This window comes from Apus apus, chromosome 4 (assembly GCF_020740795.1).
Source record: "Apus apus isolate bApuApu2 chromosome 4, bApuApu2.pri.cur, whole genome shotgun sequence".
Taxonomy (NCBI): domain Eukaryota; kingdom Metazoa; phylum Chordata; class Aves; order Apodiformes; family Apodidae; genus Apus; species Apus apus.
In genome coordinates this window covers 101,671,876-101,816,054 of record NC_067285.1, presented here as the reverse complement: position 1 = coordinate 101,816,054, position 144,179 = coordinate 101,671,876, and the positions used below count along the sequence as shown (strand labels likewise).

At 38.8% G+C, this 144,179-nt stretch overlaps 2 protein-coding genes across 4 annotated transcripts; one reads left to right on the top strand and one right to left on the bottom strand.

Moving 5' to 3' along the window:
• The first annotated feature begins 50,747 nt into the window (after nt 1-50,747).
• On the top strand, nt 50,748-116,650 carry STX18 (syntaxin 18). 2 transcript variants are annotated; one of them, XM_051616553.1, is made up of 11 exons: nt 50,748-51,208; nt 86,439-86,506; nt 97,243-97,358; nt 98,426-98,503; nt 98,607-98,673; nt 102,253-102,368; nt 106,828-106,916; nt 114,123-114,181; nt 114,938-115,007; nt 115,683-115,763; nt 116,538-116,650. In XM_051616553.1, exons 1-11 carry the CDS (start codon nt 51,047-51,049, stop codon nt 116,631-116,633), a joined length of 1,002 nt encoding a protein of 333 aa, XP_051472513.1. In that variant the 5' UTR covers nt 50,748-51,046; the 3' UTR covers nt 116,634-116,650. The 2 variants fall into 2 exon arrangements, with proteins under 2 accessions (XP_051472513.1, XP_051472514.1); XM_051616554.1 differs by lacking the exons at nt 50,748-51,208; nt 86,439-86,506 and adding an exon at nt 90,121-90,246.
• Nucleotides 116,651-118,227: 1,577 nt separating this feature from the next.
• Nucleotides 118,228-140,373, bottom strand: NSG1 (neuronal vesicle trafficking associated 1). Of its 2 annotated transcripts, none has more exons than XM_051616556.1 (5): nt 140,088-140,373; nt 139,412-139,562; nt 135,759-135,875; nt 125,054-125,164; nt 118,228-119,653 (listed from the first exon to the last, which is right to left on the bottom strand). In XM_051616556.1, exons 2-5 carry the CDS (start codon nt 139,538-139,540, stop codon nt 119,453-119,455), a joined length of 558 nt encoding a protein of 185 aa, XP_051472516.1. In that variant the 5' UTR covers nt 139,541-139,562; nt 140,088-140,373; the 3' UTR covers nt 118,228-119,452. The 2 variants fall into 2 exon arrangements, with proteins under 2 accessions (XP_051472516.1, XP_051472517.1); XM_051616557.1 differs by lacking the exon at nt 140,088-140,373 and adding an exon at nt 139,685-139,708.
• Nucleotides 140,374-144,179: the final 3,806 nt, after the last annotated feature.

Sequence of the window (144,179 nt, the reverse complement as noted above, 5' to 3'; positions counted from 1 at the left end):
AATATGTTTAACATATACAACTTAGAAAAAAGAGCAAAAGGGGAATCTCAGGCAATCCTTCTTAAAATTTCAGTATTGTATTCAAAAGTTTGTTTGGTTGTTGTAGCTTAGTCCCTTGCTGGATAGGACTGTCCTGTAGCTCATACAAATACATCAAAAGAGAAAATTTGATGACTTTGGAAAGCATTTTCTGGATAATTTGGGTGTTACAAGTTGTTTGTGGCTAAGAAGCATTACTAAAAATATATAATTTATGCAGCGGAGAGATTTTAGTCTGTTTTTGTCTCAAGTAAGACGTACAGAGGTATCCATGCAGCTTGCTGCATCCCAGTTTACCCATTATGAGAGGAAATAGACTATTTTGCAATTTTTTATACTTTCAGAAAAACTGAATTTACAGAATAGTAGCTTGAATTAATCAAGTCCAGAATCTTGTTTCTAACAGCAATAGGTGCTAGATGTTTCAAAGGAAAATGTATGCTATTTATGATCATATGCTACTATAGTTCTGAGAGCAAAACTCTTACATCCTGAGGCAGTTTCCTTTACCTGCTTCTGCTCCAGTGAAGTAGAAGCCTAGTGCATGCATGAGTAATTTCCACATTTTATTGCAATAACCTTATTAATTTTGAAGTGAGGTTCCTCAGTGTAGTCTGTTCACCTGTTCATTACTCATCTTCCGTTGTGGTGCCTGACAGTGCTTTACAAGCATACATGCTGGCAATTCCATTACCAGTCTCATCTTGCTATCTGTTGCTGCTCTGTTCACAATCCTGTTCACTCATGCCTGCATGTGAAGGGTATATAAGCCTGCAAAGGACAGTAACTGCAGCACTGCTAAGAGTGTCTGTGTGCTTCACAGCACTGTGACCAGACAAGGTTTGCAAGAAACCAGTGCAGAAAGCAACACCACATCAATTAGGAACCTGAGTTTCTTACACATCCAGTTCTTACTAATTTTTCCACATCCACTTCTGATGAGACATAGGTTGTGTATATAGGCATACTGCTTCTGCTCTCCAGCACACAAATATGTTTAAGTAAGGTCACTTAAAAGTAAGGAACTCCATGAAATAGCAGACTTCTCAACTGCAGGTCAACACACAATCCTCTCTTGTCCTATATCTCACAGGGGATCAGATTCATTGGCTGGCTTGCATCATGCAATAGGAGCACCTCGTATCTTGGAAATGCAGATACTCCCTATAATTTTGAAATTATAGGGAGCATGTAAGAGAGCAGACTTGGAGGGATTTTCAATAAAACCTGGAAAAGGAAAGAGAGGACTCAAAAGGCACTCGAGTTTTGTTGAGGTAATATAGAGAACAGCTCACCAGTGACAGGAGTTGTGAGGTGAATAGCTGTCAGCAGAGCTACATCATTTGAAAAATAGTCTGTCACCATTTGACTCAGGTCTGACAACAACGCTCTCGATCCCCTCCCCCTTCCACCCAGGTAGGGAAGGAGAGAGAGAAAAAGAGAGAGACTTGGCTGGATTGAAAACTAAACTATACAGCTTTAATTAAACACTAATGATATAAGAAAATATATACAATTATATACAGATATGTTCAGCTATGTGCAAGAGCCTCTCGCCTCCCCCCACCCCCAGCAACTCCCACCACACTCCCCTGAGCTGGAACAGTCCCGAGAAATCCCAGAGCTGCTGCTGGAGAAAGCATGGAGTGATGAGGGTCAGGAGAGCTCGAGCCTAAGGGTCAACGGTGATGGATGGACAGAGTCCTCCCTGAACTCCAGCCATGGATGGAAGAAAAGGGAAGAAGGAGCGGGAAGGAAGTTGTCTTCTGTGATGTCTGACCTTCCTCTGAGCTTACGTAGATATATGGAATGGAATATCTCTGGCCAGTTTTGCTGTCTGTCTAACTCAGCCTCTTACAGGGGGGTCACAGATCTCCCCGTAGTGTCTGAGCTGGCAGAGTGAAGGTGCGACCTTGAAGCCCCAGCAGTTAGAAAAACATTCCAATGTCTTTTCAGCCCAGCTAGAACAGAATGTTGCTAGTTAAAAGAAAGCTCACTGAAGAAAAAAAAATCAGTAAAAAGGGAAATTGGCTTCATCCTGGCTCAAACCAGGACAATAGTCAAATGGTCCCACTCAAGAAAATCCAAGGACAGAAAAACCCCTTAAGTAAAATTCAGCTGCAGTAGCCTGACTGTGTGCCCCATGAAGAGACAAGAGGGAGTTGTGTCTCACCTTATATAGTGTATGAATTGGACCCTCTTCTTGATTTCTGTTACAGTCCATTTATCTCCACTCACATCCTGGACAACCAAACAGCAGCCATAGTGATAACTCCATAATCACTCCATCCATAGGTGTAATACACCAAAGCAAACACTGTGACAGGTTTCAGTAAACTTTAGTACTAAACGTAGAAAAAAGAACATAAAAGTAGATCAGCCATTCAGACGTTTACCTGAATATTAGAGAAACACAGCTTCCAGCTACCACTTTTCACTGTATCTCACTTTCTTCAACATCCCTACAGAAAACCACATACAAAATTACTTCAAGTATAATTCAAGAAAGCCACACCAACCCTAGAGTAATCATTGTAACATAGGAACTTATAACCAATAAACATTGTTTAAAATACAAGGCTGTATGCTGGTGGCTCTGGATTGAGGTGGGAGTATGTGGGTTGCGGGTGATGGAAGGAAAGTAGTTGGGGTTGAGAAGAAAAATTCATCAGTGGACTGCAAATGGGGTGTGGGATGATTTAACTGCTTGTTTGTTTTCTTTTGTGGGCTGTGAAATTCAGGAGCCTTGTCTCAAAGCTCATGAAGATCTTGTGCATGAGTATGTGCCTGTAATTTGTGTGGTGTAAAGTAAAATTAAGTATACATTGCAGTACATCAGATTTTGTTGGAGAGTCTGGTTCTTGCCTGTGCACCGAAGTACAAGGGTGTCATTTAATTGAGAAGTTATGAGATGACACTAGCAGAAAGTGAGTGGAAAAGAATGAGAGCCAAAAGCTATAAATATATTACTCGTGACCAGTGTTTTACTGAGAGTTTATAGAGGGCTTTCAAAGAATGGATACATCATCTAAACGCCCCCTCTTGTGTTTGTTCTGGAAACGGCAGGTCTGTCCTCAATAGTGGGACAGGAGAAAAATGCTTTTCAGTTGGTAAGTTCCATTCACCAATGCTTGATGACATTACAAAGACTACACTACCTATCCTAACTCTGAAAGCAAGGACAAAGTCAAGCATCGTGTAATGATTTTTTTAAAACTAAACTTTGAACGTGCAAAAATGTTTTGCGAGTATAAAATCACCTTACTAGAAGGAATCCTAAAGTTCTGAAAAAAATTTTCCTTACAGAGAAACCTCAGCTGTGCTTTGATGATGCAAGATACTTGCATATTCAAATGCATTCTATATTTTACAATAAAAATATTATAAAAAAGCAAAGTAGACAAATGATAAATGTGAGATAATATTTTGTGGAAAGGCAAACACATCTTGCAAAGTATCAAGGGTGGTATTTAAAGAAAAGTCAAATATGTGAGTGAAGTTCCACTAAAGAAAAATAGTGTATATAACAGGTTCTGTTAGTGTTCAAACCTTAACTAGGAAATTGCACATGAATATGTGTCAATTTCATATTTTGCCTGGAAATATGACCAGTGAGAACGTGCAGTATATTTGGTTAAAGGTTTACTGCCTGTGGCTTGAAAGCACTAATATTAAGTACAAGAATTTTAAACCAAAAGTAAGAGCTGCTTTGGCACATGATTTTATAGCTTTCATGCTTGAGGTTTATTTAAAATCTGATCCACAAACTTGCTCATTTAAACGCTGGTGGCATTATTGGTCATGCACTGGTTTCATTTGACAAAGTACCCGCAACCATTTTTGCAGTAAAATATTATTACTGCAACGTTTTTTGCCACAGAAGTTAAAAAATCCTTTACTTCATCATACAAGCAAATGACAGGGATAGGATGTTGGTTGTGATGATTAGGGGATGGATAAAACTAGGGTTAAAACAGAAGAAACTGCTCCATGTTATCAGTTGCAAACTGTCATTTCATTTTTCAGTTTCTAAATATTTGAAGAATGTCTCTTGTACTGAAATGCTAAGAAAATGCATACACTAACAGATGTTTTTCAGACAAATCCAGCAAGCCTTAACAATTTCTTATTGATTCTCCCTTCATTTCAGTGACTGTTTCAACTAAGGACCAGTGAGCTTTATACCTCAGTCTTTTATCAAGATTCTCATACTGGACTTTGCTCTTACAAATTTTTATTCATATGAATTCCTCTGCAAGTGTGGTCTGCCTCACTGTACTAAAAAAAAAAAAAAAAAAAAAAAATAGAAAAATCCTACTCCTGCTAGTGGAATTTTACAGAACTTGGACCTGTTCACACTGTTGTGGGACATGATCACTTCCCTGATTCTTCTTATGCAAAAAGCTGGGAACATCTGCAATACCATTTGAAAGCTCAGGCATCCTTTTGCTATTTTTGATGGTGTAGAATGTTTTGTGTTTCATGTGTCACAAAATGAGCCCTATGTCTGTACATCTAACATGTGATCCCCTTCTTGCTTCATTCCTAACTACTCAAGGAAAAGGTAAGTTCTGAATAGACAACTGCTAGTCATTTCACTATTATCATCCTCAAAATGTTCTTTAATAACTTCTAGCAAGAGTGAAGGCAACAATTTATCGGGGAATTCATTCCAAAACTAAAGATGGGAGAAATCACATTAAATTTCCTAGAGTCTGTCTGCTATTATCCCTCAGCTCTGCAGACCCAAAACGGCTTTGGCAGATTTTTCTCCTACCTCTCTTAGCCAAATGCATATTTTTCCCTTTGATGGTGATTCATATTATGAGCAATTAGGTCTTGCTCAATATTATCTTTCCATGTTCTTCTTCATTGGCTTGAGGATTGAAAGTCCTAATGATGGCTGTCCAAAATAAGCCTCTCTGGTCTGCGTTCTATCATCCTAACCACATATTCTGCCCACTCAGGTCACTGGGATTTCACTCTGTTCGCTGCATTTGGCTCTTCACAGACCTCCCACCGTCCCTTGTTCAATAGTTCTCTCCACACATCACTCTCTATACTGGCCCAAATATTTATCAGAAGACTTTATTCTCAAAGATCTGTAACTGTCTTTTGTTCTTTTTTAGTAAACTCCCTCATTTCCCATCCACATAAAACAACAGATCTCCTGGCAGTTCTATGTATTGGCAGCTTGGCCTTTACTCTGGCACAAAATTACACAATTGCCTTGAGCTAAATATTATCTTCAGAGAAAAGCAACAACTGTACATCCTCTGTTCTAACTGTGCATTTTCTATCACCAAAATGTTGATGGTGCTTTCTGAAATCCATAACTGAAATACATTATTTGGTAATTATCTCTAGAAATCATGAGTTGGTTTTTATTACACCCCTGTATTTATCCGATTTCAGGAACATTTCATTCATATCTATCATAGTGCTTTATGACTGTTGTCTTTTTCTGTGTCAACTAAACAATAAAATTTCAAAGCTGAATTATATTTTCTGACTTTATTCCAAGTTGCTAGTATGAATTATGTATGCATTATCACATGCTCTTTTCTTCCCAAAGCTATTGTTCTTTTCCTTGTTGCTGACCAAGTTACACAATTCCAGTATTCCATATTGTTTCCAGATAAGCACAGAGGTTTCCCATACAAACAACAATTTTATTACATTTTACCCATATTTACATTTTAAAAAAATCAAATCCTCCAGTATTTGATTCCATGGCAGAGAGGGAACATAATATGCTATAAAATTAGCCTTAAATCATGTAAATATCCTTTAATTCCTTTAGCTCCAGGCAAAAGATGGTATCTCTGAGAGAAAAGATTTTTAAAGCTTAAGGACTCCTATTTTGCATCCAAGCAGCAAAAGCCACTAAAGTATTGCTGTTACCTTTGCATCACTATTTGTGAAGAACAAAGGCCTTCTTAAGCAATGAAAAGCACATTGGTGCAATTAAATTCTGTTAATAACAATTGAAAGTATTTTCATGAGACAGTGCAAACTGGGGTTTTCATCTTTGGTGAAAAGATTTAATCAGGAATTTCTAACACACTGCAGTCACTGTAAAAACTGCCAGCTTGTTGAGGACTTAGAAAGAGAATTTATCTACTGTTGATCCATCTGTACTCTTGCCATTTGATACTGTCTTGTAAGTTTACTTTTTATCAGTAGCTTTAATTTAATTCTCATACTTCTTTTTTTCTCCATCAGAACTCAGTATGCTCACAACTTCTGTCAAGTCTTAAAATTAGTTGGACTGTAAGAAATTCTGGTTTGGAAGTTTTTTGTAAATTAATGTGCAAAACAAGCATTAGCCAAGAAAGACACAACACAGATTCAGAGTATAGTACAATGAGAGCACAGGAAGGTTAGACATCATTTTAATAGTGTTATGTGGAAGCTGACAGTGGTAGAAGTTATGCTCTCCACTAAACAGTTTGCCAATGAAATAAACAACCCCTGACGTTTGGGAAATGGGCAGCAGCACACAGTAATACCTGCAGACTCAATTTATAAATACTAGTATTGCAGGTGTTTTATTGGCTGCAGACCTCTTGTATGGCAGCTTGCTGGAAATCTGTCAATCAGACTACTTAATCTTTTCCTTTCCATAGTTAACCAGGGGTTTGCCATCAAAAAGCTTCTGCCTTGTAGAAGGTTGTTCCTGTGCCATTTTGCCCAAGCTTAATGTTGCTGACCTGCACTTCATACCAAAAGGCACATTTGTCTTCATATGGGCCTGCAAGCCAATATAAGTAGGGGAGGAGAGGTGATGGAGAAGCCCTAGAGGCAGTTTCTATGCACAAAATCATGGGCTGCCTCCCTTTACCCAGCATTTTGTCTGCCCTCCTATGTAGAGTGTAAGACCTTTGGACAAATTACTCTCTCTGCTTACAGGCCTAGTCTAGAGTCCCTGAAGTAAGCAGAAAGATGTTGATGATTTTCAACAGCACTTGAATCCCAGTGTGTGCAGGTACATTAACCATCTAGGTCAGGGGGTGTTGATGCTGCTGCAATTGCAGGGAAACCAGCTGTAACTGCCGCAAGGGCTCAGTTGCTGTGTAGCCAAAGCAGAGACTTGACTATCCAGGCAGCAAATCCACCCTGTGTTTACAAGACGATTTTGGAGCTCAAGATGAGTCTTTTTAAGTCTCCAGGTAAATACATTATCTTAATTTAGCCCATAATTTGGTTAAAACTGGGTCTGTCCTCTAAGAAATTCAGCATCTGTGTCAGTGTTTTCTTTGAGTCTGGTTACACATAATGGTAATCCAAACACATTAAGATTAGGGCAGTCTGACACCTAAATAACTTTAACTCTGCCCTTCAGTGATACTACAAGTAGAGAAAACATAGGACTGGGGAATCTCATGTGCTTTTAAAAATGAAATATAATCTAATCCAGGACCACAAATACAAAATGTTTTAATTATAATCATATAATTACCACACAGTTAAAGATGTTTCAGAGCCCTAATCTTCATTGATTACCTCAGTGAGTGGATCTCTTTCAAGTTTAATCACATTTTCCAGCTTTGACTTTGATGTAATTGAAACAAATCTGTACTACGTTTTTTCCTTTAATTAATTGTTTTCTTGGTTTTAACACTGTCTTAATTTAGTTTTTTTATCAGGGCTCACCAAGTAATTGATTTCTCAAATGAATAGCTTTGTGCCTAGATCAATGCAAAAGCTCATTTTTCAAGAGATTTATATAGCATGTTAGAAAATACTTTGCTTCAGTTAAATTAAATACCCTAGCAATAGGATATCCAGGGAAATTACTGAGCTTTATAGCTCAGTAGATATATCTTAATGTATAATACGACTATTAATATATGTTTTGAAATAAAAATCTTTTAACACAGTTTTTCACATAATTTAATATTTTTTACAAATCTCCCATTATTAGAATGATCTTGGAATTTCATCACATGGCATATTTTTCATTAAACACAGCTCTGAAAGTGGAACACAAAAAGTAAATATTCTAGCAGGCAAATTTGCAGTTTATATAAGTCTTTATCTTAGAAGTACTGTGTCAACACTCTAAATAGTGTAGTAGCTCTAAATAGGTTAGTTTTCCATATGTTGTTACAAATTGCTCTGTCAATGAATGCCTAGGAGGAGCTCCACCGTTTGATTACAATACCTATTTCTTAAAGCCACTTGATAGTAAAGGTTGATAAGAATAGAAATAAAAGGTTGCAAACAGCCTGAGATTTGGAATGTAATTGAAAGCTAAGATACCCACAAATCAGTGGGGTGCTGTTTAAAGTTGTAAAAAAATGGGAACATGAACAAGAAACAACAAGAGGTGTGTTTTACAAGTTATGGTTATGAGGGCTGTCCCAGCTTGTTATCAATATTGAATGTCTAATGACCAACCCCTGCATTTTGCAAAGGTGGTAAATTAAAGGTGGAACTTTTAGGACAAGTTATTGAAAGATTCAGATGTAAAACTGTGCTAGGTACACTTCCCCTTTGATATAAAACCTAACAGTCTAGACCTGATATGCAGTAGCGATATCTAAGGTTGTGAAGCGACAGTCAACAGAAAGGGTAGGGAAATTTAAGGCTTACTTCACACAGTGTTCTTAGGTTTTGCTGCAGTCAAGAGGGGACATTTGTGGTCATGCAGCCAGGCATGTGAAGTGAGCTGGGAGAGCAACAACTGACGAGCTCTCCAGAGGCTGTGGCAGTAGTTGGTAGAACAGAACAGTGTCTCCCAGTTATGAAAGTCATGGTGACAATGACAGCCATTAGCAAGAATGTTTTAGAAATAACCACATGAAGACTTCCTTTTTGTCATAACCATTTGCTAATCCAAAGTATGACCCAGTCTGTGCCGCTCCTGGCACCAGTACCTTACTCTCATGTTGTTCCATTACTGCAAAAGGGGAAATTCAATCTCAGTCCAGTGAAAATTTAGACCCAGTATATGCTCTACAAGCCTGATGTAAACCTGGTTGTAATGCTTGCTTTAATGTTTTGCTGAATCAGAACTGGACCAAAAAGGAAAATGAAGAAATATCTCAAGATTATTAGTGGGATGGGAAATACAAGTCAAGCTCTAAATAAAGAAATACAACTCACTGAACTATACAGAAAGTATCTTACTTTGGCAGACGTATTTTACAAGTGACCGGGTAGTAAGAATGATGACCATGTCAATAACAATTTGCTCTGTTCCTGCTGGTCATTCTCTGTTCACTTTGGCACTTTTCAAGTTAAGCTAAATAACTTTGAGGCCCTTCTTTTAAGCTAGGATATGACTCTATCTTAGACTAAAGTTTCTGCAAGAGTTTTCCCTGATGTGCATATTGCTTCCTTTGACTGGACACTAGGAATCAGTTTCTTGAATGTTCTAGAAGAGACTCATAGTATGGCTGAGCAAGGAATTTAACCTAAAACCTGAGCCTATCCAGCACTATGCTGAGACAAAACCCTGTCTGAAACTAAGACTGTCCCTGTCTTTAGGCAGTTTCTAGTCCATTCAGGACAACTACTCAGGCATTCTTAAAATAACATAAAAATTAATACTTTGATTATAAATACATTTTTTTTTCACAAGGCTCACACTTAATTCTAGTCACTGAAAAAGTCTCAGGGTGCTAGTAAAGTGTAAAATATATTTTAGAGTGAAAAAATATGAAAATAAAAATTAACCGAAGAGGACAGTAATATGATAATTATCCTAAAATGGTAGCTGAGCTTGTTTTAATTACTAGCTAAATAGTTATTAGCTAACTTACACGTCATTATTATGTAGTTACTATGCACTAAAGACTGGAGTAGTCATTGAATGATTTTGTTTTATTTAGTTGAAGCTCTTGCAGTCAGAAGCTTTTCTCATCACTTCAAAAGGGCCAGAAGTTTGTCCCCAGCTTAGCTACCTCACTCAGCTCCCTGGAGAAAGTGAGAAACTGCAGATGGGATTTATCGTACCTAAATATAGCTGCCTAAAGGTTAGGAGTTTAGCCTGTGCCACTTCCCCAGACTTCCTGTATATCCAGTGAAAAACCTGAGTCATTTTCTTATGCTATAAATTCCATCTACCCTGGGTGCTTTATTACAGCTGCATAGCAATGAATCTATAGCTATGCTTTCCTAAAATGTCCTGGAGGATGCACTGTTCCTTCTAACTTCATTTAAGCCTGCAGAACACTTCACTCCAGGATGCTTCCTACACTGCTGTGTTTGTGAGGTTAGCTCTGTATGGTCTTTTCTACCTAGCTTTTATTTTCAACAAATGCTCAGACTTCAAAGAAACCCTGTTGATTTTCTTTGTTACCAGATACAGTCTATGAGATGATTAAGCTGGAGTCAAGCACCGATTGCCGAGGGGGACAGGGAGGAACTGCAGTCACAAGTCTGATCACTTGAGGCTGTAGCAACCGCAACAGCAGTGGAGCAGGGCCATGGCCCAGGCATTTAAGAGCTGCATTTTTTTGCCTGGTCAGAGATCTAAAACCTGACTGCTGATAGGCCACATACACAACAGTTTCCTAATCCACCTCTTCACTGTAGCTCTGACTGTATGAATAATTCTATTTAAAATAGCAAACAAATGGGTAAGTTTAAAGTTTCCTCCTTAGTAGTGATTTCAGCTAGCCTGTCTGTTCGATTTTGCCTTAAGCAGCCTTAGAGCCATCACAGACTGCTAGATTTCTCAACTGATCACCTACTATCTGAAATTCAGCACCTCCTTAAGCCATTTCTCCTATGAACCTTGCATTTTCAAAGCCAAATCAAGCTAGAATTACTTTTAGAACTTAAACCAGTATAAGGTTAAGCAAGTAGTTTAAGAAGCTGTACCTTCCTGCTTTCAGTAGTTAATTACTACTTCTCATCTCAGTCTGGGTACCCAATACATATGTATATGAGGGCTTATTTGGCTAACATCAAAAGGGGAAACCAATATGACATGTCAGTGTGACCTAGTTCGGGGATTAGAATATAGCTGCTTTATAATACTAGTTAAAATCTTCAGTTATTCTCTTGATAAAGACATTCCCCCTGATAGACTGAAGTTCTTCTGCAGGAGAATTCTTCTTCAGATTTTTTTTTTTTCCAAAACATGTTATTTTCATCTTCTGTTCCTCAAAGATAAGTAAAAGATTTTACAGTCTCCATGCCTATGGTAACGAAGACTCACAGATTTTGAAAACACTTTTTGAGAAGAAGGAAAGAATTGAAAGACTGTAGTCTTAAGGGACCATATAATATGTTATTTTATTCAATCTTATCTTCATGGTTAACTCCATGGGACAGTAACTGCTTATCCATACACCATCTAGCCTGTTTCCTTGATTGGATCTTCTAGGTCCTGCTGTAAAGGAAAAAAAAAAAGAAAAAAGAAAAAAAAAGGAATTATCAGTGTTAATAACTTTCAAAATAAAGAGCAATCACTGTGATATAAATCTAAGAAAGAGTGGTAAAATCTTCAGGGATTTGTTTGAGTATGTTCTAGTACTATGAAATTATCAAGAATAAATAATTTAAATAATTAAGTAACATGTTTGCCTAACTTACCAGGAAATTACTATGTAAGGCTGAATTTAAATGTCATGTACTTATTCACTGTCAGTTGAAAGAGAGTTTGATGACTCCAGCATAATTTAATGTTAGAACTAATTTCATTAATTGTTCTTGTAACCCTCAAAAGGGGCTGTTCTGGTTTTGCGTTGGTTCTTTGATATGCTCCCTGCCACCTCACTTTCCTCGGCCCTAACAATTAAATGACCTAAGGGTGAGTTAGTAGTTTGCTGTTCCTGTGAAAAGTAATCCAGTGAAAGAAAAAAGAAAAATTTTCTGTTGCATCAGTTCACTGAACCATCTCATACTCTGCTAGAGCTGACACAAAGAAGGGAAAAAAACAAAAATGCTCAGAGAAGGGAATGTGACCAGTCATTCTAGAGGAAGTCTGCAGAGCTTTGAGTACAACGAACCTCAGACCCTGGCCTTAAAAATGTTTTAATTTGGTCTAAAAGCAGATGGCTGCCAAAAAGCCCTATAGCAACCTCCATGGTGCTGTTAACCTGTTCTCACACCATCCCTCATGCTGACATTGCATCTAGGTGTAGCTGGGCCAGATACCTTATGTACAACAACACTGCTTTGTGGTATCAGCAAGCCAAACCACTGTTTTCTTTGAAAAGCAGCATTTTCTTTTTGGTTAATTAATATTTGGATATGTCAATTCCCTGATCTAGATCATTGGGAAGTTATCTAATTGCTAGAAATGTCACAGGAAGAAATGTCAAGGTACAGGCAGGAATTAAGAAAGGGTCAGTACAGCCCCTTTGGTAGTTCATTCCTAAATCATCTTAAAGCAAATATGAGAAGATAAACTCACATCCAGGCTACATTAGATATCAGGTTTAGATCTAAAACACAGAGAACAAGGATAAAATACCATCTGTGTTGTACTTTTGTTACATCTCACTATGCACATTACCTGTTTTATGCTTTTAAGGTCCATACTCTGTGCAGAAATAACTGCCACAGCTATTCTGCTAAGCTCATTTTCAGGAAGTATTTTCTCTTTCTATGCTGCTATAGTCATTATTCTGAGTATCTATTGTCGTGATTCCTTGTCTCTCTCCTGGCTGGCTCGCCATTAGTGTCGTGGTTTGGGACAACACAACAAAGGAGCAGGGCCATGGCCGCTCACTCAACTCCCCCCCCCCCGGACACTGGGATGAGGAGGACAAAGCTCATGGGTCGAGACAAAAGACAAGGAGGGTTCTTCACTGATTAAGGTCCCGGGCAAAACAGACTCAAGTTGGGAAAAAATAATAATTTAATCTCACACTAATCAAACACACACAGGACACCGACAACACAAAGAGCAGGGCTTGCATATGTTACCCCACCCCTCCCTTCTTCCCGGGCCCAAATCCCTTTGCTCCCGGTTTCTCTCCCTCCTTCCCCCCAGCAGCACAGGGGGACAGGGGATGGGGTTTAGAGTCAGTTCATGGGCTGGTGGTTCTTGCTGTGCCATCCTCCTCAGGAAGAAGGATTCCTTACAGTCCTTCCCTGCTGCCCCACGGGGTCCCTCCCACGAGTGCAGGGGGACAGCTGCCATCTCGCCATGGGTTGCAGGGAAACTTCTGCTTGGGCACCTTCTTCCCCTTTTCCTTACCAACCACCAGCAGCGCTCTCCTCCTGCACGACTCTTCTCTAAGTGCCTCTCTGCTCAGGTGTTATGTTGATTCTTTCGTATGTTAATGGCAGAGGCGCATCTATTGTCCCTCTAATGGGTCCTTGGCTGGTTTTGGAGCTGGGGGAGCTTCTCAGCTTCTTACCGGAGCCCCTCCTGGGGCCCTTCCCCCGCTACCAAAAAACTCACCAAACCAAACCAGAACATCTATAAATAATATACACCATTCTGAAGATGTCTGGGTTTGATCTATTGATTCAAATAAAATGTGTCTCCAATTAGCTTCTGAAAGTTAGTATTATATGTGCTGGGTAAAAAACTGCCATTTTTTTTCAAGCCTAGAGAGTTTCTGTTTTGCTAAAAAAAGAGGCTACATATAAATCCAGAGCATAACATAAACAGTCAAGGGACTCAGCTGTACAGAAAATGTGGATTAGAGGCTGACAGCTTCATGATATATTGTTGTAAGATGGATGACCAACTTTTACACCAGGTATTTCCTCCTTTCCACTAAATATGAGGCATATGTATGTGATCCCTTTAGCATAAAACTTTTATTTCTCTTATTTCACACCTTCTCAAGACTTTCCACCTAGTCATCTTTGGTATTTCTTGCAGCTTCAACCTCTTTGGGGGACAGAGAGACTTTATCTTCCACTCCGCTGCTCCAAATGCATTTTTGGTTGTTGCTTGCAGCTAAAACAGGTCTTTAATTTTCAGCCAAACATCAGCTGTGTAAAACCTGCAAATTAAGTTCATCCTCTAAGTATAATGATCATCCTCAGGCACTTTAAAGGGTGATCCTTGTGTGCAGTTCTTTTAATACTTCTTGCCTTTTACTTCCTGTGACAACCTATTGTAGAAAATAAGCACATGCCAGTATTGAAAAAAACAACTGCATTTTTTTAAATATAAGTAATGCTTTCAAAGGGTGAACGTACAGTAGCTCTGTCATTATCTAACTGTTAGAAAATAGAGTAGGAAATCAATAACTGTCATCAACAAAAAACTAATGCATAGAAATGTGTTGGGGAAAAAAATTACTAAGACGAAATCTTGAGTTTTTAAGAGTCAGTTTCCCAGGCCTGGACTTTACCTCTAGCATTTATGCTAATTATGCTTACTATTAACTTCTTAATTCTCACCATGAGACAGTAAATTTCCAGTTTCTCTTTTCCACGTTAGACAAATTTTGGGATACACAACCTTCAATCTGATAAATTTCAACAGTCTCCAAGCCAGAGTCTTGCAAGTGTTGTGATCGTATTTTGAAAAATGTTTGATCTGAAGTTGTTCCTTATATTCTTTATGGCAACTGGAGGGAAGGTTAAAACTTGACATTTACCTGCAGATTCTCTGTTGCACAAGCCTCAGAAAGGTACTTGATGCAATGCAGTTAAGTTAATCTTAGCTCCAAGCATCTGAGTCCCCGTTTTTACATATGAAACAATAATGTTGGGGGGGTTTTCATCATTATGAGCATTCATGACGTTCATTGTGAAACAGTTCTGTGGAAACCTGGAACTTGAAAGCAGTTAATGAGGCTTTCATGGTGCTGTTAATTTAAAGAGAAGAACAGAAAATGACTGTCCAGAGTATCCACAGAAAGGATGCAAGACACTACGGAGAACACACCCTAAAATAGCTCTAAAACACAAATAGTGGAGAAAAATCAGGAGCAAGGCAGGTATCTCTACCTCTTGGTCTGCAGTGCAATGCAACACCCAGAGGCTGAATATTATACTTCTTAATTTTTAAATACTTAGCTAAGCTATTGTCAACTAACTGCTGAATCTGTACAGAGTACAGAGGATTGTCCAGTATGTGAGTATCCATTCTTTTTACAATGAAAATTACAGAACTATATTAGTGTTTGTGAACCAAACACAGGGCCAGGCTGCAGACATATGATCAACTATGATGTTAACTTGTCAGCATAATCCCTGGGATAGTTTTGGCCTGTGCCAAAAAAGATATAAAAATATCCAAAACTGCATCTGGGACAATGACCATTTCCAACAGATAGTTTGGAGTTGTTGTCCTGATGCCAACAAGAGGATTCAACCGTAAAGATGTGGACCCTGTTATACCATTTAAACATATGCCAGAAAACAGTTTGTGGCCTGTTTTATTTACTGCTATATACTCTTAAGAGTGTCAAAGAAGAGGAAATTTATTTTCCAATACAGCCTAAGAAGGAAAAAGGACTGAGGCTCTCACACTCTTAAGCATGGCAGCTACAATTACACACACACACAAAATTCCATTAAAAAAAAGTTATCTTAAAACACACTAATGTATCTTAATGTAATATTTAAATTTTTGTTTGGATTATTTTCATTGTGAGAATCTTATTCAAAATATCATTTGTTTTGCTAAAAATATGTTCCAGTAATTTAATCTGATTCAAAAGCTTAAGAGTATATCTTCTAATTTGCGTCATAAATATAATGATGCCTAATTTTTTCCATCACATTCCTCAAAAATTGAAAAGTGGAATTTGTAAAAATACCTATGATCAGGAAAGTTGCTCTTTAAAATAGCTTCTGTATTTGTCTCCATGCATTTTTGTGTGCCTTCAATTCCAGCTGAAAAAAAAAAGCAACAGAACTAAGTCAAAGGAAGCAAAGTCTTACTCTTAAGCAACATCATTTTCTTATCTCAACAGAAAAAAAGAAATGTCTGTAGATGTTTAGAAAAAAACAATGAACCAGGGAGCTCTGGCAGTTGCATCACTAATTGGGTATGGTACAAAAGTTGTTGGTTATTCCAATATCAAAGTGGGGAGAAGAAAAAGAAGTTATAAATAAACCAAGATTTAATAGCACTGCAGAGAATTCAAAGCAATTACCGGATAACGTGTGTCTTACATGGATTTAGGCACGTTATACCTGATACAATTTGCTTTTGTAAATAAAGAATGACATCCAAGCGTGCATGTTTATCTCTTTCAAAAAGATTAGTGTTCCATCTGCCAGTAGCCTCTGCCTACAAGGCTGGGTTTTTAGCTTCTGGTGTATTTTCCACATCTAGCAATCAATAGTGATCTTTCCCATGTGGAACTGCTTTGGCATTCTGGCTTAATTTTAATCTTATTTTTAGTTAGCTACAATTGCACTTTAACATACGATTTATAAAAAGCAAATTTAGGTTACCAGTGTCTTGGTCCAAACAATCAGTTTTGTGATGTCTGCTTCTCTGTTTTCACTTCTATGCCATAAGTACTTGGGAAATTACTGCTTTTAAAAATAATATTAGTATAGAACATAATTACAGAGTCTTTTTCAAATCAATCAAACTTTTAACATTTGACTTAACCCTACAAATTTCTTTCCAAGTCATACTAAACAGTTGATAAAATAAAACTAAAAGAAACCTTATGAAAAAGAGTAGGGACATAGCTTAGCTGTCTCATATTTGGCAAAATAATTCATAGATGTGCCAGGTTGTATGAGATATGAACCTCCTATCTTGCATAGATGCGTGTAGCACGGGCAATAAACAGAAGCTAGAGGCCACTGTGCAGCAAGAAAACTATGACATAGTTGCCATCACAGAAACCTGGTGGAATGACTGACACAACTGGAGTGCTGCAATCCATGGCTACCAACTCTTCAAAAGGGATAGGTGAGGAAGAAGAGACAGTGGTGTGACCCTCTACATTAGAGAGTCATATGAATACCTAAAAATGAATTAACGTGATGATAAGGTTGAGTCCCTACGGATAACAATCAAGGGGAAGGCAAACAAGGTTGATATACTGATTGGTCTGTTATAGACCACCCACCCAGGGGAGGTGGATGAAATATTCTATAAGGAGTTGGGAGAGGTTTCACAATTGCTACCTGTTGTTCTCGCGGGTGACTTCAACTTCTCCAATGTCTGCTGGAAACACAACACAGCAGAGAGAGAACAGTCCTGGACGTTCATGGAGTGCATGGAAGATAAATTCCTAAAGCAGCTGGTGAATTAGACAGCCAGGGAGGGTGCCCTTCTGGACTTGCTGCTCGTGAACAGAGAAAGACATTTGGGGGAAGTAACAGTTGGAGGAAGTCTAGGGCATAGTGACCATGAACTTAACAGAGTTTTCAATTCTTGAGATGTAAGGGGGCAGTCTGGGGGTTCAGTAAAACTGCCACCTTGAACTTCCAGAGGGCAAACTTTGGTCTGTTCAGAAGACTGACTGACAAAATACCTTGGGAGACTGTCATGAGGGGTAAAGGAATCCAGGAAGGCTGGACATATTTCAAGAAAGAACTCTTAAAGGCCTAGGAGCAGGCTGCCCTATGTGCCAAAAGACAAGCTGTTGTGGAAGAAGAATGGCCTCCTGAATAGAAAAATTTGTCTGGAGCTCAGGAAGAAAAGGAGAGCTTATGGCCTCTGGAAGAGTGGAAAGACCTCTCATGAGGAATACAGAGATGTAGTAAGGCAATAAAAACCTTTCTATACATGCATTAATAACAAAAGAAGGACTAGAGAGCTCATCTGCTTCTGAATCAGTAAGAATACTCAGTACCTGTGAAGTAAACATGACACCTAAAGTTCATCAGGGATTTCCCATCATGTCATTTTCAATCAGTGTCAGTCAAAATCAAAACTTCTCTGTGGGATATCTGCACCACTTCTAATCTTGTCCAAAACAAGAGAAGGAGAGGAACCGACAGTATCTGGGATATAGGAAAATAAGGTTTAAGATTTAGATCTAGTGATTTTTTTTTTTAATGTTTTTTTTAAATTTAAAGAGATTTAAACATCTTCTGTAAAAAGACTGAGAAGACCCACCTCAAAAGAAGCAGATGATAGAATCATTCATGGGGAGTTTTGAAGCCTGAGGCAGGGCAAGGATACAGTAGGACAAGATGAAAATGCTAATACTCCTTTTTGGCTGCAGGCTACTGCCCCAGAATGCTGCTGGAGGAAAGAATCATGTTCAAGCTGCCTCAGAAAAAAAACAGTTAAGTTAAATCAAATTATTAACATAGTTGTTTTGATATTGTCTGATACAGGCTAGAAACAGAAACTGACAGTGAAAGCATTGAAGAGCAGAAAGGCAAGATATTCCTTGATACTTTGCTGCTGCAATGCAAAATACTTGGCTAAAAGCTACCTAAGGAAAACTTATAAATGGATTCCATTATTTCAGCATCCAAACACCAAATTAAATTACAAGCCTAACTTGACCAGTCCCCTAAGCTCAATAAACTTCTGAAGTGCTTGAAACTAGCTTTCACTGTAAAACATTTATTTAAGCCTTTAAAAAAGACTGACTAGGATGTTTGTTGTTGTTATATTACTGCTGTCATTCCCAGCATTCAAGGACAAAAACAAAACAAAATCTAACCCATCAAAAAGAGAGTAATCACACTGGTAGTTTAAAAGGAGCCAATGTCACACAGGTTACGCTACACATTCTTCACAAGGGATTGCCAAATCATTTTAGTGTTTAGGTGGATCCCTTCCTTCACCTAAATAAGCAATAAAGCAGCAATATGAAGTTTATAATGCAGTTTTAATAACCCCTGCTATTTTGCTTCCCCATGGATGCTGCAGCTTGTGACACTCCTTACAATCTTCCCTTGAGATTAAGTTCAGACATTTTGCATAGGAAAAAGCTAAATATGCTTTATTTATACTCTGTCCTGTTAACACATCTCACACACTAGTATACATCGAATCTAAATATTTTAGATTTTTACCCTCTTTATGCTCTAATTTGTGCTACTGTGCCTCAGCAGAAGATACACTCATAGGAAAGGTGAGCATATTATCCACATCAGAGTAAGCATGACTTGCAAATATCTTTGGGCACACTTCCTAAAATGTATTTGAAGAAATCTGAATGTAACTGAATTTGAGTAAGTGTAATACCTTCCCTACAAAATATATTTAAAACATCTACAAATTTATATAGTCGCATTGGTGCAAACCTTGGCTAAAATAAGCTTCGTTTTCATGAATAATTTAGGTCTGACTTTTCTCAGGTCAATACAGATTTTTGCACAGTGAGATTCTGAATTAGCTGAAGCATGTAGGCCAGGCTCAGAGTAAACTTGTAATAAGTGATGACATCCGAAATTTTCAAGTGCATGGGTAGCTCTAGGTTACTTAGTTTCCACCAAAAGTCAACAGCAGTTAGATGACTAATTTTCATGGTGATTCCTTCCTGTATTTTTCATAGCCATTGGATTTCTAACTTACAAATACACTTTAAAATAAATAGAAGTCATTCTTCTTTTACACATTGCTCATAAACTTACAGCCTGGCTTGTTCCATGGAGAAAGGTGGTCTATGGGGAAAGACAGGGCCTGTAACCCATGTGCAATCATTGTAGAATTAAGAGTCTGTTTCAATCTAATTATTTGATCTTACTTGAAGTATGATAAGCTGTTCAGTGCCTTTTTATGAAAGGCACTGGGACAGTATTCAGACACCTACGAGGTCTCTTCTAGCCATAAATTTTGTTTTGGGATCAATTTGATGTTACCATACATTTCCCAAAATGCTTCATTAGAGTTAAAATTCAGAGATTATTCTCCTCTGAAGTCAGGGTTCCCTGATGTAGCAAGGTCACATGTTCCTTCTGGACAAGGTATCATAGGAACTGTCTGACACAGGCACTCAAGAACATTTGTATTGCAAGTTCAGAAGGAGAAACAGGCTCAAGTCACTCACGCTACAATTCCCATGAGGCAAGATGGCAGCTGAAAGATGATAGACATGGCTGCAAGCCAAGGTTAGGCACTTGGGCACCTATCTGTGAAAACATCTATGTTTTAATTTTCTTGACATTGGTGACATTGCATTCCAAAGAAAGGCCTGTTTCTTCAGATGTCTACCCTAATAAATGAATTAATTGAAAAGAAAATTTCTAATACAAAGCTAAATAGAGAAATCAGTAATGTGCTATTGAGCCAGCCATGTGCTTTTCTTCTTTAACCAGAATACAGAAAAAAGTATCTGTCAGAATTTTGTTAGACCTTTGCACATTCAGCTTTCCTAAGTGACATGGATATCTCATTGCCATATTTGAACTCCATTAAGAACAGCAGTTTCTTCAAAGAATGGGGGTGAACTTTCCTGTTTTTCCTTTTCTTTGCTTTTCTCCCAAAGATATAGTTTTAGTGAGGGTCCAGTGGGCCGTTAAGGACTGTCTTTATTTTTGCTTTCCTTTTGACTGAGCCCTTTATAAGAGATGATGTGTCGTTTCCCTTTAGAAGAGAAGTTTTGTGAGTAGCTAAGGGCAAAAAATTGAATTTGTTAGTAGTGCATTCCACACTTTTATGACTAAGCCCATAGCACATGTCTATGTAACTGGTACATAACATGATACTAAATCAGCCCGCATAACTAAATTGCAACATACCATTTATTTTAGTCACTAATAAAACACATACATGTGTTTCAAGTGGGTTTAATTATCTGTTTATTGTTAAAACATGTTTTCTCTGCTCTGTTTCTGTCAAGTTTTGAGGTAAGAAAGAATTTAGCTTCCAAATTTAAGCTTAACTGTATTACTTGAGATGTTTTTGGACAAGGTAAACAGCAACAAATGGCCATTTACCAAACTATTGTTTGTTAACTTTGACCTCTTAAAGGTGCTACAGAAATCCTGCCTGAGAGCTGGTGTACAGGGAAAAATAATTAAAGGTCTGACTGATTGCATAATAGGACTCTGTGGTTAGCTTTAGAGAAACGAACCACTTCTTGAGCTGAGGCCAAAACAATCTGTAAACCTGATTAGCAAACTTGCAGGAAACTGGCTGTCTACCTCATGTCCTGTTCCCTTCTCTCACTGATCCAGTAACTCCTGCATCCAGGATTCTCTGTCCTCTGTTCTTCATTTTGTTCTTATACCTTCTCTGACAATAGAACTCCAGCTCACTGCCATTATTACTTTCCTGATCATGCACAGCACAGTATGGCTTGGTAGCCTAGATGCCTTCCTGCACCATAGATGTATTTTCTCCTCCAGCTTTGCCATTTCCCTAAGTAACGTTCTTCAGAGCTAATCTAATTAATCCCAGTAACTTTTTCCACGTCTCTCACTCACTCCTTAACCTTTCCATCCTCCTGTATCCACTTCTGTCTTTCCTGAAGCAGTATCTCACTGACATCTTTGAAGAGGAAATCAGCAGAGACTTCAGCTTTGTTTTGCTTTCTCTACTCCTCCCCAGATTTCAATTATTTTCCCTTGAGGCAAAGGTGATATAGTGGCTCTCCTCCTTTCAGAGCTCTGCTTTCTCCAGCAACCCCACCCCATCACTTGATCACCCTCTTCCATTTTATCCATTACTGTTCCTATAGCTTTTGTCACCTTCCCCTTTCAGTACAGTCCTGCTTCAATCTATCCCACAGTCACGTCTTCACCAATGTCTCTCCAACAATTGCCCTATTTACTTTTTATTTTACAAATTCTCTGAATAAAAGTTTGATTTTTCTCTCCTCTGATTCCATCACAGAATATCTTCAGCTAATACTTTTTGTATTATATTGAAATGATGATGATTGCCAAAGTCCTTCAGACCTTTAGACCATGTGTCCTTATCCTGCTTAGCATCTCTCGTAATTTTCAAATATTGACTCACAGATATCAACAAGAACATATTGTGGTCTCAGGAGTTTATACTCACATCATACATTTTAAAACAAGTACTTTCATTCTTTTGCCCTCTTTGTCCATTATTCTTCAGAGGAACTATCCACCAACATTGACAGGACACAGCTTCTTCACATTCTTCTCTTTCCCTGATGTCTGTGGATAGCCAGATAATTGCTAGACTGCTGATCTGCAGAGACCTTCATTTATCACTGCTTTTACTAAATTAATCTGATATTGCCTAGAGTCCTTGTACTCTTTTGTCTGAATCTGTTCTTTTGTCTTATCTTTAGGTGATTTTTGAGGCAAGACTGTAAGTTTTATCCATTCTCCATAGAACTCTTCCCACTGTGGGGCCTCAGTCCATGACTAAGGCACCACTTCATTTCAGTAATAAGATCCATACCTTAAAGGCTTAACTGAATTTCAGCTGTATCTAAATGCATATAATTGTTAATGAAACAGACTCTTATTTTTATTGGAATTGTTTAAATTCAGGGCCTTTTTCAGTAATTTACTCTACTTTGTAATTAATGATAGTGAGAAACATATGGTTACTCTTTTTGATCTGAGCAACTAAGCCATATTTTGAGATCTCATAGGTTATTCCCATTGGATGGAGAAACTGATGGGAAAAATTTTCTTTGATGTTAATTTCTGTTTATTTCTGAGAAGGTTTATTTCCAAGAAGGAAATTCCTCATTTCTTGAAATCATCAGGATTCTAGCTACCAGAAATAGTACATCCTCCAGTCAGTACCCAACCAATAACAGACTCTGAAAACTTCTAGGACATAAGGTAGCACTGATTCTTTTTTATGTCTTCAATCTGTTTCTGAGCTTTGCTCCACTTCTCAAATTGAAGTCACTTCTACACACATATATCCATGCATGTGCAAGCTAAGCAAAACTGCTTCATTTTTTTAATTCAGATTTGCATTTTCAGTCTGGAGACTGCTGCTTGTCTACATACAGAGATTGAATATCTTCTCACAATTATTATAAACAAACAATAAGTTCATCCCTGTTCCAGTAACGAATCATTAAACTGAGGTTTCTTTTAAGAACTGTATGCAGGTATATTTATTAGGAATTCTGCAAGATGATCTGTAAAATCCTAACAGATAGTAAAACTACTTTTATATTTTGGCTTTGTAAACCCCTGGAAAAACTGTTTTGCTTGAAAACATGAAGGATTTTCCGTGGATCACTGTAAATGCAACATTTACATAGAGACAGTGAGACATCTCAACTTTAAAGCTTTAAGAAAATATTTTTTTCAACCAGTAAGATAGAGAAATTTTGCATGAAAACCTTTACTAATACTCACTGTGCTCTGTTTCAGAAACTGTCAGAAACTCAGCCAGAACCTTTGTATGTACCTGTAGGCTTTGCTGTTTGTGAGCTGTTTGTGAGTTTGGAAGACTCACTCGTGGCTATATGGTTACTTCATGTGATTTTGTGGTGAAATGAACAAAAGGCACATCACACACTTTATTATAAACTGTAAATAATGTAGTGCAGGCCTTATTAAACCATATGTAAAAGCCGTGTTAGTTTTACCCACACATTCCATACCTAGTATTTACTGTCACTTTTTATTAGTACATTGTAACTACCAGCTATTTTGTAAGTGTAATGTGTGTTGATGTGTTAAAGAATGCATAATGTGTTTCTGTCAGGAAAAACACATTTCACTTGTCTTCTTTTTTTCTTTGCACTTTCAATTCTAAACTAGTTTGTATACTCTTCTGTGCACAGCCTGTATGCAATAACCTGTCTCCCAGTGGCAGTCTTGCTACTGTGGGGGAAAAAGCTAATATGGGATTTTGTATGAATACTTGGATTCGTTTTCCTTGGGTCTTGATTCGTGTTGAGATGTCCTCTGCTACTTCAGTAATCCTTATCTTTTCAGGTCTTTTATTGCCCCATGTTTTCCACCTTTGGTAGTTCTGTCGAATTAGAGTCAGTTCTACCAAAGCAGAGATTCATTGAGTGAAGGAACATATGAATACACCTTCACAGATACAACAGCCATGAGCGTGCCCTGCCCTGCTTTTGAAATGGCTGCATACGAGCCCCTCTACTCAGAAAGCTGGTTAGCTGTGTTAGTGCTACACGGTGTCTCAGCTAGTCGAACTTGCTGAGGGGCACTCACAATGTTTTGGGAATAGTGTTCCCCAGCACAGTTGTATGGCTCCTGGATTCTTCATTACTTGCACCTACCAAGCTCACGATTCTTCATCTGTGCATAATCAAGGTTAACATTTTGTATTTTAACTATTCTGTTCTTCATTTGACAGTGTTCAGATCACTGGCACATTGTCTTCATTCAGCCTTAGGTCAGAGCAGACACAGAAAGTCGAGTGGAAGGCACCTAATACAACTGTATATATGCATCCTCAAATGATACGTGCAAATTTCTGTAGCCTCATGAAAACAAAAGTTCTTTTTCAGTCTCATTTATAGTATAACAAAGTAGTTGTTATAAACTGTAACCTTTCAACACTGATCCTGATGAATATGCAACAAAACGATAAGGTTTTTGAGAAAAGAAATTGCAATGATCTAACTATAATAATACCTAGCTCTTGTACAGTCCTTTTCATCAACTGATCTCAGAGCACTTTAGAAAGGAGATCAGTATCATTACCCCCATTTTACTCATTGGCTTCATTTTCTTACAGTGCACTGTCTTGATTTGCAAAATGTATACAAAACTCTTTATATTCCTCTTTCAGATCTAATGTGAAGTGGGAGTTATACTCACTCTGGCATGAGAGGGTGCTTTTTGCCTTTCACATACTCCAACCCCTACGCACACAGACCCCTCTATTTTTTTCTGACTGAGTGGTTTTGCAGAGCAGAGATCAAAAGGAAATTTATCAGTATCTGTCTCCCTTCAGACCATTGAAGCCAGACTTCTGACAACTGTGTAGCAGCCTTAAAGCTGAAAGAGGCATCAAGAAGAGGGAAAGAAAAGAGAGGAAAAGAAAAGTCCCATGGCTACACTGTCATTGTCAGATTAGGGAGGAGGAAATTGCAGTGTGAGAGCACCCACAGATGCTTTGAAGGTGGGGTGGCAGGGGCTGGGGACTGTGGCCTCACTTGATTGTTGGTTTGTCCAACCCAAAAGATGCCAGGGTCCCAGTCCCTGAAGACCTTTGAGCTCTGAAGTTGAAACAGCATCCTCGTGTGTTACACAGTTATGGCTAAAGGTGACCTAAAGTTCTTCAAACACATACAACTCCTTAAAATGTTGGATCACTAGCAGAACATATATTTACAACCAGAAAATTACAAATACTTCACTGAAAATGCAGTTTAAGGTCAGTAATTTAAACACAGCCTTTCCTCCATCTAACTACAAAAAATGGGGCAATATAATTCAGAATTTCCTCTGTTAGAAAACTCTTCTGTATAAATGCTTAAACCTGGAGTAAAAACTTATGAGTTACTAGTCTGAACTTTTCCAGACTCAAAGGGATTTGGGCTAGGGATTGTCTGAAGTGCCTGGCTTAAATACTCAGCCAAGACTGCTGAGGTGATATTAGACAGCCCAAATTCTGTTCAGCTATACCAGAGGATAAGAGTCAGTGGATCCTTTCATGTCAGATGTGCTCAGTATACCTTCAACAGTATCGTCCATCTAATGTATTGCAAGCGACTTCACTAAAAGTGCTGGGGAGAACATTGCTTTAAATAATCACATTAGTAATGTGATTCACTGATGAAAGAGGAGCAGACAAATCCCTGAGCTCTGAACTTGGAAAGCAGAAAAAAATGATGGATGAACCTTCTGCATTGGCAATTCAATTGAGTTCAGTTAATGAATCAAATGTTTAGCTGCTTATCTGGATCCTAGCCCCCAAAAACTCTCCAAACAGTTATATCTGATACTGGGACTTCATCCAGCTCCCTTTGAAATCAATTAACAGACTCTCACTGGCTTCAGCAGGGAAGACATCAGGCCCTAGGGCTCCAACAGGTTGGCTCTTGTGTGACTTACAGATTATTTTTGCATTTTGGCTGGAATGGAGGCACAACTGGCAGAACACTAGTCTGAAGATAAATCTCCAGTCAGGGAGAAATGGGACAAGCAAAAATGTCCAATGCTTTTAAAAATACTCTAGGAAAACCTCTGGTGTTGCACCATTATTATGTATTTTTTTTCTTAAGAAAATAGTTGATTTAGTTTGGGATTTGTGAGAAAAAGATCAGATTTATTCTTATTTTGACCATTCTGGTTCACTTGCATCAGTAAAATGTATTGCATTTAATTGTTAATAGATAATTATTTTGAACCTGATGTCTGAAAAATGCAGTTTGTTAATGAGTAGGATCTGAAAGAATCTCATTTAAATATATTCAGGTTTACCTTTGTGTTAAATATGGCAGCATACACAGCAAATTCTCCACTCATGGTCAGGGAAGAGTTTAGAGGCTTCATATGGCAACTGACACAAAACAAAAGCAGGCTGGTCAAAGAGGTTAATTAACTGAGACACATCCTCTCGAAGTTTTGCAGTGTCATTACTACCCAGAGACACCCAACAGGAGGTGGTTACGTTTCGTCTTCATAGCATTTCAGAAATGTATTGGAGACTGCATTTTTGAGCCCTTTTCAAATCTAAGAGCTGTCAGTTCCAATACTTTTGAGTGACAGAGCAAATAAGAAAAGGATATATGTTCCTAGGGAGGTTGTCAACATAACACTCATGTATTTACCGGATGAAAAATCTCTACATCCTAATAACTACAAACATTTTTTCAGGGAACAACATTTCTAACTGAAATGTTAATAATTTATTTTATGGTGGTATTAAATATGTTTTCCTCATATTTTTCTTGTAAAAAAAAACTTTCAATTAACCATTTCCTCATGAAAAAAACAAACAGGCTGGTCTACAAAATTACACTTTCTGATAGGAAAAAACTTTGTGGTAAGAAAATGAGCCAGTTCTATTAATAACTCCTTCGATCTTCACAACTTCTTGGGAGATATTTCTGGACCCCACGACTTTCCTTCCAAATTAACTTTATTAATGTGAAAGGAAGAAAAGAACACAGATGTTTCAGTCTCTGTGCAGCAGTTGGGACAGACTTGCAGAACCTTTTCATTAATCTCTTGGTCCCTAGACACCCCAAAAATCTTTTGAGGAAGTGAAGCCACAGCTCTCAATGTGGTGGTGCCATTTTAAACCAACTCTATCAGAGCACTGAGCTCATCAGGCACAGCTGGCAAGAGCAGCTGCAGGGGTAACTGTCTACCTACTATGGCCATGCACAGGCTCTTCCTCCCGGAGCAAAATTTACTCCCATAAAAGCACTACATAGAGCTGCAACAAACAAGACCATAGGCACCTTAATGTGTATATTTCTGGCCTCTAGTTTGCAGCATGAAAATTGTTTCATCACCTTCTGTGTAGTGACTGTGGTCTCTCTGAATATTTTGGGGAAGGTACAATTTAGTATATGCTTGTACAAGCAAGCACAAATGCCAGACAGCACTGGGTCCAAAACATTTTTTTAATCCAATTTTCTTATTATTACCTTCCACTTGAGTTAAACGCAAATGGAAAACAGAGTAGTCCATGTTACTTGTTTTTATAGCTGTTTTCTGGCTAGGTTCATAGTCTGGTTCTCAGGCACTCCTAGTATTAGCTGGACTCACAGCACTGGAAGAGAATGTTAAAATGCAAAACATTTCCCTTTATAATGAGCACAGATCATGGTAATATTTCCATTCCTATTGTCTTTCAAAAAACAGCTTCATGAAACCTAATTTCAAGCTCTAAACCACATGGCACAACACTTGTAATGGTAAAAAAACACAACAACAAACAAACAAGCCCAAACAAACCAAACCAAAACCAATTTTAAAAATCCCTGAACCTAAAACAAAATGTTGTTTTACCTACTTAGTTACTATTTCTGAAAGGTGTCACATATTTTTATTTTCCACCCAGTTAAGGGCAGTTGTGGTGAAAGCTGTTTTCTTGAGCAAAATGGCAGACCTTATATTGGTCCTGCTAAGAACTAATGTATTAATTCACTGCATCCAATGCAGGAAAAAAAATCAGGACTTGAAGTATGTTTCTTTCTATGGCTGTTCCTCTCTCTCCTCTGAAAGTAATCTAATATTGGTCTTAGCAGCAGCAGGTTACCTCTCATGTCTGGATCTGTTACTTGTGGTACAATGTACACAATGCTTGAGAAGACAAAGCATGTCTGACGTGCCACACCAAAACCGCAGGAATGTCATAAGGCTTTTCCTTACTCTACTTTTGTCTGAAGAGATTGGCCATAAATCCCAGTGTCTTGAGTGTATCTACCCAAACATGATCACTGTGAGGTGCAGATACAGCATCACACTGATGTCCATAGGCTGTTCTGGAAACATCTCCCAAAAGCGGGCACAAAGATTATGTGGTTTCTTCAAAGACTTGGACAATAGGAACCTCAGGTAAAAGAACCATAATCCACATGAATGACTAATGCAGATGACTGCACTCTAAGTACAACAACATTAGAACATAAGGCACAGATGACAATCCTATTCAGAACAGTTCATTATGAAGGTCCAAATTCTACAAAAATCACAACAAATTCCCCATTCTGTAGTAGTGTTCATCACAACACAATGAAACTCTCTTTCAGACTGCTTTGGACAACAGATGCTTGTAGAAAACCACTTTGGGTTGTGGGCAACTTCACAGGAGAATGTATTCTTGCATTTAATTTAGAAAGTACTGCAAAACATAGCCTGGGATTCTCATCAACATTGGAGATCAGATATAGCTCATGGGTGGAAAATTTTGCCTGTTTGTGGAGGTTATTTGGGAAGACTGTGCTGATATTGCATTTTCAAGCCTGATGTCACCATTCACCAGAGACATCTCTTTTTTTGCTCAGTTTTGCTTATGGAAGATATGGTTTCAGAACTTCTCACACATGTATGCCAGAAGTCAAAATCCATCACAAAAAATACATGTTCTTTATAGCAAATAGTTGATTTGTTTAAAAAATATGTTGTTTTTAAAGACTTTTGCTAGAGCCATTGAGACATTTCTTGGTCATGAAATGTCTCAAGTGATAGCATTCTTAATAATCAGGTCAAACTACACATTTGCAAGTCTAACTGCTCCCTGGAAAGGCATCCTAGAGCAATGGATAGCAATTAAATTGAAAGCTGGGAAAGCAAAACCACATACTGGTTGAAGAACAGCAACATTACATATTAAACCCTTTCATTTGTTGTCTTCAGCAGGCCATGTGCTGAAGTTCTTATTCAGTTATTACTACCCTTTCTAATGAAAAATATAAATGAAATTAAACACTAATAAGCAAGTGATAAATCAACATAGGAGGCAGATTTGGGGATGAGGGGGTAAATTTTGCTAAGGTTGAAATTTTCTGTATTAAATATTTACATTTTGTAAGTACCTGACAAAGCACAGTAGTTTCCAGGGAAGTGGAATCCACACAGAGAATGTTCTTTTTTCACTTGAAAAATTCCTCTTTTTACTTATTACCTCCACATCTCCCTCCTCCTTTCTTCTTCTGGCTTTTTTTGCTTATGGCTGTACCCATCATTATTTCAAAGCCTTTGCAAAAAAAGAATGTGTTGATGTTCTCACACGGTTATGGACCTAAAATACAATCACTGCAATTGCATATAGTAGTGGCAATGTATTTTTTAAAGCATCTCTGAGACAGCTGTTTTGAAACAATAATGAACATCCATAGTTTTAAGTACCTTATTACTGAGATTACCTCTTTTGCTTTATTTGTGTTCCTTTATTCCCAGGAAACATTTCTGGAAAATATCTAAGGCTGAAAAGCATAGGTTTACCGTTGAAGTTTTGTGGCAAAACATGCAAGAACCAGACATAAAACCAGATATTGCAGTCACCTCCTGAATTGTTCTACTTTCTTAATTATGTATGCTACATGAAGAACTGAAGTCCTTAGGAAGTGTTTTAGGAAGACATTAACTCTTTTTGTGCCAAAATAACTTGTTGATCTTCCAGGCTTCAGCACTCCTTGACAGAAGAAAATCCCTCTCCATAAGCTCTACCCTGGGATCTGCTGTGTGATAAGCATTTTTTAAATGTAAATTTCACTTACCTGTCTTAGAGGGGTGCTGAGCTTTTCTGAAACTCTGGTTCTCTGATATTACAGTGATTAACGACCTAGAAAAATGGAAGTCTCTTATTTGAGCTAAAGAACTGTCTACTGACCCCATATAAGTGTCTATCAGTTGAGGCTGTTTTCCTCTTCTTCATTCTACATCAACTGATGGACAATATTATCAGACATTCTTTTCTTTAGAGGGGGACCATACAATCAGCATATAGCCACAGTCTCTCTGCTTTTTCTCTGGCCCCATATACCACCTCACTCACTATATTTTTAGATATTATCATGTCATATTTTTAGATGCTTTTAGCACTTTATTTTATGACTGGAAGTTTCTGGAAAGCTCAGATGGTACTGACTTATCACTAACCTGAGAGATTTTGCACATCCTTTGTTCTGCACAACCAGAAGTCACTGCAGTAGACATGTACATTAGATTTGTATTTATTTATGCATGTTTACAATGAGTGCAGCATATGCTGATGGTGGAGTTTGTCCATAAATAAGGACTCAGGCTTCTAAATTGGCACTTAGGCAGAATTAGAGACTTCCTGTCTCACTCATTCCTGATCCATAATCATCAGTTAATAAACTGCATCTTTCTTCCCCTCTCATTGCATTTCTTCTTTTAAACACCATTCTAAGTAATTTAACTTTTTTACTGCATAGGAAGCTTTGCACTATTAAGTTGTTCAGTTCATTTCAGAGGACAGATGACAAAATCTTAACACTATTAGCACTGTTTAGCAGTATGGCTCCATGTCTTCTGAGATACAGCTCCTAAAGTACTGTAGATGAAGCTTTCAGAGAAAGGACAGGTGAAGAAAGATATAATCAAAACAGTAACACTGAACAATGATGTTTAAATAGAAAACTTTAGTAAAAAACACATTAACAAGCAAGAAGTTATTTATATTCCTGTGCAACTCAAATGCTTTGAGGGATCATAAGAGATGAGGTTGTCCTTACAATTACCTTTTTTACTCATCACTAGTCACCTCTACCCTCTTTTCTGTCTTACTCACTTTATTTGTTTCATGGGGACTGATGGGGCTCTTAAAGGCAGTCCCATAATGATACTAATTAATTAATAATTGGTAACAATTTGGGTGTGTTGAAGAGTTGACCTCAGATAATTCATGCATTGTAACATGATGTACTTTACAGTGCCAGCAGAAGAAACAGCAGGAGTGCCATCCTCCAGCTGCCAGAACTAATTATAAGCAGTTTGTCTTTTCCCTCAGTGGCAGATTCTGTTTGTTTCACAACAACCAATTTAAAAGTCACTTCTAATATAATCATCAACAAATGAATACCTGGAAAAAATGCACTCACTTTTGACTAGAAACTGCAGAATGAATTGGATTTCCATGGTCACTTTTGTTAATTCAAGCAGTGAACAGAAGGCAAAAGGCAGATGGAAAATCTCTCACAGAAAACCACAGAAACTATTACTCCTTTTGCACAATCAGTGTGGTGCTGATGGGTTAATTAACACAGCAACTTAAAACATAAAGTCCCTTCCTAAAGCTCTTATATTATATGATCAAGCTCATGACAAAGGACCACAGGCTATATTCTCTATGAAAACTAATTCTGTGTAAGTCTTATTGGGTATAAGGTGCTGAGAAAGTCACATAGTCTTATAGAACAAGCCCAGTGTTCACTGAGGTAGAAGGTAACTCACTGTTATGAATTCTCATCCTTCCAATTACTCAGTATACTTATACCATTAAAATCCCTTCTTAAAATTTCATCCTTCTTCTATAGTAAGGTTAAAAGGTTAATTTCCAAGGGACTAATCCTGTGAGGTGCTCGGCTCTCTCAGCTCCCACTGACTTCAAAGCTAAATGTTTGCTTCACATGAAAGCCTCTTTAATTCCCCATTACTGTAAGGTATACTTGTATACAACAGTGGGAGCAGTTGTCATTATAAATCAGACAGTTTATCAGGGGAGCTATTATCCGGGGCAGAGCAGATTCTAACGCACCACGACATACTTTATTTGTTAGCCTCAATTCCACAGGAATTTTATTCAGGCAGACACCTCAAGGCATGCATCTTTTCAAAGTGTTTAGGCAGGAAGCGAAATTCAAATTAGATACACTTACGATACAAATGCATAATTATTTAGCTCAAGACGACTGAGGCTCGGGGGTTGTAAATCCTGCCATAAAGAGATCTTTCAATTACCTTCTGTTCAGTGAATCAGAGAAGAAGAACCCTTTCCCTGGGTTTTTCATGCAGAACAAATTTGACTCCCAAACAAATATCAATCACCATAATACTCTATATTTTGGCCTCTATATAGACCTAACTCCAAGCTATTTTATGTGGGGTTTTCTTTTAAGATGGTGTCAAACCAAAACCTTGCATCTTTCATGTGACTGAAATATGAACCCAGTCTTGAACGGTTCCTCCCTTTGTGAGCTGAGCCAGAACTCCAGAGTAGTGGATGTTTGAAACCTGGAGCCAGATCTAGATCTAAGAATTGTTTTCTTCCCTTAAAAACATCATTTCTTCCTCAGTTCATCCCTGTCCTTCATTCCAAACATCCAAACAACAAGCTAGCTAAAATGTATTACTGCTTTCTCACCAATGTTTCCTCAGCACGACTTTTTCTGGTTGCTTACATTTCCCTTCACCTCTTTGCTCGATGTTTGGCTTTACCAATATTCATTTGCTTCTCCTTCTTCTCCTTTCCTGTCCCCAGCTGTGCCAGTCTGTTTTACGTGCCATCTGCCCATTCAAAACACTGCTGCTGCGGTCGTTATCCACTGTATTAATCATGGCACCTTGACTCTTTCATTAGTTACTCTCATTCCACTGCATCAGATTCACACGTTATTCCTCTCAGGATGTCCTGAACTTGTCTTTCTCTTGCTTCTCTGTTTTAGTGTTCTGTTGTTCAGTATGTTCATCAGCTCCTCAGCAGCCAAATTTTACATTAGCATCCCTTAGTTTTGTGGTACAAAACATTTAGAAAATCTTATGTCTTCTTCTGCTTCGATCTTCTGAACAGGTATAAGAGCAGACAAGCACAACATCTCTTTTCATAGTTCTTTTAAAACTGTGGGAACACCTGTGTCCACGGACAGTGCCTTGGCTGGGAGTGTCCCACTAATTGGGAAGTGTTTGCAGTCACCATAAGCCATAAGGCTTCAATCAGTACAGTACTTGTCATGTATATCCACGCTTTAGATTGTCTGTAGGGAATTTCAGTTTTCTCACTGCATAGTGATGATTATAAAAGTTTAAAGCTCCTGTATGACAGGAACTAAAGGAAAGAAACATCTCCCCAGACACACAAAGACATCTAAATAAAATTTCACAAAAATTCTATTTGTCTGACATGGAGAAACAATAGGCTCAAGTTCTAAGTTCTTTATATTTAAACAGATCCTTAGGACAAATCCTTAGGTCCATATTTAAATATAATTTTGGGTCATATTTATAAAAATACACATATTCCAGCAGCATTTTTTTTGTGTTCAATGGAACAAGATATATCTTATCAGCAAACCCTGCTAATAAAATTCACATTCATTAAATTAAATATTTGGTTCATTCATCAAGTTAAATATTTTGTTGTATTCTACTTGTACGTATGTGTTTTCTCACAGAATAAATTGTTATAGCTTTCAGTATATTATATATATATATATATGTATGTACTCTAAATGGAACCGTGCTTTTCAAAAATAATGGTGTGGCTACAGGGCTAGTGGAAGGTACCAAATAAATATCTTCAGAGACCACAATTTTCTGTGGGTTTCATCCATAAACTATTACTTTACATCAATTATTATAGTCAAGTATAGGTCTTGTGTTTAGGGAACAGAGGGATGTATCAAGAGGTCAGGTTTCCATTCCCCACCCTGCCAGACCTGCTGCTTCACCTCAGGCCAGTCACCTGAGCAGTTTGTAACACAGTTTGCCCATCTGTGAGGGGAGATTAATCTTTCCTACCTACTCTGCTGGAAAGCTAGGAAACTTATTTTGTTAATATTCATATAGTGCTTTTAAATATTGGACTTGAAAGCAAGGCATAGCTCTTGTGGTGTTTTTATCCATAGAACTGGTACTATGTTCATAGTCCTGGTACCAGCTCTCCAACACCACTAATAAAACTCAGTCCTTATAATAAATGTCACTGACATATTGTAACTTTCACATTTTTCTTTCTGTTTCCTCTTTTCTTGTGTGTTGAGGTGATTTTTTTTTGCTTTGCTTTGCTTTGCTTTGCTTTGCTTTTTCCAGACTAAAAATCTAAAGGTTCAAAAGCAAATAATGTACTTTTCAGACTACCTCTCTCGACTTCAACAAAAAGGAGAAGAAAAACCAATACACAAACAAAAACTTTGGATTGTGTACATTTTAAATTATTTGTAAATTACACTACATGGCAACCACAGTGCCATAGCTTAAAAGATAATATCACAGGTTCTTGAGTTTGTGCAGACCTGCTTAGGTCTTTATCTGTGATTCCACTGTCTAAACAAAAGCTTTATCTTTCTTTTGCTGTCCTTATCTTGTTCATCAGTTGATTGTTTGCTAAGTACCTCTGTGAACAAGACCCAAACGAAAACGACTGTTCATGTATAATTTGTTTGGATCAGATTAAATTGGAAAGAAGGTAAAAGTGAGAGACAGCGAAAGTAGAATGGACCTTACAAATGAGTAGTGGAGGTCAAAATGAATTAGCAAACATTATGCTTGAAGTTTTCTCTTCCTCTTGTCTGACTTTTCTGGATGCTTTGTGGAAGAGAGAAGCTATAACAGCATGTCCAAAGGAAATACTTTAGATTGTGTGAATTTGAAATGTCTCTATTGTAATGTAAGAAAATGTCTTCAGAAAAATAAAAGAATCTAACACAATTAAATTAATGTAGTTAGCTCCCTTTGTCACACTGTTGCCTGCTGACATTTCTTCCAGTGGCTGCTATTACTTTCTGTTCTATGGTGAATTTCTCATACTGATTCATTTCAACTGATGTATCAGTGGAAGTCTTTGAAATTGATCCTAAATTTCTCACAAGTAGACTCAGAAGCCTAACTGGAATGTGATTTGGAAGGGAGAAGCTAAACATGTTAAGTCTTCTGTTGTTATTCTGGTTTTGTGTTGCAATAATAGCTGTATCTGAGACTTGGACTCTGTTTTGCTCAGAAGCAGCACTATCTTATGACTGTATTTCAAGTAGATAAGGTAATCAAAGGATGCCTGGGGAACTAAAGACCTTTCAGAACATCATGACTTGCCAAAGTCACAGCAGGCCAACAGTGGCAGGGCCAGGATTTTGGAGATCTGTTGTGCTTCAGCAGCATCCACAAGCTGCTAGTACATGCATTTTCCCCACTTCTCACTCTCACCTCGGCTTCTCTTTACTTCACCCTTTCATAGATTTAAATACAGAGGAAAAAAAAAAACCAGTTGTCTAGTCAAAGCCCCTTCATTCTACAAGCTGGATATTTTTGTTATGATGTCCTTCCTCCATTCCTTCTGGCCTTTTTTTAAATTAAGACATAGTTGTTGATTTAAAACCAGAAAGAAAGCCACACCACCCCTATGCAATCCCACACACTTGCATAACTTCTTCCAACAGTGTATTTTCTAAAAAGTATTATTTATTTTTACTTTGAAATTGTCAGGTTTCAGTTTCCAGATGTTGATCCTTGTTAAGGATTTGTCTGATAGATTAACATCTCCCAATTAAACAGTTGGTTTTGAATGGGATAGATTTCAATCTCCCAATTAAACAGCTGGTTTTGAATGGTCTTAATCTTCTTTTAGATCAATTAAATACATTAGGACTTCCAGTGTTTCACATAGATCTTTATAGCTCTTTTCTGTACCTCTACTTTGTCGATGCTTTCTTTTGGGGAATGAGTATCCAAACTTGGTCCATTATTCTGCCTCTGCCACAGTTTCAGAAATACCATGTGTAGCTGCAATATTTTCCTTGTGTTTGGCTAGTCCTCTGCTGACACACCTAGAGGTCTTCCAGCCATACAATAGTAAGTTCATTATTTACCATCATGACTAAGAGCAGATAACCTGTACATGCCTCAGAGTTCTGTCCACACAGTCTTATTGGTCTCCCACTGCCACAAGATACTGATGCTGCTTGATGAATCAAGCATCCCATTTAACTGAATCCCCTTCTCCATTGGGTTACCTTCCCTCCCACACCTAACATCACAGCTCTCTATGTCATCCTAATTCTTTCCTTGCTTGTGCCTTCACTGAGCACCACAAACTCCACAGATAATTTTTCATCCTTGTTGGAAGCATGTCCAACACGATGTGATCAGTGCTAGCAGTAGGGAAATTATCTACATCAGAAACAGCTCAAAATGGAAAGTCCTAGCCATTATTTCTATGTGTCCCTGAAGTATTTCTCTATTGTCTGGAAAAGACCAATGGGAAGTCAAGACAAACGAGGAGGAAATGAAAACATGTAGCACTGCTCTTTCAACAAGCTGCCTAGTCTACACTTACATGAATATACTCTTCAAAATTTGCAGGGCTGACATGCTGCCCTTTCTTTGCCCATCTCATTAAGACATTCTCAGGCTTATTTATTCTTCCATGTGCTTTGAGAAACGCAGCAATTTATACAAAATTTAAAAAGAAGCCCCACACTTTCAGTGTGACAAAATCACAAGTAATATTAAACAGCCTTCAGTCCACAAAATGCCACCCTAAAGTCTCTGAAAGAACCTCCTCTGAAACACCATGATCCTTAATGGTCTGACATTTCCAACAGCACACCCTGGTCATCTCTTTGGGACTTCAGTACCTACCAGACGGCCCATTTCAGTAATAAAGACTCCTTCTCTGTGAACTTTAAAAGTCAGTAGCACCTTCTGGGAGAAAATAGCAGGGGATATAATATTCTAACAGTGTGGCTCACATTTGAACATGGATTTGACTTTTTCTTCCTTGTTTACTGTGATCCTCATGCAGAAGATTTTAAAATGCTGCCAGGCAGGCTGCTCCTACAGGGAATATTGCATCGTGGGAGAGTGTGTACGTGGAGAATAGTTTATCATGTTGCAGTGGAGGAGCAGTAAGTGTGCCTCTGAATTGTCTCAGCGTTGATCGACTTGTTCTGGCAGAAGGCTTGTGTCATTACATAAAAAGGAATGCTAACAACTGTGCTGGAAAAGTGAAGAGTGGGACATTACATGTGAATACAGTCCAGGGTGGATCAAATTTTGCCAACACATTTCTGCGTGCAGACCAGGCTGTCGCCCTTCTTGCAAGTCTGACTTTCTCAGCCGCAGCTTCGTTCATCTCGTTCCTGGGCCCCAGGCGCAGAGCTGCGCGGCTCCAGGCGCAGAGCAGCGCGGCCCCGGGCGCAGAGCAGCGCGGCCCCCGGCGCAGCGCAGCGCGGCTCCAGGCGCAGAGCAGCGCGGCCTTGGCGGGGCAGGCCGGGGGACGCTCAGCGCTGGCACCGCGGTGCTGAACTGCAAGGCTGCCCCTGCCCCTGAAACCAATCGTGATCCACTTGAAAGCCAGGCTTGCACAAACAAATATTTTGTGTAGCCGTTATGATTATTGTCAGTAACTGTCCCCATTGTTCAGGCGCAGGAATTCCTTTGGTCTCATAAATGCTAAACCAAGTCCTCCCCTCCCCCCTTTAACTGTCAGATAATTACACAGTTGGCTTTAGAGTTTAACTTGTCAAAGGAGTTTCATTACTTTGTTCCTTTTGGGCAGCTTCCACTATTGTGCTTTCTGAACACTAAACAGAACCTATATTAACTGTCAGTTAATTACACACCGTTTTTCTTCAGTATTTACCAGTCAAAGGGGCAGGTAGGCTGCAATCCTATCATCTCAATCACTGTCTCTGCTCACAAAAGAATCAATAAAGATGAGTCACTTAGTGTCACCCAGTGTCTGATACTCAAAGCCACCCATTCCTAATTGCCTTTAGAGATGGATGATAATACAAACTTTGAAGTGATAATCAGCCTAATGAGTGGCCTTGCTGAGAGGGTAGATCATGTGTCAGAACAGTTTGCAGATGCTTACAGGCAAACAAAGCCGGCTTTCCTTTTAGAGCTGAGAGGACCATGGCAAGTCTGGTACCCAGAGCCCAGCACAATGGCAGAGACTGGAGCACAGCAGGACGCTGTAGCCTGCTGATCACAACTGACTCCATCCATCTTGCTCTTTGCCTTTAATCAGCACAGTCAGAACAAGTCCTCCAGAGCTCTGCCTGTTTATGCTGGATGTTTAGGCAATAACTGTATAAAAGATAAATTCTCTGATTCTGAGTCGTTGGATTTAAATAATAGTGATTGGACTTGATAGGTAATGGCCGGGGATCCCGGCTAAAACTACTGAGTAAATGTAATTAAATACAATCGGGTGCAGTCAGCCAGGCAAAGGCAGAGACCATAAAAGGCTCATTCAGACAGCAATGAAAACAAACAACGTCAGCAACAAAAACAAAACCAGTGTTTGGTTTGCTAATAAGAGCATGATCGGAGACCTGATCTGCACACTATTTTTTCGCTGAACAATTTGACCTAATCAATAATTTGAAAAAAAAAAACAAACCAGCAACAAACAAACAGTCAAATCAAACTGTTATAATCCCTTAGTCTGGCTGCAGTTATATTATAATAAAGACATTTTCTTTTCAAAATATTTAAGCTGTCATAAATTCAGTCGAGTGTGAACAAATAGGCTATGACCATGTGTTGTGTTAATATGACCGTCTCAATAAAAAAAAAAGGAGGTTTTGATTTAACGATCCTTTACCAATGTAGCTAAATTTTGACAAGAGCTGACTATTGACATGGCTTCAAAATAATCTCACAGAAAGACTGAGGATCTGTAGGATTACACTATTTTGATTTCTAAGTATAAATGAAATTACGTATAAATGTGTGTAAATGGACTGGTTAACATGTTTAGCAATTCGGACATAACAATTTAAATCTATTTTTTGGGTCAAATGCTAAAATCTGTATTCACTTTCTTAGCACTAGTTTTGAGTGGTTCACTATGAGTCAGGGTGAGAAAAATGGTGAAAAAGCAGAAAAGTGTATTGGGGATTTGGCACTGTTTTAATAGCTGTCAGAAGCGTTAATATTTTGTAGTCAACTATTGTGCTTGAAAAAACAGTTGAGCAAATAAGGAATTATGAGAAACAGAAATTGCCATAAAAGCAAAGTAACACTTCAAAATGAAAAGCAAGTTTCATGCTGCCTTTAAAAAAACTCACAGAATGAGGCCTCTTTCAGATAAAAGCAATTATATTTACATTTTTTTTACTGGCTTTACATCTGCCTTGCTTCCTACCTTCAAGTCAGTGAGAAAAGTGCAATCTTTATTATACGAATGAACAGAAAAGAAAGAAAAATAGCCTTTTAATTTTTGTACTTCATATACAAATATAACAGAAGTGCCAGTGAAATGGTTTTAGAGCTCTCTGTGTTGGAGTTTTCATTTTGAGGCTGCGTTCTCTAATTAGTAATGTCTAGTAAAAGTTGCTGTTCATTTGGAATCCTATGTCATCAAGAACTCTGCTATAACTAACATCAGTAATTAGCCTGACCTAACAATATCTGAAACTGAATTTACAAGAAGGAGTTACTTCAGTTTGTTCAGTAAAGAAAATACTTCACGGAATTAATAAGTGGGCTCCAGATGCACATGTCTACCAGTGGTCATAGGCTGCCAGTTATCATGCAGGCACCTAAGGTTCCTGAATTCACAAAACTGAAAACACATATGACTGCTAGAACTGTGCTCTCAGTCTTGGGGCAGTCAAGCTAGTGTGCTTGTGGTAGCCAGCCAACCTACCTCAGCTCTGCTGATTTGCCTCTGTGGCAGCTGTGAATGACAAGTTTCCCTCTCACTGAGACTGTGGAGTTGTTCCCTACAGACCAACTGTCCTTTTGTCTATGCTCACAAAGCACCACAGAGAACTGGACTTCTCTAACGCTGCTACCACAGAACTTTTGGGAAGTGGCACTTCACCTTCCTTCTTACCTGGGGAATCAGCTGGGAAAGACTCCCCTGGCTGTGCTAAAGTGATTTTCTCCAAGGCAAATTCTAACCCACAACTATAGTTCCCCTACAGATCATATGCCTTTAAAATCCTATAAACTTACACAATTATAGTTCATATGATTCAAGTTAATTTAGAAGTACTAAAGGTACTATACGTTTTTTAAAAAACCAACACACTGAATATGCATTGGATACATGCACACAATAGGTTCATGATAATATAGTTAAACAAAAAAGTATTCACAAGCATGTAATTCTAAAAATGCCCTTTCAAGCACAAAATATTGCTATAATTACATGTCTTACAATCACATTCAGAATCTCTATCTGAGTTCTAAAATGGGAAAACTTACTTGTGGTCAGACTTATAGAACTGCAGTTGATAATTTGTGATTAGTTAATGAAAATGTGTTGACATGAATTACGGTTGCAGGTTTAGGCATATATGTTCCAGGCAACTCTGGGTTCAAAATGAAAGGGCACTATGAATTGAATAAATGGGTTTGGTGATGCATGATAGCTGATACCCACTCAAGAAATCTTGATGCAAAATTTGGATGGTAAGTAGAGATGTTTAAACCCACGTGACGTGACAACACTGCAAGGAATTTACTATCTTTTTTTTTTTTTTTTTTAACAAAACAAACTGGACACTTACTGAAATCCACTCGGTTGATACTATCCTCAGGATATGAGTTTCCTATCCTTTTGGTATCTCCTGTTTCTATTATTGCATCTCATAGTGATAAAGAAGGGTTTTTTGATGTTCAGCTCTGTACAGGTAATGACCAAAGATTTCCCTAGATATAAAGCCCTAAGAAAGAGAATTAGAATTAAAATTTTCAGAAAATATTTAATTGCTTATTAGCTCAATTTGAGCACCTTAAAGGTATCTGGTTACCAAAAGATTTTGAATTTCACACATTCTAAAAATATCTTAAATTAGACACTGAGAAATAGAGACAGCCGTCACCACTAGTGATCTTTAAAACTCACAGGTGTGGTTTCTTCACTCTTACATGGGGTCATGACTGAAAAAGGGAATCCTAACCTCCCAGTTGCCTCTGGTTATGCACTCTCACTGTATTAAATATGCTGGCACTCATGGTCATGAGCAAGCCAATCTGATGGAAATGTAAGCCAACAGAAAATGCAAGGTGATCTGGTTGACTGGGCAGCCACACAAGTGGTAATGACAGCACAGGGGCAGAGGCTGCCAGGGCCGGCAACAGGCAGGACGAGTCTTTCAGCACCAGCCTGAACTTACATTACCTTAAGAGACGATGTAACTGCACCCGGAGACTGGGTGCATTTGCTTCTTGTACTGTGTAAGCAATCTGTTGGTGCTCTGCCAATAAGCAGATTAAGAAATACAAACAGTGCAATAAATATTAGCCTTTAATAAAAGAAATACTTGAACTTCATGTTAGAGAGTGAGAAGGGCAGAAGAGAAAAAGACTGGAAAGCTTACCAAAGAATGTAAACTAAGTATGCTCTTGCTTTATGCTTTTGGTTTACATATTGAGCTTTACAGCAATTACAAGTTTAAACCAGCATCTCCAAGCTCTTTTTCAAACAAGTAGCTCCTTACCAAGGGGCAGCAGAATATACCAGCAGCTAGTCACCTGCCAGTGGAAGGCAAGCACATCTTGATGGAAACTGGGAGCAGTAAGACCTAGCAACTCTATAAATACTGGAAACCACAGGAAGAAATGAAGGTGGCTAAAAACAGTTGCTGGAGATGAAATTTGGCCGAGGCATGATGGTGTACATTCCTTTGCCCAATCTGAAGCCTATTAAAAAGTGCCATGAAACTGGGAATGACAAACAGGAATGGGAGTCTTCTGTCTCATCTGAGACTACCTCCAGAGTAAGAAAGAAGCTTGCTTTTAAAACTCTTAGTTCTGTATTTATTCCCTCTGAGCCAGTGCAAAGTTTACCAATTATTTTATTTGGACCAGATCCTTAGTGTGTTACTGAATAAATTACCAAACCCACTTACTACTTTTCTTAGAAGTGTCTCCGTTTCCATTATTCATCGAATCCAGCTCTTCCCTGAGCTGCAAGTCTGTGAAGTCTTGAAATCTACTAGGGCGGGAGAGAACTGTAACTATAACTGTGGAAATCTGCAGCAAATTTTGAACATTTTCTTTAACATATGTTGCATGGTAGTATAAGCAGGTAGACTACATAGCAAAAGTCACACTCATAAAATCAAATGGAGCCTTTGCAAACTCTTTTTTTTTTTTTTTTTTTTGTAAAGAAAACACAGCAATTTATTCTTATTATGTTTAAATGCAGCCTAGTCTGTATTGCCTTCCTTCCCTTTGACTTCAAAATGAATAAACTCAGCCTGGGTATTTGAGAATTCATTGCCGCAAAGACATATTCTGGCAGGTCAACACAAGCATTATTCATAGGCCTCAATTCAGTCTGTCATCTGAAATGAAAGAGAGCCTTTCTTTAAAAAGATAAATCCATCTTTAATTTGTTATTCCAGTAACTGTATAAAAAACTGATTAAAAATAAATATTAAAAATGAGAGCAAGCTGATGAGCCACTGAAACACAGTAAAATAGCTCTGGAAGTAACTGCAGGGCCACCAAATCTGTGTTCCAGCTATTGCAGGCAACCAGCTCATATGATCTTTTTCATAAATATGTCAAGCTCTGTCTTAAAAGCAGCTAGTTTTATTTCTTCAGTTACTGCTGTTGTACTGTTATTTGTATTTCTTCCAGTTTGAGTTACAGAATCATAGATTTATATGCCAGAGGGGACAACTGTGATCATCATGTTTGACCCCCCATATAACATAATCTATAGGATTGTCCTGAATTCATTTAAGAAACCAGTGATTCTGCAGCCATGGAGTTACTGGGGAAAGAGCACAAGAGCCACGGTATCAGTGTTAGACTGATGGGATTAATCAGCTCATGTTAACACACTGATTATCATATAGTAAAGGGAAATGTTTCAAAAGAATACTCCAGTTTGAAATATAAAGTGAATTCATTTGGACTTCCAGGAGAGGTCATGGTTGAAATATCACAAAACTCTCTTTACTCAAAGCAGATGCTTATTAAGATTAATTTAGTGTGAAAAGTGAACCAGAATGCATATAAAAGACAATGCCTCCTCAATTATGTAATAGGACACCTCCTCATTATACTGTGTTCACTGAAGATGATGATATTTTCCTAGGGGATGTATAACTACAGTTTGCCAGTCACTCTCCTTCATTTTAGATTAAATATCAGACTTCAGAGCATGAAGCCAAGTGAACAGAAACAAGAGAACCCAAATAAACATTTATTTAAATAAAAAGAAAAGGCCTGTTACATATGTTCTCTAGGTAGGTGTGTTCAACATAGGAAGTTACAACGATACTAGGATAGAACTATGAAGAAAAATCATCAGCATTTAATAGAAACAAAAATACCTCTTTCCTACATTTGTACATGGATTGAAACAAAACACAATCTGTAGTTGTAAATATTCATGTAACTTTTCACATAACTGGAACAACTTGCCACCTTTTTTTTTTTTTTTTTTTTTTTTTCCTGTCTCTTTCTATGAGCTCCCTCCAGTGTTCTCAGGGAAGTATTGAAACATTTCATTTTGGTATATTCCATTTTTATCACAGGCAATACCATGAAAAGAAAGATTGTATTAATTTAACCTAAAATCACCTGCCTCAAAAACAGAAGGCCAGTTTGCTAAACTGAAGGTCTAGTCTAAACTGTGTTGTGAAAATAGGCACTGCAAGAAGAAGATGCATCTCCCCCACTGATGATGTCCCTAAGTGGATGGTACACTTTGCTATAAAAACTACTGGCTGTAGAGGTGGCTAGAGAATGAGTAGAGACTGTGTACCAGCACTGAGATTACTTAGAGTTAAGGTGCATCAATTCTTCCCTTCTTTTCTGCTTAGGGACTAACAAGAGGGATTTCTGACCTTAACTGGAGGTTCATCAGTTGGAAAAGACAGGACAACCAGGAAAACCCAGATGCTGACTCTCAGTCATCTACATGAAAAGAACAAGTTGGCTCCAGGACCCCATCAGGTAAGGCATATTCTGTATAGCAAGAATAAAGCCTTTGTACAAGTCTAAGCTGAAAGGCTAAAGGGATATGATTACACCCTGCCAGAAAGCATTCAGGGCAGGGAATCCAGTGTGCTTGGACATGCCAGCCTGCTTGAAGCCAGCTCAGGGATCTCTATACATCACTGCTATGAGGGCTGTGAACGTGCTCTAGGTGCTTTAACACCTATTTACATAGTTTAACTCTTGCTTCTACCAAGATAAGAAAAAATAGTGTCAGACACTGTATTTTTTATGTCTCTTCCACTGGCTTTGTTGAGTTACTAAATTGAGCTCACACAAATGAGAATAAATTTATTCTCTATGAGGCTAGTGTGCCTGGTTTATTTCTGCTGGTTTGTTTTTTGGGTCTGTTTACTGACAGAATAAACCAATGTAAGCTGGGGCCATTGCAGTTTCTTTCTCCCTTTCTACCCTTTCTTGCCCAAGCTGTTTGTTCCCATCCCTTCCCTTGTAACTTATACTAGTACATTGTTCATCTGGGCCATGAAAAACTTGAGGGAGTTTAGCTGTAATAAAACTAGGCAAATATCATGAGAACATACATAAGCTTAAGGTCATAAGCCGTAGAGCTAAATTGAACTTCATTTTGAGTGCTGCAATGTCAATTAATTTGGTGTCCTTACTGATGCTTTTTTTTTCATTTATTGTGAGAGCTACTATGACAAGCCACTGTACTGCTAATCTGCCTGATATTCAGCAGATAGTGAGCCATTGCCTAACCTCAGAAATGTCAGAATGGAGTTACTGGAATTACTCCAGTCCTTCGTGGGTTTGGCAAAGACCTTGTAGGATCTCTAGTGACGTATGCTGGGCCTGATTCAAATCCCAACAACGGAAATGTCTTTGATTTGGCTTATTGTTATTTCTAACCCTATAAATGTGGGGAGCACTCAGGCATCAAGAAAGATATTGTTTCTTTGACATGTGAGTTGGACATTGAAGTTAACATCAAATGAAACAGAATGAAAATCTCAGTTTGATTTTTCCTCTCTTAAAGCACCAATAATAACACAAATTCAGTGCCCACCCAGTCATCATGGTTTCTGTACACACCAGCATTTGAGTTTCTTATGAGAAAATTGAAAAAATAGGTTCATATTTCAAAATTCCCTTTATTATACCATTGTCTGTAAAAAACTTCAGAGAAGTTCTCTCCTTTTCCTCTTCTCCTTTAAAATAATTCTTTAAATATGTTATTTTTACATTTAAATTTTTCCAGCCTTTTTGCATTTTTGTTCTACTCACGCTCTTGGAAGGGCCACTGCACCATCACTTCAGCAGGTTGTTAACAGGGAATCAATGGAACATCACATTTAAATACTGTTCCTCTTTAATGCAAGACAATGGTACGCTCTGTATTTCATGCTTCCATGACAGAAGTTAATCTTAATACTTTATAACATTTTTTTCTTCTCCCTTTTTATTAATGGGTTGTAATTTTAGAGAATATCAATCTTAGTTTCACTCCTAAACCCATGCGTCTTGAGAAATAAATATAAGCTTAACTCTCTTATGGGGAACTGCTGTGTCTGTGCTGCTTTTCAGTCTTAACAGGATGATTATTTCTATTGTAAAGTGTTTCTTTTCAACCTCTTTCCTACATTTTTCATAGTGGGCATAGGAACATTATTTTCCTTGGGAAATTTCTGAAGGGTTTCTTGCATATATACTTTTAGCTCTGCTCACTCACAGTAATTCAGATCCTGTGGGACAATAAGAGTATTCCACCTATACAATATTTGTTATATATATATATGTTCAAGCCAAATCCTCTTGTATGTGAAATGGTGGACAGTGGTGTGCAAAATTCAGGCCTGCCTGATTTGTGCTCATTGTATCCCATTTCTAAGGCCTCATAGGCTGAGAGCCCACCAGCCACACATGCAGTTGTTAGGGATGTGGATTCTCTTCTCTACCTATATTAAATTATACTTGCAAGAACTCTGCATTGAGACTTCTCTGTGTTGGCTGTTGCTCAATTTATAAGGGTTTATCTACTCAGGGAAGCTTGTGAGCCGCAAACTAGGTTGTGAATGTACTAGGCACTAAAACAAGCTCTACCTAAAACATCTGGACATTCCTGTGCTTAACCAAAGTTTCCTCAACATTCATCACTGCCATCTAGAGAGTGCTCAAAAGGCTCTGTCTCAAGTGAGTTATTGGCATATATATTTTCACAATTCTTAAAATTAAGCTACACAGAGTTGTTTGTGCCCTTCTCCAAGACCTTCCAGCACCATATTCTGCAAGCTCTTAAATATTTTTGCATTACATTCTGCTCCCAGCTTGAATTTATTGGAAGTTTTAAATTTGTATAGGCCTTATGTACATTTCTTCTTCCATTTTTCATCTTTCCTCTAAGCTCATATTTCTTTCCTCATTCTTCAATTCCCATTCATCTAACAGCCATCATTTGTCCAATACAGAAGCTCCTCAGGTAGCAGTATAACTATAGAATATGCAAGTCTGCAAATGTTGCAGGTCTAGCAGCAAAGAGACATGCGGGATTCTTGTTTATGCAACATAGAATTGGTTTGAGTATATGCTCAACTATTTTTTTCAGGATTTCAGGTTTAGAAGGTCTGAATACATTTGTCATTCATTAAATATTTTTCTTAAAAATATATGTCATGTGCATGCTGCCTCTGGAGACCAAAATATAACGTCTTCATGGTACATGAAAAATACCAGCTTGTAGTAGTGACAGCGTGAGCCTTCCTGTATTATCTTGTGAATATTTTAGTGGCTACTCTCAAAACCATGAAGTTAATTAAAATTAGGAGGTAATTCAGCTGTTTCATCAGCTATCTACTAAGATTATCCTAGTATGGGAAACAATGCCTGTTGTTATTGTGTATATATATATTGTTGCTGAAAAATGTCTCAATTTTTATTGCTGTTTCTTTTTGCATGACCTTGTTCATATATGTAGAGGTCAAGCTTCTTTTTTAACTTCTTAGACAAATGTTGACTGAAGAACTGAGAGAGAACAGTTTGACTTTGGGAGTCTCTGCAGTAGTGTCACTACAGTCTGAACCACTCTGTTCAAGTGCCAGCTGTATTATTTTCTTGCAGAGCTTCACAGAAGAAACCATCCAGCCTGCAAGAGTCTACGAAGGTATGGGAAGTTCTCAAAGGAGAGACTTTGAATGAGCTCAAAGTCTCTTAAGGAAAATTTAAGACAAAGAACACTGTCTCTATTGACTTTTTCCAGGTGCATATGCATGTTGCGGGACCTCACTGCCATAGGTATTACTGGCCTTATTTTTTCTAATTATGCATGCTATTGGCTTAAAAGTTTAAAAAGTCATCAAAAGCAACTGCTTTTGATTTTTCTATTGATTTGTCTTGATCATAAATGTGCACTGCAAATAAATTGCCTTCCTTTTGATATTTTGTTCTGTTTGCAACACTGCCATCACACAAAGGTTTTATGCCAGGATAAGTGATATGTATAAAATGGACCATGTGTAGTTTCCTATTGTTTGTGCCAAATTAGGACCTTCATAGCTGGAGTGCATTGGAAGGAAAGAAGTTCAGGAGCTTTGTCCCTTTTGTTACCTCTCACACAAAAAGAAATTGCAATTTGAGGAGTTATCTGTCTCTGAGAGGAAATTAACCCCACAAGCCCCTCTTTAACGGGCAAATTAATTGATAACCATGAGGTAACACTTACTCCTTTTCACTGGCAGGTTTACCTAGGACATTTTACTGGACATGCCTGTTAAGCATGTATATCAAGACCTGTCCTCACACTGCACACAAAATTGTTGTAGTTCGCAAACTCCCAAATTCCTCCCCTTCCAGACACACTCCTGCTGAGGCATGACTGAGTGCACAGTGCATGTGTTCTCACATACAGATTTACCTGCATTTCTTGCCATGGGACCACAGTCCTTTGTGTGTGTTGGAATTTTACTCCAACCTTAAAATCTTAAATTTCAAGGTTATTCTTTTTGCAATTACAGGAAGCTGCAGCATGTACTATTGAAACCTATCTGCTCCAAAGTAAGCCTTAAACTTTCAAAACAAGGCAGCTATGGAAGTGCAAATAACTACTGAGTAGATGCAGTTACTGTATGCAGGAAGTTAGGATCAAGTTCAAATAAAAGCTCTGGGCACCAATTCTTAGCAAATGATTTTAAAGCAGTTGTAATCTTCAAAGCTATCTCTTTATCTCTACGGTAGAGGCCCTGGCTATTGTATACCTAGTGTGTTAGACCATTTGAGCAACCCTCTTTCACATTAAAAAGGTACTTTAACTTTTTCCTTTGCCAAATTAGCTGTTCAGTCCATTTCTGACAGATGAGATCAGCTATATGGAATATTAATATTGTGTTTCTTTTAAAATGTGTCTGTTTCTTTCCGTGTGTCCAAATGGAAGTTTTTAAGACTGTTGAGGTTCAATAATTGTACTATTACTGTTTTGTGCTGCATTTCAGTAACTATTGGTCAGACATAAGGCACAAATAAGTAAGAAATGTTAAAATAAAGACACAATCTTGTTCCCAAAGAATTTTCAACTAAGGTCCTGATCCAGTAAAAGGGGTTATGTGTCTAACTGTGTGTGCCTTATGTAGTTCTATTGTTCTCAACTGGAGTATTCACTGTGATTTAGTATGTATATAAATATTTGCAAAGTTAGGAGGTAAATTGTGGTATGACTGTTAAAATTAACTTTCATTTATTGAACTGTAGTTTCTTTTTTAATCCAAAAATGTATAGAGCATTCCAGTTATTTTAAAGCACCTAAATTCCATTAGCATATAAGTAAACTGTAACATCACATAGGCACCAATAAATTGTGTTTTTTTTAAAAGCAGGACGAGAAGCTGAAGGTCAAAATTTAAAAATAACTTTCATATTTCTACAGTTTAAATGTAAAAAAAAAAAAAAAAAGCAGAACTCTAATAGCAAAAAAACACAGATTCTTATCCAATGCCCCCTTAAGTGGCAGTATTTCAAGGGAGTGTAAATGTTAGCTTCATTAAATGCTGGAACAAGCTATATAGCTAAATATGCACAAAACCAGAGGTTAATTTTATAATCTCCATTTTCAGGAGCATACTACTGTGGGCCAGGGTGTGAATCTCTTATTTCTATTGGCGAGAAGTTACCTGTGCAAGTGCCTGTGAACTAATGTGTTTGTGGAGTGAGGCTTTGGTTACTGGAACACGTTTCAGAAGTGTCTTTAGGGAGCTTCATACTGAGGGTGTCAGTGTGATCAAGACATTCCCAGAATTTTATTAAGTGTGCTTGTTTTGGTGTTGGAAATGCAAAGAAAAGTAAAACAATCACTTCTAGGAAACATACCTGAAAGTATCTGATTTACTGTGTGTTAGTTCCACACCGCTTTAGTAAGTCTGTCCTTTTGCTAAAGTATCTTTATAGTGAATTTCTTATTCTAGAAAGGGCAAAGGCATTTGGCTTGAGGTTCAATGAAATACTGCTGACATTCCTGGAAGGAGAAGTTTAGTCTCCTTGGTTCCTCACTTTTTTAATATCTTAAATAAATTTTCACAGTAATCCAGCACCGAGGACAGGGACTTAAACCAGTCTATTCCTCCAATTAGAAATATGTATCAGTACCACAACAAAGACCCAGTTTAAAATGGAACAATAATAACAAAGTATGAATGAATACTAATCACAATATTACTATGAGGGAACCACTCATCTATAGCTAAGCCTGGACTGATGAGAACAGAACTGAAAGCAGAGTAGTGATCAGCAAGGGAATAAAGCCTGATACGCTGGAGTAGATAGGAAAAGTAATTGTGGTCGATTGAGTTCCAGTCCACTAGGGAGTGGCAGGATTTCGAAACTGTGTTCTCTGGAGACTGCCTCAGGGAACGTGCTTCTGGGCAGTGAGGGCACAGTCAAAAACGACACGGTATCTGCTGGACCCCAGAGCATTATGTGACATATATTTATAAAACAACACCACTGGTTACTTGGTCAAAAGTTTTCCCGTCTGTGCCACGCAATTCCATGTAGCTAGCTTACTGCACAGAACATGGTAGTGAAGTTGCCTCAATAATAAGGTTGATCTCCCAAAGCTTTCCTCAGAATCAGGTCACAAGCAGCGCTGTATCGCAACCGACGGTGGGATACACCTCCCAGGAACCGGTGTGACAGGTCCCCGTGCTGCGGCAGCAGAGCAGAGGACCTCGGCTTCCTGGAGAAGAAAATGGAGAAGAACTCATGGCTGCAGGTTCCAGGCGTAACAAGGTTGTTCCACCTGTACAGCTCAGGGGACAGACACGTGTGCCCATTTCCTAGGAGCCTCCCACACCCGTGCCAACCCCAGGTCCCGCCGCAGATCTGCTAACACGTCCTAATCAACCCACGTTAACCTGTCTTTCCATGACTAGGCTGCCACCCTAAAAAGCCTGGAAGGCGGCGTGTAACGGCACCGCCTGGCGACACCTGCCGCGGCCCCGCAGCGACGTCGCCGAGACGCCGAAGTGGCGCTGGAATCCGCCTTGGGTTGCGCTGCCGGCGGGAGGAGGCGGCGGCCGGTGCCGGGGGCCCAGGGCCGCGCTGCCCTGCCCTGCCCTGCCCTGCCCTGCCCTGCCCTGCCCTGCCCTGCCCAGCGCTGCCGGCCGGAGGAGGCGGCGGCCGGTGCCGGGGGCCCAGGGCAGCGCTGCCCCCTGCCGCCAGGTGCGCTGTGGCGGCGGGAGGCGAGCGCTTCTCCCGACCTCGGGCACCGGCCGCCCGCAGCTGCCCGGGCTCGGCGTCGCACACCCTCCTCGGCCCAGACGGGCTCCGCGGAGGTTGACGCCGAGCTCGGCCCCGCTGGGCAGCGGCGATGAACTGAGCTGGGAGCTCCGGGAAGGCGGCGGCCGGGCCGGGCCTGCGCTGCGCAGGGCGGAACGCGCCGGGCCAGGCCGCGGTGCGCGGGGAAGGGTGCGCGGCGGCACCGGCCGGCGGCGGAGGGGCGGCCGCCATGGCGGTGGACATCACCCTGCTGTTCAAGGCCAGCGTGAAGACCGTGAAGACCCGCAACAAGGCGCTGGGGGTGGCGGTGGGCGACAGCGCCAGGGACGAGCTGCTGAAGCGGAGCGCCGCCCGCTCCAAGAGCGACTTCACCAGCCGGGCCCGGGAGGTGGTGAGTGCACCCAGGCCCCGGGCGGGAGGCCGAGCCCGGGCCCGCCGGGGGCCCGCGCCGGAGGCCGCCCCGTCAGCGGCCCCGCCTGAGCGCCGCCGCGGCCAGCCCGCCCCCTCAGCCGCGCCGCGGAGCGGGCCGCCGCGCCCTGCGCTCCCCGGGGGCTGGCGGCGGCCAGCGGGCCCCGCAGCCGCCCACAAACAACCCCGGGGCAGCTCTTTCCCACACGGGGGTGGGCTGGGAGGGCGGGAGCGCAGCGTGAGAGCCGGGAGCCCGGCTGCTGCCGTGGCGGCTGGGGAAGGCTCCGAGCCCGCCTGTCGCCCGCGGCTCCTGCGGGGCGGGGGCCGCTCGGCAGCGGGGGCAGGCAGCGCCGGCCCCGGGGGCTCTGCGGGCTGCGTCCCCTTCGGGCGGGGGCCTTTCCCGCAGGCGGGGCCGCGGCCCCGCACGCCTTCGCGCGGGTGTTTCCTCCTGCCGGCTGCCACGTAAGGGAAGGCTCCCAAAGCGAGTGTGAGCACAGGCGTTTGTAGGGCTGCCCTGTGTAGGTTGTCCTTAGTACTACTGGGTTTTTTTCTGTCACGCGTTATGGCTAGAAACGGGCAAGTTGCACACATTACATGTAAAAACATAATCGGAGCAATTTAAGACTTGCAAAGGCAAGTGATTTTTATTTTTTTTAATGGGGAAGTAAAAGATTGTTTAGTACATTCTCCGAGGACACAGGCTTACAGAGTGTGTATGCAAGTTTGGGGCTAAACAAAGAAGGCACATCTGACTTCGTTCAGTCGTTTTGTATTTTATGAATAATTTCGTTTTCAAACACAGATATTAATGTCAAAATTCTGTGCTCATTGTACTTTTCCCAATTCTGAGAGAGAGTACTTAAAAACTAATGTGTTCTGTAACACTTGTTTGTTGTTCAGTAGCTCAGTGATTGCTTTGAGGCCTAAGCAGAGGGTGTCGAGTTGAGTACTTGTTAAATGAACAAAAAATTATTAAGAATTACGAAAACTTCATTTAAGTGGCTTGTCAGCTCTTGAGTTCTGTGGTAGGGGTCTATCCCCAGGGATCAGCGCAGTCCATAAAGCTCCATTCAAGGCCTTTGTCCATGAGATCTACCTGTTTTTCCCCACTGCGTCTCCTTCTGTTAACTACAGATACTCCACCTTCTGCAGTGTTAAAGAGAGCAGGCTCCTTCAATCTTAATTCAGAACAGGGCAGCCTCTTTAATTTTTAGCACAATTTGTGTGTGTGTGTGTAAATTCCTAGAATTCTGAAAGGGGTTGAAATTTTATCACAGGGCATCCTGTTGACTTTATCTGTGCCATCAACACGGCTTCAGCTTTTAAATCTGCCATCCATAGCTCCAGCACTTGGGGTGGTGCTGAAGCCACATTTTACAGCTCTATAAGGCGTTAGCACTAGATAGTGTTGGATACCTTGTCAAGGCATTTCACCGTTATTTGCAGTAGCAGAGGAGGCAAGAGGAAATCTGAGGTTTTTAAGTTTCATTCTAGATACTGTTATACCTACAGACTTCTGTTCATTCCCTCCAAAACTTTTTACCTTTTGTCCCACTGCCTCCAGTACTGTCACCGTCTGCACTTTGGTTCCTCCTCAGTTTGTGTCCAAATTCCAAATAGTGTATAGCCTCAGACGTGGTCATTCCCACTTCTCCCTCCCTTCTAGTCTTTTTACCCTCTTCCTACCACCAACACTCCATACCTTTTGCTTCCAGTTTTTGTTTTTTTCTTAAGTTCTGTTCATGCTCAAGTGTAGCCTCATCCTTATCTTCTCTGTGTCCTGTGCAGTGATGGCATGCTGTAGCTACATATTTAACATACTTCTTTTTAACAAAGCTCCCCAAAAGCTAATGAATACTTCCATGACGATGTAAGGGGTTCTTTTTGTTTATTGTTTAATCTGAGGAACATATCAATGGTTAACTAGTGTTTTCTTTAAAACTTGTTGTGAAAGATACTGGTCAGAATCCATATAGGGTAACAGTGGAGACTCTGAATAATTTGCACCTAGGCACCACTTTTGTTAAGCTGTATTTGGTTGCAGAAAAAAAATAGAATAGTTTCATTTGGAAGGGACCTGCAAAGATGATCTAGTTCAAAAGTTAAAGTTATTAAGGTCATTATCCAAATGCCTCTTAAACACTGACAGGCATGGGGCATCAACCTCTCTAGGAATCCTGTTTCAGTGTTTGACCACCCTCTTGGTAAAAAGACAAGCTTCCTAAAGTCCAGTCTAAACTTTCCCTGGTGCAGCTTTGAAGCGTTCTCATGCATCCTATTGCTGGATCCCAGGGAGAAGAGATCAGCAGCTACCTACCTTTCTACCTTTCTACCACTTCCCCTCCTTAGAAAGCTACAGAGAGCAATGATCAGCCTCCTTTCTCCAAAGCAGACTACCCCAAAGTCCTTAGTTGAAGATCTCAATTTGACATGCACATATGGAAATACTCATGCAGAGTCTACACGTAAACCTACTTCTTTCACTGCTTTATTCTTGGTGAATTTGCCTGGCTTCTTGCAGGTGGAGCTGTTCTGACTGCTTGTGTTGCAAGCCATGGGAGCAGCAGCCAGCTGTGGTTGAAACTTGGGGTGGCAGAGCTGCCGTGTGGGGCTGGGTGGGTGCTCAGCCCTGCCTGTGGCTGCCACACAGCTCTAAGGTCTTAGTTCTACTATCTAGCCCATCCCACAGAGGTGTTCTATCACATTATTCTTGTGTATGAGCACTTGGCTGATCTACATTAAGCAATGTAACTGTCATGCACAGGACATTTTCTGCCTCCTTTTCCTCTCCAAAGGACTATAGGTTTTACTGTAGAGACCTGTGGAAATGGGTGGCTTTTGTTGTTGTTTTGTGTGTTCTTCATAGACAGGCTCTAAGTAATGTTTAAGAAGGAAGGTTGAAGGTGTTTAGCATTTGGAGAAGAAATTCGCAAAGTTGTAATAGTTCCTTATTTTCTGTAGAATTACATTTTTCTTTCATAAGAAAGCTCCATGTCTGCATGGTGGGCTTCTGTATTTATGGTAAAGTTTCATTGCACCTGGGAGATGCAGCTATAAAGTCCTGTTTTACGTTCTATAACTTAATATGATTTTTTTGGTGGATTGAGTAGTCATGGAGAATGTAGAATGTAAGAGCTTTGACTTGAATCAATATTGTGTGGGGAAACTGGTTTAGAGATTGGACGATATATTTTATGTGCTCTTGGTACTTTGTGTTGGTCACAAAAAAATACTTCAACATTCAGTATTAATCTGTATTTTTTCAAAGCTGACTTTTATGCTCAGGTATACTGTATTGTTGCAGTCTGTGGGAAGCTGGTGAAGGCTTTTGTATTTGAGACTAAGTTGGTAACACAGATGTTGTGAGATTTTCAAAAACTATTGTGATGTTAGTTGCTGAGACTGCTGTTGGTGGTGATATTGTTACACTGCAACAAAACTGATCCCTTTGCCTATGGATGTTTTCTAAATCAAAGAGGAATGTTATGGCCATGAGCTTTTGAAAGGATTTTCTTTGCCCCAGCACTGACCCATCACTGTTAATTTGGTTTGGGTTTTTTTGGTCTGTTAGTTGCATTGTACAACCGTTAGGTTGTCTAATATGTAGTGAAAGGTGACTAATGCTGGATATATGGTGAATGTTTTTGGCATCTCTCCACCTGTTCACTAGTTATATGTTGACTAGGCCCAGGTAAGAAAAGATCATTAAGGGATTTCCTATAAGAAAACTGCAATAACAGTGACAGACTTTCCATTGCTTGCAATTTATAAAGTACTGTTAAAATTCATTTTGTATATGTTAGTGCTTTTTGGTCAATTAAAACAAAAGCAGTCATTTTTTTTCTTCCTTAGACTTTTACAGTGACATGGCTATTTAAAATGTAGTATATAGGAATAGTAAAGTTTGCATTTCATCATACTTTACAGGCTTTTGTAGCTGTGGTGGATTAACCCCAGCTGGAAGCCAGATGCCCACCAGAGCTCCTCTCCTCAGCTGGACAGAGGAGAGCAAATATAATGAAGGGCTTGTGGGTCAAGATAAGGGCAGGGACATGCATTCATTAATTACTGTCATGGGCAAAACAGACTTTACTCCCAAGTTCTGGGGCCAGGGAATACGGGATTTGGTCAGTTCATTACACATTGTCTCTGCTGCTCCTTCTCCTTAGGGGGAGAGCTCCTTACACTCTTCCCCTGCTTCATTGTGGAGTCTCTCTCCTGGCAGGCAGTCCTCCATGAACATCTCCAATGTGGGTCCTTCCCACAGGCTGCAGTTTTTCATTAACTGCTCCAAGTGTGGGCCCCTTCTGTGAGATGCATTCTGTAAGGAATAGACTGCTCCAGTATGGGTCCCACACAGGTTCAAAAGTCATGCCAGCAAACCTGCTTCGGGCTCCTCTCTCCAGAAGTCCACAGGTCCTCCAGAAGCCTGCTCCAGTGTGGACTTTCCGCAGGGTCACAGTCTCCTTTGGGTGTATTCTTGTTCTACAGCATGGGGTCCTCCACAGGCTCGGGTGGATATCTGCCCCACCATTAACCTCCATGGCTGCAGGGGGACAGCCTGCCTCACCATGGTCTTCACCACTGGCTGCAGGGGAATCTCTGCTCCAGCACCTGGAGCACCTCTTCTTTCTCCTCCACTGACCTGGGTGTCTCTAGTGTTGTTTATCTCACATATTCTCACTCTTCTCTGACTGTTGCACAGCAACTTTTCACCCTCCTTAACTGTGTTATCCAGAGGCATTTCCACAGTAGCTGGTGGGCTTGGCCTCGGCCAGAGGCTGGTCTGTCTTTAAACCAGCTGGCATTGGCTCCCTCGGAGATGGGGGAAGCTTCCTTACAGAAGCCACCCCTGCAGCACCCCCACTACCAGAATCTTGCCATGCAGTCCCAGTGCTTCCTTGGTATGATATCAGATTTGAGATTAAGCAGAGTTAATGTGCTAAGTGATTGAAGAATTTTAAGAATTAAAGTATTTAAATAAAATAAATTAGGCTTGAAATAAGTGTTCAGTAGCAAACATAATAAGATCAGATATAGCATAGGCCTAGTTTATATGACACTCACAACTTCACCATGACTTTAAACTTACAGTTTGGGATTTTGGTAAGATTGGCAGTTTTGGAAGGTGTTTGTCCTAAGACAAAAGTTCAGGTGTCAATCTTAGGAAATCTGACTATCCAAGCCATTCCTGTTACTTTTTTATGGCAAGTAGGAGCTATCAGAAATACCATGTCAAATATGCTTCTTTCTTAGTTATTTGAAAATACTGAAGGAATGAGAACTTTTTATCACTGCTGACTGTTCAGTGTATGTTGGAGAAATGGCATCAGGAGTGATACAGCCTATTAACAGAAATAATGATGAATTAATGGTCAGGCAGAATTTCTTGGCGGGCTTGATTGCAGCCATAAATGAAATTTTGTGTTTTGCTAGGGAGAGTCTCTTAGTTTTTTGCAAAACCTTAATGAAGTGCTGGAGTGTGGATTCTTCAAAAGCATTACCAGACCTATCTGAAAATGTATCACGGAGAATGGAAAATTTGAAAGGTTAAATGTTTCTAAGTCTTTAAATGCAAAATTTCAGAATGATCAAATGTCTGTGTCTTAAGCTGTTGAACACATAAAGATGCCAGATTCATAAGGTTACCACATCTGTTATTCATATAACTTCTGTGTATGGATTCTGTAGGATGATTAACTGATTCTTCAGAAAAATTGGTATGATAGGCCAATATTCACATCAAAAATATGTTTGTTTGCTCTGTACAAATATGTAATGAGGAGGAAAAACCCCCACATAAAACTTGTCTCCAAAGATAATTCTTGTGAAAGCCAGAACAAATGACATGGAATATAAATTTTGAGCAAACTTTTTAATTGCGAGGCCACCTGACTTTCATAGTATGCTGCTCTGGCTGCAGATAGGTTAGTGGTGGCTTTTTAAAAATTTATTTATTAAATTTATTCTGAGTAAAACAGCTTTTCATGTAGACCTTTTAAGTCCACTGTATTCTTTGGATGCAGCCTATGAGATAATTTGAAATAGCATTGTTATTAGAAGATACATTGAGCTGATGAGCTAATGTTTTGTCCTTGGTACCAAAAATGGGATCTTCCTGTGCATCTTTGCAGTTTGGGATTTAGAGCATTCTCATAGGAGAAAAAGGAGTAGGAGTGTTTTTATGTGGTGTTTACGGTGGCTGTATTTTGCTACTGCATTAATAAAGCCTAAAAAAGCACAGGGGATGCCCAAAGCATTAGCTGGTCCCCCATGTTCACCAAATAGCACCACCTTGAATAGCATGACATAATTACTGACAAAGCAAAATTAGAAGGGGTGTTTTTAAACATATATACATGATCCCTTTCAGACTATTCAGGATTGTTTGAAGAGGTACCAAGAGTAAAATACAGTCACCAAAATTGTGTAATTGGTCTGATTACAGTATATACTCAGGGGTCAGTATGTAGCACTAATAAAAACAAGTTGCACCCTGACTGGAAAATTTCTAGGGGTTTACAAATCAAAACAAGTGTGAAAAACATTAGTAGATTATTAGATTTCAACCAAAGGATTCCTTGTGCTTAATGCCATGTTAATAAGAAAAAACAGTTGTCTTGCAGATTGGGACATCGGGCTTTTCCACTCTACTTTCGGATACATAGTAGCTTTGGTGTGGTAGGCAGGTGCCAATCTGCTGATGCTGATAGTAACACCATCCCAGTTGTAAAAGGTATACAGAAATAAAAATACTAAGGAATATGGCAGTAATTATTGTGCTGCTAGTTCTGAGTCACGTTCAGGTTGGCATCTCCAGAACCTGTCAAATTATATCTAAGCTTTTTACAAGACTATGAAATATCTTAGATCATGAAATAGCCAGATTGCTATATTAACTTTTTATAGGATGGGATATGTATTTCTCAGGTCTAGAACAAACCTGAATTGGACTTAATCCTAAAACCTTCCATATCCAGGAGTGGTACCTTAAAGTCTATGGGAGGACACAGGCTGTGTGTCCAAGACATGTGATTTTGTAGTTGAATATCTGATACTAACCAGTGCTATAAGGGAAATGGCCAAAATAGTTAGAATTACGTGCTTTAATGTTGTTTTTATTATTTTTAAACTATATTATATTATAAGTATATTACAAAAACTTCTAACCTGATTTACTAAGGTTAGTTCAGATGATCATTTTAACTCTAATTATTATGTAAGAATAACTCCCATGAGAGAATATTTAGATGAAAAGGAAATACATACTTATGGTATAGCCAATTATAGTCTTTATTAGAAATTAATGACTGTGCCAAATTTTGGACAGCAAGTGATATTTCAGTTCACCTCAACTTCTAATGAGAGGTAAGTTCTAATAAATTGGGTCCACAGCTGAGGTCATTAGAATTAATTTTGACTTCTTCCATGTACAATTATGTAGTAATTTTTTTCCTCAAAGTTCACCAATGGTGCTACATTTTGTGCTCGATTATATGCACCAGGGTTTCCCTTTCCCGTTTTCTAGGCAGAAAATGCTATTTTACATTATACCTTTTCAAATGTGGAGTTACAGTGTATTGCTTTCTAATATTTCAGATTTATCTCTTCCCCTCTGGAAATTATTGTTAATGTTAGGTTTTTATTATTTATTGTTTTTACTTCTCATTTCCTTCATCCTTGTTAGAGAAGAAGTTTAGCCTGAGAAATGGAAGGGAAAGAAGTTGGTAATTTTAATAACTAGAGGAGAGACACATGGAAAGCTGCTTAAGGAAATAGCAGAGGAAATATATTTTTTTTAAAAGATTTTTGAAGAGGAATGAAATACTGACCTTGGTTAATGCAACAGGATTAAATGTCAAATCACTAATGTTCCCCATGCGATGCTTCTGGTTTTAGCAAAACTCACATCAGTATCAGTGCTGAGGGCAGAGGTTGGCCTTGAGGGAAGAGTTATGAACTCTTACATTTTGGGAAATGTCTGTGCAAATGTCTGTCGTTGTCTCCCCCTGCTTTGTTTATTTGTTTTTAAGTACATTCTTCACTCCATGGGAATTGTTTTCTGAATGTAACTGAACAGCAGGATTGAATGTTGGCTTGGCAACTTAGTCTTGTTTTGACTAACTGGACCTCATGTGGTGCTGAGGAATCCCAAAGTATCTAAGGCTGCAGTTCCCCTTTTGAGGAAGCATTGTCTTCATCATCATCTCACCTCCTTCTAAACTGGTTGTGAGAGGAACTTTCCCGATTTAGAGTTGTTGGAGGAATTGTATCATGTAGCTGCTCACTCTGAACCCTTTCTTGACTATGGTTGTCCATTAATCTCTTACCTCCTGTGAGTTCTTGATGTCATTTTGCCACAAATAAAGACAAAATTTATGGAAGTTCGTAGTGGATATGGAAGTGTAAGAAAGCTGAGATTTATTACATGTAGCCTGCTTCTTTTCTTAAACATAGGTTACAAATGAGCATGACAGCTGAAGGAGAAAGATGGGCTAGTAACAGGGGGGTAGGCCTGTGGCATCTGAAAAGTTGGAGAGATACAATGGAAGAGAAGACAGCAAAAAGTGAGCAGGCTTAGCCAGAAGAAAATAGAATGTAGGTTGGAGAAGAGACAGTCTTAACATGAGAGATAGAAATACAGGTTAAAAAAAAAAAAGTGAATACCAGGATATTACATGGAGGTTATGATGGAACACATGGAAGGAAGGAAGGAAGGAAGGAAGGAAGGAAGGAAGGAAGGAAGGAAGGAAGGAAGGAAGGAAGGAAGGAAGGAAGGAAGGAAGGAAGGAAGGAAGGAAGGAAGGAAGGAAGGAAGGAAGGAAGGAAGGAAGGAAGGAAGGAAGGAAGGAAGGAAGGATAGTAAGTGAATTTAATGTATGTGTTTATGATTTTTACTGTTTCTCTGAGTTCTTTATCAAAGATTTTGGAATAAGAACAGCTCATGAGTTTGAGTACTTTGATACACTGTCAGCACTATAAGTCATCACTGTAATTTTAAATTTTAGCCTCTTGTTTGGGACAGAAATAAACTTTAAATAAGCAGACTGAAAATAATATCACCGTGATTTGTTAGAGATTTAACTCTTGGGATCTGTTTTTCCAGGTATTGGCCATGAGGCCAAAATAAAGCTAATTTCTCTGGAAGTTAGTAACTTTAAGGTTCTCATTTTCCTCCTCCTCCTCCTTTTTGAAAATAGAACAGTTTGGTTGATAGTAGCCCAGAGAAGAACCTACCTGGGACTGTTTCCAGCATCCTGTAGTTCTCATTTTCTGTGTGCATGGTGTATCTTGCTTGTCAAGTTGGGTAGAAAGAGGTACATTTGAAAAGTACTACTCTTGTTAGCTTCTGCTAAACCTAGGCTTGGACTAACAAGTTTTCTTCTCTGTGACAATTAGGTAACAGAATTTCCAAGTCATAACAAGTGTTAATTGCTTTGAACTCTGAAGTGTATTGACATATTAATAAAGTGGGGAGAAGCTGTAATTTATGATGCTAGCTATGCTTCATATGTGTGATTAGCAAAAGAAGTTTAAACTCAATCTCAGGGAACAGCTGTTTCAAAATATGAAGATTTTGCTGCTTCTCCCAAAAGTTGGTTACAAATCACTGTTTCCAGTGAGTAGTACTGACTCCTGTGTTTTTGCTAGTTGAGGCTGGTTTAGGTCATCAGGATTAGTTATCGTTGAAATGCTGAGCTGACTCCTTGTGATTTTTGGTAGTGAGTGGTTTAAGTTTTTGTATGTTTCACTGTAGAAAAAGCATATAGATTTTCAATGACAGATTATATAAATATATGCTCTGTCTATGAAACTTCACTATGCTTGGAAATATTTTTCAGGCTGGCAAGTATTAAAACCTGGTACGATAGTTTCAGCAGTGAAAGCAATTAAAGGGTGAAAAATTGAGGTATGAATCATTTCCAGCAATTTTGGGAAAATGTTCTTTAGTGTTGAAAATATTACAGTGTGATATAATTGCATAGAATTTTAAATGATGGATACTTTCTTGAAAATGAAAGTTCCCTGACTTCAGGGTGGTGTGTCAAATCTTCATCTGCGAAAGAAAGGCATTTTACAGTCATCAGGTACCAGCCTTGAGGGGTTTGCTGACCCTTTTTATGTTTTCATTCTCACGCTGCCTTCCCTTTTGATGAGGAGTGATGAGAGCAATAGGAAAGCAGATGTTCTGCATCTGCTCAAATTTACATCTATTCCATTTCTGTAGGTGTTGTCCAACACTTGAAAAACAAACAAAACAAAAACCAGATATGGGTAAATGTAATCCAGCTTCCCTTTCAGTCTTTGCTTTTCCACTATTAAGAGATTACTTGATATTTCCCACTGGATATTTACTTTTTTGTTTACTTTTAGTTTTTTTGTATGTAGATATAATCTTAATGATTCTAAATTGAGTATTTCATTTCTGTACTACAAGATGCAACTGACTGGTGTTTCCCACCTCTCCATGTCTCAGCTGAATAGCAAATTTGGAATGGGTCTCCAGCAAATATTGGTGGAAGTAGCATGAAATCCAGAAGCTCTTAAACTTTATCTTGGCCTGTGGTTGAAAATAATAGATGGAGGTCTTGGTTTGACTCATAAGAGCTCTAATATGGAGTTATATTTTAATATTCTTATAATTAGATTCTAATATAGTAATTCAGTTATTTTTTCAATGGAAAAAAAAGTCCTCAAATGTTTAGTACAGGTGAAAGTAATCAGTATGTTTAGAAGACTAGAGATAGTCTTGTTGCAGGGCTTGTAGGTTTTTCTGGAATAAAATACGCACCCAAGGCCTAGCAGGTAGAAGAGAAGCTGAGGATGAAGCACTGGGTTGTATGACAGCCCACCGTGAGTGTGGTGGGGACTCCTCACACTGGCTCCATGGTGGCAGCATGCTGGAGCATGCTGAGTAGCGAGTCCTCAGTTACCAGAGACCAGGGAGGTTGATTAAATGGGTAGGAAGGCAGGGGAGTTTGTCAGCAGTGTGTTGAAATCAAGATGTTCTACAGAGTATTGGTATTTGGGCAGGAAAACGTACTTCTGGAGTTCTGAGTTGTTCTGAAGCGTTATATCATCCACTAGTTTTCAGATTGCCATGTATAAAATACAGCTGTAATTGCATAATGCACTTTTGTTCTTGCCTGTTTTCAGGTGGTTTGGGAATTCTTACAAAGTAGGAACAACTTTCAGTTTCCAAGCTGTTTGAGATTTCTTTTTCTTACAGAAATTCCAGCTTTCCTGGAGTTTTTGGCTGAGTTAATGGTCTCATTTCCCTCCCTACCTTCTCTCCAGTTTAGCAGTTGTTTTTTTTTGTTGTGGTTGTTGTTTTTTGTTGCTTTTGCTCTTTCCTGGAAAAGAAGCAAAACATTGTATGAGCTGCAGAGGAACACACTGCTTACTCATATGACACTTTATGTATATCATAAGGCATGTTATATGTTATATTTCTCTTTTTTATAACTAGTTCACTTATATTAAAAGTAAATGGTGATAGAAAACTGACATGTGAAAGACAAACATGCAATGGTGATGAAAACCATTTAATGATTAGTAAAGAAACAAATATTTATTGAAAATAAAAACCATGTCTAAAGGCTCTAATGCTGACTTTGGAAACACTGCCATGTTGTGGTATTTGCAATACCATATGTCCTGTACAGTAGATGTTGTTTAAAATTGCTTGGGAACTGGAGCTTGCAATTGTGAGCTTGGAATGTCCTGCAGATAATTAAGTTGTGGTCAGGCTTTAAAATAATAGAAAGTTCTCGAACTATGATTTTATAAACATGCTACAATAACATTTCTTTATATTTAACAGTTTCTTATAGAAAGCTGATACTCTCACGAGACATTGACTAAAGGTAAAACATCAAGAAAGAAAAAATATTAAATTAAAACTTCACTTAGGATGTTGACAGTTGGCTTGTAATATTAAACAGATGTATTTGTTCTTCGGATATTCTTCTTTCAGAACCTTGTTGCATACCCGTTTTCAAGTGACAGCTACAAATTTTTGATTAATTTAAAATTCTCCTTTCTTCAATTTTCTTTGTTATAGATAGTTTTCTTTGTGCCAGTTTGGCTGGACAGTGTGATGGATACTGTAGTTTCTGCTGCAGTATTCAAGGGGAAGTGTTCCTTTATATAGGCTTAAATTAAAGCATGGCTCATTCAACTATATAGAAAAATTATTACATCTATGCAAAGACTCTTGAGCCTGATAATACCTTTTCATGTATAAGTAGGGCATTTGTCAATGCTGGCCATGAATATGGTAGAGCATATTTGGCCTCTTTGGCTCCTGATAAATACAGCACCTAAGAGTTAATACCAAAATAAAGTGATGTAAGGTTTTTAAAAGGTTAAATGAAACATAGAGGGAATTATCAATTAAGGGAAAAGCCTATAGCACTACTAAAATGACAAAATCTTGTGTCCAGTACTGATGTCAGCCTTTTTCGGAAATGTGGTGGTCTTGGGAGGTTGTTTTGCTCTGTTTTTTATAGGAAAGAGATACAAAAATTATCTAAAGTCTGAAAAATCTGCTTTGTGATGAGAAATGTTTTCATTCTATTTTGTTAGGGAACATGATCACAAGAAGAAAGTCTCCCATTTGTTCATGGAGCTTATAAAAAAGCAAAAATACAATACAGTACTGAAAAATGTACACATTTTTTGTGGTGTGATTCAGCTGATCCTTGATTTGGTAGATTCTGCATCACTTGACATCTCTAAGTCCAGTGTATATATTGCAAAATGCACTCAGTACTCAACCAGTAATGCAGGAGTTAATGCACAAGGATGGCTCAGGAATTCCTTTCTGCATGTGGGACACTGCTTTGTAGGAAAGCAAAGACTTGGATACTCGTTTTCCAAATCCCAGACTACTGCTCCAGTGGCCTCTAACTCTGATCAGTCTGACCTTAGACTGTGCCAAAGTATAAATGTTCTCTCTGCATGTTTACTAATAAATGAACTTACAGGAAACAACATGTTAAAAGTATTCCTAAAGTAAAATAGCCACATTAGATTAATTGGGATGCTTAATCCTGCCACAAAGTTACTTACCACAAAGTAAGCAAGAGCTTTGTAATGTCGTAATTTTTTTCTTCCTCACAAATCTCGGAGAATGAATGGATGTACAAAGACAGTTAATTTTTTGTAAAAATTGAAGGAGTCATTAATCAATGTGGGTTCTCATTGATTAAATAATACTACATTGCTGTAATCTGCCTACTGACTCAGTTTCCACTCTATGAATTGGGTATCTCTTTTCTCTATTTTTTGAGAGATTTCTGAGAAGACACAATGATAACCATAATGTGAGTGACACTAGTGTATTGAAGGAAAACACATTACTGCCTTTAATGATGTTGTTTCTGGTTCCTAAGATGTTTATGTCACTGTGGATCGCCTGAAAGTATACTTTTGAGAGATCAAATACCAGTTGTTTTTGAATACAATATAAATGAGTGTACAGCAGACACAGGAAAATACTTCTTAGAGGTAGTAAGAATGTGAAGAAGAAGAAAAAAGGTAAAAATCTCAAAAACTCGATTAGTTGGTCTGAAATGTGACCTAGGAGAACTTCTTGCATCATATTTATATTCTTCTGTGTTATGGCATATAGAATGCATGGTGCTGTGGTCTAGCTGTTACTTTACCATTTCTTCACAATTTATTAACTGAAAATACAGTAGTTTCAAGAGTGGTTTATTGTTTCAGACAGAACAATTGAGGTACTTAATTATAATCTTATTTCATAGGGAAAATAAAGCATGGACTTTTTTGAAGGAAACTTTTTTTGGTTAAAATTAATGAATAAAATTATTAATTAATTGAATTAAGCTTATGCACCCTAAGTAAATTCTAATCTGAATATTATTCCAGTTTTAAAGAAATATATTTAAAAGCATTAATTAGAGACATGGGAAGGCAGATAATGCAAATATTAGATGGATTTTATCTTTTGAGTAAATTTCAGTGTTTTTGGCAGTAATAAGAATCAGAACTATAGTTCAAAGACCATCTTAAAATTTGTTTATATGTGGTGGTTACTGATGCTTTTATGTTTAAAAAAGAGCTACTGTTACAAAACCCCATAATTTGTTGGCAGACTTTTTGTGGATTGAACTGTTTTGAACAAACTGATTTTTATCAATAAATTCTTAAAATGTAGTGGAAGAAGTTCCTTCTTTCAGTGAGACCTGTACTTTGTAGTGAGAATTCTGCACAGCCTGATGATGATAGGCACGATCTTCTGTCAGAGAGGGCACACGAGTAACTGTCACTATCATGCATCCTTCTGCTGGGACTCTGTGGTGGTTGGTTTTGACTTGAGGTTTTGTCCTTTATGTAGAGGACTTTGCAATAACATGAATAAAATGTTAATCATGAAAATTACATGAGATGACTTGCTGCACTCTTAAGTCTCTTTGATTAGCAGACTTGGAGACAGAGGGAGAATATATTAACATATTTCCTACTATGCTTATTACCGGTGTTTAAAAACTAACTTTCTGGCAGAACAACTCTATAGGCGTCTGATCCTACAGAGATGACTAACTGAGGCTGTTGCCAGTTAGATGTTGTGGATAAATACAAATATTTATTGTAATAAAAACATGCTTTCTTATTGGAATTTTATAAGCAGGAAGGTTGTTGTAATGCGAATAAACTGGAACTCCTGAATAGTAAGCTGTTTGGAATTAAGTTTCCTACCCCTTTTAAGATTATGTACCAAACTATTATATTGCCTTCTGATTGTATGATGTGTTTTCTGTTCTAAATCGCTGTTAGGGTAGCTCTGGAAGTCCCTAACTGAGAGCAGAGCTAGATATCCTTTATGGAGCAGTTGAACTTTTAAATAAGCAAGACACTGAAAGATGCAAGATGAAATCCTGTTTGTACTGAAACAGCCTGCAGAGCTATGGTTCATTTCGTTGAATAAAAAATTTTGCAAAAAATTCTTATCTGAGTGAAAGTTTAATGCTCATTGTTCTGCATTTTATCTTGTGAGTGAGAGTGAGGATGAAGGCTCAAAGAAGAGAGTACTAAGAGAGAATCTTCTCAAGTGCTTTTTAGAATTTTTTATTAAGGTATTTTCCTTTTTTTTGGTTTGTAAGAAATGAACTGAATTTGTTTGAACTATTCAAACAGTGTTGATTTCGGCCCTAAGAGAGCATTCTCAGAAAATTCTGACAAATGGAAAGGAATTATGTGTGTTATTTCTAATTTGTCTTATTCATATTACTAAAAGATATTTTTTACCCTAAACCAAAATAATTCTACAAATATTTATGCATAACAGTTGTTAGGTAAAACTTGAAATTTTTCAAAAAAGTGTAGTTTAAAAAATATGTACAAGTTGTAGCAATTAACCTACATGCACATTTATAATTCTAGAAAATGGACAGCGTATTACATTCAAAGGCTGGATCTGATAGACCCAAATTGCTTAAAACATCAGTTATTGAAGATGTCCCCCTGGGACTTTGAGAAACCATTTAACAGATGAAAGTACATTTTGAAAAGTTTGACCTTACAGGCAATCATAAAATGAATCAAAACAGTTCTTTCCTCCCCTGAAATGTACAGAGCCCATCTGTATCTAATCCAGTAATTACAGACTGAGTTCAATTACCTTTTCAAACTTGGAGCAGACTGGAGACTAGGCAGTGAACAAACATAGGGTTTTGTCTAGACCTCAATTGACCACAGTCTAAAACTTGAATTTATATCTAATTTTATTTTTAGCTTCACTTGATAGTTTTTTAAAGGATTTGTTTTGCTACCTAGCTTCTAGATCATGAATGTCTTTACTTCTTGACCTAGTGTTTATGGCTACGTTTTTACCCCAGTTAAGTTAATAAAATGACACCAAGTCTTAAGATTTTATCGAACAAATAATATTGAATGTAAAAGAAGTGGGTAAACCAGCTCTTTTGAGTTTTTAATGTTGTATATTTACTATTCAGATTAAAAAACCCCAATGTTGATGTTTCTTGCTCTTCCAGAAAAATGAACCACGAACCTACCTGACTGCAATATTGCCAGTAGTTGACATGGATTAGAAACTGTGAAGAAAACAGATTTGTGACTATTTATTTATTTCAGCTAGAGCAAACAGACTGTCCATTCAGCCACACAGACAATTGTTAAAAGAAGACATGCACAGCTAGATGTTGAGGCAGCTAAGATGTTGAGGCAGCTAGTGTAGGTGACCACCAAGTCAAAGCCCAGCCATATTCTGATGTTATCCTGCAAACAAACCACGTAATACACATCTTGCTGAGAAGTGTCTTGTGCTGCATTCACTGCCTGACATAATATCATTGCCAATATGATGTTCTTACTCCTTATAAAATAGTTTCTGTTCAGCCTTCCCTCAGAAAGCATTCTTTGCCATAGAGGTGTAGTTTGCAGAAACCAACCACAGTGTGCAAGACTTCCGTTGTTACACTAGTACATTTCCTACCTCTTTGGAAGCAGTGGAAGAGCAATGGTTAAGGACAGAATAAACACTGTATTTTTAACTTTTAATTGTGTGGCATGCTTTTGGTGGAATGGCATCTCTTGGCAAATGAAAGCTATGATAATTGGTGTGTTTAGTTTAACTTAACAATTCTTAATAGTAATCAGTATTTGGTAGCAGTTGTGGTAATTAGTTAAGAATGTGGTTCGTGATGACTTCCAAGCCAACACGTATTTAGTGGATAAGGCTGCTCCAATGACTAGTAAATGTAACGTGACAAGCAGGAATCTTTTGATGTCGAATTGGTTTTCATTGTAAGACTTGAGAAAAAACCTGATCTAATGAAATGCTGCATAACTGTAAAGCTGAGAGGCCCCTGAGATTGCAATGATTATTCTGAGTGTGTTTTGTCTCTACAATTTATAAGCAAGGGAAAAGTTCTCTTATATTTGTCTTCTGTTTTTTTGTATTGTATAGTTCTTTTCTGGATAAATTACAGTGTTCTGATAAGGTAATATGGAAATACAAAAAAATATTTTAATAATTGTAATTTTAAAATCAAAATTTGTAATAATATATGATGAAGAGACATAGCAGGTTTTGGTACATAACATCAGCCTGGTTTTTTTTTCCTTCCAAAATGGAAGGACTGTCATGCACTCAGAAGAAATTCAGTCCTTCATCAAAATCCTATTTACAAAAGCTCTGAGAACTTCTTGTTTCCTCCCCGTTTGCCTCCACATCGGGAGTTAAGAAGACCTTTCAGCTGTTTCTAATGGTGAATGTCATTATCTGTTGTACAATCACGTTTGTATTTGTAGGTTTATCATAAAAGATAAGAGCATGCACTATATAAAAACAGAGTGCTTCCAGTAAGCCCCCCTAGCACTTTTTTCTCCTCTTTACTGTAATGGCCACAGGAAATAACTTATTTGGAAATTCTGGTAAAGTTTATGCTGCTATTCAACATACCACCAGGCTTTGTCATTGAAAGTGAGGATGGTTGATAAAAATTTCTGAATTTTTAATTTATGTTATAAAATTGTTACAGCTTCATAGGAAAAGACTACTAGATCCAGGATACTGAATCTGTTAATGTGCTTTATTTTGTTTTATCCAGCTTCAGTGTTGCACAGAACTGCAGAAATGGAAGAATTTTGTACCCGCAGCTAAAACGCGTATGTTCTGACAGTAAAGTAAGGCAGTGCCTTTAGTTTTTAAGTTATTTTTAGGTTACCTGAAATGAGAAATCTAGATTTTGTGCTGTGTTTAGTCTGATCTAGGTAATTTTAATTCTAAGGTGTAGTGACCTTCCTTTTCTCATCCCAAATTCTAAGGCTGGTAGCAGTACTAAGAGCTTTGTTTTGTGACTGTCACCAACTTTCAGTTAAGGAGTTGCATTCAACCAGCACTGCCTAATAGATTTTCTGCCACCTCCATTGCATACATTTTATATTTGTAATGCAAGAGAAAAACAGTCAGTACTACTATTTTTTTAAGAGCTGTGTTTTCATTTGAATGAAAAGGGAGATATTTGTCCTTTGTGCTTCAGTAGATATTTTTGTATTGACTGTTTTCAAATACCAGATTACATAAATCAGCTCTTGTGATTGTACATGTGTCCTCTGCCTTGGAGCACACGCTCTGAATCAGGTGGAGCACTGCTTCTGAACTCCTTCTGATCGAGTAAATGCATTTAGTTTTCCTGGTAGGATCATTTTATAAATCTAAGGTGAATTTTAACTATATTATAATGCCTGGACTTGACTTTGGAAAAAATAGTGGCTCTTCAGGAGTCTCACCCCATTTTCGCCTGTTTTACTCATGTAAAATGAGTAGCTTTGTTTTGCCTTCGTTTGTAACTTCCAACTGTTACTTTTTTGACAACGTGTGCTTTTATTTTTGGCTCTGTATCTCACATTTCCTCATAGCTCTCTGTTGAAAACTCTTGCTTAATTTTAGTGTCACTGATTTCTTATTGTTGATATTTTCTTATTTGTTTGCACCACATTTGATTCCTTTTTTTACTGTATTTTTGTCCTGATTTTTTACAAGCATGTATTACAGAATTAACACTTGTTTATTTAAATGGTAAAAAGAACATTAAGTGCAGGAAGGATAAATTGGTTGTCCACAGGTACCTAGTCAGTCTGTCTTTCTGCAGCAGAAGGAAGGCTTATTCTCCTTTATTGCTGCCTAATTTGTCTTATAAGACAAAGAAATCAAAAGGAAAAGCGGAGTTGAAGCTTTAGTCTATATAATTAATTTTTCCTCTGTCTTTTAGTATAATTGGTATATGATAATGATAGCTACTAATTAAGCAATAAAAATATGCATGCAGTCATTAAAGGTGTACTTTTTATATTCTAAAGTGCAAAATCCTCAAACTGTTTAAAAGAAAAATCACATTGAGTTAGTTCAGCTTAAGAAAAAGTCACGCTTTGGCTAATTGGGTACAGTGCAACTAAAGTATAACTAAACAAAGTTACACTAGTAAAACTTTTTATTTAGACAACAGGTCTTATTTTCTTTCTCTGTTTTTCTATCATTAATCATTTTTGTCTTTCTCTTCCGTACTTACTGATGCTGTAGTCATGTCAGACACTTGAGCTGCTTGTTGCAGAAACAGTGTTTAAGTCAGTATGAAGGGGACTGAAGAACGCTCAAGGCAAAAAAGAGAAAAATACCATCAAAGTAATTGAAATATCAAGGTTTTCAGTATCTGCACTGCTGCTGTACCATCATGCAGCCATACGGGGCCTTCAACAGTGAACTTTTCCATCCATGTAATGTTAGAGCTGCAGGCAATTGAAATTGCTGTGTGTTCCTGTGGGGAAAAATTACAATTTTAGGATGCTCTGGTTCTAATACTGATATCCCAGGGAGTAAAACATGCTATTAAAAACATGAGGTCATGTTAACACTCTCTTAACTAGCATGTATATAGCATGCAGTGTTTTTTTTAGGCTATTTAAAACACTTCGACTATTTTACATCCTAATAGAGTTAATTATTGGCTTGAGGGGTTTGTTACTTCCCCTATTTAGTTCTTGTTGGTTTTTTTATTACCCTAAATAAGGGTCCCATCCTTTCAAGTATGTGCTAGCTCTTCTGTCTTTGGTGTCTGTCTCGTATTTGCATTGAAAATACAATTATTGCTTGAGCCAGGATGTATCTTATGATGTTTGGGGTTTTTTCATTCTTTACCTCAAACTGTGCCATTCTGGTGCTGTTTTTATTCTCTCTTCCATTTTCAGATCTTCCTTTCCTTCAGTTTTCAGTGTTGCTCTTCTTCCCCCATGTGCCACAGTGAGCTTTACCAGCTCCCATTCCATCTACTCATACAGTCAGATATCTGTTTGACATCTACCATGTCATCTTGGTCAGTATCCTTATGGTAAATTCTGTTTGCAGTATTAAGCTTTCATGTTTTAATTCTGATTCATAGCCTTATAATTGTAATTTTAAAGTTGCTAGTGAGATAACTCCCCAGTGTACCTCATGTTTAACTTTCTCTTTTCCCAAGTACATCGTGCCAGTGCACGGGCAGAGTACTGACATAGTGATGAAATATGTTTCAGTCATACTGACTCATTTGTAATGCAGAGCAGAACTGTGGAGCAGTGGGTATGACATCTGTAAATCAGGCGTTTGTATCCCTAATAAAAACCGGACATGAGAGGCTGTTCACTGAATTCATATTAGAGCTGTGGAACATTGGTGTGGCAAATGCCAGTGGCATTTTATTCAAACTTTGTGTAAAAAATTATATACAAACCAGTATCTATCTTACAAGAAACACTCCTATTTCCACATTTTTGTATCTGCTGCAAGACAAATATTTCCTATCAAGTTGTTTTGTTATTTCCCATCAAAAAGCACCAGCTACTGCAGCCCAGCCTGGACAATATAGTTGTTATGGCAAAAGACAGAGGTAACATTGGTTTCTTTGCTGTGTACAGGTGGGAGAGACACAACAAAACTGCTTAACGGACGCTGAATCTTGGCACAAAGCTTCTTAGTAGCTTGTATGGCTTAATCCGTAAACTTGTAGACAGTTTGTACAGGTTTGACATGGTGGTGTTCCAGCTACTTGATGGCTCCTTCTTGCCCTATGTGCTAAGCAATGCCCTTATGTAGATTAGCAGAAAGTTTTGAAAAGTAAGGCTTCTATGAAAACTGTAACATCTTTGAAATGCTCCACTTCAACAGCTTGTGACACACTGTTGTTGCTTATACTGTACTGTAACGTTGCCTATAATATATCTTAAAATATCGAGGGGGGAGGGGGGTGTGGGGGGATGGAAGCAGTCCTGTTTTATTCTTTCTAGCAGATTGTTTCAAGTAAAACCAGAACTCAAATTCATTTTGCAAAATAGTATTGTAATAGATTTTGTCTTCTGAAGCTTTTCTGATTCATAAGAGTTTACAGAATAACCTCCATTTCTTTCCTCTCACTGGTGGTTAACATGATCTTTTCTCAGTGTGGTCTCACTGCAGAGTACTTGTGAACATAAACTTTTCAATAAATATGGGTCAGCGTGTGTCTCACCATCTTGCTTCCTAAGATTGTCTCCCAGCTGACTTGGCACTCAGTTGTGTTTATAGTCACTTGGTGAGTTCAGAATAGAGACTGTTGCTCTCCTGAGCAACCGTGAAGATAACACTGTAGCTTAAAGCCCTTTCTTGTTGGAGGCCCTTCAGCATTCACTTCTGGCTGAAACCTCGGGCTTGATGCAGTGATGTAGGATGGTGTGTCTCAACACAGATACTGTTTCCTTTTATTTCAGCCAACCCTTTTCCTTCCTGTTCTTCTGTGTCTGTGCTAAGTTTTTGCCTTCCTATTTGCACACTGTGTATTTTCTTTTTTGTGGATGCATATAATCAGAAAGCTATTTACTACACTGAGTCATGGGTTTCTTTGAATTTGAGGCTTTGTAGAGATTGACATAATTTTCAGAATTGAGTAATACTTTGCAGGGATAAGTGGCCTGTTGCTGTAAATAAGTGAGCTAGCTAGGAGACAGGAGTGAACTGGTGTATTTTCAGGTGTCTTGTATGACTTTCCAAAGTTCCGTTTATTGAGTCTCTTCTTTCTTACTTGTATTAGAAGCCGAACTTCCTTATGTCTGTGTGAGCTGTTTGGCTGAGTCTCCTAGATCGTTCTCTTTTTACGAACTGGGGTAAGAGGTGGAGACCAGAAGCTTGTATCTCCCATGTTAACGGTGGTTAGAATGATGCATATTCATGTGTCTTACTACATAGTTGCTTAGCTGATCCTAGTCACACCCCAGTTGTTTTTTTCTGCTGACTAATAAAAGTGACATTGCAAGAGCAAGCATTTGGACCGGTATGCTCCAAGCCCTGAACATGTGCTATGTTGACATATATTTTCCGTTGCTGTTAAGGAGCATTACTAGATACAGAAGTTTTCATTACTCTCTCTTTGAGGTGCTGGTAAGAGGAACATAGAGTACATTCAATATCATGAGGCTTTGAATGCAACTGGAAGAAACAAATTTTTCTTGGAGGGGTGCGTGTGTGTGAAGGAGAGTTGGGGGAGGAGAGCAGGAGCACGTGATTTACATTTTCTGCAAGAAAGGAGAAGGTTACTTTGTTGGGAAAAGTTGCCTACATTCTCTGAGAGAGGTGCCTTTGGAGGGAGCTCATGTGGAAATGTTCTCAGTGTGCCATTCCGCTACCTTTGTTTTCTTGAAAAATTAAAGCTGTTGTAAGTAACACTTTGGTTTCTGACTGTGAGTGAAGAGCTAGGCTCGGGTTTTGCTGAAATGAGGTTTTACAGGGGGATCTCAAGACAAAAGTATTTGAAGTAAAGCAGTAACACTGCTGATTGTAGCCTGGTTGAGTTGATAGGGGCATCCTAGAACTGTTCATACATTGGGTAGAGATTGTTATTTTATGTATTGACAACAAAAACTTACTGTTAGAAATCGGTGCTTTTGTAATAGTTGCCCTTTTACATTCAGCTATTCACTTCTTTAAGAGACACTCAGGGAGGAGGGGGCAATGCCATACTGGAAACTCATCTCTTTATCACAAGCAGTGAGAAAAATATTGAAGTTAGAAGAAAGTTTTGAATTATGGGAAACCCTGTTTTTTCGCCTGCAAGTATCATAGCAACTTGCTGGTTTTCATATTGCAAAGCTATACAGAGAATGTCTACCCCCAGGTAGAGGGGCTTCGTGAGGACTTAAGAGTTGGTGCTCTGCCTGAGGAACAGTTACTGACTTCTTGGAAATTTATGACTTTGAAGCAGCTTTGTTTTCTCTCTTTTCTTCAGTTACGTATCTGTCATTGTATAATAGAATAATTTGATTTTGAGTATAGACTTCAGCGTTTAGCTTTTTCTAGTTGAAATAAGGCTGAATTTATTTTTTATTATACAGTTTGATAATTTCCTGTTTATGTGATTGAGTGAGGCATAGAAGAAGACTTTACGGGTCATGTAACAGCTTGAAGTGCTACATAATAGTTTATCATTAGACATACAGGATTTAGAAAAATTATCTGTTAGGTTGTATTTCCTTTGATAAAGATTCCTTCTACTGTACACTTGTATATTTTTAATAACTTCTGTTAAATTTATGTGGCTATTACAGGTGTTCCCACAGGAAACAAATTTCCATCTATTATGATGTGAAAGATTTTCTAGGTTTTGAGTTCTGATTTCTGGTTCTGACGTTATATTGTGAAGCATGTGAATGTTTTCTCATGTGAACTTAAAGTTCTTTTCGTTGCTTTTTTGAAAGTATAGCAAATGGGTTTTTTTAACTTTTACTTAACTGACCTATAAATATTTCATATTTAACCTTGAAGTTCCTTATGCATGATCATTGGTTTTGAGGGTTTGTATGCTGGAATGTTTAATGCAATCTTGTAAATATTCCTAGTCTATGGGAAACAGTTTTTTTCTGAACATGTGATTTTTTTTTTTTAAACTATGCTGATATGTAAAAATGTTTCCAAGTTGGTGCTTCTCTGCTACTCTCAAACTTTATATATGAAAAACTCATAAAATTTTCTGTGCTGTCGTCTTGTTTGCCTTACAATGTCAAAGCAGTTTCTCATGATTACTCTTATCATTAAAAATATTTCTTATCTTTAACTTCACCTTCTTTAATCTGAAAAGCCTTCAACTTTTTTCTTACTGATTGACACCTATCTTGAGTAAGCTTCAAATACTGCAAAATCTGTATGCTTTGTTCAAATGGGTTAATTGAGGATGATTAAGCTGTAAGAAGTAGCCCATCAAGTAAAATCTTAGAACTGCATACAGAGCTGTCTGTTGAATTAGAAAAGAAACACAACAGAAACCCAACTCTCATTTGCAATAGCACTGTTCTGATTTTCATTAAACAAATTATGTTTTACTCTATTTTGTTTTAACTCAAGACTAATTTCTATGGTTACAGCAGATATAAATCTTTAGGTTGCTTTTGAAGGGAATTGTTCAGAACAGGGCTGACAGTCTCTCCTTAAAAGAAGCTATTACTTAATATTATTTTTCTAAGTTTAAATGCTTAAAAATATTTGCAATGATACCCCAAAGGCATCATAAAAATGTAAAAATAATTATACTCTGAAATTACCAAAATTACAGGAAATGGGCATTTAAAAAGTCTTGCCCAGATTCATGGCTGAGAAGAAGTGAGAAGGGAAAAATGCCTTGCTTCACAACTTCAGTTCTTGTCAGGATTCTGATTTCAGTGATTAAAAATACACTTTCAAATTATCAGCATTACTCAAATGAGACACAATAGCATTGATTTCTCTTTTAACTATAGTGAAATCTTACTGCTCCCAAATTCTGCAAGCACTTTCTCAGGAGAAATTTCTGGATTATTTTCTAGTAGAAATTATTCTCCCCAATGGTTGGAGGGAGACCTTTTTTTTTTTTTTATCCATAGACCAGTACCCCTATACAGATCATTGTGGTGAACAAATGCCAGGGTCCAGAGACACTTTTTCCTGCCACTTCATATGTTATGTTGGGAAGCTAATGATCATTTGGTAGTTAATAGAAATACAACGGTGATTTACTCTAAGGAAAGGAATTTTTCTCAGACATTATGGCTGAACTTCAGTCATGTAAAAGATTCTCTGAGTGGGGACAAAGTAGGATGCCTTCATCCACAGTGATGCTTAAACCACTAACCCTTGCTGTAGAGTTGAGAACTTGTCATGGTTTGCCTTAATTACCATTTTATAAGACACTTCTGTTTCTTAGAAGGCAACAGGATGGAGACATTGTTGGCAGACTGGTTTTCGGACTGACTGTTAGTATCCCTGTCCAGTCAAGAGTTATTAAAAGGAATTATTTTTTTTTTTTTTTTTTGCTACTATTGTTTTCCTCACCTCAGTTTAGCCAGAATTTTTGCTGTTATAAGGACTAGTGGAGAAAAGTTCTTTTCCCCAGAGATGGAGGAGAGTTTTTTGTTGTTTGGTTCTATGTCCAGGTGCTATAACACAGGAACAGCAGCTAACTCAGAAAATGCAGCAAAGCAATCCATTCCAAGTGGGGCAGCACAGAAGAGGACTGTGTACCCAACTGAGAAACTTTGTCTAGATGTACCAGTGATGTGAATAGCCTTTATCAGTGTGACACTGTATCAGCCATGTGAGGACCTACAGTGACCAGGGCCCAGTAAGTTCCTAAGATTTAGGGCAGATGATCCAGGTCTTGAGGGTTTCTTTTACACAAGGGGTGGGGGCATGCAAAAAAGAGCCCTTTGTCTTAATTTTTCTGCCAATACTATAAAGCACTTCAATGCAAATTCTGTGTACAGAATTAGCTTTTTTCCCCAGGGTATTTATTTGTTTTCTTTTGTGCCCGATCTATACATATACTTCAGGTAAGGAATCAAACTTCCCATTTATGTCTGGATGTTTTCTTGGTCCAGTCCATTGTTTTAATGGGAGAGAAACTTAATTGGCATAAATGCTAGAGCAACCGCTAAAGGAGTATTTCATCTGCGTAACACAAATGAAGGTGTTGAAACATAATTAAGGGATTTTTGCATTAAGAACACACTTGTGCCAATGATGAAAATCCATAAAAATACTTGAACACTGAAACAAAATGGTGCTTGTTTCTCTGCATCATATTTGACAGAGTGGTAGGATTTTGAGACAGGGTGGGTGCTGTGTCAGGTTGTACTGTGTCAGTGTATCGGTGTATTAGTGTGAATACACCAAAAATGTAGAGCTCTGGCTGAAAAGGGCCTGGCAGAAGAGCATGGATCAGGTCCAGCTGTGGCTGATGCCAGAGCCTTAACTGCTGTGGTGCCCTGTGATGGCTTCTGCTGAAGCAGATTCAGCTTAGCCTCAAAGTGAAACACATTTACATAACCCTCTGAATTGCACTGCAAGAAACTTGGGCTCTGAATTTCATGATGATGGTCAGACAGAGTAACCTTTTATTACTGTCTATCTGTTAAATGAGACTGGAAAGCTTTTTGTATGGTAAAACATCTTTGAGTCAAGAAAACAGTACTAAATAAGCTTAGACTGTGAGAACAAGGGACAAGAAAAATATCTCTTACAGAAAGACACAAGAAAAGTTGAATTCAGTTACTCAAAGGTTGTAAATGGAGCATTTTGAATAGCAATGGTAAAGGCCAATTATGTGTTTTGACCAGTTTGCTTTTATCTCCCAACCAAAACATTCCCCACAATTGTTGTGGGGTTTATATTTTAGTCAGTGAGGTTTTGGTTGATTGTGTAAAAATATAAACGTTGAAGAAAGTTATGATTAGAGTTGGACAATAAACAAGAAAAAGGGAAATAGTAAGTTTTATTAAAATCAGATGTTGGATTTTTTGTATTGAAACTATTTGTTGCCACAGAGAATAAATAAAGACTGGTTACTGAAACATTTAGCAGGACATTACATTGTAGAAAGCCTACTGTTACCTCGTGTTCCTGTTGACTATCTACACACCATTTTCAGAATATTTAGGTGCATTTCTGTACTTGCAGGTATGAAACCAGTGTGTTCCTACAGTACCTAAGAAAACAGTGACAAAATTAACACAGACCTCTTAAATTCTATGAGTGTTACAGTTTTCTGGTTCAGAGTTGATATTCAGTGTTTATAAGTAATCCTATAAAATAAGATTTCTTTCCTGTATTTATAGATGCCTAAAATACACAGCATTTTAAATAGTTTTAAGAATACACAATATACTTTAGAATAATTTAATGTTAAAAATCCAATAGCTTCATAATAATTACTCTGTACAGTTGGATTTTGCTTGTAGGTACCATGCAAATTTTTAAAACATTTAGCAACCCCACCCCTGAGTAACAGCCCAGTAAAACTTTCATCCAGTGATAGTAATGTTTCAATCTTTATTGAGGTCAGTGGAGAACTGGAGCTTTCGAGCTCTGAAGTCTTAATTTTGCTTTACTCTTATTAGAAGGGTCTTGGATGAAAAAAGGTGTGCAGTTGTGACACAAAACTTTAAAAACCAATCTCTTTGTCATGCACTAAACCGAATCTTATTCCGACTTATTGTTAAGGAAAGCATGGTAAGATGAAATGTGAGCCCTTTAGGCTGATAGTGAATAATATACTACCAGTTTTTCCACTTTGTGTAATAAACAGTGAATAAAAATCAAAATAATGAAGTGTAGGTCTAAAGTACACTGGAGAGGCTAAGTATTTCCGATGTCAACTGACAGTAGCAAAAATCATCAAGAGGCAATTTTTGAAATATAAACTGTATTTATAAATTATGCTAAATAAAGCAGGAATTAAAAAACAAGAATTATTTCCTTTAAAAGCATTTTTTTTTCTTTACTGTGCGAGTCAGGGCTTTTTTCCTTTTTTGCCAATTTGATATTGATAAAAAGGAAGCATTTTCTGCTCCAGACTAGGTATTAGGAAGTTGGCTTTGCTTCTTACTCCAGTTTAGAGGTTTCTTAATCTGTTTGCTAGTAATCAAACTGTGGTGTTCTACAAACATGTTTTGTCTTCCACAATCTGGCAATGGCTGATGCAAATTTTGCCGTGATTCCTTAAAATCTTATTTTGGTTGAAAAAAAATATAAAATAAGTTGTGTTATTTTAACTTAGAAAAATGCTGATAATATTACACTTTTTTGGGTTTTTTAGGTTTTGTACTATTTTTACCTTGGAGTGTCAGAATGCCTCAAGTCTTCATTTTCGTGGCATTTAATTGAGATAATTCAGTTTTGCATGTTCTTATCCCATGCACCACACATTTTATTAATACAACACATGCATTCTTAGTTATGTTAATTACTTTCTCTGAATGCAAGACTACTAATAAAATGTAATAAAAATGTTTCTCTACCCGCTGCTGCTGCTGCTGTAACATATATGTTGATGTAAAGCAGAAACTGCACAAAGTCACAATTTTCCCAAGATTAGAGGTAGCCAGGCTGGCTGTCTCCTCGCCTCCTGCTACCCTCTTCCAGCTCTGGGCCACCCCCACGCCTCAGTTTAGATATTATTTGCTCTTTTGGGTTTCGGATTACGAGAGCAATTGATCTGCGTGACCTATTTTAGAAACTTTCACGTTTGCTGGGGAAACCTAAACCAAATGTATCCCCTCAAGAGACAAATCAGCTGAAAACTGGCCAGTTGACATTTGGAGGCAGCCAGTGCTCCTCTGCAATGAATTCTGGTAGGACAGCACCACCTCATGGCCTAATAAGTCGTCACTGTCCAAACCCCTTTGATTACCAGTTTTCACACTGTTAAGAGCTGAAGCTTTAGCTGTGAATTTAATCTTTGGTTTAATTTAATTGGCTTTATCTTCGTTGCATGTCACTGTATCTTCAGGAAATTACATAATTTAATCTTTTGGAGGTTCCAGATTCTGAATGTAGAACCTAGGTAACAGTATTATAAAACAAAAATCTTCTCTGTTCTTAGGCAGAATCCTGCAGGAACCTGTGTAAATTCAGTGGGCTGACAATACTTAAAATATAATGTAGAAGGAAGCTGTGTGGGACCTGGCCTTCCATGTTTTGTATTTTTAAGAAGTTCATAGCTCTATCTAATAAAAGGTAGTGTGCAGTGAAAAACTTCTCCATAGGAGTAATTTCTGCCTCGAAAACTTTTTAACCGGTTTTTCCCAACTGACTAGTTTAGTTAAGAGCCCGAGCTCATAATATTAAAATGTATTTAGTATTAATTTCAATTGTCGTAGACTATTCTGGTTGGGTTTTATTCCAGATTTCTGAAAGTGCTTGGCTTCATTACATGCACTAACAATGGAAAAATTCCTGTTTTTTTTTTTTTCTTTTTTTTTTTTATATGAATTAGAAATTGAAACTTTTTTTTTTTGGTATATAAGCAAGTTTATGTTCTTGTACCAATAATTGTATTTCCTCCTGATATTGACACTGTACTATTTTTGGTCAGAAACAAGAAGTCCCTGTACATTACCTGATGTCTTACTGAAATTCTTAATTTCTTCTGAAATGCACAGTATGTATATGTATGTTTGGGTTGACTGTATGTTAGGAATCAAAAACATGATAGGTGTCTAGCTATGAATATTATAGTGTTTTAATTTTCTGCTCTTTGCAGAGGGCATTGTAGGATGTAGTCACCTTTTCATGAATCTGTAGATGGAATCTATTTGGGTAAGACATTTGAAGATCAAGCTTTCTGGACACATTGAAAAATTAAATGTAAAACTATTATTATTATTTTAAAATGCTGAATCAACAGTAAATGCTGTGTCTCTCGTTACTTTTGCAAAAGCCTTTTGGTTTTAAGTATTTTAAAACTTTCCTTAAATTGTGCCTTCTAAAAACCCAGAGTGGCAACATAGAGTGAAGTGCAACGGTCGATTTGATATGGTTGTTTATTGTTCTGATGGAAGAGTAAACTTGATAAAACACTATGTTTGTTCAATGAAAATGACTATTCAGCGCTGTCGAATTCTCTCTACAATAAGTCACGGGAACCTACTCCAATCATCTTAATCGTAAACAATGCTGCTGCTTCTTGCAGTGGGTTAAATGTATGCAAATTGGAACCTACTGTTTCATGAGTGATCAGTTCTTTGTTGGGAGTGGAAAGAAATGTTGCATGTATCGCTAAGATGCTGAAAGAAGCATCACCAGCGTCTCCATTCTGAAGTGTATACATCTTTTGGAGATGCTGCTTTGGGGAGAATACTTTGCCATTTCTTTCCTTACTTAAAAACATAACTTGCTCTGAAATAATAAGAAAAATCTCTAAGTCGTGGAACATCTACAGTTTTTACTGAAGGCCCCTAGTATAAATGGAGCTGTGCGTGCCACCTGTGGTAGCAGATGGCAGCCATTCACAGCTTCCTTTTGTCTTGCATTATATGCAATATTTGCTTTTATCTTTTAATAGTTGCTTAAAAAAATCTACAGTGGCAACAAAATGCAGATATATGTGTTGAAGTGATAGTTTACATTGAAGAGAAACTTCTTAAAGTGGAAACGGGAACCTAAAGAAACTTTTAAAAAGTAATGTTACAGACTTTAACGTGAATTTATAGATTGTTTTTTACTTGCGTGATGGTGATGCTTTTGTTGCCACCCAGTGGAAAACTGCTGCTGCTTCACTGTAGAGAATCAACTGTTTTTTCATTATCAGAACTACGCTGGGGAGTTTTAAAGTAACACCTGGAGTCTTCAGCTTCGGTACCTGAGCTTGGGAGGTTATCATGTTAAGTTTCTTAAGTTGCAAATAAATACCCCTCCTTTCATGGCAAATGAGTCTTTTAGGAAGTTCCCCAGTGGTGCTATCCAGCTTCTGGTCTCCCTTGTGCTGATACAGGTATTTGTGAAGCTGAAAGGAAAGAAGCTGATTCTTTATATTTGTTCTTAAGCATTATTAACTTCCATTTCCAGGAGAGTAATTTAAAAGAAAAAAAAAAAAGTCATTTCAGTGTTTTGGTAGTATTGACCCTCACGGGAGTGCCAGTGGGAATGGGAAGAGAGGAGGGAGACCTGGAGTTTCGTAAGTGGTCTTCGTTGTCAGAAATAATGTAACCTTCTGTATTCTGGTGGTGAACAGAAGCTCAAGAACATACTGTTAGTATAACTATACAACTGATGTTGGCAATATTGGGAGGAAAGGTATTTTTTTAATCCGTGATTCTCATAAAAATGTCAGTTATATCTGGAAATTTAGTAATGTTCTTCCCTATAAGTTAACTTTAGTCTTAATGAAGTGTAAAAGTGCTGCAGCTATGAAGGACATTTCTCTAAGCCCTCCTATGCCTTCAGGGAAAAAAGGCAATCATTTCAATATTTCAGCGTTGAAGGAGAGTCTAATTTCTCTGCTCCAGACTTTCAGGGAAGAAAGCTAATTTCCAGAGGCAGAGAATAGGAGCCATGACAAGAGGCCAATACACAGTTGTGCTTGTGCTTCATCTTCAAATTGCTTTCATCTTTCCTTTTGATGGCTGTGTCAACTCGTGGTATAATTGTTTTCAAAATGGGCATATACAGCAAATAGGTAGTTGCAGTTATGATGGAGGGGTAAATGGAGTGGCAAAAAAAATTGATATGCTGAAATGAAAGCGGGATTTAAAATTGTTCTAGGTCTACTTTAAAGATTAATTAGAAAAGATACAAGAAATGAACATAAAGGCAATAAATAGCAGGGGTAGAGAGAGAGACTGGCCAAGGAAAGTGTTGCAGAAGGGAAGGCTTTGTAGAGATAGAATCAGGTTTGGCAAAATCCACAAGGAGTTAATTAATGGTATTAAGAAGCCCCTGAAGTTAAAATATTCTTTAGCTATGTAACAAAAATGGAATTAGAACAAAGTGGATTTGTCATGCAGCTGGAGTATAGATTGAGAATAGTTTAGGCATGGTCTCCACACTAAACTGGTAAAGGAAAAGCCATGAACCAGCAGGGTAAAAGCAAGACATGTACTGGGAACCAGAGCGTGGAATTGGAAATTTGTACAAAATCTCAGAATTTTAATGCAGTCAAATTGTGGTTATCAGATAATCTCTGAGCTGAGTTCAGACACAGTGGATTTGCAAAATTCCAAGTTCTGAAGGCAGCTATTTATAATGAAAATGCTTTTAATTGAAAGTGGTACCATTTGATCAGAGGGAAGCACATTTAATGCCTGTTAGTAAGTCAGCAGACAGAAGGGGATAATCATGGCCTGACCAGAAGTGGTGCAAGATTCAGAAAGGATTTTAAGGGGGAAAAGATAAATAGAAAGCAAGATACAATGCAGTATAACTTGCTATCTCACTGAAAAGATAATGTACCCAGCCATCTCGGTGCTTTAAGAAAACCTGCTTTTCTTTCCTTAAGATGACCTGGCATCTGATGGTAAAGTGTTTGATAAACTGCTATGGAAAATCTAAGAGAGATTAGAAGGTAAAATTAACTAACTTCACATTAAAGCCTATAAAAATAACTTTTAAAAAGTTGTTTTGTGTTCCAGTTTGCACTGGAACTTATTTAGTACTTATTTATTATTAACTAAATAAGGTGACTAAGCAGAAGCAATACTTCTGTATTGGAAGAAGTTTTGGGCTGAAGAAAGGTTAGTAGTAGAGAGCTTAGTAATTTCACATTCCCCAAAAGAAGAACAGTACTAAACAAGATGAGTTTTAAAATCAGTAGTAGAGTAAGATGGACTGGCAAAATTTACTGATGAGGGAATGCTGAGAAGGAGAGAGAGTAGCATCATATTTTTACAGAAAGTGCCTAATGGTTCTGGAGTCTGTGAGGAGAGGAAAAATTCAGCAATAGTGTATGTATTTAGAGACTGAAACAAAGAAGCTAATCAATCGAAATGGTTGTCCAGCTGAGTTACAAAGTAACTAACACCAGTGAATGCCGTTCTAGTCTACATTGGAAAAGGATGGTTACAAGCTGGACCAAATGCAAAGGCAAATTACCGGTTAGGCAACTTCAGAACCATCTTGTGAGAAGAAACTAAAAACTTGGGGTCGTGTGTGTGGAGCTATGGAACATGGAGATAGGATTATTGATGGTAAACACAAACACACATGCAGGGAATCAGAGCTTTTAAGGGAGAGAGCACTGTTTTGAAGCAAGAAAAGATGGGTAGAAGTTGTTAATCAGTAAACATGGAAATTTGATTGTTCTTATTCATAATAAGAGCAGCAGTATTCTAATGAAGCCATAGAACTGGAATAGGGAGATTCTTTAATATCAGTAGGTTGGAGTATGATAACTTTGTAAAGAGTATATGGTGTGCGTCCCATAACCCCAGAATAATTGCAAGTTGATGACACTGGCGGTATCTTAAAGACATATTTGTATAATCAGGGACATTTTCTGTCTGCAGAAGAGGAAGCATTTTATTTAAAAAAAAAAAAAAAAAATTCACATCCCTGGTACCTTTGTGAGACCTTCTTTTTTTCGTGTAAATTGTTTAATTTTTTTTATATGGTAATTACAATTTGAATTCAAACCTACACAGTACACAGTAAGAAAAGGCAAAAGAGAAATAGCCACAGTGCAGGATGGCAGAAGATGCTGTTAGAATTTGAGGGAAAGTAGAACAAGAAGTCTCACTTCTGATGCAAATCTTGGGAACCAAGAGCTTGATGCGAGTATGGGCATAATGGTGTCATTCTAAATTCATGAAAATAGCTTTACAAATGAAGGAGAGGCAAAGTGGGGTCAGTGCAATTCAAACACATGATGACAATTTTAGCCTAAATAGAATGCTCTTTGTGACTAGATGAATTAATTACTGTAAGACAGTGTTCTTGCTTGTCATTCTGATTCTTTCTGCTTGTTAATCACTCCTAAATTGTAGCTATTGCATTAATATTAAGATTTATTACTTATAAAGTTTTGCTAATCTCCTTTCTAGTTTAGCATTTGTTCACATATTGATGTAAATGTTTTGAAAAGTGTTTCTTATTTTATGTTTCACCTCATTGTCCTCTGTAGTACTTTCTTTCTGCCTATTAAGTGGTATTGTTCTACTGAAACACTGTATGACTGTTTTAAATGTTTTGCTTTCACAGTCTAGCTTAATTTACCTATTCAACAAATTTCATTACATACCAAGTCTGAGCCAAGCAGGAGATTAGTATACAAAAAATAAGTTCCAATGGTGATAAGAAGGAACATCTGTAGAATGGTTTAGATTGTTCTTTCTGCCTCATTGATCTTGTAGTGATTTCAGTATATCCCTTCTTACTGCTTAGGATGCTGCTAACTCACTTCAGGAAAATTCAGATGTACTGGGGGTACTAACAGAACTTAGTTTGCTGTGAGTGTGATGAAATTTCCTATCTTGTTAATCACATGGAAAATCTGAGAATATTGTTACCCAATATGATAAGTTGTAGTAAAAACGAAACAGCAAATCATCATAGGGAAATGCATGCATATTTAATTGCACAAGAAAACACTTACTTTTAGTTGTATAAATCTCAACAGTCTTACTAAAGACGTTTTTTCCCTCTTGTTTCAAAGAGCTGCTTATCTTTTTCAAAACAAAACAAAACAAACAAACAAAAAACCACCAACAATTAAAAAATCAGAAGAATTAATCTATTTGTCCAAATTATTCTGTGTTCTTTCTCTGTGTTTTCTTATTGTTTGTTTAATTGCAAGGAACATTTGCATGAAAATAGGATTTTAAGACTTGAACAACTTCTGATACTTTTTCCCAGATACATGAAGTAAACTGCATTTGTTGTATTTGTAAACTAAGACAACTATTGTTTGGAAAATGCACTGCATGCCTTTTTACACTGTATTTTACACAATGAATATTTAAGAATAAGCTTTTGAAAGGTTTCTTCTGCTTCCCTGTTGAAAATATATACCACTAATATATAATATATACCGTTGTTCTCCTCCCCACCATCATGTCTCCTTCTAGACATGCCAAGGAAGTGGCATTGGTAGTAATTTCATTTCTGTGGCCAATTAAATTTGATTTCTGTAGTTCCTTCATTCCCTAAGATAAGCAGCATTTTATGTTACATCAAATCTTTTAAATCAGACTGAAGTTTGCAAGAGTTCCTTCATTTTTTTTTTTTCATCTTTTCAAAGGATCTTTGTAGAGAATTTTAATAAAATCAAGTGAATTTCTAGCAAGATGTATTCACAGTGAAGTATAAATCCAGAAATAGAAATCTGATAGTGATGTATGCTCTACTGTTTATCAGAAGATAGAGAGACTCATTTAGTTTGGGCACAAACAGGTCACTGTTATGGCAAAAATAGAAAGGAAAGGGACAGCACCTTACTCTACAAGTTCTAATAAGTAAACGTGGTTATTTATATCATGTCTCATGAGTAAAGTGTTTAAAACTTTATTGTGTGATCTTCTAAAATGAATTTATTTTCTAAAATGTACATTAGGTTTTGCATTGCCAGTTTAGATAATGTTCTGTGTTATTTCTATAATGTTTATTAATGTTAATGTTTAATAATTCAACATTTAATTGTAGTTATGTTTAGTGTGATTTAGTGTTTAGTGCTTAGTTAATGCTCATAGGTATTTTTTACTGCATTTCTGAGTTGTATTTTTACGCAGCATATCTTTTTTAGGTATTTTTATCTATTGTTTGCAAAATGGGAAAATTCTGCTACAAAACTGAATTTTATTACTGTGTTTAATTACAGAGTAAATAGTATTGCGAATTCATGTTTGAAGTGTGGAATACTGTAGTTTAATCATAAATAATCATTTATCTGACTGAAGTTTAATTATTATTTCTATTCATTTAGATTTCTCATATTGGAAAGTTGAAAGATTTTCTTCTGCAACACAGAAAGGATTACATTAATGCTTACAGGTAAGTGTGCATTGTGTTTAAATAGGTTTATCTTCAGATTTAAGAAGTGAACTGCTTGAAAATCTTTAAGCATAATGACTAAAAACAAAGTGTAGAATGCTTACTGTAAGCTACTCAAATTGAAGACTAGTGCTGTCACAAGAAGAAAATTTTCCTAAATAAAATAAGATTAAGAATGTCAAGATTTCTGGCTCTTCTGAGCGAATTCTGAAACAAAACAACCTGGCAGTCGAAGTCCAGCACCTTTTAAGGACCTTCAGAGTAGGTTTCTGAAGTGGTTTCTGAGATGACAAAATAACAGAAAATGATCCAGGTTTTCCCTTTCTTTCAGTGATACTAAACCTACCTGTTACTACAGACAGTGCTATCAGCAGGTCCTGGAGGATCATGATGTGAACTCTTCAGATTCTGGAATGTCTATTCCAGATGAAGGACACCACTGAGAACACAGTATCATGGGACAGCAGCACAGAACTTGCTATTCTGTGACGAAAACTTTAGGCTTCAGTTCTTGTTGTTATTACTGTGTGGAGAAAGTTTTTATTATCTTTAGCCATCAGGAAACATTCAAAATTGCTGTATATGCTTACTTGCTGATGGCTTTGGTAGTAGGATTTTTAGGAGATGAAAACATAAGTTTACAGATTGATATTAGTAAGAAAAAATAAGAATATCTTGTGATCTGCAGATTTAACATTCTTAATGAGTTACTAAATCAAATTATCCTAAGCTCTAGATGTTACTGCAGCTTGTATTTTGGTGAACTAAGTTCAAATAATCGTATTATATGCAAACTTAGTAATTGTATTATAGGCTGTATAACATTTCATTTCAGAAATAGAAAATAATTCATAGTTATCTCCACTTAATCAACTTGCTGTTGTAAATAGAAGTTTAACAGTTCCAGTTGAGCTAATCACCAGTTTATTTCATATTGTACAAGTGGGTTTGTGACACACTTATGACCACTATAAATATTTATTTGGAAAAAGTAGATATCCTTTGTATATCTTTGTAGTGCAGACCCCACAAGACGTAACTGATCATTCCACTCCTTCCTTCTCAGTCTGCGGATGTGTCAAAGATAAAAATGAACAGTGCAACGTAACACGCTGTCTTTTGGGGAAATTATTTCTGTGGGGAAAAACACTCACCAGAACTGCCTGACCTTTGTCACACTGTCATTTGAAGCAGGCTGATCTGTCACCTTGGTTATACATAGGGAAAGAAGTGTTCAGGGTTCTGCAATGCCATTTTATTTTGAGATTTGTGGTTCAAAACCAAAAGTTGTAAAATTCCAACCAAATGTAAAACTGGAAGAATGTATAGTGTGTGCAATACAGAACACATCCTGATTCAGATGCCTTAAAGAACTGGCATGCACTCTTTATAAAGAAGGCAATGAATTTATACCATGTGAAGTTTCCAATTTAAAGAGAATGTCAGCAAGTTGTTCTTGAGGTGAAAAAGGTGGATCACTGGGACAATGTCCTTCTTGGGGGCAGGGCAGAGACAATATCACTTAAAACAAGTAAATCTCTTTTTTTTCACAGTCATCTGAGAAGCACACAGCCCACTTGTTTGGTGGTAGGGGTTTTTTTTGGGTGGGGAGGTGTATATCCAAATGAAACAGTGTAGGTAAGCTTTCCCTTTTAAAGGATTTTCTGAAACTTCACAATATCCTAGGTTGTATTTGTCCAATCCCTCAACTTAACTGCAGTACTGCATGGGGTGAGTGAGGATTCTGATTCTGTCTGCGTTCTGATTCTGCCACAGCCCACAAAAGCAAAGCAGTTGCTGCAGTCACGGTAGAGGAAATGCAGTCTAAAGTTATCTTGGCTTGAAGATACTGAGTCCCAAGTCATTTTTATACCTGTCTTCAAAAGCTTCACAGGTACAAAAAGAAGTGTTATCCAGACAAATATCCATCCCTCAGAAGGAAGAGATGAGCTGTCTGATATTCCTTAGGTTCAGTCTATCCTGGAGGAACAGTTCTTGAGAAACAACTTCTAGGGTTGAAAGGGTCTGTCTCAGGAACAGCAGCAATACTACATATACAATCAGTGGTATCAAAATGTGTCCCTAAGTAAGTTGCGAGAAGACTTCTGGCACCCTTTTAAAAATGTTTTTTCTTTTTCTTTTTTTTTTTTAATGTTTCCCTGAGATTTTAAATACAGTATTTTGTTGTTTCAAAAATCAAACAAACAAAGTGAAGAATTTGGCATGTTTTATAATATCCAGGATCATGAGAGCTACTCGTAGTTGGTGCCGGTGAAAAAGAAGCTTGAGGGTGTGGGTGTCAGTTCTGTGTGCCTGAGGAACTGCAGCACACAGAAGCAGTGTACAGCCACATGTTGTGACAAGGTTTCTGCTTTTCAGTTCCTGTTGGAATAGGTCATGAACAACACTAGGTGGAGCTACCAATTTAATACTGAAATAACTATTTTTGCTGTGTGAAAACTTCCTGTGAATGCTTAAGCTGAGAAACTGCAAATGATTGCAGTAAGGCCAGTCAGTAGTGATTAAATTTTGGGTACTGTTTGTATTTTGTTAAAAGTAGTGCATAAAATTGAAGTGATAAGATGAGTTAGAATTTTTCCAATCTGTTTTGGTTTCTAAAAGTGTTTTGGTGTTCGTTTTGTAAAGTCTCTCTTAGCCAGTTATCATTGTAATTCTCGGTGATTTTCAGCCCCCCACACACTTCGGGTATTAACTAAGGAGAGAAAAAAGTGAAATTTACTCTGGGTCTCATTGGTGATTGCAGTTGATTCTGTCCTTAATTAACAAATTTAAATAGGTATTACTGTCCAATTACATGCTTACTTTCTGCTGTTCTACTTTGTGGATACAAAGAGGATTATAGCATCTGTGCTGTCTGGCTCACAGTCTTAGCAAATGCCCCATTTATGACAGCAGTTTTAATAACTTCTCAATATTTAAGCTATGGGGAAAAATTTTTAACAGCCTAAAACTAAAAGTTTGTGTTGAAATTTGTGTAGGAGATGAATGAAATTTGACTACTCTTTATTTTGTCAATTCAACTATTTGTTTTTCAACTACAGCATGATGTGGCTTTGGAATTAGGCTTTTGAGTTACCAAGCTGAATTATCGTATGCCTTTTTCATTATGGTTTACATCCATCCTCGATTGCTTCTTTGACCTTACTTTCACAGACTGTAAATTCTTTAATGATACAGTTTTTATTTTTGGTATACATAAAATGTCCTGCTACAGAGGGGTTGTCTTTAATTCATATTTAGAGGATGATTTTTAGCAATGCGAAAGACAACTGAAAGAAGGGTTAATTGAAACTAAGACCCTGACCCACTTTATCAAACTTTAAATATTTAACTGAAATAATCTAAATTGAGTCCAAAAAGCCTAAGAATTAGTAATTGCTTTTTCACCTTCTTTTGTCTTGGTTTGACTCTTAGCTGTGAAATGTGTGAATAGGAAAACACATGAAGCTCATGATGCAATGATCTAAGCCTACGGACTTACAAGCAACTGCACTTTTATCCTTTCCTGTTTATAAGGATTTGCTATCTCTTACACCTTGGTTTTCAGCTTTCTGTGATAAAGACCTTTTCTGTTTCACCCTGTCTATTGTGATTCTCTCCTCTGGATAGAACTTCAGAGAGCTTTAATGCTACCAGAGATGTGGTACCATCTTCCACTGACAGCATGAGTTTTGATGGAAAGAAACTTCATCTATACATTTGTAACACAAAATCTACAGGTAGTAAATTTGCCATATCTTTGCTAAACAGTACATATCAGTACTTTAAAACTGGTTTATTTCAGCTTATTGCTTCTCTCTCTCTTGTAATATTGTTGGAGGAAAATCAAGATTTTCTGCTTGATTTGTTAGCTTTATTGAATCAGTAAGCAGAAAATATTTTATGCATCAGCAGGAAGAATTACTAGTTCCAAAAGCTGGTGTAACACCTCCGTCAGCTCTGGTTCCTCATGCTTTGCCAGCAAAATAGGATCATAGAAATGACAGGCTGGAAGGAACATGGCTGACACATTCAAAAAGTGAATGACTGGGTCATTCTACCAGCACATCTTGTTTGCTTTTAAATGTTTATTTCAGTGGAGTTTGCATGTCCTCCCCCTGCTTTTTCCAATTTCCTTATCCATGCTACTAGAATTATTTTTTTTTTACACTAGCTTATTTTGGTTTCTCTTTAGTCCCTTCTAGAGTCAACAAGTACATTATATTTGGTTTTTCATACATGTTTTGTGACCTTTGATTTACTTCTTCCTCTCCTTTCCAGTTGGTGTTCCTTGAGGTCCTAAAATGAAACAGAATTCCAGATCAGGCCTTTGCCAAAGCTCAGGATAGTGGAAAGATTCCCTTTCATTCACAATGGATTATACTGCATTTATGCATCCCATTGTAATGATGTCTCTTTTATGCAACAACATGGTGATGTTGTTTGGTTTACAATCCAGCATGATCCCAGCTGACTTACTGAAGAACTATTCCCTAATCAGTTGGGTTCAGGTAATTGTTCCTGCTGCAACAAAGAGTCTCTGACCATTCCTTATTCAAATTCTTCATGTCATTTCTCCAGGTTTGACAGTATTGTTTTCAATTCAAGTCTTGTTCTCTTGATACACTTCTAATTCACTTAGCTTTATCCTTCTGCAAATTTAATAAGTGTACACTCCATTCTACTGTCTGGGTTGTTAATGAAAGCATTAAAAAGTGCCAGACAAACCCCTGTGGAACACAACTCAGCATGTCCTTCTGTTTTGGTATATTACTACTCCAGTTTCAGCTTTTCAGACAGTTCATGTGGTGCTTATTTCTTCTAACTCATGTATTCACTTATAGCTTATGAGAATGTCACGTGAGATGGTAACAAAAGCCATAGTAAAGATAAGTAGCAATGATTGTTTTTCATCTGTCCATAAGACCTGTTACTACACCCCAGAAGGAAATTATAACTGCATATGACTTATTCTTGGTTACTCACTGTCTTTTTGTTCTTTCCTAAGCACTTAAAAATTGTTCGGTTATGTGTTCCTGGATTTTCCTAGGCTAAGTGATCTCTAAGTCTTTAAGTTATGGTAATGTCATTTCTATATAAAAACTACTAGCTCACTTGAATTCTGTTCCTCTTTAGATTTCCCTTTTCTATGCAATTTAACTTACTAGTTTTTCTGTGCTATGAAATCTGCATATTTTTTGGACACTGTCTTTACCTTACTCTTCTTCACCCACCGTCTTAAAAAACACAAATAACTGAAGTTGCCTTCCAACCCAAGTTTCTCATTAAGCATTCTCCTATTGATTAAGACAAAAATCTAGAATAATTTCTTTTCCCTCTTTCTCCCTTCTTTGTCTGTGTGCATTAGCCAGTGTATGTCTTGGCTAATTCTTCTGCTTGCTTCTGAAAAACCTTGTTCATTTGACCTGTCTTGATTTAGTGATTCATCAACCCATTGCTATGATACTGCAACTGAACTTCTGAGCAAGTATTTTTATCTCTGACATACAGGACACAGCTGGGTTTGTTTGTTTGTTTGTTGGGTTTCTTTGGCGTGTATTTTTGTTTTTCCTTGGCTTGTTCTTTTTAAATTGTTCATTTTACAGTAAGGCTAGAGGATGGTGATTAGATGGCTTTTCAGTATAATCTTCATGTACAGTTTTACTGGGGAGTGCAATGGGGACTTCAGTACTCTGTTAGTACTAGTGGATGCCATATGTGTTTTGACATAATGGGATGTGATTGTAGGACTCCATTCTTGCCTTCTCAAGGAGGCTGGGTTTCAGGTATCCTTGCCTCTGAGAGGCTTGGTGAGCTCTTGTTCAAAAGTGGTGGTACCAGACACTATGTAAGGCAGTTATAAAAGGAGAAGTATTCTATTTCCTTTTTACTGTAGTAAGCTGCATTTTGCTACCTTTGAAGTTGTGACACTCCTATTTAAGAATTTGATATACCCTGTTTTTGTATTAGCAACTAGGAAAAGTAACCCAAAAACTTGTTTCCTATGCTAAAGCTGATACAATTATCCTCAGTCTCACTATATGACTACTTGTTACACTGTTAGTAAAAAGCTAAAGCCTGCCTGAGGCAGGTTTTTCTTATGTATTTCTAAGTCTGGTTTAAAGCAAATTCTGGTTTGCATTTTGTAATCTTTATTTAACCCTGTGATGCTAAAAAGTGCATTGGAAGCATAGAACTCTGCAAATACTACAAAGGTGGGCAGGGTACAAGAACCAAGACATATAAAGGCAAGAACTTTATACTCTGGTCAGTAGTGGCCCAGTCAGAACTTGTTATAGTGATCTGAAATATAAGAGTGGAGATTTTTTTGCTTCATTGAGGCACCATCATGAAGCTGTTACTTCATCCTCATTTTCTATCTGAATCTGTGTGCCCTGACATTCTCAAGTAACTCTGTAGGCATGGGTCACTGAACAATGTTATGCATTATCCCATACCAGATGATCTTAATGGTTCACTTATGTTTGGGCCTGTGTGGAGATGGATGTAAGAATGTATTTTCTGGCTTTACACCTGCTGAGAACTTGCTTAAGCCACAGACTAGTAATAAAAATCCCCATCTATATAAGTTGTGCAAAGGGAGTTGGGGAGAGGTCTGTCCTAATTTATTTAACAATCTTATATTGCGTTTGTAGCTATCAATATGTCACCTTAACCAGGCTGTGGAAAGCCTTTCTATCAGACATCTCTAAAATCAGACTATTGCAAATCTTTCACCGTTCAGAAGCTGCTTTACTTGCTTTAAACTGGAAGAGATTTACATTACACTTTAGGAAGAAATTCTTCAGTAGGATGGTGGTGAGACCCTGGCACAGGTTGCCCAGGGGGGTTGTGGATGCCCCCTCCCTAGAAGTGTTCAAGGCCAGGTTGGATGGGGCCCTGAGCAACCTGGTCTAATGGGAGGTGTCCCTGCCCATGGCATGGGGGTTGGAACTAGATGATCTTTAAGGTCCCTTCCAACCCAAACCATTCTCAGAGAGTGCAAATTAGAATTTTGGCTTAGACCACTGTTTACAGTTGCGATAGAGATTTTGCCACAAATTTATGAAACACATCTGTCCTGACCAAAGGAGAGCAATTCAACTAGTAAATGTAAATGGAAACACTGTGTCTATGTCTGCTTTTCTGTAAGTTATAAAAATATTTTTACAATATTTAGAATAGTTAATGACAGGCAAAAAAATATTCTGATGTTTAGATGTCAAACACATTACAGTCTTGGAAACAAACAAGTAATACAGAACATTAATTCTAATTAGTTTGTCTTACTGTTTGCTGGTTATTCGGTGTTTGTGTACTAGCTGGCCAGTGAGCAGAAGCTGATTTTCAAGCCAGATTAACCATGTGCTGCTTTTTTCATGTGCAGTAAGTTTAGTAGATTTGGAATGAAGACATTTTTGTATAATACTCAAGGACATTAAGCTTAAAACTTTGTGGAGGAGATCTGGGAAGCTGTGCTTACAGTACATGGAAGATGCAGGAAGGAGCTGGTGGTTCTGTATGCGATGAGATGGGGAGATATGGATTGTTTGTAGGCATTTCTGTGGCAGGGATTGAAACAGACATAGGAAGGACTTGGCATTGTTGAAGTGAAGGATGTAAGAAATCTCTAAGGTTATCAGGCTAGCTTTGCAAATTGAAGATCCCTTCTTTTTACTGGTGTTAACTGCATTTACATAGTTGCATGATACATACTTTGAACAAGTGGGGAAATTTTCCCACATAAAAAATCTAAATTAAAATGAGGGTACAAGTTAAGGTTTTCTTTCCTGTTTTTAAAGACAAATCACAGAATCATAGAATCAGTAAGGTTGGAAAAGACCTTCAAGATCATCAAGTCCAACCGTAATCCAACTACCACAACCACTAAACTATATCCTGAAGTGCCACATCTGAATGCTTCTTGAACACCTCTAGGGATGGTGACTCTACCACCTTCCTGGACAGCCCTTTCCAAAGCCTCACCATTCTTTCAGTAAAGGCATTTTTCCTAATATACAACCTGAGGACTGGAGGATAGCAAATGTCACTCCAGTCTACAAGAAGGGCAAGAAGGAGGACCCGGGTAACTGTAGACCGGTCAGCCTCACCTCCATCCCTGGAAAGGTGATGGAACAACTTGTCCTTGGCACTATCTCTAGGCATATCAAGGACTTGGTGGTCATCAAGAGCAGTCAACATGGTTTTACCAAGGGTAAGTCATGTTTGACCAACCTTATAGCCTTTTATGAGGAAATTACTAGGTGGATAGATGTTGGTAGAGCGGTTGATGTGATCTATCTTGATTTCAGTAAAGCATTTGACACCATCTCCCACAGCATCCTTGTAAATAAGTTGATCAAGTATGGGTTTGATGATCAGGCAGTGAGGTGGATCAAGAACTGGTTGAAAGGAAGAAGTCAGAGAGTTGTAGTCAATGGGGCAGAATCTAGTTGGAGGCCTGTGACTAGCGGAGTCCCTCAGGGGTCGGTACTGGGACCGGTGTTGTTCAACATCTTCATCAACAACCTGGATGAGGTACAGAATGTACCCTCAGCAAGTTTGCTGATGACACTAAACTGGGAGGAGTGGCTGACACACCAGAAGGCTGTGCTGCCATTCAGAGAGAGACCTAGACAGGCTGGAGACTTGGGCGGGGAAAAACCTGATGAAGTTCAACAAGGGCAAGTGTAGAGTTTTGCATTTGGGGAAGAAAAACGCCATGTACCAGTACAGGTTGAGGGCTGACCTGCTGGAGAGCAGTGTAGGTGAAAGGGATCTGGGGGTCCTGGTAGACAGGAGGATGACCATGAGCTAGCAGTGTACCCTTGTGGCTAAGAAGGCCAATGGCATCCTGGGGTGCATTAGAAAGGGTGTGGTTAGTAGGTCAAGAGAGGTTCTCCTCCCCCTCTATTCTGCATTGGTGAGGCCGCATCTGGAGTATTGTGTCCAGTTCTGGGCCCCTCAGTTCAAGAAGGACAGGGAAGTGCTTGAAAGAGTCCAGTGCAGAGCCACAAAGATGATTAAGGGAGTGGAACATCTCCCTTATGAGGAAAGGCTGAGAGAGCTGGGTCTCTTTAGTTTGGAGAAAAGGAGACTGAGGGGTGACCTCATCAATGTTTACAAATACGTAAAGGGTGAGTGTCAAGAAGATGGAGTTAAGCTTTTTTCAGTGATGACCAGTGACAGGACAAGGAGTAATGGATACAAATTGGAGCATAGGAGGTTTAAGGTGAATAGCAGAAAAATTTTTTTTACTGTGAGAGTGACAGAGCACTGGAACAGGCTGCCCAGAGAGGTTGTGGAGTCTTCTTCACTGGAGACATTCCAGACCCGTCTAGATGCATTCCTGTGTGATGTGCTCTAGGTGACCCTGCTCTGGCAGGGGGGGTTGGACTAGATGATCTTTTGAGGTCCCTTCCAACCCCTAGGATTCTATGATTCTATGATTCAACCCCCTTACCCAAATCACTGATAAAAATATTAAACAGAACTGGCCCCAGTACTGAGCCCTGGGGACAGCACTTGTGACTGACCATCTGCTAGATTTAACTCAGTTTATCACAATTCTTTGGGTACAGCCATCCAGCCAATTTTTAATCCACCGAAGAGTGCACCTCTCTATGCCATGGGCCGTTAGTTTCTCAAGGAGAATGCAGTGAGAGATGGTGTCAAAGGCCTTACTAAAGTCTAGCTTGACTTCCCTTCATCCAATGGGTGGGTCACCTGGTCATAGAAAGAAATCAAGTTGGTCAAGGAGGACCTGCCTTTCCTGAATCCATGCTGGCTGGTCCTGATCTCAGCATTATCCTGCACTTGCTGTGGGAGGTCTCCCAAGATATACTGCTCCATAATCTTCCCTGGTACTGAGGTCTGGGTGACAGACCTGTAGTTCCCTGGATCCTCCTTTTGGCCCTTTTTTGTAGGCTATGATGACTGTATAATCAGGAAACCCAGGATGAACTTAAGATGAGCTGCTTTAGTGAAGTTTTATCATCCTGTCATCTATGGCTGTGGAAACACTGTTAAACATCTTTATGCAGTATGCTTTTCAGGTGGTTATCTACTGTGTGTTAATATTTTACTGACAAGCCTCCATTTTTATTAATTTAGTTACAAAAAGATATAGTAATCCTATTATAAAATATTAAATATATAATCTAAAATAGAAACAACATGAACGGGTATTAATAAATCTTATAATCTACTTGATATTAAAAATGTGTATTTTTTCCCAGTGTTTTTCTTTACTATGCTTTGAATTCACAGATTTCATAGTACAGCTACCTTTAAAATGAAACTCAATATTTAGGATAATGAGAACATGCATTTAAGTAAAATAAGTCCAAACTTTCTGAACTACTTAAAGCATTTGAGCTGTGCCTTTATTCTTCTTGTTTTCATGTTTTTAGACTTTAAATATGCCTCATTAGGATAAGTGCTGAGGGTAATGATATATTTTCTAGCCTCTTTATCTGGCCAGTGTTTGATTATGGGTGAAATGATATAAAATATTTTCTACTTCTTTTACTACTTGAACATGTTTTTTAAAACCTCACAGCTTTGCAGAAGTTGCTTTTTTTCAGTGATGGTTCTTGTATTTTTTTATTCTTTTTCTGTGAAAATTAGTGCTGCAGAAAAGCTTCCATGAAGGTGGTAAGAGGGAAGGTCTAAAATGTGTACTTGTTGATTTTATGTTGGGGATTTCTTAAGTGACAGTTTGTCTTGTTTCTCAGCCATATTATGTCTGAATATGTGAGGATGACAGACACAGAGCGTGATCAGATAGATCAAGATGCTCAGATATTTATGAGGACCTGCGCTGATGCCATTAATCAGCTGAGAACAGAAGGTAAACTGAGCAACTCTGATACGGGTTTTTTCTTATTGATAAAGGCTAATATAACACTGAATATTGGGTGGTAAAATCTGAAATGCTTTTGGAAAGAGATCGGCAAAGTCTTATCTTTTTTTCTTTTTTGTTCTGTATATCCCACTGGCTGATTAGTACTGTACTTAATTTTCTTGAATGTTAGTGGAAGGAGGAGCCATAGCATAGAATTTTATTTCTTCAAATACACTTATTAACAAGTGTAAAAAAGATAGTCTTAAATATTTACTAGTTGAATAGGACTGTGACACACAGGTCTGAACCATAGTTCACTAAATTCAGTGGTCATCTCTTTCTAGCTTGTCCACCTGTACGGTATTACAAGTATAATCTTTCTAAGTTAGAGATAATTAACAGCATTTTAGACAGCTTGAGTATGGGGTCATACCTTTATAATCTTGCAAAACTCATAGGGACAACTCCTGTATGTCTCACCATTTTCAGGTTGACTTGCTGTATTTGTGTGTTTTATCAATATACCAAAGATTTTAATCAGCTTTGAAATGCCATCTAAACAGAGATTAATGCTGAATAATGCTAAACACAGATGCAGAATCACTAAAAGTCAGTCATGCATGGGAACTACATAGTACAAAAATAAGAAATATTGATTTATAGGAATTAAAAGGATGCTTGACACAATAAATCCCGAAGGTTTCTACAGTCTATATACCAAAGAATGTAAGAAGTTAAAAGTTCAGTATTTTAAGCAAGTTAAATTTCTAGACCTGCTTTGCTATGCTTAGCTTGGTGACATCTATTCTTGTCTAGAAATTTGTCATAATATGACTCAGTGGCATATATAACAAATCAATAAGATAAATATTGTAAGACACCAGTTTTCAGCTGTTGGTTTGTTATTATGATTTACTGTTTTACAGAACCTATATTTAAATATAACTATGTTTAAAATAAATACTAATATATAACATATTAAATGTTAATAGGGTCTTGAATATAACTTCCATATCAACTGAAAACACAAACTTTTGTGCAAGGTTATGTTACATCTTTCTTTTGTATTTCAGCACACAAGGGTGTCCAGTCTGCTCAGGTGAAGGAGCACAGAACAGCTGTCTTGGACTTCATTGAAGATTACTTAAAAAGTATTTGTTATTTATTGAATGGTTAAAAATTAATTACTGCATTTTCCAAGAAAGAAACCATGCTTTTCTAACCTGAAGCTTTGTTTCCTGCTGTGTTGGACAGGAGTGTGCAAGCTGTACTCTGAACAAAGAGCCATCCGAGTTAAGCGAGTGATAGATAAGAAGAGACTGTGAGTATTATCAAAACATAGTTTAACTGTGCCTTTCATTTACAGGACATTGAACAAAACTCTCCATATTTAGATTCTAAGGATATGGTTTTAGTGGAAATCTGTAGTTGAGTGACCAACTTGTGCTGTCAGGAGGCGCATTCCAGGGCTGTTTTACACTTCTGGCGTGTGAAACCTCTAAATGGCAGAGTGCCAATCTATTCTTGTACTTCTCATTTATGTAAATGAATAAATCACCAAATCAGTAAGATGGGGGCTGATAATCCTATTGGACTTCTACAGAATATTTATTGTGTGTCCCATTAAGCAATATTCTGCATAAAATAATTTAGAATTAAATCCCGCATGTTGATAATACATCTCAAAGATAATACTAGGACACTGTCTGTTCAGGTATAGGATGTGTTCAGTTCTTTCTCACTTTATTTTTTTTAAAGCCACTATCTTTCTGCTAATGCAAGTGATTATGTTTTGAATAAATGCTACTTGAGATGACTGGTCTTCATGGCATGTAGACACAAACATGATTAAAATAATCTGGAATGTAACTTCTTAACTGAAACAAAAGATTTTCTGCTTCCTATTGTGAGACACGTTCAGGCTGCTAATGTAGAGGTGAAAATGTCTAACAGAAGTTAGAGATTATGTGATTGCTGGCTTTTTGTTCTGTTTTTTTTCAGTCCAGTATCAAAACCCATACTTTTTCAGTTTCTTTTTCTGCACACTCCCAGAAGTAAGAATGGCTGGGAAAATTAATAGGTTTTCAGTTTATTTAATACCTGAAAGGCCCTCCATGTCTTCTCAGTCTGCATTATTTGAACGCTAACCTTAAGTTCCATTATGTACACGTTTTTAAAAAACAACAATTTCTAGAATGTACACATCAATAAATAAATGCCTGAGTGTTTTTCCAAAACTTAATGCTACTTTATCAGCTTGGTGTTTGGATATTTACATTGAAACTAGACAGGTGTTTTCAAAAGTCTGTTAGTACAGAGTGATTCAGCATGATTAAGCACAGTTAGATTCACTCAGATATATCCTCCTGAGACATAAATGGTAGTATAAGCCAAAACCAAGTAAACAAAATACCCCAAACCAGTTCTGAAATTTGGTAAGAAGTAATGAAAATAAAGTAAGGTGTTGGCATTTTTGTATCTCACATAACTTTTCAGTAAAAACAAACTATGATATTTTTGGTGCATAAAAATACATAACCTTATCAGTGTTCTTCACACTAAAGAACTTCAAAGAAGGATAGCATGGTTCCTGCAGCTATACACTTGGCTAACAAATACCAGCTCTTCTGTTTGTTTTACTCTTATATTATTGTTTCCCTGTGAAATCCCAGGTTCAAGAGATTTGATGTGTGCTAAACATGAGCAGAGAAAGTGCAATTTCATAATTTAGACAAATAATGAGCAATAAGGCATTAAAAATAATCCAAAAGATGCAATCCCTTTATGTAATATTGGAGGATACCTCTTTGCCTCTTTCTATGGATGTAAAAACTAGAAAACAGATATTAACCAGGTGGAGTCTGTATGCATTGCAAATGTGATGTAATGGCTAAATTGTAATTTAAATTAAAACTCAGTTTAAATCAGAGGGCATAAACCAATCTTTATGATGACTTGAAAAAGAATTGTCTATTTTCATATGCCTTCAACTGGTTGGTTCATAATTTCCCCAAGGCTTTCAGCAGACACTTTCTGTGATAATGAGAACATGTTCCATCAGTTAAAAGAGCTAGTCATTCTTTACATAGTGCATCCCAGGCATTTTGTTAGTTTTTAATTGAAAACTTTGTACATTAGCATACTGTGCAAAGGAAGGGCAACAAACAATAAAGGAATACACTTGAAAAGTCAATAAATCCTAGTGCAGATCTTTCCTGGAATTTAGTCAACTTAATACTGAAAGGTTTGCAGTAGAAATACATTTCATTATGTTTCTTTTTATATTGATTAACATCCTGAGCTCTTCAATAAATTGCCTGAGTGTTGTACTTTTCTTGCTTAAGTTGCCTTTATGTATTAACTCATATTTTTTTATTAAAAAGTTCTACCAATTACATAGGACTAGTTCCTCAGAAGGAAAAGTTGAGAAATAGAAACACAAGCCACCTTTTCTGTAAAGGTACTTGGTTATGATTTTCAGGTTTTATATTTTTGGTATTCAAAATTCTAATTCATTTCAATGTAAAACTCTTTTTCTTTCCCATTAGAATATCTTGTGAATTATTTATGCAATTATTTATACAGTTACTCAAATCAAGTTAATATTTTTATTGTATAGGGAACCGGTGTTTTGTTTGTATCAGAACTATTCATTTGAACTGCATGGACATCCAGATGAGTCTCTTTTTCCCTCATTATTAGGCAAATTTCGGACTTGAGAGGCAGGAGATGAGAGAAGAGTTCTTTCATTGTAAAATTACCAAAAGACCAGTGCTTTCAGAGTTTTTAGAATGAGGAAGTGTTCCCTGTTACGGATTTTTCTTATTCAAATAGTGTATTCACTCAGTGATGACTAATGCATTATACTCTGTTTTTCTTAGAATTTTCTAATTATGAGTTAGAATTCAGACAGAATACGAAGAAGGAAAGGAACACAAAATGCAACACCTTCTGTTAAGCAGCAGGGGAAGGTTGCAGATCTTAATGAGATTAACCGTTGATTCTATTTGAGCGGGGAGGAAGTGATGAAGGAGGCACAGCAGGTGATTCAGCCCATTACTTTTTGATTTTTTTGTTCTTAAGCTTCTCTAACAAACAGCATAATTGCTAAGAATTTAACTGTCTGCTATGTAGCACTTAAAGAATTCATTGTGGACAACAATATACCACAGAAGGATACTGAAAAAAATGTTGCCCCCAATTTAAAACTTTTTTTGGTGCTACAATGAAACATACTTGAGAAGTACTTAATGTATAATCACTGAATAACTTCTCACTTGTTTGCATTGTCTTTGTGTTAAAATTACATAGCAGGGACATACCATGCAGTGGGCAGATATATACTACATCTGTTTATTCTTTTCCTTGCTGCTAAATCGTGTCTTTTGGCAGAGAAGGAAAGGCTCGCTTTCAACCTGCTGAAACTGTTCTTTAAAGCTAGTTATGTAATATTACCCACGTCAGGAAAATGCTATTTTTGTCCTATTTTTATTTTCCTTTATAATAATTGACAATATAAAGTAAAATTGTAGTTATTACTTGAAAAAATTAAAGCAGTGGTGTTGCCTATTGCTGCTAGAATGAGTTTTCACTAAAATCAAAATGTTTGTTTGGGTTTTTGAAAGGAAGTTTAATAAACTGTGTGTTTTTATGCCTTCTAAATTCTCTTCAACTCCGAACATGTGATGTGTTTTGGTCAGGAATACTATTCAAACTTTCTTTGCTTGTGTAATAATATTTCAGCAAAAGTTGCTAACTGTGATTTGTGTCTTGGCTGGAAAATCTTTACCAAGAAGGTTGCAAGACTTAAAGCATCAAATGCGATAATCTGTGGTTGTTCTCATTTTGGAGAAATTCAGCTGTGTAATATCAGTTAAATTATAGGCTCTTTTGCTTCTAGGTCCAGACTTGAACCTGAGCAAAGCAACATCTCGAAATCACCTCTTTCCCCTGAAAAATCTTCACAGAATTCTTTAGATGATTCTGACGAAAAACTTTCTGCTGAGGAAAGCAAAGGTAAGAATAAAACATAGTTAGATTTTACCTTTTGTGGCCTAGTCTGTCAGGTCAATAGTACTTCCTTCAAATCACAAGGGCCTGTTCCCATGACTTGAATCTTTTCTATTTTCATCTTCCCTGACTTGATCAGGCTTCTGTGAAGCATGTTCTGAGGAAGCAAAATCGTAAGCTTTTTGACATGCTTAATGAACTCTGTGTGAACTCTTTCCTTTTTATATATTTTTATCAATATCCGTCTACTTTATATCTTCTGAGATCTGTCTGATTTCTTTTCAGATTCCTTTCACTGATGGCAAGGACTTGGAAATTAGCTCAATGTCTTTCTGGGGACATTTTATAGGTTTTAAGGACAGACACCTTGAGTTGTATGCCCTACTGTAGGTGCTATTATTGACAGGACACGTGAACATTGCTTTTGACTCCTTGGTGGCCTACTTCTGAGGCTGAGGAATCTGAAGTCCCTTCTCTTAGCTGTTTTGGTCCACCTTTGGGAGGTGTATGCTGGCAGAACTTCCTGGCACAGTGCCTTCTGGAGTGCCACACTAGGCAGGTAATTTCAGGTTGCAACCTAAAAAGGAATCTTGTTTCTGTGATTCTGAAGTTGCTTTCACAGAATCACAGAATTGCTGGAGTTGGAAGGGACCTCTGGGGATCATCCAGTCCAACTCTCCCACTGAAATAGGATAACCTAGAGCACTTTACACAGGACTGTATCCAGGCAGGTTTTGAATATCTCCAGAGATGGAGACTCCACAGCCTCCCTGGGCAGCCTGTTCCAGGGCTCTTTCACACTCACTGTGAAGAAATTTTCCCTCATATTTAAATGGAACTTCCTATGTTCCAACTTGTACCTGTTGCCCCTTCTTCTGACACTGGTAACTACTGAGAAGAGCCTGTTTCCATCTCCCTTGCACTCACCCTTTAGATACTTATATACAATGATAAGGTCTCCTTTCCCTGGCTTCAGTTCTGCTTATGCTGCCTAGAGGAGTCCAAGGTACCCAGTGATTTACAGCGTGACAGTTATTTTTGGAGAAAAACAGGAGCTGTATGAAATGTGGCATTACATTAGGACAATATTTCACCAAGATGGAGGAAATGCACTGGGTGGCCATATTATTCTGATAATCAGGTATTGTTTCTTTGGCCATTTTCATTTTACATGTTCCTCTGTTGGGTGATTTTGGGCCATGCAATGAATGGATTCACATGAAGTGCGTACTCCATGCCTGATGGAAACTCTAATACTGTGTTACCTCACAGTGTGTGAAAGGTTTGATTTTCTGATATGGCACTGCTTATCTTCCTAAACAGTTCGTGCTGCAGCAGCCCTATCAATATGCCTATGGCCTCCCTCCCCCTGTCCGACACTGAATTTATTGTAAGAAGTAAAGATTTTGATTATGTGTCATTTCTAGTGCCTAGTATGTTGTTACAGTCTGTCTGCAGTGCTGCAGCACCTCGAGTTTCAGCCCAGTGCATTATCAGTGTTTGACAGCTGCCAGCTGGTGCTAGCAGAGAAGCTGCAGCCTGTAGTCTCTCTTTTGCCCTCTGCTCTTGTCTTTTTGCTGAATGTCTCTGACTGAAAGTGAACACTCCCACCACATGATGTCATTACAATTTTTAGCTCCAAAAATCTGTGCCACACCATGGAAAACACTGTTCTTTGGTTGCCTTAGGCACAGCAAACCCCTGCAATAAGCAAAAACGAAGCTTTGGTTCTTGCACAGTAGTTCCAGTTTTCACTTTTATTAGTGTATGCTTCAATTTTTATAAGAAAGTAGGAGTCCTCTCACATCAGTGATGCTGATGAAGTGCTTAATGAGGGATTGCTGACTAGTCTTTGAGAAAGCTATGAAATTTGTGTATCAAAATAAATCTGTCTGAAACAGTTTGTAAATACACACAACCTGTGATTCCTCACGGAAGTGTCGGTTGCTGCGGCTTGTAGAAATCAGCCTTGTGACTTGGCTGGCAGGTGGTTGTCAAAGCATGGGAATAGCATGAACGAGATGACTAGGAAACAAGAAGCTCAGTTTAAGTCTTCTAGCCCTTGATAATTATTTTTTTTTACAAGTAACTTCTCAAATTTTTAAGAAATTGGAGAAATTACGGCGTTTAGAAATAAATATTTCATCCTCTGGATGCTGGTGATCATTAGTATTTATGATAGTTCCTCTGAGAGCAGCTGTGGTCCTGTCCTTAAGTTGAATGTTATGGACAGCTGAATGTCCTACTGGAGTGCTGAAGCACAGCTTGGGCTTTGTCTGTTTTTTTGGCAGAAACCACAGCAAAATGTGATTACTTTTGTTTTGAGGCAAAGCACCTCTTTAGAATTAGGCTGGACTTCCTTCATGGTAGGAAAATAGTCCCTCTGGAGATTGCTTTTCTGTGTGAACAGTATTTATTTTGAAATAAATGTAAATAGTGAGTAGCTTTTGAACAGCTCCACAAGCTTAGCATCTGTCTCCTTTCAGCATGCAAAAGGTTCAGAGAATTGTATCATTACTTTGTAACTCTGTCATGCTTTAACTCCCTCTCTTTCTGCAAAAATAAAGTAGTTTGGCTTTTGCTGGGTGAATTGCAGAAGAGCATCATTCTTGTCAGCTCCATGAAAGCTGCAGAACAGGTTTCCCACTGGCCAGAAGTGTACTGCAGTGGCAGGAGGAACCCCGGGGAGATCTGTTTCTCACTTCCCTCTTACCATACCTGTATTTGCTTATTAGCAATCACATTGGATACAGGTGCTGTTTTTTAGCAGTGCTGACAGTGCATGAAAGTAATTGGTTCCTCTGGGATAGGAAAGGAATATATCTTACTTCTTGACTCCATAAACTAATTATATTCTTTTCCTTTAATCCAGTAAATCATTCATTGTAATTTTGATATCATGTAAATACATTGATTGCCTAAACAAATAAGTCTTGTGTTTCTGTGAAATAGACTTGAAATACTGATGATAATCCGTGGAAAACATAGAAGTGAATCCTTTCTAAACAATCTTTGAGGATATTCCAGTTTGTATTTCTTATAACTTGTAAGAAATGTCTATTTTTGGTGGGATTTTTTTTGTGGTTGTTGTTTTAGAAAAAACAACTTACTATATTCCTTGTCCACATCCCTCATTTATAACAGTCAGCTTGTAGATCTTGCTTTGATTGTGGGGAAGCAAAATACACATTTACAAATGAGACATACAGAACAATAGGTTTTCACAAATATTACAATAAAGGATAAAGGGGAAAAATTCTGATTATAATGTTTTTCATATATTTGTTTATAAATGGGACTATTTCTTTCAGAGGCTTCCCAAGAGAAGTCTGGATGATGCATCATCTGAATGCACCAGTGCTGCTTATGCAATTGGAAAAAAATTAGGTGTAGAAGGTTATAACAAAACAAATTAAAATGCTTACAAATGCCTGAAAAAATTAGCTGGCATAAACAGGAAGTCTGTAATCTATCACAAAGTAAAAGCTAAACCTTTCTGTGTTCAGTTTGCAACCTGCATCTGATAAGCCAAAGCAGGTTCAGTTTGATCTGTTGTGGGGTGATGCAAATCTGTCTTTTGGGTTTTGTAAAAATGTCACAGCCATTTTGGAGGAGAAGAGAGGCCTTCTCCAGAGTGCAGCCTTATTGTTAGGGTTTTAAATGCTGATGCTAGAACAGCTTCAGAAACACCAGGTTTCTGTAGCGTGGTTTCTTTTCCATTCTAACTTCTTCATCTATAATCAATAGTGTATAATTAAGCCTAAAAATAAATCTTCCAGAAGGAAACATCCCAGAAATAGCTGTTCAAGATCTTTCATGCCCAACTCCTGCTAAGCTTTATGCAGATGATTAGACTGAATCACAGGGGAAGTACTACTGAAATCACAGAAGCAGCTTTGATGTGTAAGGGTTAGTTTGTGGGATTGGATCCAATTCCTGTTACATGCAGGAAGCCTTGCACAGTGTGCTGTAGGATTTGCACTGTAGTTGGAACAGCATGAGGAGAGAGAGTTTGTCAAAGTTTGTGAACTTTGCTCAAAATGTCTTTGAGTTTCTGTTTTCACTTTTTGGAATGAGGAGCTGGTTGATCTGTCAAGTCTCATTGAAATATAGTAGTTTGCATATAAGCTGTCATTTTGAAAATTACGTGCTTTCTTCTGTTAAACAACAAATGCTACAGTATTTTGTGCCCTAAAAATCTGTGTGCGTCGTGAGTTCTTTTACATCCTTCACTGTCAGCATCTTAGTGCAGCTCCTTGTAGTTCACAAAATGAAACATACGTGCTGACTTTTGTCCTATTTTAGAAATGAAAGGTTACTGATGTAATTTTGTGCTGTAAATATAGGATAAATCTCAGTTAATGATGGATACCAGTTCACTATCTTTCTGAAATGGATGAACATTTATTTACACTTTATTATTCAGTGTCCTGCGTTGTCTCAAGTGTTGGTGGTTCTTTTACAGACAGGAACCTGCATGATACCCAGAGTAACCTTGGATTATGGGGGAATGGCAAAGATGAAGATGAGCTGTCACCAGAAGAAATACAAATGGTAAGTATATCTTGTGTTTTATTGTATTTTTTTTTTTATTTTCTGCTCTATTTGTTTATGTTTAAAAAAGTATAGATTTACCAAAATTAATTTTCAATTTTCATTTTATACAGAATAATGCTGTAACAAGATATACCTTTTGTACATGGCTTTCTGGTTCTTCTGTTGGTAGCTAATACTTAAAGTTGCTACAAAATAATTGCTACAATTGAAGTTAAAATTGTTTTTAAAAATTACAGTTAGGAATTGCTTTTTTTTTTAAATTCAGGAAACAATAGAAGTCAGGGCAACATCAGAAAAAGCATTATGAAAGAATAAAGTGTTGGCCTTTTTTTACTCGGACTGTTTCTAGAATACACCTTAAATAGTTACACTACTTATGTATACCTATGCAGTTATAATTCCTTTTTTATTTTTTTGGATGGTGAAAATCAGATTGGTTTACTGGAAGGAATAGGTACAAGCTTTCTGTCAGAACAGAATCTCATTAATTTTACCTTTTTTGCATTTCCATGTTATCAACACGTTTATGTATTGTCTGATAAAATTCTGCTTACAGTAGAACTGATAGAATAGAATATGTCTATCATAGGCAGGATTGCTGACAACCTATCTGTTAGACATTTTGATATTCCTAAAATGTATTGTTTTGAACATGGGTCAGAACTCCTAGAAAACCTTGTTTTCTTGTTCTTGCCTTGTTCTATATATAGCAAGAAAATCTGATCTGTAACTAGCCAGTAGATGTGCAATTTTCAAAATGGCAAGCTCTCCTAAGGCAAAGGGCTGCTGCAGTAAAAGTATGTGAAGCTTCCTTGGCAGTGACTGGAGATGTTCCCAACACAATTATGCATCACTCTTCCCGTCAGAGATGAGCAAGTTGCACATAATTATGGTATGGTTTGTCAAAGATAAAAGGTTCTTCAGAGGCTGCTCTTGATGTTCTCATATTGTTCCTGAGTGCTGGTCTGAAACCTAAAGGCATATTTCTGTTCTGTTTTCTTTTTAAATATAATTATATGTGGTCATTTTTCTGGGTGAGGCACAGTATTATTAACCTCCTTGCTGTAAGCTTCCAGAGGATCAGGAGGAAACAAGCATCAGAGGTGACAGCTTTGACAGGGCTTACTGTTAACTGACTGCTGAATGTTGGATTGCTTTTTGTAGCCCTCAATGTAAAGATTCAAACATGTTACATCTCTCACCATGGTACTTTGGGAATAAATACATTTCTTATCATTAAACTCTTTTACACTTTTTAGAGTAAGGCCCCAGATATCACGTCTTAGGTCAGTTGCATCTTTCTGATGCTCCAAATTAAATAAACTTTTAGTGCAGAGAGGCTATATTTGTCCTTATTCCTTGCTTACCCAGTTCTGCCTATAGTTTGCAAGAAAAGTACATAGAATATAACAGTGCCTTGATGTCAGTTCCATGATTAAGTCTAGAAAAATAACTTGTGCTGAAAACTTTAGATTTTAGCTTTAGGTTTAGGTGGAACATCTCCCTTATGAGGAAAGGCTGACAGAGCTGGGTCTCTTTAGTTTGGAGAAAAGGAGACTGAGGGGTGACCTCATCAATGTTTACAAATATGTAAAGGGTGAGTGTCAAGAAGATGGAACTAAGCTTTTTTCAGTGATGACCAGTGATAGGACAAGGAGTAACGGATACAAATTGGAGCATAGGAGGTTTAAGGTGAATATCAGAAAAAATTTTTTTACTATGAGAGTGACAGAGCACTGGAACAGGCTGCCCAGAGAGGTTGTGGAGTCTTCTTCACTGGAGACATTCCAGACCCGTCTAGATGCATTCCTGTGTGATGTGCTCTAGGTGACCCTGCTCTGGCAGGGGGGGTTGGACTAGATGATCTTTTGACGTCCCTTCCAACCCCTAGGATTCTGATTCTATGATTCTATGATCAGTCAACTCCATGGGAAAAGACACAAATTTACTACTCTTTTTAGAGAAACAGAAGATCAAAATGCTGCCAAAATAAATGTAACATGCTTTGAGAGCCTGTATATATTAATACACTGAAATATTATTACTGCTCTTGTGCCATAATTTATTCTCAAATTTCCATGTGTGAATTTACATTTACATTTAACATTTATTTTTGTTATGTACTTGGAGTACTGTGTGTTTTAGTACTAGAAAACTGAAGTTGAAAAAAGCATACAAAAGGAAGTTACCACTAGAACAGCCTTGTCTCTGCTTATAAATGATTCTAAATTTTGCAGAAAGCTGTTTCTTAGCTGGTGTCTGAATCTCCTGTTGAATCTTGCTGTGCGTCTGATTTTGCCTAGAGCTGCTCTCTCCTGTGACACTCCAGTGCAGGGCCTGGTGGCATCTCACTGCTTCTCACACTGACCATGAGTCTGTGCCTCTGGCACTCTTGTGAAGAACTACAGGCTTGTTTTCTGCCTCTACTGAGAATTAACAAGCATCAGTTACTTCCACATAAGGCCTAGGAAGGAGTCTGCATTTGTTATGATTTGAAAGAAAAGTTAGTAATTCATAGCAGTTTTAATAGACATTTTTTTCTTTCTCCACCAGTTGTCAAGTAGAAAGTGAGTAGGTTGTTTCTGGTTAAAGTTAATGCCCCCCAGTGAGGGTCATTTCTTGTCAGGTTATCTTTTTTTCCTCTGGATTGGATTGTGTGTTACTGGAGTTGTCAAACTGAACAGAGAGTTGTATATTAGTGTAATACATGTATGTGCACAGCAGCATTTCACATGTAAACATTGCCATTGATACATTGATGCTCAGAGCTGAGCAATCCATTGCTCTGTTCTGTGGACCCAATGTGATTTGGGTTTTTTTAGGGTTTGTTGTTTTTTTCATTTCTGTTTTATGAACACTGTAATTAGATAATTTACAAAGGCTAGGGATCTATATGGTGAGTATTCCACTGCAAAACTGCTCTTTCAGTGCCTTTTTGAGGAAACTTACAGCTAATACTTGGCCTTTATTAATACAACTTGGATACTGTATCAGTTCACTTCTAACAGACTTTAAAGTCACTGGACCCATTATTCTAAATTTCAGGTAAATTTGGGTACAAGATATAAATATAGATGTAACTAGGAAATAATTTGAGTATTTGAATTTGTATTCCTTTTTTCATTGCTCACATAAACCCTTCATTCTAACTTGGCAATATTTAATGACTTCATTGTGCTTTAAGTGCACTCAGAGGATAGTTCATTATTTCTGCTCTGCATTATGTTTGCAGAGAAGTTGATTTTAGCTTTTTGAACATTTGATTTGTGAGGTGTGAACCAACTACATTTAAGTTACTCAGAAAATCCAGCAGTTCTCAGAAGAGGGTGGGTTACAGTGTAGAAACTGCTGTGTTGGTTTTAAATTGGAATGTGTTGAGTCAAATCATATTTAACAATTCCCAGTCATGGTTCCATGATCCTTCGTGTTGCTAAAGTAATGAATTAAAGCCCTATCATATTGCTACAGCAGCAATTTCTATCAGTATTTTACCCACAGGAGAGAGCTTTACATTGCTCAAAATGGTTGCAGGCTATCATATGATTTGCACAATAAATTTCAGTTTCTAACTCTGAGTGCAGGTTATATTGATGGTTTTTATCACTGTGAGCAGATCTTGTGGTTGCATTGAGTGGGAAAAAAAAAATCTGGCTTTGCTGTTCAGGTTGTGAAAACACCCAGTTTTCCCAACTTTTTCTTTCTTTCTTTGTCTTACATTCAGGTACAGTACCTAGAATGACTTCTCTCATGGGATAGCAAAAAAGAACTGTGGTTATTTCTTCTGTGCATTAAATTTTTAGATACACCTTAAGCAGTTTGTCACTTAATACCACACTTTGGTAAGAGACTATTTCACTGTCATAGAAGAGGCTACTTTTATAAGCCATAAACCATTGAGCTGTACTGATTGCTAGAGTTTGGTTTATGTTCCCATCATGCAAATCCCTTTTGTGACACATGATGTGTTCTGTGCTCTGACCTTTTGTTCAGTTGACTGTTTGAGCATATCTTACTGCTGTCCATGCCGAGCAGTCCACAGCCATGATTTCAAGTTGCAAAGATCATTTAGCAGTTTCAAAAGGAATCTGTGCCAGTGGAGAGTTTTAAATATCAAAGGGACTTCTGAAAGATTACAAGTGGATTTGTGCTATTTATAAGGGATTAAAATAATTCAGTGTTTCTTTATTGAAAACTTGCCTTCTGAATTAGTTATCATCTTAGTTTGACTAAGGCAGCAAAATAGGGTGGTTTTGATTTGAATACTTATACAGAAGTACTGATCCTTACAGAAGTCAGAGAAACAATTACAGCTTGCTAGCCCCATTTAGTCACTCAAGGACCAACCAGTTGTCTCAGTGCTAAATCTCATGCCCCTGTTTCATTGCTCTGTTCCTTGGCTTTCTTCTGAGGTGACTCCACTAAAGCCAGAGACAGGAGTGCAGTGATGAAACACACCTAACTGTTCACCACTGTGAAGTAAATATCACTGTACTTATCAATGATATTTTAACAAATGCTGTGTTCTGCAGAAAGAGACACTACAGACAGCAGTGACAATGACATTTGGATGTGCTGCAACACTAATATGTTGGAGCACTGGATCTCTAGAGTAGAAATCAGTGGGCTTTCAGGGAGCTGTACAGTATGTTCCTCTGTTTGCTTTCAATCCATGGTACTGAGCTCCTTTCCTGAGGCCTCTACCCCACAGCGAAGGTGACAGTGTCCAGCTGCCCTTCTCACTACCTGTGATCTTAGACTCGTTGGAGTCCTTTAACCAAGGACAGAAAGCTGGCCTTGCCAAGCAGGTAGATGGGGTGAATGTCTAGTACAAAAAGACATTTGTATTTTAAAAGAAATAAAAAATAATTTTTAATTATTCTTCATGACACAAAGTGCCTGTGTCAGAAGACTAAACCTTTTTCTGTGAGATTCACAGTTACCCTGCGTTAAACATACTGGTGATTTCACACTCATTTCTGCTGGATTAAACCTTCAAATTTCTGATTTTTAACACAGTAACCAGGTTGACATTTAATTTGCTGTTGTCAGAGTCAGGTACTGTGGCTGCACTAGATCTTTTCCACTTCACCCTGAGCAGTATAGATGCTTTATTTCTTCTGTGTGTTAGTATTATGAAAGTACTTGATATGGCAGAAGTGTCACCAGGAACATTCTGGATCATTTCAAGGGATGTATCCATCAGCCTCTGAAGCATTGGGGCACGGTGGGGGTCACAGTGGTGACCTGAGGATCATCACTCAGTGTAGCAGTAATGTTAAATGTACGTATTTCTACAGGCTGGCTCTGTGAAAGAAGCGATAGGTCAGATGAACTGTATGTCCTATTATATCCACTAATTTTCATGTTGCTACTTTGAAATACTAAGTTCTTAACTTTCAGCTATTTCAGCAGCACTGCTCCAAAAGCAAAATGCCATTTGCCTGTCCCCAATGGACCATGACCCTCACCGTTAGCATAATGCTCTATCATTCAGACTTTTTGCCCCTCCTTCCTTCCTTTGGCTTTTTGCACAAGGTGATAAGTTTTCCGATACTTAAGTGTCTTCTCTAGTCAACACTACTTTTTCTTGCAAGCTTAAATGTTGGGCATATGGCTGAGATAGTGAGCAAGTCCTGTTGTACCAACTGAAACCCAAGCCTGACGTGTGAACCCTGCTGCTCTGTCGGCGCTGCCATCGTTGGCAACACAGGATAACGAGACCTTGCAAGGTGGCCAAGAGGACTGCAGTGCTTTTGCTGCTGATGAAGTTGTAATGTGATTGAACTACACCCAGAGCCCTGTGTGTTATGTAGGCTCCTTCAAAATAAGGAGATTAATGACCTAGCAGAGACCTTGCTGCCTTTTGCAGCTCCCGTGTCACATTCTTTGCATTCTGAGCCCAGTTTTCTGGTACTCACACCATGGCATGTCTCACTCAGGTTTGCCAGAGGCATGGAGCAGGTCATGTTTTCAGCAGAAACGTGTATCCTCTATGTGCTGTACAGCCATGTAGACCAGGTCTCTTATCCGGTGGGTGAGCAGCATGCAAGGATCTGTGTCCATAATGCAAAGGCCCAGCTGGTACTGAGGCTGTGGCCATGTAGAAGTAATTGGCAGAATACCTTAAGTAAGCTTCTCCCCCATCCCCCAGAATGGGAATTAACCCTTCTGATACAAGGTGCTCTGCTGTGCCCGATGGCAGGAGCCTTTCCCAGCGCTTCCTGAGAGCCTGTGGCTTGGGTCTGAGTGGCCTTGGGGCATGGAGCAGCACAGGGCAGGGAGCAGCACTGAGCAGGGAGTGCAGCAGAGCAGGGAGCAGCACACTGCAGGCCTCCCTCAGGCTTTCACCAGCTGTATCTGGCTGCCAGGCTGCAGGATTAAACTCATTGAGGCACCTTGAACATCCCAGCTCAGTGTGCTCTGGCAGGTTCTCTCTAAAACGCAGCCCTTGTGATGCAGCTTCCAACCAACTCCACTACAACACAGGATACCTTTCTCAGCTGTGAAGATTTTGTTTCAGCAAATCATGTCATGGCCTTTGCTGCATGATCACTTGTTCTGTAATGAATCCCAGATGATCTGACAGTCAGGTACATTTGAAAAGTCAAAGCTTATATTCCTGTATAAAGTCTTCTATTTATGCTTGTATTTTAAAAAATGTACTACTAAAAGTATATTCAAATATTTCATTGATTATTCATTAATTTTAAATTGAAGAGATCTGCTGCAATAGCCAAAGCCAATGAAGTGCTAGATGTAAAAATATTTCATACTGTAGCAAAATCTAAAAGCTCATAACTTGGTGCCATTGGCAGTGCATGAATAATGTGACAATGCAAAGGTATCCTGAAGAGAATCACACGCTTTCACAAGCTTGAAAGCTTTCCCCACTCAGATTTCTAAAATAATAAAAAAGGACAAATTTCAGCCACTATATTTTTCCTTACTGCAAAGTAGCTTGAGCAAACTTCAAGCTATTTTGGGGTTTGTTTCATTCATGTGAGGAGAATGACAAGTGTTACTGTGACTGGTTACAAATAAGCAGATTCATACTGTTCAGTTAGTAATTGTCAAAGATCTTTTTAGTTGAGACATATTGTAAATAGATTGCCAGGAAGGGGAGGAAGTTGGTTGAGTGGGGTGGGGGTTAAAGGGAGTTCCCTGTGTCCAAGCATGTGAACTCACCTGTTTTCTTTCTTCCAGTTTGAACAGGAGAACCAGAGACTCATTGGTGAAATGAACAATCTCTCTGATGAAGTAAGGTATGATTTTCTGTTACTGGACAGATTACTGTGCATGCTGGTCCCATAACCCACACAGAGGGTATTTGCTGCAGGACACCCGGCTGTTTGCATTGTAGTGGTGCGGTAGGAGGAGGGATGAAAGAGGAGCACCCAGGAGACAAACTGTGTGAGTTCACACACGTGTAAGGAGAGGTTCAGAGTGACAATCCAACTATCCAAAATAGTAGTGGTTTAATTTGGGAGCTCTACCTTCTGTATCACTTACCTAAGTTCTGAAAGGTTCCGCAGGTGGCGGCTGCGGGTGCCTGGCGAGCCCCACTTGTCCCACAGAGTGGCTGTGCCCCCTGCTCCCTCTGCTCCCCCTGCCTGTGCACAAGCTGTGGGTGGCTGATGCAGGCTACAGCCTGACTTCTGGACCTTTAGTACTGTCCAGGGGAGTAGCAGCATGTAAAAAGGATGCGTCAAAATGAACTATTTCTGTCCACCGTGGGTTATTTTTTTTTATATTAGATGAAAGAAGGACACACCAGCTGCAGCTCTGTGGGTGAGGGCTGCTATCTGCAGCCTTCCAGGTGGTGCCATTCCCAGAGCTTCACTGCAGGCTGGTTGTCTCCAACCATGAACTGTCAGAGCACTGATCACAGGCTGTAGCTGCGTAACAGACAGCTGACCAACAGCATTCCCTTTGGACAGCCTGCCTGCTGGGCTGCAGAGTCTGAACCTGCACTAGTCTTTGCACTAGTTTCTAATGGAGTATTTCTGTTCTTTACCAAGACAAATTGAAGGAAAAGTGGTGGAAATATCCAGATTACAAGAGATATTCACCGAAAAGGTCTTGCAGCAGGTTAGTATGATTTAGTACTACAGCAAATGCAGCTTCAATGTTTTGATGGGGTATTCTGGTCTTGGTTGCATGCAGGGTGTAAACATAAGATGAATCTTTGATGCAAATGTGAAGAATTTTGTTTTTCAAATGCAAAATTCACTGTTGTTATTTAGCAGTATGTGCTGGGAAAGGAAAATGCAACATACATATTAGAATGACCCCTCTGACTCAGAATTAGTGTCCTGTTAAATGTCTTATTTAATAGCATCATTTCTGGAAATTATGGCACCTCTCCCAAAAGAGCTGGCAAAAATTGAGAGGTTAGATTTGATTCTAGACAAATGGGAGACTTCCTATTGCTTTTGATGTCTACATGCAGGCTCAGAAAATCACAGGTAAAGAAATTCCAACTTAATTGCCTCTATACTTTTGTATCATGGAATCATTAAGGTTGGAAAAGACCTTCCAAGATCATCGAGTCCAACCATCCATCTTACAACCCCTAACCCATGTCTTTTTTGAACATCTCCAGGGATGGTGCCTCCACCACCTCACTGGGCAGCCTGTTGAAACATCATTTAAACTAAGATGCTAATAATGCCAGATTTTGAGTTCTGCTTGTTCCCCATTTCCTTGGAAGTTTTTTTTTCCCTTGACATTCATTACTGTTTCTTAACTTTATTTTTTAAACAGGAAACTGATATTGATAATATCCATCAATTAGTTGTGGGTGCAACAGAGAATATCAAAGAAGGGAATGAAGACATAAGAGAGGTAATGTCTCCAAGTTGTGTTGTAAACTTGCTTGTTTCTCAGAATTTAGTTTTGCCCAAGTGTTGCTTGTGCCTGTGCAGGCTCAACCCCCCTGAGGTGCAGCGTGTGCTGGGCTGTCAGGACAACATTTGGGAAAAATGGTACAAGTGAGTGGAAGTTCTCATTGTCACTCACATTCATGTTTGTGTCATGTAAAAAGATCTATTCCATGTGCAAATCTGAAAAATAAGAGAGAAAAACAGGTCCTCTGTGTCACTTAATTTTGGGAAGGAGAATCTAAGAAAAATGCTTTGGCTGTGCTCCTTGCTCTGAGTGTGAAACAGGTGACTGCAGTGCTAAATCAGCTCCAGAAATAGCTGTCAGGCTTTGGGTTGTTTGTTTTTTTTTAAGTCAGGAGTTGTTTATTATAGTTATGAAGGCCTGATTATTTCTAATTACAGAATTTCACTTTTGAAACTTAAAACTAACCTTTCAGCAATTACATTTTAATGTAGTGATTGATCTTTTGAGTATATTTCCATTGTGTGGGATCTTGGGATTTTTTTGTTGTGGTTTTATGGGGTTTGTTTTTTTTTTTAATGACCAGTTTTAAGATTTTGAGAGAAACTGTGGTGTGATAAATCTAAAGAGGTGTGTTCACCTGAAATTAATGGCGAGTTGTGTTTTCTCTTGTGTGAGGGAAGAGTGAATCCACTAACAGTCATCTTGGTTTGCTACTGTTGGAATTCTACTGTATGTTTTCCAGTGATGGTAATGGAGATATTTTCCTCACAGGCCATCAAAAACAATGCTGGATTTAGAGTATGGATCCTGTTCTTCCTTGTGATGTGTTCATTTTCCTTGCTTTTCCTGGACTGGTATGATAATTAAAAATATTGTCTACATGCTTTTTTTGTAAACGTTTTGACCTTTTTTCAATGGGGCAGGCTATATGGCACACCTGTATTATCTTAGGCATTTTTCCATGCTGCTATTATGGAAATATTTTCCAATAAATAAGCATGTTCAAATACTGTTAGTGCAGACAGAGCTGGTATCATTCATTTGAAATCCCTTTATCAAACATGAAACCAGACTTAATCCTGCCAAGAATATAAAAACCTTTGAAAGAGCCAGTAAGGAAGCTACCAGCTGGAGCAGCTAAGAGAAGAGACAAAACTGCAGTGGTTTTATCAGTCACCCACACATCTGTGATGGTCAAAGTCCAGCTCCCAGTGTGCAGACCAGATCAAGAGAAAACTGTTACGGTGCAGAAGCATCTACACTGTCTCAGGCTTTTATTTAATCATACCACTTCAGTACACGGTGATCATTTTGCACATGGATGACATCTACTGCTAATCCTTTGAAACTACTCAAGTCAAGGATCAGGTTGATTTACTAGAAATAATAATGATAAGAAATCAACTGAAGAGCTTTACTTCGAGGTGAAAAGAGAGAACACAACACAAACAGATTGTGCAGTGAAACAGATGTTCTGGGTGCAAGAACGAAGCCAAAGCATAGACAGTGTTAAAGTACTAACATTTGGAGCAATCTGTATTAAAAAAAAAAAGTCTCTAAACCAGCTGTAGATCAGAATTGATAAACTCCCTCCTGTTAAATCAGAGGAAAAAACAGTTTTGACTTCAAGAAGCATAAGCAATCTGTTCCTCCTCAATTGCAAAGCTTGCTATTTGTTTAATTATTATCATTATGAGAGAGAAAAGTTGTTTCTCCTTAGTATTTACTTGTGCATTGAAGTTTTTATTGTCCTAAATTTAAGGGGAAAAGTACCATGAATCATTGAGGTGTGGGACAGTCCTGGGGAAGAGATCTTTCCCTGTTGTAAAACCTGAATATCCTCTGTAAATATTTTAAGAAATGTGTTTTGCCATGTCTCTTCTGAAATGTGTATTTCTATACATTTTATGCAGCAAGCAACAGCATCCTTATTCTTTACTCTGCACAGAGTGAAAATGTCAAAAGTTACATGTGAGCTACCTACATGCAATAAAGCACATGGCTACTAGAAAAGGCAAACATGGTACCTTTTGAATATCTTAACATAAGGCTTGAAATTTTTAAATGCAAAGAAAAATTTGGCACATAACTTATTGCTTTTTATGCATTCCACATACCATAATGACCTAGTGAAAAGCTGCGTTACTGTGTAATGCACATTTCATATCAAAACTACAGAATTTAAGTCATAATGGTTATTTTTACTGGTAAGAAAGGTGGTTGATAAAGCAATCCTACTGGAGAAAAATAAAAGTAGAGCTGACCATGTTTGTTCTACTACAGATCTGGAAAAGCAGCTCATGTTTTCCCTTCTGTATAGCCTACCAAAACCAGGAACTTTTGACATGTCCACTGTACCTTGTCCCATTTGAGTCACATGCTCAGAGGGTGAATGGCTCGCCCAGACGTGTCACACAGTTATTTTGTCTAACTGTTAAATTAATAAGATGTCATTTTTGTAATATATAAGATTTATAATAAAAATGAAACATTTCACACAAAGAAGAGATAAGTTTGTAATTACAATGGAACTTTAACGTGCATCCACAACACTATGTTCTTCTACATCTTCCCCCTCCCAAGCCGTACAGAAGCAGTTCTACTCTTCACTCTCTCACGTGTAGCTTTAAAGCAGCCATTGTTACTTCAGAGGCTATTGTTTCATTTGTGAGGCAGCGTGTTAAAAAGTATCAAACTGCAAACCATACAGAAACTGAAAGCTCTTCCTAATTAACAAAAAGGGAAAATGGCAATGTAATAAGAGAAAATTTAGGCATATTACTCCCTCTGTTGTATCCAACAAATCACATAGCGGACTATATCTACTGTGAATAGGCTTTCTGCCTCTTAGTTATGGATCAGAAGATGTCATTTTTCATTAGAACATCCTGAACTGTGTATTTTTCACACTATCCTCAACATCCATCACTAAAACTGCATTTTTCCAGACTGTCTATCTAGATTATGTTACAGTGCACATCGTTACCAAGATGCTAAAGCCACAGTGGAAATGCAGTTAAATCCTGTTGACAGCAATAATAAAACATTGAGCATGCCTGTTGCAGAGAACTTCATTAGCACTTACAAATTAACAACAGTAGAGAAAAATGTAAGAAAAATGCTACCTGACAGTTTCTTTCTCCATACAAGTCATTACATTATGCCCTTGACATCAATGCTGGCTATCATTCTTGCTTGAGCCAAAACTAAATATTAAATACAGCGTTCAGCTAAACAAGAGATCACTCTAGTTATGGCTGGGGTGTTTCAGTTTGCAAAATGACAAAGAATTAAAAAATTAATAAAGTATCAGTTCAGACAACAGAACACGTGATTTCTCTAAGGTCCAAGCCCTGAAAATCCAGTGAAGAAATCTGTCAGTATCCAATAAACTGCAAGAACATATCTAGCATTGGATTTTTTTACATTGAAAATGGTGTCAAAGCTCTAAAGCAATGCTGATATGCACCTTGTTTTATGCCCATGAATGTTCTGCAGCAAGTTTTGGTTTAGTTTTTTGTTTTGGCTTTGTGGGGTTTTTTTGCAAAGCAGTATCAGCAAACAGAAGCAATTGCACCATAAACATGAGTAACCTCTAAATTTTCCATAATTATATTTAATGAAAAGTTCCTTAAAGTCCCTTAGTTACCTTCAAATGACATAGTGTTAATAATTAGCTGATCATCCTAAGCTGATTTCTCAGAGGCTTCAGTCTCCTGTTCAGATAGTTTCTCTTCTGACAGGACTGTCATCCACGGGGACACTGAGCGCGTGATGGTTTGTTTGGCCAGATTGTAGTGGTTTATGACTGTGTAAAATTTCCCTCGAGCACTGGAGTCTTGTTCAGAGTAGTAGTTTTCCAACCCAACTGGAATGCATTGGTTATTCTGAAAAGAAAATCCATCACTTAGCTCACAGATACAGTCCCAGACACACAAAAAGCAGGTTAGGTTTGTTCCTTTTCCTTTTAGTCCAAGCCAACATTTACTTCCTGTGAGTCAAGATGCAAGACACAGCTATTAACTACAGAGCTGTCCTGCTGAGTTCAACGTGTTCTTCCCTGAAATCCTTAAACTACTCAAGCATTTGCCAGGAAGACCAATCTGCATTTACGTGCCAGAATAATCAAGGTACAAGGAACACACTTACCTAAAATTATTTTTTAAAATACTCACCTATTTTTGCTGGTTTTCCCCCCCTTGTTCCAACTGTTTGGTCTATACTTACAGATGTCTGCAGCCTACCCTCAGATTACCTTCTGGCACCTCAGTACAGTGTTTTCAGGCTGAGGGACCAAAATTAATACAGGCATATTGGTGCCGAAGTTTGAACAGTTTTATAGCCCAGTAAATAAGACACACAGTTGGGAAACATTGTGGGCGGCCGAGCTTCTGTGCAAGTGTGCACACATTAAGTAATAGTTCAGTCTTCATTGTCAGAAAGATGCAGCCACCAGCAGGCTTTTAAAAAGCCATCTGTAGCTGTGGGACTGTATTATTTCATTTCCCAGAAGTGCAAAAGCACTAGGTAGAAACTGCTAAATGCTCAGGGCTTTTCAAAGTGAAGTACCTGATTTAGAGACTTAAATACTAAGTAGCATCCAAACTTTGCTGTCATCTTAAAAACCAAAGCGAATGTGCACATGCAGTGCATTGGTCAGTACTGTCCAGCAATCCTTCCAGTGATGATGCAGCAACAGCCTACAAAGTAGATCTAGTTACACTGAAGGGAAAAATCATTTAGACATATCCTGCCTGAACAAAAGGAGCCCCCCTTATTAATCTTTAATAAAGAATAATTAATTATTTCATTATTATTAAAGAATAATCAAGGATTTTTTTCAAGTGTCTTTTAGTTCTTCCCTAGGAAGAGCTATACAAATGCCTCCTATGAAGTAGTTTATAATTGGAGATTTAGGAGCCTAGAAATCCTTCAAAGCATTGAACTACGAACACAGATTTCTCTCTTACTTAGGGGTAGAATCACTCCCCTTCAAAAGTCAATAAATACATCTTATTCCAGGGAAAAATTGAAGCATAAATACAGGTTGGGCAGAGAATGGATTGAGAACACCTTTGAGGAGAAGGACCTCGGGGTCTAGGTTGATGAGAAGCTCAGTATGAGCCAGCAATGTGTGCTTGCAGCCCAGAAAGCCAACCCTGTCCTGGGCTGCATCAAAAGAAACACGGCCAGCAGGTCAAGGAAGGTGATTCTTCGCCTCTATTCCACTCCAGTGAGACCCCACCTGGAGTGCTGTGTCCAGTTCTGGGCTGCCCAAGATAAGGACATTGAGCTGTTGGAGCAAGTCCAGAAGAGGGTCATGAAGATGATCAGAGGGCAGGAGCACCTCTCCTATGAGGACAGGCTGAGAGAGTTGGGGCTGTTCAGCCTGGAGAAGGCTCCAGGGAAACCTTATAGCAGCCTTCCAGTGACTGAAGGGGCCTCCAGGAAAGCTGGGGGGGGCTTTTCACAAGGGCTTGTAGTGAGAGGACAAAGGGGAATGGCTTTAAACTGGAAGAGGGGAGATTTAGGTTAGACATTAGTAAGAAATCCTTTACTGTGAGGGTAGTGAGACACTGGCACAGGTTGCCCAGGGAAGTTGTGGATGCCCCGTTCCTGGAAGTGTTCAGTGCCAGGCTGGATGGGGCTTGGAGGAACCCGATTTAGTGGGAGGTGTCCCTGCCCATGCAGGGGGGTTGGAACTAGATGATCTTTGAGATCCCCTTCCAACCCAAACCATTCTATGACTCTATGACTGTTTTGAAAAGAAATGGGCCATTCATTCTTCCTGCTTCCAGCACCAGAAAACTAAAATTTCTAAACTATAGCACAACTTTGAACTGCTACTGTTCTCATGGAACTTGGCAAACAAAACTTAATATTGGAAATTTCTGAGCACAAAAGCACACCCACCTTGCCTCAGAGGTTTGTTTGACACAGCACTTGAGATCAGATGCATTTTAACCCTGGGTAAGCAGACCCTTGTGCCTGTTCTGCACTGTTTTAAGTCAATGTAGCTTTTGCCATGGTCATAATAATCAAATGTGCCAGCTGCAAAACCAGGAACTAGCCTTAAAAAAAAACAATAATCCAGAAGAACTCTGAATAGCACTATTTGATATGCATGTTCACCTAAATCAAGCACACCATCTTCTGAAGTACTACCCATGCTTTATCTGGATAACTGACACTACTTCTGATGTGATAAAATGACTAATAAGTACATAGACAGAGAGATCAGCATAGTGATTATTTCAGCCAGTCACGGGGTGTAGTCACAATTCTAAATATTTAACATGGGGGAAGGAACACAATCCACTGATCTACTGAAACATGCCAAGGAAATTCAAGCAAATTAAAATGATCAGTGCTGCAGACAAGCCAAGATCACTGCCAGTCTAAAAAAATGCTTTTTGTAAAAAAAATAATTGTTTTACAACAGGCAAAATGACTTAAGTAATGTTATTTTTTGTAGCCACAAACATGCACAACATCTGAGCCTAAGAGCCTAAAAACACACAGAGCATTGTTTCCATCCTGACTGCATTTTTGCTTCCACAATTTCATGCTTCTGGAAAAGATGGGAAAAACCTCCCTTTTTACTCTGCTCCTGGTGTACTGCCCAATGAGAGCCCCTTCCCTTAGCTCCTCATCAAGGCAAGCTGTGCACCACTCAGGAATGACTGAGCAATGGAAACTGATGTCCATTCTCATCCTGTCACTTGCCTGAGACCTTCAGCTTATGGAAAACATTCCTCTCCATCCTTTTTTTTTTTTTTTGGTTGCTTCCATGGTTCCCAGGTGAGAGAAGTCATAAGCGAGGCCAAGAGGAGAAACTGGAATGTTCCAGAGTGAGTTGCTAGTTTTGTTTCTTTCACAACCCTTATATTTAAAAATCATTTGTGGGTGAAGGCCTTTGATGCTAGAGAAAATCCTGGTTGCCTGGTCTGTGTCTGGCTGTATGAAGATGACACATTTTGTTCCTCTGAAGACCCCAGTTATCTTCTGTCACATTGACTTTGCTGGGTCACTAATTCCAAACCTTAAGAGATGATGTTGTCTTTAACGCACTGAGATTACTTTGTTGTACTGTCCACGAGTCTGACAGAAGGCAGGTGCCCTGGCAAGGAAAGCTAAAGGGTAACAGATGTAGTATGGAGCATAATGAAGCCTCCAGGATGTTAGTGCACTCGGGTCTTTGAGGAAAACCCCAGTGAGTCAACAGCCAGTAAAGAGTGCTTCAGAAGAGTGATCTACACAACAGCTGTACTAGGGCTGTGTCAGAAAGCTTGAGCAAGCACAAAACTGAAGCTCAAGCAGTTTAAGATTGCTACACAAAGGAAAATAAGCACCTTTTTAAGCACACCTTCAAGCCCTGGATGTGTAGCACAGCAGAAAGGCTGAAAGCACTGAAGCCTTTGGAACTGCTCCATGTATGAGAGCATCAAAGCAGAGAAGAGTGAGTGACTCAGAGCTGCAGTAGCTCAGCCTTTATGGAGAGATTCCTATGGTACCAGGCTTCCTGAGGCAGGGGACACCTTTGCCCTTAACCAGGAAATCACATCAGCCTCCAAAGCCTGAGGACACTCAGGCCAGAGAACACTGTTGAGTCCACCTGAAGCACAAAGCCAGTCCACTCAGACATGGGTCACAAGGTGACAGGCTGCTTCATCTCTCTCACGACATCTGTGCCAAGCTGTGTCATGATGTGTTATGGACTCTCCCAAAAATAGATGCAAAGGCAACAAAACCAAATTAATGTCAACACTGGTAGTTTCAGGCCTTATGTAATTTGCTAACATGTTTATCCTCTAAAACTCTTAAGAGTTACATGACCAAAGATGCTGTGTCTCTGCTGTGGGAGAGAAACCCAACCAGACTGTTCTTCTGTTCACAGTGCAACTGAAATACAGCTAAGAAACTGTTCTCCCCTTAAGTATTTGCAACACTAGGAAGAAAAGACAAAAGAAGCCAGGAGACTGCAACTCAAAGGAAGGCACAACATGGTATGAAAGGAAGGAGAAGCAGCAGACTGTTAACAGACTTATGACAGGAGCATGTAACTGGCCATTCCCACCCAGCCAGGATCACATCCAAGATAGTCTCAGCAGGAACATTCAGTCTGTATTCGAAATTCCTCAAAGCCAAGAGAAAGCTTAGGAGAAAAAAAAAGGCTATTGTCCCATGAGACATGAGCACAGCAGGGATTCAACACTTGTCACAAGACAAAAAAAACAAGAGCAGAACCAAAGGCTGGATCTCCTGAGTTACAGCCAAATGTTCTAACCACAGTAAATTTTGCCCCTGAGCCCAGGGAAAGCAGTAAGCTTAAAAATGGAATGCTTGGACCTAAATCAGTCCAGCAGGGCATCGCTGAGTGCAGCTTTGGACTAGATTTTTGTAAGATATTTATGTGCCTTAAGTGACAGAATCAGAAGTCCTGAACAGGATCATCAAGGAGTGCTGAGGCAGCCAGCCCTTCATAAATATTTTTGAAGATCATACTAGGTAGCCATTTGATTCATTACATGACTAAATATTCTCTGAAAAAACAGAGGCAAGAATGCCATCACTGCTACTTTTCTTACCTAATTACTCTGCTAAATTTACAACTGAGAAATCAATGTTACCTTTCTGTCTTTCAGCCCAGGTCATAGCTGAGGAGCCAGCACTACCATCTCACAAGAATGCAGTGAGTCCCAGCCTCCCTTCTGGTTGGCACCAATGTTTTTTCCAAAAATGTGCCTTCCCTTTTTCAGCATCACTTCTGGCCTGTGGCAGTGGGGCTTGCAGGTCACTGTTCTAGAACAAACTATTTCTACAAAAATAACCCTAAGCCAATTCTGCAGCTTTTAATGAGGACATCACTCTACTTTTTCTTTGACACATATTCCAGTAATTTTTTTTCCTGCAGGTTTTATCACCCTCTTCTTTCCTGAGACACATGAATTTGGAGAAACACGCAATATTATACCACATGACCCAATAAATGAGGGCTTTGTGCAGACAACTGCAGATGAAGTAGTTTTGAAGGACAGTGGTGCTGGGACTTTACTGTATTTTCAATGCTCAAAGCACTAGTAAAATTAAAACATCATGAAAATTGTGCAATAGTACCACCTCAATTATGAATCAGGCAGAAAGAAACACAGCAGGAAGCACATTAACCTCTGGAAACAAAGACAAATTTCTATGCAATACTGAATGACTTAATTGAGGTTACACAGAAAACAGCACAGAGAATATTACATACGGTCCTATTTTTCTAGAATGTGTATGCAATTTACCTTGAAAACAAATCCTTCTGGACAAGTATGATCATACTTGTAAACCTTGTAGACTACCAGAAATACAACACACGTTAAGAACGCAAGGGCAAAAAGGACCAGCACAGTTACCTGTAAAGAGAAAGAAAAGATGCTCATGTTAGTAATGCCCTGCTGATGATATTGCTGTTTGTTACTGCAGGCAGCAGAAGCCAGTGATGAATGCACTTTACAGTAAAATCAAGCAAAGGATAAAAATAGCTTATTAATTATTAGGAGAGAACAGGGAAGCAGCACGTAAGTGCTTCTGCCTCCCCCTTCTCAGAGAACAAAGCAGATGACCTGGTCAGTGGCCCGTGGCCTCTGTACTGCAAGGCTTTTTTGGTTGTGTTTCTGTTCAGTACACACATGAGGCCAGGACACACTGAGGCTGCTTGGTCTGCTGCTTTTTCAGTCTTTGGATGATGCAAGTATAAGTCTAGTTTACGTCAGCTCATAAGCATGTTTGTTTTCCCTGTGCCTGTCCAAGAATGGAGTCAGGTGACAATAAATTAGCACAGGTGTCATCCACATAATACAAAGGTGACTTTAGCAAGGCAAGGAGAAAATAACGTCTGCCCTCTCTAATACGAGTTTGTTGCACCTGCTATGAATGTATGAATAGTTACACCAGTAGGTCTGCATGCTTGGTTGCTCAGTGCTCCATAGTTTATAGGTTGAAACAGCACTTCTTCATCACAGAGACTGTACAGGTGTCGTACACTGCCAGATCCACAAGGGAACACACCATGTTCAACACAGGGCTAGCCTCGAGGAGCTCCTTTACAGCTCTTTCCACAGTGCTCAAAGAGAAGCCATTACAGACTGCATTTCATGGCACTGACTTTCCACCATGTCCTTACATACCCCTCTGGTCCTGCATTTGCGCTGGAGGAAAACCCAAGATACCTTAAGTTGAAACTGAAATCAGTGTCAGTATCAAGTTAACCTTTCCCAGGAATAAGCCCCAAGCAGTTGGAGACCAGCAGCCTTCTAGGTGAGATGGGAAACAGAACTACTTCTAGAATTTCCTCACCTACTGACAAGTGAAAGCACAAGATTTTGGCCTATCAGTTACGCTGCAAAGCTCCCTAATTCACACCCGTTTTTGTGGAAGGTGTGAGCTGAGTGAATAGCACTTGTTGCCTGGGAGAGTGTCCCAGATTGTTTTTACTATTCTAAAGCTTCTGCTGACAAATGAGTAGCTCAAGGAGATTGCAGAGTAGGAGTGGAGTGGTTGAGCTTTTGTTTTGGGGGTTTTTTTGGCAAGTTAGAAAGAAGCCAGCATGTGCTACAGTGCAAGAAACAGTAATAAACAGAAACAAACAAAATTACATTATTAATTAATTAAAACGAAGTATGATATTATCTAAATCTCCAGGGAAATAAAGCAAACCAGCTATCTACACCTTCTAGAAAGAGAGCTTAGGCACATCAGGGTCAATTTTGCAAACAAGAATAATATGGTATTTGAGAAAGCAACCAAAAAAATTGTAGCTTTGCCTCTTGGTAAAAAACCAAACCAAACAAACACCACCACACACTCCCTTTATGATAAATCCCAGAACTAACAGGATTTGCAAAAATGCAAACTGTATGTGGCAGTGGGACTAGTACACTGAAGGACTGAGATGAACTTTTAGGGACTTCTCATGCTGGGGAAGTGAACATCACCATGGGCAGACAACAGCATGTGCTAAATTTCCTGGCTGAAATGAGGCTGGGGTGGTGCTGAAGCCAAGGATTTTATAAGGATTTCTGATAGACAGAAAACAAGCAAAAAAAGGAGGATCAGAGGAGAAGCAGGGAGAACTGCAGATCAGGAAGTAATTTAGCCATAAGCAGATGCCCAGGCCTGCACAGTCCACCTGCCCCACCAGGCCAAAGGGACCTAACCATGACAGGGCCACAAAGGAGGTCTGCAGCCCTGTCTGTGGGGCCACAGGACCAAAGCCTTTCCGTGCTGAGTTCCAGCTGCTGCTGGGTAGCATGAGAAGATGAGGAAACAGAAAGGAGGGAGCACTCTTCACCCAGCCCAGCAGCCCTACAACACACACATGGCCCAGTCCAAGTTACGGGTTTTGGGTCATTCACTTCTCACTGACTTAAGTGTACATTATCCCATTCCTTTTGCTCTGACAGTCACTGCTTTTTCCCTTAAACAGAGACTAGAAAGTGGGGACAAAAAAAGATAAAACTCCAGCTGGGATTATTGCTGAGGCTCCCCATACCCTACAAGATACATTCCACACAGCCTTCAAGAAAGGCTGCCCTCTCTAGGGGGCCGGAGACATGGGGCATGGACACCAAGCAGAACCAATGCTGTGGTACGGATCAGTTCAGCTCACATTTCTCTCCTCCACAGACAGGCAGAGTTTAAAATGGTTTGAAAAATATTCTCAAATCTCAAAGCTTTTAAAACATAGCCCCTGGCATCTTGATAGAAAGAAATAGTAGAATTACACCATTATTTCACAGACATAACCATTCCAATATACAGATGAGGCCTCAGGAACATACTGTACAGTTAGCAAGCTATTTTGTTGTTGAGACCAAATATTAGACAATAGAAACATGTTTATATTTCCACAGTCACTGCAGAATCACTGTCCCCAAAGCTCTGAAACTGTTTTCAAAAGTAATTATGTTTTTTGAAAGAGGTCAAAAAGCCCAGCGTTGTGAGGACTGCTGGAGCCTGGCAAGTTGCAGAGCCACAGCCTCAGGGTGCATCTGCTGAGACATGGAGCTTTTACCTGTTTCAGTGATCCACATGGAGCTGCAAATTCTCCCTGCTCATACAAGTCACATCCAGCATAGTTCTTCCATTGCCACACATTAAGCCACTGGAAAGAGCTCTAAAGCTCCTGGTTCATAATTCTTCCAGAATCTTTCACTTACTTTATTTACTGATGTTCTTAATTTTGGTATTAAGATGTAAATTTTTACTCTCATTATCTCCAATAATTTGCAATCACACTTCATTTGCAAATCCCTAATCAAGTAAGCTTGTATCCTTTCTATTAGAAGAGATACTCTCTTTTCTTACCATCCTTGAGGATATGAGTAACTGCTGTTTAAGTGAAGGAACAGTCACATATGCAAACAAAACAGATGGAAGGAAATCCATCACTGGATTCCAAGGTGATCCAAATCACTTGTTAATCCAATCCACTTCTCCCTTATAAGCTTAAAATCTTTCTCACAACAACCCACCACCAATGGTCCACAACGGCCAGATCCCCACGTTCACTTCTGAACCTAGTCAGCTTCTCTCCCCTTCCAGCAACACAGGACAACCCTACCTCCCTGCCTCACCTTCTGAGCCCTCTCCTCTCTGACACCTTTCAGAAATAAGAGCACAGAAAAAGGGAAGGCAACAACCTGCTCTAAAGATCACAAGCAGTACCAAAGCTGTGATTTATTGCTTTCTTCCACAGCAGCTTTGCACACTCACTAAAAACTGAAGGGAAGTTACTCTCTTCTTCCTACCAAGGCACTAGCAGCAACTTGACCTCTTCCTCTCTTCAAGGTAGGAGAGGATGCAGTGCATGAGCAAACACCACTCCCTCTGTTCTAGAAGGAAACCTTGAGTTTCTTCTCCTTGTGGCAGCCAGCTGGCTGAGAGCAGGACCCTGCACAATGGGAGCAGAAGTCTTTTGAATTACTATCATAATTCACTGCCATGTACATCCTGAAGAACTACAAGGTGCCTGTCACACCAAACTAGTGAAGGGCTTTTAAAACACTTTTCATGAAATAACTACAAGATAGCACAACCAACCACTTCTTTCAACTAGGAACCCATAGTATGGTTTTATTTTCATCCTGAGAGAGTTCCTTTGAAGGTTTTAAGGAGATCTGGCAGGAAAACTAAGTGAACAGAAAATATGACAAGATATTATGTACATGGCAGATATTTCAATAGATTGTAAGTGAAGAGCAGAAGGACAACATCTACCCAGAAGCCATTACGGTAATCAAAATGAGAGATGACTAATGAATGAAGTATACCCACAGCAAAAAGTCTTCAGTCTCTGTAAGCATTTAGCTGAACAAAGGAAACTCACCAGATCTTCCAACTACACTAACATGTAAACAGCTCCTGATAAGGCCTTACCATCAAAATCTGCTAAATCTTCCCAATCAGTCCAACTTTGTCTTCCCAACTTTGCTACAGCTGCAAAACACTGCAAGCTGTATTTTCTCTGCCTGGCTACTCAGTCTCCTCCTTCCACACTTGGCTAACATTTATTGTGCTTCCTTTTTAATCAAGCCAGAACATTATGGCAGATTTGACCAATTGCACCAACTGTGCCTGCTTCTCTTCACACCCTCTCCAGGCTTCTGTCCTTTCCTCAACAAATTACAAGCCCTGTTTCAAGGGCATGCACAAGTCTGCCCCTTTGCTCCTCAGAGCAATCTCTCCTTCCATTTTGCCTGTCTCCCACTGTTCCACTAAAGCTTGGGTGCCATCTGTTTTCCTTCTGCCTTCACTTCCACCTTTCTTGTCATGCACCCTCCTCTTTCAGCATTCAAGCCCAACTAGAAGCATTCCTGTTACTACAAGAAGTGCAACTAAAGTGAAACTAACAAGACATGCAGTAATTTTCACTGCTCAATCATGGCACTTGGTCACATCTCTGCTCTGCATCTATAGATTATCTATTTCAATTGCAGCTCCTTGGGAACACAACTTTCATTTCTGATTTGTCCATACAGTGCTAGGCACAGACTTGGAGCTAGCACTGAACAAGAAGACTGAAGACATACATTTACAGAGCACCTTTAATCTGGAGTGATTTACAACCAATTTATGCTTTGCTCACCAGTGAAATGCAAAGCCCTCTGGGATGAAATACAGCAAATCTGTACAACCATTTAGGACAGGAAATTAAGATTATTGCTATCTAATTTAAACTACAAGAGAATTTTAGGCAGGCAGACTATAATTACAACAGATTACATCTGGCTACATCCCAGAATCTAAAATTCATAAAACATAAAACATTGACTTCCCTGCAAATGGCCATGACCTCCATTTCACCTCTCTCTACTAAGATCCTGCATCTCCAGCTGCACAAGGCTCTCTACCAGCGCATTAGAGAACACTGAAATCACCTCTCTGCTTTCCTTAACATTCCTACTTTTCCAAAATTATATTCTTGCTTGTTATTACCTGGGCCTGTTCCTAGAAGTTTACATGAAAGATGCAACTGAAACAACGCACTTAAGGATTAAGAATGTTCAACTTGAAGTAAATGGCAACACGAAAGAAAAAAAGCAACTTTCACATCTCTACATGCAACACTTGGCTTGTGTTCATTCACAGAGCAATCCAAATGATACAGAACAACTTGGTACAATTTCCCATACTTGATACGGGAATATACATACATACACAAGATGACCAGTGACTCAAAAGACAACCAGGTTCCTCACTTTGGAAAAGTATTCCTGACATCATAAATCACGTTTAGCTATATGACTGGTATCTATCTATTAAACTTGACTTCTTCACCAGAACATTCATCAAGCCTTTGTGCTCAGAGACAATGATAGTCTTGGGGGCAGGCTGTACACAAAACAGGAGAAATCAAGACTGTCCTCAAACAGAGATGACAAAGAGGCAGAGAGAACTGGCCTGGACGCTTACCTGGAAATGACTGGGAGTAGCAGTAAAAAAGGCAGATAGATTCAAGAATGACAGTAACTGAAAAGCTACAGACCCACAGCTTATTAACAGCAACAGTGCAAAACAACACAACCAGCCTGCAAGGTAGGATTAATGAAACCTGAGGGAGATACTGTTAGACAAAAACATGTTAACGAGGCAGCGTCCTTCAGAGTCTAGCCATGTGGCTTAACACAGCTGTTCACAACAGTGTTCCCATCATCTTCCATCACACAGCACCATGTATTAGTTTCTTAACTACAGAGACCAAAGGAAGCAGTTCAAGAAACGCCATGGCCCCGAGATAAGAACCTTGTTACCTTCCCATAAAAATCAAGAAGGTATTACTGAGGCCAGGAGCAAGGCTAGTGGAAGTTACTACAGAAGAGGAAAGGCTATGTAGGTTTTACATCTAGATAGAGCCAAAACATCTGTGTCACCAGTGTCTCTGGTTCTACTCCAAGAAAAGGATTTTAAATGGGTACGATGGGAGAGGACACCTGACTTGGAGCAGGGGAACTGCTGTTAGGCATTCACTTTATTTGAATCTTCCAGCTCTGACTGTAAAAATATTCCTTTTAGCCAAAAATTTAGCAGGACTGTCAATGTTGTATCAGAGAATTATCAAACAATAAAAAAAACAAACCCACAGTAAAATGACAGCCATGCAGTGCTTTTACTTACATCAATTGTTTTACGACAGCAGTTACAATCTCCTTTATTTTTCTTGCTTGAAGTAATAGTGGAAAAACTCAAAGCCTGCCAAATGCTTATACTTGTGGGCAACTTTAATCCTGTGAGTAGTTCTACTGAAAAAAAAAACAACTACTCATGGCCATAAGTACCTGTCACCCTTCCAGCACTAAGTGACAGCCAGAATAGATTTAAGGAAGTGATATCCTGTATGGGAATCAGCCCGTGCTCCTAACAGACTCTTTAAGTGGGAGCAAAGACCTACTCAACACATAGAATAACCACACAGAAACCAAAATATTTTCCTTATCTCTGGTTATCTTTGCAGCAATAGTAGTCATGGGTGTTACTAAGAAGAGGTAAAAGTCTTGAGACGAGATTTGTTTTAAAGGATGCCTCTTTAAGACAGATCAAAAATGGAATATTTAAATACACCTTGCATACAGTTTTTTCAGTCTTAAAATGAGCAGATAAAGCTGTGAGGGCTGATTCTGAAAGGAAGTCTCAATTCCTCTTTCATAACCTCATGCAAACATTTCAACAACTGCTTGCTACTTGATTGTACATGGCTTGCACCACATGGTCTTACCACAGAAAGAAGCTTGAGGCTTTGGCTCTGCAGTTAGATGTATGTACAGATGTCAAGGATAACATCTGAAGAACTGAACTGCCTTTGAATGGAACCAAATGGTTTAAGGTATACCACAGCTTGGGTTTATTTAAGGGCTTGAAATTTATAGGGAAACATAAGTGTTTGCTGTCAAAATACTTCTCCACGTTCTTTATTTAGATTTACCCAAAGACAGGAAAAAAAACTAATGCTTTGAAACACCAGACAATTTTTGAAATCGATGGGTTTGTGCACAGTTGTCAATTGTAGCCCAGTTTAACAGGTGGCAGAACAGACATCCCACTACAAAATCCAACTGGAGTTTGTAAAAACGCTGCTCTGTCAAAGGAGGAGGCAAAGGTTTTGCGTCAAGTAACTGATACCATCAATTTTCTCCTACAGCAGCTTCCTCCTATGCTCTGATTTATAAGACTACTTTGAAATTACATTTCCAGCCTTGTGCTATTCTGTACAGCAAATAGTTTACAGGAGAGAAAAATCTGCCTTATTAAAAGATGCTTTCCAGATGTGAAGGATCAACTTCCCACATTAGCCTACACTGTTCAAAAAAAAAATCAAGACTTCTATTTCTCAATGAAAAATCAACTTCAGTGAAAAAAAAAATAATCACATCTTCCTTGGTGTGGTTAGTGCCATAAAAACAAATTAAAACAGCAGGGTTCTCAAGAATCAGGAAGTCTTCACATTCTTCAGATTCTGATCTGAATTCAGAATATGGCTTCATGCAGCAAAATTATACTTGCCTTTTTCTTTGTAAACATTCTCAGCTCTGTTGTAATAACTGTGGTAATGTGGATTGAATGCAGAAAATATATTTTAAAATTCTTATTCACCCAGCTGCTAAAATACCAAATTATCTACATGACATGCACATGCTGGAGTTGCTTCATTTGTTATAATGTATAATTTCTCAAGAACAGCTTTAGATGATCTGCACTGCTGAATCTTAAAAATGCAATCTGCTTTGTCCTTATTTAAGAAGTATATCTTAGAATACACATGTGAATTATTTGTAAATACGACTGACTTATTTTTAGCACAACATTTGAGCCATGTCTTGTGGCAAGCTTATGCACCAGTGATGTACAATATTCAAGTCATTAAAACGGCTTCTGAAGCTTTTTTCATCAACACAAGCCAAAGTCAATATCCTACCAGTTAAATAATGCATTTCATAATTATAGCAAATATTTAATTTTCCAACAAATATCCTTTTGCTCCCTCAGAATCAACAGCAGCAGTTAACATGATGGCTCACAATTAATAAGGACCCAGGAGAAAACCTCACACAATCGGTACTTTTCATCTACATATTTATGAAATTTCATCAATCATTCATGTAATATTTACTACTGGGAGTGGTGAATGAGACAACCATCCCTGCTGGAGAACCAGTCAGTTCTCTTTAAAATGTTGCAAGCAGCATAATTCAATTCTGAAAGGGACATTTTTAGGACCTGAATGTTCTGCACGAAACTATTGTTTTCAATTAACTGAACCACAATTTTCCTAATTGATCTACCCCCACACTCTTCTTTAGAAACCTAGACTCACAGCCACAGTGTGAATCACCCTTTAATTCCCAAGAGATACCAAATCTTAGTGAATCCTCTCTCTGCTGCAGTAGTTACCTAGCAGCAAAACCTAGCAACCCTGTAGTATGAGATTAATCCCAGAGAGATCCTCATAAAGTAATATCTAAAAGACATTTTATTTAAGTATGCCATCCAAAGGTATATAAAAATGTAATGCAAAAAACGCTCTGGCTTCTAACTGTTCAGATATGCAAATTAGAAAATACTACCTAACAGCACAAGGAGCTATTAATTTCTTGTTCAGCAAGGTCTCACTTGCTCAGCTCTCGCAAAAAAGACAGAAAGAACCCAGATCTACAGAGAGATATGCAAAATGTTTAGATGCAACTAAGATATTAAAAACCCTTCCTTATCTGCAATTTAATGTTCAAGTGATGAAACCCCTTAGTCCCTACAGCTAGTGGAGAAGTGCAAAATTCCCCCCTCAGCTATAGGTTCTGCTCAGTTGCTCGCAACCAAAATCCTAGCAGGGTACTCAAAACTAAACACTTTCTCCCCTTTCTCTTCTACAATATAGTATATCCAGATCACCTTAATGTGACCATGACACAGACAGAAGTCAGCCGGACTTAAGGCATCTTACCCCAGAATACAGTGTGCACAACCCTCACCTGAGAGGAAGGGGATTATTCTCAAGGACTGGTATTACGGTGCCAGGAGGAGAAAGAATGTCAGTCAGAATGCAGCATTTTCCCTGAGGGATGGGATGTCCTTACTCCAAATCAGGGAACAGAAAATCTGGAACTAGTTTTCTTAACTCCTTAGTAAATCCCTGTCAGACCCCATAACGTCTCCTATTAGCTATCTGGGATGGTTCCCCACACAGCTTACTGGGAACCTACCTGCTTCACTGTGTGTCTGAAGACTCCACCAGGTGACCTGCACCTAAAACATCTGTCCTGGACACACCCTGCAGAGTTCCTTTGTAAATGCAACCTAAAGCATCTAAGCCCCCCTTGAGCCTTCACTTTGTTTGTTTAGCATGATCCAGTTCCACAGAGATATACACCTGTCTGAAGGTGGACTTGGGCCTGTGCAGCTTTTAGAACCACTGGTCAGACACAGCTTCTGTGTTTTATTCTTCAAATTCCAGAATTAGAATCTTTGGGTGTACCCTAAAGCTCCTATCATGGAAACAGAGGTTAGAAGTGTGCAATATAAAGAGAACCCCAGTTTTACTGAAACTCTGTATATTTCCCTCATACTAAACATGAGGCTTTCCAAACACACTTGTGCACTGAGCAGTGTGGTTGCCCACTGTTTACAAGTGCTTGGGCATCCTTGGGCAAGATGCCAACTTAACAGCACTGAAAAGCTGTAGTCTTCATTTGCTCACAGAACAGGTAGGAAAGCATAAGCTTAAGTACCAACTTTCCTGCTTTGCTTTACTTAACAGAGCAAGAAAACCTACCATCCTCCAGTGACAAGGGGGAAAACTAATGCAATCCTTGCACCACTTTAGCTCTCAGCTCTTCTCTGGGACTACAAAAGGGAGTAATAGGGATGTGGGCACTAAAGAGTAAATCTGAGTCAGATTCTTGCTGAACTGCCATCTGCCAGTTACAGTTGTTGCCAAGCTGTAAGATACAATCGGACGAGGAAAACTGATAGCAAAGAGCTCTGGTATACATCCCTGAGCTGCCAAGTCATACATTAAACTATAAAAAAATACATAATAGACTATGGCAGTGCTTTTAAGAGAATGGTTTGGCCACAGTGAAAAATAGTAAACCAAAGAGAAAACAAATACTCTTGAGGTTCTTGTCCTTCAACAGTAACAGGAGCTTTATCCATGCCAGGAGAGATACCTGCATGCAGCCCACACACACCTGGGCCAGCTACATTTTGAAACCCACACACTGACAGAAAGGCCTTCTGAATTCATCTGCCAGAGAGGGACTACAAGCATTCATGCTGCCAGATTGGCTTTTGCTTCCAATTGGTACATACCAAACTACTTTACTTTTCTCATCTTCATCTACACCCACAACAGCCGTTCTTTTAGTTATAGCCAGTATCAACAACTATTGGCAATGGATTTTAAGCACTTCCATAGGCACAAATAAGTCATTACCCTCTTCAGATAGCACTGCTTACCTTAAATCTTTCTGAAACCCCTTCAGTGATGCTGATTGTGAATTCAGCTATTTTAGGAGTACGGAACTTTCCCTTCTTGCGATCAGGTTCATACTCTGTTTTCGTTTTGACCACAACCTTTAAACAAATAAAAATTAAAAAATTAAAAAACCTGTCAGCTGAAACTAGCCACAGCAATCTCATTTATACATTAACTCTTCTTTACGTGCTTACAAGCATATCTAGCACAATTTCCACCCCCCACTTTGTATAATTCTTCTTTTAAAGCCGCAAGCTTTAGTTATTTTTCCTCTTACAGCAATCATCAACAAAATTATCTCTCAAAGCAGCTTTGGTGGACCTACAGGAAGACTTGGAATGGAATGGTTTCACAGACCTTTATTTTTTTCAGCTGCAGCGGTACTGTGCCGCTGTACTAGGCAAGCATCTACATAGTTCAATCACAAAGCCCTTCCCCACTTTCCTCCTTGTATAGTTGGAAAATAGCCACCTCCCTTTGCTTCAGGAGATCCCACTAATGGAACTTAAAACTGGAGACCAATAGGATGAGACTATCATTGAAGTGTTCTTTGATGGCAGGATTTTGAGTTTAAAAGAAGTTAAATGACCCATCTAATTGCTATTTACGATGTGCTAGACTCTCGACACTTATTTTTAATATCTACCTTTTGAATTACCAGCTGCAAGCAGCAAGATGCACACAGACCTTTGTGTTAATGAGATTTCTTGAAAAGCCCAAGGCTCTTCAGTTTATTCCTTGCTATGAGCCATTGCCCCAAACTACACAATTTAGCACCTTACTTCTATTCCTGAAATACCCATAACGTCAGTCATATCTCTGGTGCTCTCCTAAGCATTCTAATTGTACAAAAGTTTCACATAGCTAACCTATTTGCCTCATTTTTGTTTTCCACAATTCTAGGCTCTTTTTCAAAGTACCACTCTCAAGATAGGCTGCAGTTTATTGTACTGACAGCACTATTTGTTCAATTTTCTCTGTTGGTCCAAAGAAAAAATATCTAGACTCTTCCAGATTTTTAGAACCAGATTCTATCCTTAGAGCAGCCAGTGGTAATAGCAACTACACTATTCTGAAATTAAGATTGTGACATTTTCAAGGCCAGATTGGGGCTTTAAGCAACCTGGTCTAGTGGGTGGGGTCCTTGCCCATGCAGGAAGGTTGGAACTAGATGATCTTTACAGTCCCTTCCAAACCATTGTATGATACAGGTAGACAGGGACTGAAATTAAAGCTTTAGGTTTCCCTCTCCTCAATTCCCTGAAATGGTATCTAGAATGTGTAACTGTACCCAGACTCAGTACCACAAATCTTATTAGAAACTTGTTCAGCTTTACACATATATCTGCAGGATCTAGGTTTAGAAACTACTTTACCAATATTCAGCTACAAGTAATAAGATAAATTATTATTAACTATTTAACTTTACAACTGCCCAACAGCATCATGGAAGTAAGCAGAAGATTTTTTGAGTGCTTTTTGACATTTTACTTCCCTTCCTCCCCCTTTATGTTGCATAATCTCAGGCAACTCAGATCACATTCAGCTGACACTGAACATACAGTTCTATCTGCTTGGTTATGTAATGTCTTCTTTTGTTTAACATATCTAAATATAAATTTAAATCAGTTCTTCCTTTTAATTTAGAAGCTGTCAAAATCATGAAATCCTTAGAGCTGTAGTCACTACTGTACAAGAAGTTATGCTTCACTGCCATACTGGAGCCTTGTAAGTGAATAAGCATAGATATATGAAGCATGTACTCCTATTAATTATACATGAGTGTCTTCGTACTTCAGAATTTGATCTGTGTCAGTCTTGACTTAATAGTGTTTCTTTTCGTCACATCAGTAGCTCTACTACTGCCACTGAGTCTGCAGCAACCAACAAAGACACACTGATATGACTAACCAGGCAGTTACAGAAGTTAGCAAGATCAATGTACACAAGTTGTTTTTTTCTTCCTCTCTATGTTCACAAAAGGACAGGAAAACTAATATACAAATAGCCAGTGGAAAGAATAGAAAATCCAATCAAATATTCCTTTATTTAAGCTTCTAGTCAGGTTGTACATTTATTTTTGTTGAAGGCAAATGTCATGAAGGTGAGGGGAATACTGCCCCATTCTGATATTTGCAATCAGGCTGACACACAACCTCCTGGGTTCATTAAACCTGTAACCTATACAAATCCCTCATTCAGACTTCTGCTTTGCAGTGCTGTAAAAAATTCTTTTGGACATTGGTCCTTGGTAATTGGTTATATCCAGTCACCAGCTGGTAGGTCTATCAGACACAGTAAGACTTAACTCGTTTTAAAGCCTTAGGGTGCAATTGTGTTCGCAATTACAAGACTTACACCCATGTAACCAAGGGTAGAAAACAAACCTTCCAGGCTCTCTAACAGCTGTTATGGCTTACTGCATCTATGCCTGCCAACTGGTCACCACACACAACACAGAATGACGCTGACAGCGATTAAAATGGGAGGTCACACATTTATTTGTAATGCCTACAAGCAACACTCTACCTAGGCAAATCTCACAAGCTAAAATTCTTTACCTCAAGGTAAGGTTATGTGATCTTTTTCGAGCTGTGGGGAATGTACAACTGTCAGTTTATCTGCAAGTAGAACTGAGCTCATAGAGGACACAATGCCAAAAAAGAAAAATCAGCATGAAGATATCACAGCATTTCCCAGTTAAATGTTGCATTTTTCAAAGACCACAAAGCTTTTTTGCCAAATGCATATGTGAGAAACATGCAAGTAAGTATCCCACTAAAATAGGATACTCAAAACAGAATACTAAAATATCTGAAAAAGCATCCTGCTGCTAATTATGCTTTACCTGCAATTACACTTAACCAAATTCTTTATTGTGAGCATAAACATATTTACAGGCCATGACATCAACTTCCTAAATCCTTAATATTTAATCATTAGTAATCAAGTCATGTAATGAGGAATCCAGGATGCACATTTTCATTCCAAACTGTCACCAGCACCCTGGACTTCCCCCTTCCAGATACAGAGCATCTGTAGGGTTATGACCTATGACCTCCTATCTGGAGGGTTATGAACCAATTAAGTGGCCAAGGAGAAAATTCGGTGGGCTGCTCTCATTTCCTTATTTCAGCTGGGACTAGCATTAATTTCTTACTGAAGCACAGAAGGACCACTGAAGTTCTTTCTCTGTGGTCAGTCTGCCCGTGTCCATCTTGCAGAGACATAAAGCAGTGGTTTATTCTCCTATCAGGGGGTCTTTTTCTGGACAGAGAAAATGAGTGACAGTACACCATACCTTCCAGATACAGAAAGGAAAGATACAGAATAGGAAGAGCTACGACAACACAGAATAGAGAAGCTTGCATTTATATGTATATTTCATACAGAGGCACTGAAATCTATATAAGCCTATTGCAAACAATTTCTACTGCTTTTTAATGCAAATCACTACTACCGAATTTTCATTAGCTTAGCTGTTAGTATTTTTCCCCGGAGGGAACTAGCATGCCTTCAAACACCACGTATTTCTTGACATTTCTAAGCCGCTTGTTACATGTAACCTATTCTTTTGTTGTTTCCCTGAGATTTGGGTGTGATTCTCCGGGGTGGAAACTAAAGCCTACTGTACCTTATCAGGAGGTGGGAACTGGAGCTGATTGACATCCAGGGGTGTGATCAGGGGGATGGTGTCAAATCCATCCTCCAGAAGGGGCTGCTTTGTGCTCTTCTCGCTGAAATTATTCCCCAGTTTCACCATTCTTCCAGGATAGAGGGATTTTCTGCTGGCACACACAGGCACAGAAATGCAAAGCGTCAGAAACTCGAAACGCACCAGACCTTTCCCCAGCCCCCGGGGAACGCGAATCACCTCAGGGCGAAATAATAATAATTTAAAAATTACGTGTTGAAGTCCCTGTGATTCGATCGCGGTTTGCCGGCTCGGGAAGTCAGAACAATGGCCAGCACTTTGACGGCCAAAGTTTAATAAAGCACCGAATCGAAGAAGAACCACGGGCACCTCCAAGCCCCCGCCACGCTACCCTGCCGCGAAGGCGAGCTCCCCGCACGGCCCCGCTGCGGCATCGCCCCTCAGCCGGCGGCACCGGGCGGCTCCGCTGCCGCCCCCGCCCCGGCGCGGCTGCCAGCCCCGCAGAGGGGCCGCGCCCCGGGACACCCCGCGCCCGTCCCCGCCGCGCCCCGGGGACACCCCGCGCCCGTCCCCGCCGCGGCGCTCCCCCCGCCGCCGCGGCTCCCGGCCCTCCCGCGGGGACGGCGGGGGGCGAGGCAGCGGCCCCGCCACTCACCGCCGCGGCTCCCGGCCCTTCCTCGCAGGGCGGCGAGGCGTCGTTCCGCCGCGGGCCGCGCAGCAATGGCGGAGCGGGGGGCGAGGCGGCGGGTCTCCCTCGGCGGGGCTGAGCCGGGGCGGTGACGCAGCCGCCGCTGGCTGCGGGCAGCTCTGGAGCGGCAGCAGCACAAAGGGCCCCGCGGGGACGAGGCGGGCAGCTCCCCCCCGCCGGAGACTGGCGCAGCGGCAGCAGGTGGAGGCGGCGGCGGGACCGGGCGGGACGGGACGCGCCGCCCCCCGCGCCCCTCCCCGGGCGGAGCCGCGCGGTGGGTGCGGGGCGGGGGCTGCCGGCGCGCTGCGCTAACCGCGCCCCGGGCGGGCGGCCCGGGCTCGGCGGCCGCCGCGCAGCCCCTCGCTTGTCCCCGCGCTGGGGCGCTCCCGGCGGGGGCAGCCTCGGTGCTTCAGGTGGGGAGGCTGCGGCAAACGAGGCGGCGGCAGCAGCTGGGAGGAGGCCCCGGCCCGGCCCGGCCCGCCGGCGGGGCGGTGCGGTGCGGTGCGGTGCGGTGCGCGGGCGGCATCGCCGGGCGGTGAAGCTTCGTCCTTAGCGCGTCTCATTTTTTCCCCTCCAGCCGTTCTGGCCGGGAAAGGGCGAGCGTGCTGGTTAGGGCCGTGAGACCGAGTTCCCTTCCTGCAGAAGAAGGGAATAATGTATCAGAACCGATGCTCGCGTCACTTCAAGGTAAATGCGTATTTTGCAGGGCTTGGCAGCCCGAGTGAGAGAGGACATCGTACGGCCTTGTCTGTCTAAAAATAAACAAATTGAAAAGTGATTCATATTCCCGGTGCTGCTCCCCCTAACCCCAGGCAGTCCGCACGCTAGTGGTGTGGTCTTGCCGGTGCGTGGCACCGCGGCGTGCGGAGGGAGCAGGGCTGTCCGCGCTGCAACAGGTGCCGGGGACGCCCCGGAGGGAAGGGCAGCCGGGGGCTCAGCCTGGGCCAGCCTTGTGCTGCAGAACAGCGAGCCCCTGCTCACGGGTGACAGCGTGAGCAGCCCTGCTTTTCCCTTCTGTGCTTTGAGCAGGCACAGATCGTAGGCAAAATACTGCAAAGTAATAAAAATTAGGTTGCAGTCAGGAACTTGAAAGTGACTGCAATTCTTACTTCAAATTATCATGCGCTCAGAGCACCGCTGCGGTGCTTTTATTCTGCCGTTCGGACAGGATTTTTCTTGGTACCATAAGGCACAGGGATTAAAGGTTTGCTTGTGCTCAGGATCCAGCTGTCAGTCCACAGAAATATTTAACCGTACTGATGCAAATGTGATCTGCAGAGAGAAGTCAAGCCATGCTGATCATATCTTGCCCTGGGAACTGGTATGCTACAGACGTGGCTTTCCTGTGTTTAAAAGCTGCTCAATGGTGGCTGATTCTAAAATGGGCACAGTCAGAATCCAATAACAGTTTGGGCTGGAAAAGACCTTAAAGAGGATCTATTTCAGCTAGGTGTTGCCAGCAAACTTGCTGAGAGTATGTTCAGTTCCGTTGTCCATGTCCCAGCAAAGATGTTGAACAGCACTGGTTCCAGTGCTGACCCTTGAGGAACACCACTCAGCACTGGCCTCCATTTGGACATTGAGCCATTGACCACTACTCTTTGAGTGCGACCATCCAGCCAGTTCCTTGAAGCCAACTCTTTACCCACATGTGTGGGCAGAGAACACCAGACACTTCAGCAGTAAGCCCTTCCACATACAAATCAGAATTTTATGTCTTTAATGAGAATTCAGGTTTTTCTATGCAAACTATTGCAAAACTATGTGTTGAGTGTTTTGGGGTGTTTTTTTTATTTTCAGTCTCAAACCCACTCTTACACTTGTGAGCATTGTTTGTAATATAATAATTTTATTTTGTCTGAAAAGCATGTTAGCCATCTACATCCTTTTTTGGCTCTTCTGCAAGCTCTTCAGTGGGTGTTAAGAGAACAAATGAAACAAGTTAAATTGCGGTCACTGGAGTAAGTCCTGTTGTCTTCATTGGAGTAATGATTTCATTCACTTCACTTAGGAGAATCTCAGTGCATCTGGTACAGAGCTAATGAAAAAAAAAAATTGTAGTCAAGACTGTAACATTCTATTTTTATAAAAATAAATCACAATCTCCGAGTTTAAAATTCTAATATGACTTTGTTGATGTTGTTCTCTTAAAGAAAGATGCTCTGGTTCCCGTCATCTTTTTTCTCTTTGGCAAATAATTGATTTTTTTCTTCTCTTTTCTTTCTCAGAGGGTACAGAACAATGGATTTTTCGTCACTGGCTTTGTTTTTTTGTCAAACATAATTTATAATGCTAGTGTTGTCAACAGTGTTCTGGGAAGTACAACTTAATTAGTTAAACCTCTGGCTGGATAACTACCTTTGCAGCAGCCAGATCAACATAGTGGAAGATGAGAATGATCAGTGGGCTAATAATATTTTTAAAGCATTACTTGACGTAATAGTGTACTTCAAATGCAGAGCAGAATACTCCCAAACCAACACAAAACATTTTCAAGGTAGAAATTGATTGTTGTGCCCCTCAATTACTGAGCAAGCTGGTCTGATTTTGTTATTGTTGTTGTTGATGATCATACCAAACAGAGAAGAGGAGGACTCTGAAGTAATTTACCTCTGAGCATTATAAGGGCAGCAGCATCTGTATACCTCCCAATGCCTTATTTCTGCAGCCTTACATGTTCGGAGTATCTTGACCCATTTGTCTGGCAGATAGAGCTGACATTCAGTCACTAGCTCTCAATACACACCGATTTCTTATGTGGTTTGTTCCAGTTGTCCAAGCCAAAATACATTTCATCTCTCTGTTTTCTGAGGTCAATGGCCTGTGATGCTAGAGGCACAGATTCTCTTCTTGGCTGCGACATAAAGCAAGCCATGTCTCTGACTATGGATCATCTACTCTGTCTCATTTATTTCTCCCATCAGTGTTCTGTTCTGAGTAAATAAGGTGTAAAATAAGCTTGTCTTACTTGAGTAACGTTTCATAAATCATACTTGGTTGTATTAAGAGAAGAATATGTTACTGATTTTATATAGAAATTTGCACCTGTAAGTGGAAATGGAAGGGTTTCTCAAAAAACAAGAAGCACTTTAATTAATTAATTTGGGCAATACCCTTGTCTGAGAAGCAAGTGTTCTTGAACAGAGCAGATGAATAACCCACGGATGGATGAGTGTAATCCATTCATTTGTGTGTGTGAAGCCAAAGTCTTTCAGAATCCAGAAGTCCAAGTGATGATCTGAAGTATATTTGACAGTGTACTACTACAGGGAGCCAAAATAACACGGCAAATTTTTTAACAAATTGACTGACTAGGTCTTTTCATCTCCAGCTTCTGTGATTTAAATTTGAGCTCTTCTGTTGGCTGAAGATCACCAAAAGTCATGGACAATTGTGTATTAAGTGTGTGCCTGAGGAAGTATCAGTATTAGATTAAGATGAATGGATGTAAATTCCCCAGTTTACTGGCGAGACGTTTTTTTCAGCCATATGAGCGTATTCATGGGTACTCTGTTTTACTATCCCTTGCAAAGAAAAGGAGAATTTTGGATAGCTTATCTACAGTGTAAGTTGTTCCCTTTGGCACTGTACATTTCTTAATGGTGATCTACCTTTTATGAATTTATGCTAACTAGGCATAGTCTTACCCAGTTCTCTAGTTTTGCAGAAAAATCCTTACATGTTAAGCAACTAAGATACTGCACTATTGCCACTCAGTACTGCTACAAATACTTGCCTTACTTTCATTTTAAGTGCACTTTACCCCATATACTGTGGTATAACAGAAAAAAAGATGTGTTTGTGTGTGCATGTGCCTATATATATGTGTACACACAAATATATGACTAATAAGTATTTGCCAAGTATGTAAAAGAGGATTCCATTTCTGATAACAAATAACCAATTATAGTTTGCTGCTGATGGTTTTTAGAAGAAAGAAAGAGGTAACTTACTTCCTGATCAGAAGTCACTGCCTTAAGTATGCAAAAAGGTATATGTTAACTTAAAGAACATCTGAAAATAAATGTGTCTTCAAAACTAGCACACCTCTTTCCTGTG

What these genes read in the sequence shown, in the direction of transcription:
- STX18 (XM_051616553.1), top strand. Translation starts at nt 51,047, where the DNA reads ATGGCGGTGGACATCACCCTGCTGTTCAAGGCCAGCGTGAAGACCGTG. An exon ending in GTGATAGATAAGAAGAGACT is followed by an intron (nt 98,674 to 102,252) that starts GTGAGTATTATC and finishes TTTTGCTTCTAG; the next exon opens with GTCCAGACTTGAACCTGAGC. An exon ending in CACCAGAAGAAATACAAATG is followed by an intron (nt 106,917 to 114,122) that starts GTAAGTATATCT and finishes TCTTTCTTCCAG; the next exon opens with TTTGAACAGGAGAACCAGAG.
- NSG1 (XM_051616556.1), bottom strand. Translation starts at nt 139,540, where the DNA reads ATGGTGAAACTGGGGAATAATTTCAGCGAGAAGAGCACAAAGCAGCCC. An exon ending in GGGTTTCAGAAAGATTTAAG is followed by an intron (nt 125,165 to 135,758) that starts GTAAGCAGTGCT and finishes TTCTCTTTACAG; the next exon opens with GTAACTGTGCTGGTCCTTTT. An exon ending in CAGAAGGATTTGTTTTCAAG is followed by an intron (nt 119,654 to 125,053) that starts GTAAATTGCATA and finishes TTTTCTTTTCAG; the next exon opens with AATAACCAATGCATTCCAGT.